Source organism: Gobio gobio (assembly GCF_949357685.1).
Source record: "Gobio gobio genome assembly, chromosome: 4".
Lineage (NCBI taxonomy): Eukaryota > Metazoa > Chordata > Actinopteri > Cypriniformes > Gobionidae > Gobio > Gobio gobio.
In genome coordinates this window covers 44387321-44531499 of record NC_137100.1, presented here as the reverse complement: position 1 = coordinate 44531499, position 144179 = coordinate 44387321, and the positions used below count along the sequence as shown (strand labels likewise).

General features: G+C 38.0%; 6 protein-coding genes and 1 long non-coding RNA gene across 12 annotated transcripts in view; 3 read left to right on the top strand and 4 right to left on the bottom strand.

Annotated features, from left to right (window-relative positions):
• Window positions 1–138, bottom strand: part of abcb9 (ATP-binding cassette, sub-family B (MDR/TAP), member 9) — a 9786-nt gene extending 9648 nt beyond the window's left edge. Inside the window, exon 1 of the mRNA XM_079814476.1 lies at window positions 1–138. This exon is cut by the window's left edge and continues 909 nt beyond it. The gene's annotated coding sequence lies outside the window, so the exon portion shown is untranslated.
• Window positions 139–1712: 1574 nt separating this feature from the next.
• Window positions 1713–9557, bottom strand: LOC307124494 (gypsy retrotransposon integrase-like protein 1). 2 transcript variants are annotated; one of them, XM_079813715.1, is made up of 8 exons: window positions 9248–9557; window positions 8054–8247; window positions 7841–7952; window positions 7606–7747; window positions 7479–7533; window positions 7136–7393; window positions 6931–7047; window positions 1713–2654 (listed from the first exon to the last, which is right to left on the bottom strand). In XM_079813715.1, exons 1-8 carry the CDS (start codon window positions 9414–9416, stop codon window positions 2400–2402), a joined length of 1302 nt encoding a protein of 433 aa, XP_079669841.1. In that variant the 5' UTR covers window positions 9417–9557; the 3' UTR covers window positions 1713–2399. The 2 variants fall into 2 exon arrangements, with proteins under 2 accessions (XP_079669841.1, XP_079669842.1); XM_079813716.1 differs by having other exon boundaries at window positions 7841–7921; window positions 8098–8247; window positions 9248–9528.
• A 227-nt stretch (window positions 9558–9784) lies between these two features.
• ogfod2 (2-oxoglutarate and iron-dependent oxygenase domain containing 2) lies at window positions 9785–16499 on the top strand. Of its 4 annotated transcripts, none has more exons than XM_079815579.1 (8): window positions 9785–9830; window positions 9951–10029; window positions 10116–10172; window positions 10268–10378; window positions 10460–10559; window positions 10665–10789; window positions 10945–11202; window positions 14413–15321. In XM_079815579.1, the coding sequence occupies exons 5-8, from the start codon at window positions 10490–10492 to the stop codon at window positions 14683–14685; spliced, it is 726 nt and encodes a 241-aa protein (XP_079671705.1). In that variant the 5' UTR covers window positions 9785–9830; window positions 9951–10029; window positions 10116–10172; window positions 10268–10378; window positions 10460–10489; the 3' UTR covers window positions 14686–15321. The 4 variants fall into 4 exon arrangements, with proteins under 4 accessions (XP_079671705.1, XP_079671703.1, XP_079671704.1 ...); XM_079815577.1 differs by having other exon boundaries at window positions 9791–9852; XM_079815578.1 differs by lacking the exon at window positions 9785–9830 and adding an exon at window positions 15898–16499 and having other exon boundaries at window positions 9844–10029; window positions 14413–14584.
• On the bottom strand, window positions 15159–67362 carry slc4a5a (solute carrier family 4 member 5a). Of its 2 annotated transcripts, XM_079815574.1 has the most exons (26): window positions 67228–67336; window positions 61948–62003; window positions 59566–59796; window positions 49546–49678; window positions 45791–45951; window positions 45384–45539; window positions 44441–44542; window positions 41587–41642; window positions 31663–31820; window positions 31474–31561; window positions 31175–31329; window positions 30968–31096; window positions 30216–30390; window positions 29911–30044; window positions 29427–29698; window positions 26784–26818; window positions 26214–26405; window positions 23769–23882; window positions 23465–23626; window positions 23214–23392; window positions 22572–22644; window positions 21189–21257; window positions 19057–19230; window positions 18609–18779; window positions 18301–18356; window positions 15159–16025 (listed from the first exon to the last, which is right to left on the bottom strand). In XM_079815574.1, the coding sequence occupies exons 2-26, from the start codon at window positions 62000–62002 to the stop codon at window positions 15845–15847; spliced, it is 3411 nt and encodes a 1136-aa protein (XP_079671700.1). In that variant the 5' UTR covers window position 62003; window positions 67228–67336; the 3' UTR covers window positions 15159–15844. The 2 variants fall into 2 exon arrangements, with proteins under 2 accessions (XP_079671700.1, XP_079671701.1); XM_079815575.1 differs by lacking the exons at window positions 15159–16025; window positions 26784–26818 and having other exon boundaries at window positions 17800–18356; window positions 26214–26392; window positions 67228–67362.
• Window positions 67363–82933: 15571 nt separating this feature from the next.
• On the top strand, window positions 82934–87636 carry LOC307125596. The gene is made up of 4 exons (XR_013816398.1): window positions 82934–83661; window positions 83776–83835; window positions 86457–86579; window positions 86673–87636. It is a non-coding gene; the product is annotated as an uncharacterized lncRNA (long non-coding RNA).
• A 908-nt stretch (window positions 87637–88544) lies between these two features.
• On the bottom strand, window positions 88545–99103 carry LOC307125595 (tetraspanin-15). Its single transcript, XM_079815568.1, has 8 exons — window positions 98742–99103; window positions 96641–96826; window positions 94820–94894; window positions 94641–94736; window positions 92788–92904; window positions 91417–91467; window positions 90868–90984; window positions 88545–88928 (listed from the first exon to the last, which is right to left on the bottom strand). The coding sequence occupies exons 1-8, from the start codon at window positions 98826–98828 to the stop codon at window positions 88626–88628; spliced, it is 1032 nt and encodes a 343-aa protein (XP_079671694.1). The 5' UTR covers window positions 98829–99103; the 3' UTR covers window positions 88545–88625.
• A 7549-nt stretch (window positions 99104–106652) lies between these two features.
• On the top strand, window positions 106653–143972 carry tacr1a (tachykinin receptor 1a). Its single transcript, XM_079813978.1, has 5 exons — window positions 106653–107347; window positions 117539–117733; window positions 138899–139049; window positions 141654–141850; window positions 142169–143972. The coding sequence occupies exons 1-5, from the start codon at window positions 106941–106943 to the stop codon at window positions 142497–142499; spliced, it is 1281 nt and encodes a 426-aa protein (XP_079670104.1). The 5' UTR covers window positions 106653–106940; the 3' UTR covers window positions 142500–143972.
• The last annotated feature ends 207 nt before the right edge of the window (window positions 143973–144179 follow it).

The window sequence follows — 144179 nt, the reverse complement described above, 5'->3', positions numbered from 1 at the left end:
GTAAATCCTAAGATTTTCCGTCTAAAAAGCAGCACATTATGTCCTTTGTAAATCAACATTCCCGGTACGACAATAAAACTCAATAGTCACACAATTGCCAACAACATCCATCGTCTCTCCTTACCAGTGCGGTGCAATGACAGGAAGGGGGAAAATAATACTGTACTGAAGCCCCGCCTCCGTGACAACTGGCCAATCAGAGAGGGCTCCTGTCACATTGACAAAGTACACAAGTATTTACATATTGTGAGGGAAAGCGCGTGAGGACCTTTATTTCAACAACACAGGCACATTTTAAAATGGTTATTATTGTGTGTCTCCTAATGTGCATAAAAGTTATGTTCAGTCATTTTCACTGTAGACGTTTTAAAAGGAAAGGAAAGTGATTAGTGCTCCACGTGAAAAAACTAACTGAAAGTTAGAATTAACTGTAAAACAAATGGAATTAAGATATAAAAGACAGACAATAAACACCCTTGGGGGGAAATATTGTATTGAATGTGCACTTGTAGGGTACTTCAAATCTTGAAGGTATATCATCAATGAAATAAATGGCTTAGTTATAGAGATTACACTTGTATTGCTGTTCTTTAAAACACTTTAGTACAGTGCACTTTGTAATAAATTCATATTAAAAGTTTTACTTAAAGTACATTTTAAATCATTGTTTATATAAGGAACGAAGTACTCTTATTTTGATGTGAGCCTATAATAAAGCACATTTAATGTGCTTATCATAATTAATAATTTGAACTGTAGTGTTATTTAAAGTTAATGTTTTAAATGTACTAAATTACAAATGTATAATTACAAATATAATGCATAAAATACAGTGTCAAAATAAATTTAATTATATTTTAGTTTACCATAAATGCTAGTTAGTATAGTACATCTGGCAGTACACTTTCAAAACTACATTTCAAAGACAATATAAGTAATTACGAAAGCATATATAAAGTACTTAAGTACACTCTTGAGATCAACTAATTGCATTTAACATAAATTTAAACTATAATGCATTTTCATTTCATTTTAATTAACATTTAAGTGTCCAAAAACATTACATTCAGTTTGTATTTAAGTAAATTCTTTTAAAATATATTTTTCCGTAACATACTTCTTTTTCACAAGGTTATTATTTAATTTTAAAATACTGAGGAAGTAAAAAGTATAAATAGCCCTTTATTTTATGGGGGAAGGTGCATTGCCAGAATGCATAAAGAAATGTAATAAAAATGTAACTGCCTTAGTCACCACATGGATTTCTATTAGATCACCACTGTTGTCATCAGTGCAGTAAAAATAGGTTTTAACGGCTCATATAGGTTGGTGTTTTAACAATATAACTGTACGGCATTTACTGTTAGAAACTAAAATATCACCAACATATCTCCAATAATGAATATAATATTGTAAGTGCATTTAAAAAAAAAAAAAGTTCTAGAAACCACAACTGTCAGATTTTAGCATTCAATGAATATGGGAATACACAATTTTAAATGAGAACACTGCATTTCAACACTAAATGGCTTCACTCTAAAGACATGTCGCCACTTTGCAAGCTGTTCCAATGATGACACAAGCAACAAGCTGAAGTCAGCCTTATTGTGAAATCTGCAGCAATCCGTGCGTCCATTCTTGCACCTTCGTATCAACTGTTATTTCAAAGGCAAACAGAAAGTTGCACGAGATGTATCACACCGGCCACAGAGCTGATTGTATAACAGATTAACAAATCCATTTATTACAAATGATAACAGTTAATCGTTGGATAACAATTTAAAACAGAATGGAGCAAAAAACATTTATGAGGTATGAGGTTATAACTATAATGACATTAGGAACTCAAAGTTTCCTTTCCACATACATGGATGAGTTGGTAAAGTTGACGATGAAGCACATGTGAAGAAAATCCTATTCAAAATCAGACCCATCATCTGAGAAAAAAACAAAAAACAAAACTATTTTCTGTGATAATGAGAGCCCTGCATATTATAATCTTCACAGTTAATGTTTATGCAGTTTTCTTACAGATAATACTGAAATCTGTACTTCAGATGACTCATCCAAAGGAAATACAGATAAAAATGCCTTCTAGGACATGAGTCACCTAAGCAAAACAAACATGGGTGTGTAGTTCAGACATAATGACCTCACGTTGTAAAAAATACTATTCTGTAAAATAATAAGCACAATCTAAGACCATCATCAGTGTCAATAAACGCCTTAAGCGGAAATACAATATTTTAATCTTGCTACATTATTTGTGTGCTGAAACAGAAAGTGGGCATGAGTTCATCTACTTGACATGCTCTCTGTGGACCACCTTTCTGGTCTTCAAGCTGTAGTCTATGCAAATACACTTAGCGGATAATGATCAGTCCCATCATAAAAGATTTTCAGTGCACATCAGGGTCTGTTAGAGGATATTCTAAGCCATTCTTCTTGGCTTCAGGTACATTCTGTACTGTGGTTAGGACAGTCTCTACAGGAAAAGATAAATAGAGGCTTTCCTTGAGCTTTTTTGCTGAGGGCGATTCCTCTGTGCTGAACAATGGGTCGGTCACAGTGAGAGTAATGGAGGGCATGTTTCTAGCCTTGCGTTTTGCATTTTTCTTTTCTTGTCTGTAGGCAACATTCATATTTGTAACTACCTGTGTAGACAAAAAGAACATTATAAACTAATTTCACAGCTTGCCTGCACTAAAATCAGCGTTTTTAGACATGCTTTTTGAATAAACGCTAATAGTTACACATGCACCATAGTTAAAGGAGTAGTTCACTTTAAAATGAAAATTATCCCATGATTTACTCACCCTCAAGCCATCCTAGGTGTCATTGAGTTTGAAGCTAAAAAAAGCATACTCCACACGGCTCCGGGGGGTTAATAAAGGCCTTCTGAAGCAAATCGATGGGGTTTTGTTAGAAAAATATCTAGCTTCTGACAGACCGCCTTCCGTATTCAACTTGCGCAGAAAGTGAACCTCTCGCAGTTCAAAACCAGGGCCGTGCAGAGAGTTCTTCAGGGGCAGGGGCTCATATGTAAAAAAGGGGCAATATGTAAAATAAATATATATATATATATATATATATATATATATATATATATATATATATATATATATATATATATATATATATATATATATATATATATATATATATATATATATATATATATATATATATATATATATCCTTATGCTCATCAAGCCTGCATTTATTTAATCAAAAATACAGAAAAAACAGTAGCCTAATATTGTGAAATTTTATTACATTATGTTCTTTTTAACTTTTTATTAATCAAAGAATCTTGAAAAGAGTATCACAGTTTCCATCATTGACATTAAATCCTCATATTAGAATGATTTCTGAATGATCATGTGACACTGAAGAGTGGAGTAATGATGCTGAAAATCCAGCTGTGATCACAGGAATAAATTATATTTTAAATTATTTTAAAATAGAAAACCATTATTTTAATTATATTTCACAATATTGCTGTTTTTTATCAAATAAATGCAGGCTTGATGAACATAAGAGACTTTCATAATGCTGCATAATATTCAAAAATGGTAATATAATAAAGTCCTTTCACGTAACCATTTCACCAGCCTACACTTCACATAATAGGCCTGTAGGTGCCGGTGGCACTTGATTTTTGTTAACTTTGATAGTTTCATGAATAGACATGTGCCGGTAAACGGTAATACAATATACCGCAATAATGAACATGCACAATATTGTTATCGTGGGCACTTCAAAATACCGTGAATAATTATTTATTACGAATTATTCAGATTTTTAGAATTAATTTTAAGAATACTTTACCCATCAACCGTTTAAAATGAAAAACACGTCAAAGATGAACGCGCACTTATGTAAATAGACCGTGCATGAGCCGAGCACATGGCGGAATGAGGAGACGTGCTGAAGTGCACATTCATTCTTCGACAGCAGAGGGCGCTGACGGAACAGCAGAAATGCAGCCGTTTCTCCAGTAATCACATAACCTAATACATAATACTTAAAGACTTAAGGCTATTCATTTTCAAACTTGCATTTTATATTTTAATCTGGACTAAATTACATGCCCTTGAATATGTTCTGACTGTTGTTCAATCACACACTTTACAAGGCTCCAGTATTTAACATTAGTTCCTTCATTAACAAACTGACAATGAAAAATACTTCTAAAGAATGAATTAATCTTAGTTAAATGTACATTTCAGCATACCTATTGTTCTTTATAATTCTTTTGCACTTTAATCTGTTTTAAATATTTGTTTACTTTATACATTTTTGTGTATTGCTTTATTGTATTTAAATGTTTGGTTCTTTTGTTATAAGAAAGTGATTTAACCTGTTATAGTATGACAACACTTTTTTTGCAACTTATTTCAATATCGTGATAATACCGTATACCGTGATAAAAGCTTCAGCAATTAATCGCAACATGAAAATTTGATACCGGCACATGCCTATTCATGAAATAGTAAACGGTGTATCAATATACATAAATACAAGTGAATTTAACACTTACCATTAATACGACTTTTGCTGCTGCTGCATGGTTTTGTGCAGGGATTTGTTTGTTAAAATCCATTTTGTCAGTGATGCAATTTATAAAATGAGACAAACCACAGGAAATCGTTCCACAAATGTTAGATCGTCTGTCCATGTAATTTTCAACCGATTTATGAATAAGAACAGAAAATTACCGATCCACTTCACATCGCCCAATGGAATTTGAACTTGCTTTGCCAGATCACGATTGGTTGGTGTATATACATGACAAACGGGCATTGGTGAATTGTTTAATACTTTAAAATATATAATATATAGATTTGTAATTAAATCAACACATTAGCTCTGATTATGGATGAAAAAAAAAATATTGGTTTACTTTTTTTCCCGTAAGGCCACACACTCTCTGAAAGGACCATATTTGGCTCGAGAGCCGCTTCCGAACAGAGGAAAATCAGCTGTCAATCAAAACGCACGCGACCCATAGCAACGCATTATAGCAACGCCTCAACAGAAATTGTCCGACTTTTGAGCCGTTCGTTACTATTGTATACATTGTCATGTTATAATAATCACATTTATTTAGTTTTATTGACCACGATATTATCATTGATATTTGTCTGAGAAGGGGCACTTTTGATTCATTTTGAAAAAGGGCAGGGAAAGCCCCCCCCCTCTGCACGTGCCTGTTCAAAACTATGTTCAACTGATACGTCACGCCAGTTACGCTTTTTTCATAAGTTGAATACGGACAGGAGTTTCAAAGTTGTCATCTGATTGGTTGAATTCTACAGGATGTCCGCGAGACGAGTGTGTTACGTTTTTTAACGGTCTGCGTGAAAACAAATGCCGTGACCCCAAACTCTCTTGTGGAAGAAGAATGCTGTCGTTTACAACTGTGACAACAAGCGCTCACCAGGATCAACTAAATGCTGGATTTTCAAAATTATGTGAGGTTTGTGGCTTCAGTAAACTTGCACAAGCTTCTTGAATGAATAATCTAAAGATGCAAGCTGGGGCCCGTTCTTCGTACCTCGCTTAATACATCTAAGATGATTTGACAGATCCCAGATCTTTTAATCGTGATAACTGATCTCTGGCTAATTTGGTTCTTCAAACGAATTTGCGGATTGGATTAAAATATCCGGATTAAATGATCTAAGATTACTGAGCGTTCTTTTTTTCCCTGAAGAGGGCAGATGCATCGATACTCGAAACCACGATCAGCAATGCAGCGATTGGCTGGCGTCAAGACAGCAACGTAATGACATCATTTAAATTAAAAAGCCACCTGGCAAAAAACGTGACAAATTACACAAAAACCTCCCCACAAATTTCTGAACCTTTATAAGGAAACAGCCAAACGACCAAACCAACATAAAAGTTATAATAGATAAATTATAAATGTTTTTTTTTTTTTTTTAAACATGATTACCAATTATTTATATTCACGATTTTATACATTATTTGTACACCCTTTACATTTTTATTTCAATGTTGTAATTTAATTTTTAATCTAATTTGAAGCAGATTTGTAACGTGACAGTTTCTTATGGGTCAAGATAAAATTATCCTCTCTTGCGCTGCATCAAGCCACTCCCATAATATCAGTGATCACTTAATGCACGGCTCAGAGTAACTGTACAACATGTGTGTAAACCAATAAAAAATATAAAAAAATATATAAAAAAATTATATAAAGTAATTATTCCATCACAAATAAATCGCTCAATCAAGTGGCTGTGTCTATAGTATTATACACAACATTATACATTATACAACATATACATACATATACAATATAACATTTTTATATTATTATTTAAAATTATTATTATTGCCCCTGGTTCAGTAATGCACTCTTGTAATAAAGTAGCAGTGGCTGGGACAGATTTTAAGTATCACCTCAAGATGCAATCTAATCCTGTTTACATGAAATAAGCCTGCTCATGAGCAGGTTTAAGCTTACGGACCAGTTACTATGACAGCAAGTCCAGGATGAGCTTCGAAGAACCAAACAATCCAAGATCATGCCAAATCGTCAACAATCAAATCCAGCTAACTGAGTTAGCGAGGCACGAAGAACGGGCCCCTGGTCTGTTATTGCAGGGACATAGACTTTGCATTTTACACCCCTAAACATGACGCGGAACAAAACGGACTGTGATTGGTTGCATGTCAGTAAAACGTCCTCTTAGGCAGTCCTCGACCAATGAAAGCTACAATAGAGTCCAGACCTTCTACCGCCAGTCTGAAGGGCTGGCTACGCGAGACTATATACAGCAAGGATCGCTTGAGGGTGAGTAAATCATTGGGTAATTTTCATTTTAAAGTGAACTACTCCTTTAACTGATTTATTAGTAAAAGAAATTTTAACTACACAAACAAATGCTCAGACCTTACCATCTGTTTGATGTTATTCTGTTGCTCCTGCATGGAGGAAAGAAAAGAGTTTGTCTCCTCTTCATTAAGGGTATCCTCCTCCTGGTCCTGATAGCAGCTAAGATGATCAAAATTTGTCTTAAAAAAGAGAACATAAATTCAGTCAGTGTAACTTCTTGCTTATTGTAATACTGTATTACCATATCTTAAAAGTTAATTCTCTTACCTCACTAGATATGCTGGCTTTTCTGTTAAACATTAAAAAGTGTGGCGTAAATTTTGTCGTAGGGTTGACTGATGTCCTGAAGATGGCCAAAACTGGATCAAGAAAATCATCCCATTCTACTTGTTTCTCCACCACCATCTGTTTTATGGCATCTTTCAGCAGATTACTGCTGCGATCATACAGTGCGTTTCTCTGCGGCTGGTCTACTGGCAACACTCTTAATGCTATGTTCCACCGGTCGCACAGGTGCTTTGTAACCTGAAATAATCAATAATAATGCTGTGAAAATAGAGTTAATCCACTGTTTCAAATAAAAGGTTGGTATTTCGACAAAAGCTTCTACCTCCTCACAGAAGTCAGCACTTTGAGAGCAAAATATTGTCTTTACTGGGCCAAATCTGGAGGGGAGAAAAACACATTTTAGCATATCAGCATATTTATTCTTTATTAATGGTGCACTGTAACCTCACCTGCAAATAGATGATGAAATGCATCTTGCAAAAGAGAGACCATCTTTCTTTTGTACGGGGAAGGCCTCTACCCATTTACTGTAGTAATCTGTAATAATAATAATGTGTGTATTCCCTCCATGTACTGTTCCTGGGAATGGACCTATTTTCAAAAAAAGCAAGACATTTGGTTACTCTCCAGAAATATGTCCTGCTAACAAATTAGACTTCATAAAAGTCTCTTACAAACTTTTACCGATTATTTCAATGGCCAAAATGTCCCACGGACCATCCACCTTGATGGGTCGTACCGTTCTGGCCAGGTTTTTATTCCGCTCTGTGTGTTGACAAGTTTCACATACTTTAATCTAAAAAAGATGATTAAGTAGATAAAGGCATGAATGAATAATATGCGGTGACAAACACATCCGTTTTTAAAAGGGTCAGGATAGTGACATCCACGGCATACCCAATCCACAACATCCTTGACAATGCCAAGCCAGTAGTATTTACTCTGAATCCTGTGAACAGTCTTCTTCTGTCCCAGGTGATGTCCAATGTCATTGAAGTGACACTCCAGGAATATCTGTCTCTTCCGCTCTGCCTCAATCACTACTTCTCGCTTTTCTTCTTTCTTCGGTCCCACATAATATAACCGGCCATCTGTAGAATTTATAGAGGTTAGAGAGGTCATAAAACAAATAAACCACTCATCATCCTGTAAGATGAGCTAAACCACACACGAAAAAAATTGGAACTTTGCTTATGATGCCTTTAAAGACTGTTTTATATACTAGAACAGACTGGACTGTCTCAAACATCAGGAGGAAATTTGCATGCAGCAAATACACAATGGCTCGGTTTCACAGACAGGGCTTAGACTAAACTAAGATTAGGCTTTAGTTCAATAAGGGCATTTAAGTAACTTTTATAAACATGTCCTAGAAAAAAAAAACATTACTGGTGTGCATCTTGAGACAAAACAATGCCACTGAGATACTTTTAAGATATTTCAGTTCAAGATTATTTCAGTTAAAACAGCTCAAACATACATTTTAGTCTAGGACTATCGTATGCCTTGTCTGTGAAACCGGGGGAATATGATGGTTATGTATTAGTAAATAGCTTCAGAAACCCCCATTAGTAGCTTCTTTTCAAACCAAGAGCCATTAAAACAAGATATAAAAGCTTGTAGTGTCCAGTTTTCAACAAGAGTTGAGTGATTATGTCTGGTGATAATTATATGGCAACATATATAGAATTTCTAGACGGGGGATTTTTAAATCTAGGAAAATGTTAATTTATATATATCATATGATATAACAGGCCAATACATATACATACATAAAGGGCTGTCAGAGTTAAAAATTGCAACATTGTTTCCAGGAAATACTGAAAAACACTGGCCTTTGTTCAATTAAGATATTTAAGTAGCTTTTATAAACATGCATTGGAAGAAAACATTACTGGTGTGCAGAGCATCTTGAGACAAAACAATGGCATAATTGAAGATATGTCAGTGCAAGCTGCTTTCAGTTAAAACAGCTCAAACATGCATTTTAGTTTGGGAGTAGGTTTAATTTTTGTCAGTGAAACCGGGGGTAAATTATACATAACAGATTACTGACATTCCCAATGTAACATTTGAAAGCTTTGCTCTCACCGTCAATCATAAATTTCTGAGCATATCTTTTGAGATTTTTTTTGCGAATAGGGTTCATGGTTTGAGGATAACAGCCCTCGGCAACAAACGTGTAAATGTCCCCCAGTCTGTTTGAGCTGGACTCCACCACCTCCTCTTCGGCAACTGGCAACGAGTCCACACTCAACATTCTGCTGCGAATACACGGTCACGGGCTTTAAATACATAACAGATGGTACAGCTAAATAATCGTCCAATTTTAAATTCAAAACAACAGGCGCGATTTGCCTTATACTTGCGCGTCCACACAAATACACAATAATAGTCGGGCGGAAGAAAATGAGTGACGTACCAGGAAGTAAACACAACATATATTTTATCACTCGTGGTATTTATCGCTCTTTTCCGATACGAACTCATGCTATAATATTTATACTCATATACTTGGAAAACAAGATGCATCCCAAAAAAAATATTGATTATTTGAATTATTTAGTGATATTAGCGAAGCCGTTTGTTTCTATACGGACATATTTCTGGTTGTTCCAAAACAATCACCAAGTAGGCGGAGCTCTGAACAGATTGACAGCTCAACTTCAAACAGGTCTGGTCGAAATGTTTCAAAGGTCGTAAATATAAATATATAACAGTATGTAGTTAGAATTGGATTGATCTGAATAAGTTACATCATGGAGAGATTTTACACATGCAGTTGCATTTTCAGAGATAATATTTTTCTCGAAGAATACAAACTTCATGTTCGATTCGTCTCAGAAAGCCAGTTCAAGAAGGATTATCAAAATGTAAGTGATCTACGGAAACACTGGCTAACGCCTTAATGTTAAATACTTTGCCATTTCTCTCTTAACGCTGTTGACATTTGCTTAAGATCCTCAGATCCCTGGGCTGTGTGTCTGAATCTCAGTTCAAAGACGTGATTGGAAAGGTGAGTGAGCTCTCGAGAGCAGAAATCCCTCTTGCGGTAACGATGGCGAACAAGGCTGTCAGAGTTCGGTTATTTACTCCGTCGTGTATTTATAGATTCATGCAGAAATCGAGAGACGCCAGAATCATACATTGAAATCAGCAGAGAGAGCAGCTACAATCAAGGAGATTTATACACCTCTTCATCAACATGTTTATAATCTACAGGTACATAAAATCAGAAGTACGGGCAGTCTATGATTCAAACCCGTTCATTGATATACTGCAATATCATGTGCCCTCTGCAAGGAATCATTCCTGGCCTCAGAGCTTTTGCAGATGATAAAATACTGTGCTTCAAGTGATGCAACCGTGGAAGGACTATTAAAACTCATCCAGAGAGAAGCAGGTGAGCTTCTTCTTTACTCAGTCATCCCAATTTAAACCTTTTGACCATCAAATCATGGGAGATAAATCACAAGTCAACTAATTCTGTTTATTGGATATTTTGCAGCACCAAGAGTCTTCAGATTCCCAGTGTTCCAAAAGGAATTCTGCAAGGAATTTATAGAAGAGCTGGAGCATTTTGAACAGTCTGATGCCCCAAAGGGCAGGCCGAACACCATGAACAATTATGGGGCAAGAGTTTTTTTTTATCAATATACACTTAATCCAGTTCTCATGTGATTGATATTGCCATCAAAATGCAGACTAATGTTGTTCTTTGTTTTATGCCAGTCATAATAATAATAATAATAAAATAACAATAATTTAACATCTCTTAACAAATTCAGATTCTTCTTAATGAACTGGGCTTTGATGAGAGCTTCATCACCCCACTGAGGGAGGTCTATCTGCGTCCGCTCACGACTCTGCTCTACAGCGACTGTGGTGGAAGCTGTCTGGACAGTCACAAGGCTTTCGTGGTCAAGTATGCTATGCGTGAAGACTTGGAACTTTGTTATCATTACGACAACGCCGAAGTCACTCTAAATATATCCCTGGGAAAAGACTTCACAGAGGGGAACTTGTTCTTTGGAGACATGAGACAGGTGCTTATAAGACTTATATATATGTACAGAGAGCTGTATATACACCGATCAGGCATAACATTATGACCACTGACAGGTGAAGTGAAAGTGAATAACACTAAGAAAAAAAAAAAAAGTTCTTAAAGTTGAGGTGTTAGAAGCAGGGAAAAATGGGCAAACGTAAGGATTTGAGCGAGTCGGGCCAAATTGTGATGGCTAGACGACTGGGTCAGAGCATCTCCAAAACTGCAGCTCTTGTGGGGTGTTCCCGGTCTGCAGTGGTCAGTATCTATCAAAAGTGGTCCAAGGAAGGAACAGTGGTAAACTGGCGACAGGGTCATGGGTGGCCAAGGCTCATTGATGCACGTGGGGAGTGAAGGCTGGCCCGCGTGGTCCGATCAAACAGACGAGCTACTGTAGCTCAAATTGTTCAAGAAGTTAATGCTGGTTCTGATAGAAAGGTGTCAGAATACACAGTGCATCGCAGTTTGTTGCGTATGGGGCTGCATAGCCGCAGACCAGTTAGGGTGCCCATGCTGGCCCCTGTCCACCGCCGAAAGCGCCAACAGTGGGCACATGAGCATCAGAACTGGACCACGGAGCAATGGAAGAAGGTGGCATGGTCTGATGAATCACGTTTTCTTTTACATTGCGTGGATGGCCGGGTACGTGTGCGTCACTTACCTGGGAAACACATGGCGCCAGGATGCACTATGGGAATAAGGCAAGCCAGCAGAAGCAGTGTGATGCTTTGGGCAATGTTCTGCTGGGAAACCTTGGGTCCTGCCATCCATGTGGAGGTTACTTTGACACGTACCACATACCTAAGCATTGTTGCAGACCATGTACACCCTTTCATGGAAACGGTATTCCCTGGTGGCTGTGGCTTCTTTCAGCAGAATAATGTGCCCTGCCACAAAGCAAAAATGGTTCAGGAATGGTTTAGAGGAGCACAACAAGAAGTTTGAGATGTTGAATTGGCCTCCAAATTCCAATAGTATCCAGCTGCAGCCCCGCAGCACACCAGTTTCAGAACCCCATCCACAGAACCGGAAGTGAGGGGCTGGGCTTAAACAGTCATAGTTGCGCTATCCATATATGTAATTTTCTTTTATAAGTTGTTATCACATGGATTTTGATCGGATCGATGTCTACAATATTTAACAACAATACTTTTAAATAAAGTTACTTTTCTGTTCATATAATATGAACAATGTCATGATGTACAATGATCAATATTTTAAAACATAGCCTATTGATCATGCTTAATATCAATGAATAAAGTAGTTGTATAACATGTTGTAAAGTGTTTCCCATTTGAATATAGATATATTAGTATTATTTCGTTCACATTCATGTTGTTACAAATAATACTGACAGAAAATAGCCTATGAGATTTAATGCTAATGGACACAAACACTGTAGTTTATTGTTACTTCAACAATACTAAAACTTTTTTAAAATTATTTTAAAAATATATTAGGCCTAATACATTTGTAACATGTTATAAAGTGTTTCCCATTTGAATCTATATTCAATTGTATTATTTCGATTGAAAATAATAGACAGAGAATGTGACATTTCTATTTTTCAAATGTCAAATAAAAATAACCATTTAATACAAGGCCTTAAATTGAAACCTGTTTCTCTGAAAAAAAAAAAAAAAAAAAAAAAAAAAAAAAATATATATATATATATATATATATATATATATATATATATATATATATATATATATATATATATATATAAATATCTATATATATGTATATAATATTTCTAAAATAATAGGTTTACTATGAATTTAAACGGCACATAATAAAACATAAAAACATGCAAAAAAGTTATCTTAAAACACAAAAACTTGTGACTCTTAAGCCCATATCATGGCATTTCTGCAGAAATACTTGAAAAGATGAAAGTGTTTTCATCCCTGAAAAAGAAATGAATACGTTTTATTAATTAATAATTATTTAATATTAAGACAAATAATATATTTTGACAAATGCAAAAAAGCTTTAATGATAAAACGTGAAAGACGTGAAAATATGAAAGTCTTTTCATCCCTGAAAACAAAATTAATGTTTTATTAGTGAATAATTATTTAATATTAACACAAATAAATATCTTTTGACAAATGCAAAAAAAGCTTTAATGATAAAACGTGAAGATTCTATTTTCGTTCACACACAACTCAACATATTCTCCTTCATGCTTCTGTTCACATCTCACTGGCTTAAATACATGTTTCTCTTGTTCAAGGATATGAATAGAAAAGTAACTTTATTTAAAAGTATTGTTGTTAAATATTGTAGACATCGATCCGATTAAAATCCATATGATAACAACGTGTATGGGTAGCGCCGCTCACTTCCGGTTCTGTGGATGGGGTTCTGAAACTGGTGTGCTGCGGGGCTGCGGCTGGATATATCTCCCAAATTCCCCAGATCTTAATCCAATCGAACATCTGTGGGATGCGCTGAACAAACAAGTCTGATCCATGGAGGCCTCACCTCGCAACTTATAGGACTTAAAGGATCTGCTGCTAAATTCTTGTGCCAAATACCACAGCACACCTTCAGGGGTCAAGTGGAGTCCATGCCTCAACGGGTCAGGGCTGTTTTGGCAACAAAAGGGGGACCAACACAATATTAGAAAGGTGGTCATAATGCCTGATCAGTGTGTATATATATATATATATTGTTGGGGGTGGGGTGGTGCTAAAATGTTAATTTAAGGTTCATGTCATATGGCTTAATATGTCAATATTAAGGTTTCTACATTAAACTATACTCTAATTATAAGAAGAAAAAAATATAGTCAATTCTGAAATTTTTCTAGATTTAATATTTTATGTTTTTTATAATACATTTATAGATTTTTTTTAAATAGGCATTTTATAAATATTTGCTTATGTCACCGACTATAAATGGCAATTATTTACCACATAATAACTTCATAATATCATCCCTAATATTTTTTTCACACACAAATTAGTATAAATCAGTCTATAAATATAGAATTATCACATTCCCCATTCAACTACCCTAAAAGAGCAAGCAAACAAATTATTCAAGAAGAGATTTTATTTCATGATTATAGAACACATTAGTTTACTTTACAAATACACTGAGAGTTTTGGATGAAACACTGGGCAGCACAAGCATGCAGCCTAGTAATGCACGTTAAAGATGTATTTACAGTGTCCTGAATTGTGTGCGTTTGTCCTAGGTGCCTCTGAGTGAGACGGAGTGTGTGGAAGTGGAGCATCACGTAACTGAGGGTCTGCTTCACAGGGGTCAGCACATGCACGGCGCTCTGCCTATCTCTTCAGGCACACGCTGGAACCTGATCATATGGATGCGAGCTTCACGTGAGAGGAACAAACTCTGCCCTATGTGTGGTAAGAGACCCACGCTAGTGGAGAGTAACGGATTCAGTGATGGCTTCACCATGAACCCTGATGATGACACTAGTAGGAATGTGTCATGTTCTTTAACATGATGTTTTTCAGTGCTGTTTTTGTCTAATTTATGGTTTTACCTTTGCTCAGTACTTTTAGCCTAGAAATCTAGACGCACCCTAACTCCAACATCTTGATGTGGGTCTGGCTTGTCAGGCTACAGTACTTAGGTAATCAGGATAAGTGTGCCTTTTTCAAAATCAGTAACCAAAGGTGCTTTATGTTCTTGGGTAATTTTGACTGCAAATTACCTGATTAAATAGTGAATTGATTGTACATGTAGTGGTTTTAAGCCTGCTATTTTAGTCAATGTCTTATCTTAGGATGAATTATACAAGGGATGTGAGATGTACAATAAAATATGATAAACAAAAAAACATTCTAATGTATATGGCTTATATGTACAAAAACATTAATTTCAATAAATACTTTTAATCTTCATTTTAAAAATTTTACTAGAATTCAAGTTGTCAGGAGAAGGAATTATTGCACCTTAAAACAGTTCTTTTTTTTTGTCAAATCTCATGTCAGCAAACATCCATCATTTGCAACCTGCCCAGTTTCACATATCCGTGCAACAGAATATAAAAATACAGACAAAACATCCCACTAACACAGCTCACACAAACATTCTGAAACGTTCAAGCAAATAAAATAAAAGGCCAAAATCAAAAGGTTTCAATTATTAATTCTTTTTTTTTTTTGGTTGTTTCTTTTCCCCAACTTTCTTTTTTTTGAGTGTTATAAGCAGGGAAAGAAAGGGAAAGCAAGGGAAAGCATGGCTTCGGAGAAAGGAAACGCTACTAGACCCAGAGGTATAATCAGTTATAGGGGAAAACAAAATCATAATTGTTAATCCATGTAATCCTCATATCAAAGATACTGGAATCTTGAAAATAATGTTGATCTAGTTTTCACATTATCTATGGTGTTATACTGATTCCATTTAGTAAAATTGACTGCATTTGCAGCACTTTTTAATTCATTTGGCTTTTTAAAATAACAAACAAAACCCATGTTTGATGCATATATAGCATAAATCAACACTCGGTTTACCGTGCTATAAAGTGCTGTCTGATCCACTCTGTATCATAAGTTAAACATGAACATGTGTATTAGCAACACGGGAGCTTCAAACAAGCTGAGACGGAGTGTCCAATGTTCCACACTGTTCACAGTTCCACAACTGGAGATTCGACATTATAGTGTTGTTTCACTGCTCATGTCCCTGTGATCCCTGTGTCTGCCTCTAGGGTTAATATCGGCGTCGTCGTAGTCCGACTCCATCTCAATCTTCACTTGGGGCACGGGGCAAGACATCCCTCTGGCCAGTGGCATCGCCGGGGACGACGGACAGGAGATCTTCAGGTGCAGAGTGATGCTGTGGAATGGCAACTTCCAGTTACAAGAGTGAGGAGGAGGAGGAGTAAGAGGAGAGGGTTATGACAGGGAGGAGGTACAGCTGAGTATCAGGATGGGAAGCAGGAAGTCTGTATTAAGATTATTGATGCAGGTGACAGAGACAGTGTGACTGCACAAATGTTCCAGGGGAAAGATTTGGGATCAGGGCACACCCAAATCAGAAAAAAGGCTCAGTATGATATCCTAAGTGTTTCATATTATGCGTTAAGGAGATAACTAAAGTGTTTGAATAATTACTAGGGCAATTAACCTTTAGGTTCTACTTTAACATTAGTTAATGCATTAGGAATCATAAAATAATTTTGGGAATCGGTTAATGTTCATTTCTACGTTAGACATTACTAATACATTTTTAAAATTTAAATATACCATATATAAAGTAATACATACATTTTTTTGACAGGAATGTTAAAAAAAAAGGTTGGTATGATTTAAAAAAAATATTTAAAATAAAAGAAGTCTTTTTTTTTCATAAAGGCAGCATTTATTTGATCAAAAATACAGCAACGAAAGTAATATTGATAACGGCTTTCTATTTTTTTTATATATACATTTTAAAATATAATGTATTATATGGAAAAGCTGAATTTTCAGCAGCCCAGATCCTTCAGAAATCATATTAGCTGGTTTGTTTAAATATTAATAAGTTCTGCTGCTTAATGTTTTCAGGATTGGTTTTTATTACTATGAAGAGCATTATATATATATATATATATATATATATATATATATATATATATATATATATATATATATATATATATATATATATATATATATATATATATATATATATATATATATATATATATATATATATATATATATATATATATATATATATATAAAATGTAAAAATCTTTACTGTCAGTTTTGATCAGTTTAATGTCTTTGCTGAGAAAAGTATTAATTTAAAACAAAAACTTACTGACCTCAAACATTTGAACAGTAGTACAAAGCTATTGCATATAGAAAATACAAAATAATTATTATGAAGACTATTATGAACAATAGTATATAAATTAATATTATCCTAAATAAAAAAAATAAAAAAAGTTATAATACCTAATGCAATAACTAATGATAACAAAGTCCCATTAATATTTGCACTATTCTCAAAACTTGCTACGTGTACTAGACTAACTGGAACTAGTTACAGCACTTGCATATTGTTGGCTTGATTGCTTCTATTGCTCTCCTTATTTGTAAGTCGCTTTGGATAAAAGCATCTGCTAAAGCGTCTGTAAATGTAAAATCAACCTTTGTTAAAGTGAACACTTCATCCAAACCATGCCCCCTGAACAGCAATGCAGACATGAAACCCAGCAGATTTTACATTACTACATCAGAGTGATACAGAGGAATGCGTTTGGATAAGTTAATAGGTTGTGGAGATAGTGTGAGAGAAACCAGGCTGGGAAACCTTCATAAAGCAAAAAAACAAACAAAACAAAAAACAACTTAGAAAATCTGGTACAAGCACGGAGTTATTCTGTATAAGCACTCTTATTGGGACCACAATCACACTGGAGAAAGAAACAACCAAAATTCCTTGAAAGAAGTAAAATACATTGTTACATTAATCACTTTATATCAACTAAAAATGTAATGCTTTTGGAAAGCTTGCAAAAAAAAAAAAAGTAGGGTACAATATATTTATTCAAATAACTTTTCTCACTGGCGTCTTTGCCAGTATTTCAGGAAAATAAACGGAAACTGTACGCACATCTATTATGCAAGTTAATTAATTATTATTTATGTGTTTCTTTGGGTGTGAAAATGTAAGCAAACACATATGCATAACATAAATTACAATTTTTTTTTTTAGAACAGAATGCAAAGTAAAATACTGGTGGATGCATGACAACAATTCTATCTGCATTGCTTCAAAGCGCATGGCAAGGCAAAAATCTATAGGTAAATACTCAAATAATGTATGGCAAAATACTGTATACAGGGGCTTGCATGACCATTTTATTGGTCTTAGCAGTTATACATTTAATATTCTGAGCTGCCTCTCAACTATGTCCTCTACTTCTATGTAAATATCAATGCAATATTTAGTATCATTAAATGTCGAGTGGTAGTGAGTGGAAATGCTCATTTTTAAAATCTAATAAAGTCAGTATCAGTGGTAGTAACTGCCTGGTTGGCATCGTGCCGCCCACTCTGAGTTGGAGTCTGGCGCCTGTAGGAGGTCACGGTAGGGAACGTGTAGTTTGAGCACACAGTACCTGCGATCCAAGTCTGAATCACTGGGGGAGCAGTTTGTATAAGGTTGGTACTTGTCCTGTGGGCCAAAGAATAGAGGAAGATAAGTATATGCATGTGCAGAATGTGTCAACTTTACACTCATGAGGCTCTTCTCCACCAGAAGGTGGCACCAGTGAAACACAATGCAATAGTGGATCTCAACTATCATTGAAATATAGACCATTTTTGGGTGAAGACCAAAGATGACTAGTCAAGTCTGCAATCTCTCATTTAAATCATAGCAGCCTGGGTATCTGCCTCTGAGTTTTCAGGCTATTGAAACACTTACTTCTTCACAGTCATCCCCTGCTTTGCCTTTCTTTTTGTCCTTCTTGGTGGTCTTCTTGTCTTCCTCCTTTTTCTTCTTTTCCTTCCCAGGCAAGAGATCGTCCACCCATGCCAGATCATGTTGAGAGAAGACCATGTCCAACAGCTTTCTTACCACCATGAGACCAAGAATCTGAGGGATCGAGAGACGGAAACGGTTTATTTGTATCTTTCCTGTCCTTAAAAACCTTGAGAAGTGAATTACATCATTCACTAAATCACAGACCGTTGGAAATTCAGTTGATGAACAGAGCGGCCTTTTCACAACGTGATTGAACTACAAAGTACAATGATCCCTTACTAAATAGATTACATTCAGAAAGCTTTATTGAAACTAATATTGTTTTATGAGTCATGATCTACATCAGTGCTTACGGGATTATTTGTGTCAATGTAATATGTTACCATACCATGACTGGGAAGATGATAGCGAGGAATGTGGATTTAAGGATCCAGAGAACAGCTAAGCACACAATCTGCACCAGTGTGAACAGGTGGACTCTCCTCAGCGGTACGTGACGCAGGTATGAAAAGTCTGGCTGGTGTTTTGCTGGCATCATGATCAGTTTGATCCTATCCCAGAACTATGAAAGGCAAAATGAGGTAACACTTTAGAAAAATGGTCCATCATTAATAGGTAACTATGCAGGAAGTAATTCAGGACAAATGAGTAGTACTACATTAACACTTCAGCTACTACTACTAACTAATATGGAAACAAGACTAATCAGTATGTAATATCAAATTTAGGACTGAGATAGTTCCTTATTAGGAATAACTACTGAATCAGATATGTCTCATTAAGAACTAATAACTAACTATGACAAATTATAAAGAATTACTAAAGAATTACTAACCACAACATTAATCTTTTTTTACTCTCAACGTGGTCATAAAATGCATCACTAATTATTCAAGTGTCACTCTTTGAGAACTACTAGTGATCCGGACCATAATTTTTAAAGTGAAAAAGATGTTTTTCACTTCAAAATAATGGTCCACATCACTAGTAGTTCCTGCAGAGTGACTAGGTAACACTTGAGTTATTACTGATGCATTTTACTGACTATTTACAGTAAAAAAAGATGATTGATTATGTCTATCATTTGTCATAGATAGTGGATAGTTATAAATGAGGCTAATCTCATTCAGTACCCAAAATGTTTGATTAGATATGCAGTGGGAAAAAAAATCTGTCATTATTTACTCACCCTCGTGTCATTCCAAACCCAAATGACCCTTTTCAAGCTGATGAAAGTGAATGAGGACCAGGCTTGTTTAGCTCTAAAAGTCAAACCTTTTCAATTAATATCCAATTCACTTTACAAAATGATTTGTTCACAAAAGGGATGGATCTGGTTCTCGACTGGCTTGATCTGGTTGCAGATCATTTGAGGGGAAGATTATTAGTGAATAACAACTTTATAGCTTTAGAAGAATTTAAATGTAGCGCACAGTCATATGGATGACTTTCATGATGTGTTTGTGTCCTTTTTGAAGCTTGAAATCAAGAAAGTCAGAAACAAGAAAGTCATTCAGGTTTGAAATGACAGGATGAGTAAATAAACTTCTTTTAAACATGATTTTTTTTCTGCCTTCATTTTTAGTCCATTATTTTACCTCACTTAAGACAATTATGAATTCATATGCCACAGCTTGCCACATAGAAAAGAAGAGAACTTTAATGTTTAAAGACAACATCAGCTTTTAAGCATTTAGCCTCAAAGTAACAAGAACTTAAAGGGTTAGTTCACCCAAAAATTAAAATGCTGTCATTAACTCACCCTCGTGTCGTTCTAAGCTCGTAAGACTAAACTCGTTCATCTTTGGAATACAAATTAAGATGTTTTTTATGAAATCCGAGAGCTTTCTGACTCCACATAGACTGCAACACAATCACCACTTTCAAGGCCAGAAAGGTAGACATTGTTAAAATAGTCCATGTGACTACAGTTGTTCAATCTAAATGTTATGAAGTAATTAATGACAGGATTTAAATTTTTGGGTGAACTAACCCTTTAAATACGTTTGTATTCATTCAGTATGTAGTTACAGTCTCCGCACAAGGTCCATCATTTTGCTATTGTCCCCCTCCTGTTCTCTAGCTGACATTAAACTACATTACTAGAGCACAGTAAAGAAGCACCTGGCCACTGCCAAGCTACTCAAGAGGGTGGATGTTCACTGCAGTCTGACAGCTTCATCTAAATGCAGCTCAAAATTGCCTCAGTAAACCCAGCCAGCATGCAAATATCCATTCCCACAACACCACACTTCTTACCCTGCACTGTCACAGTGTGGAGAAATCACTCATTTCTAATCACTAAACACAGTTGTAGTGTGCATACAAATGAGTGTTACATTCACACTCCGAGTGCAGCTTGTGATGTTTTCCTTGTATAGTTTGGTATGATATTAAAACTTAGCAATGTCAAAAACCATAAAAGTACACTGGCGATCAGAGTTGTTCCGAAAAGTTCAGTAATAGCTGTGAGGTGAAGGAAAAGGAGTTTGAAAATGTTATATCCCTAAAGGTACTTACTTGGATGCCACTGAGGGAAGCGACACCCATGTAGAGGAACACTCCATACAAGACTGGCATTGGAATGAACTATAAACAGAAAAAAAAAAAGTACACTTCAGATGCCAAAGCTACAGCAGTCACACTTAAAGTCAAATTGAAGACAAAACTGACCTTATTTAATCATATAACATTTATAATATAATAAACATCACCTTGTTTAAATATTTTTTATTTATTAAAAAGTAATGTGGGCTATTATATAATGTTAACCAGTAGCCAAATAGCCATTTAATCATTGTTTAAGAGAACTCACATTCTCAGTCTGGCTCCATTATGGTACAGTATGTAAAGGCCACTTTACACAATTCAATCAGTTTACTGATGAGTAAAACCCAGCCTTTTTTTTCAGATTCACCAGATTATGGAAGTAAAATTAATTTCAGAGAAACAGATGTAGCTTGCTTTTGCACAATTTTAACAAAATAGTGAACTTACTGCCTTTGGAAGTGCTTCCTTACATTTTTTAACTGTTGGTTTTATCAAGGTTTTCTAAGAATGTTTGACCTTTAAAAACATTTCAACTGCATTTAAAGTCACATGAATACTAATAATAAAATTACAAAAAAAAAATTTTGAATGCCATGGCCATTACGTATAATTTCATCTGACCAATTGAAGATGACTTTCTGGTTGATATTCTATGTTCGCTTTAACTGTTTTAGAAATTCAGAGTATTTTAAGTAAATACATACAATTTTAATGTCCAAAAGTTCGGGGTCAGTAAGATTAATAATGATATGCAAGAATGCATTAAATTGATCACAAGTGACAGTAGAGACAAAAAAACTATATTTAAAATATATACTGTTCTTTTAAACTTTCGATTTGAAGAATCCTGAGGGCAAATGATCAGATTTCACAAAAAAAAAAATTTTTCAACTGTGATTATAAAAAGAAATGTTTCTTGAGCAGCAAATCAGCATATTAGAATGATTTCTGAAGGATCATGTGACACTAAAGCCTGGAGTAATGATGCTGGAAATTCAGCTTTGCCATCACATGCATAAATTACATTTTGTAATATATTAAAATGGAAAACTGTTTTTTTAATTGTACAATAATATTTTTTAAAAATGACTGTTTTTATTGTATTTTTGATCAAATAATTGCAGCCTTGTTGAGCATAAGAGACTCATTTCAAATACATAAAAAAAATATTTTGAACGGTAGCATACATAACATTAGTTTGCTCTTTACCCATTTGAGATAGTACAGCTGAAGCAGAGTAGATCATACAGACATCCTCATAGAATTTTTTATTTTTTTTTAAATAATAGCTAATCTACCATAAATGATAGGTCAAGTCAGTATTAATTATCTCTGTCATTTCAACAAGCTCACTTGCAGGATGGGGGCCAAGAAGATAGACACTCCTGTCATCACAAACACCAGGATTCCTGTCAGTCTTTGTTCTCTGTAATTGGAAGAGAAGCAGAACAAAAAAGACACTGTGAGTAGAGAACTGTGATATATGTACTGAACACAATTTTATTCTATGTATTTGTGTTTTAACTATACTGTGCACAATAATAAAGTAGCTACTTTCTCTGGCAGCCTCTTAAGCAAACATTTTTAGTAGGCATATAAATTCTTAAACATAACATTTGTCACTGCCCGATTTACACAAGACATGTAAACAGGCTACATAAAAGTATTTCAGTGATTCTGACTGTATCCAAAAGATTTAAGCACTATACGGCTACATTTTGAGGTTTGGCTTCTGTTCCATGTAAATTAATTACTATTTGGATATAAATGTGGTCCACCTGCTCATGTAAATTATATTTCATGACAATCAAGTAATAAGTTGCTTTTGTAATACGTTTTGATAGCCCACCATCAATAACCATTTTATAATTTATGGCTTTTATTAAAGAAAATACTTAATGTCATAAGCTAAAAATCACTTTTGTCTTTTCTGTATAGAGCCAATCAGAAACGCTATCAGTTTGAGACCAGCAATGGTTGCTATGTCTGTCTCACCTCACACCCAGGAACTGCGGCTGTTCCCCTGGAGCACTAGACTCGCTCTCCATCTTCAGCGAGTCAATGTGAGCGATGGAAATGACAGTGGCCGCCACATACCACGGCAGGCCCATAAAAGAGCAGGCTGCCATCAGAAAGCCCACCCACAGTAGATCCAGGTGATATCCGCAACCTTTCTGTAACAAACAGATAGGGAATGTGAGGAAAAGTCAATGGAAATAAAAAACATCTGCTCACTGCATGGATACCTTTAACTTATTTTCCTTGCGGTTGACGATGACAGCACTGATCTGCTGATCCATGAAGATGAGGATAGTTACGAGGAGAGCAGGGACAGAGCTTGCCAGGTAAACCCACCACGGATTCTTTCCGAATGGCATCACAAACCAACCCCGGTCGGGGCGTGTGGGCTACATGATTTGAAAACAAAATAACCAATACATCTTTGAGGAAAAACTAAAGAGGAAGCTTTATTAAAAAGTCACACAAAAAAAAAAATCAAGATCAGTTTCATTCTCCAGAACATGTGAGTTGAACTTCATTTACTCTCACCTTGAACTCTGTGGGCACAATGAGTTTGGGTGTTTTCAAACCTATAAGCATGTCCAGTCCCACAAACGTCATGATGGACATGAAGATGGAGAAGTCACTAATTAACTTCCTCAGCTTGATAGAAACAAAATATATTGAAAGAATGAATAAAACAGCTACAGAAATATAGCACAATATTGTTGAAGAGATACGGTTAATATACTGGTCTGCAAATCTGCCACCGTTCTATGAATTACGCAGTTTTGAATGCTGGAATGAATGTCAACACAAGATCACTAAAGAGTTATTTATTTATTTAAAGGGGTCATGAACTGGCTTTTTAAAAAAAATTATACTGTTGTATGAGGTCAACTTATGACGTTTGTGTGGTTTTTACATTCAAAAACATCATAATGAATAAGTAATAGGCTATTTTCTGCCATGGTTTTGAGCCTCTCTAAAGACACGGTCGGTTTTGATGGGCGTGCCGCACTGAAGACTTGGAAGTAAACGCTCAAGGCTAGGATTGGATAAGATTTGCATATTTAATGAGCTTCTTCTCCCCCTGTCAGTGACAGCGTGTGGCAAACGGCAACCGGAATGAATCTCCCAGCCCACAGCCAGGGCTCGCTAAATGTCTTTATCGAACAAACACTATGATTCATCTCTCATCCACCCGTGATTGATTGGAATTTTATCAACGTTACTTGGCCCGCCGATTGATGAATATAACCGCGAACCGTACACACACACACACACACGCGGTGGGCGGGCCTTTTAAATATCAAGTCAAGAGAGTGAACAACGCACATCAACAACGTAATGAACCAAGAACACCACAAATAAAGTATTCTCCAGCCTGTGACAGCGTGCTTCAGTCAGATAACCAATACTATCCGTAACAATGCAATACTATCGCATATAAAAGACATGTTTTACTCACATTAGTGTGTTGCTTCTTCGTTCATGTAATCTCATCCTCTCTGCAAATCCAGTCTGGTTTACGAACAAATCCGTGTTTAAATGAACATACGTGCAATGTCTTCCCCACGTGAGTTCATCCATGCATTCATAATATTGTAATCCGAAAAGCTTATTCGATTCGATGCTGTTTAGCTCTATGCTGTTCTTAGCTGTCAGTCGGTGGGCGGGGCTACAGAATCAGGCGTTGTTCTTCTTCTGTTGAGGCGGTGCTTCACTAAACTCTTACGTAATAGCCTCCGCATTCTGAGATTGATTGTTTGCTGGGCCTGGTGTCTATACAAGCTTTTCTTTGACTAACAAGGACGTTTCCAGCTCTGAAACTTACAGGATATTCTTATATTATCATGACCTTTTATATATCAAAAGCTCAAGGAAAAGTGGATTTCTCAATTCATCAGCGCTTGCACTCAGAGACTGAGAGAATGATGCATGCTTCCAAACACATACACTGCATCCGAAATCGAATAATTCCATACTATATAGTACACCAAAAGTGTAGTATGTCCGAATTCATAGTATTGAAAAAACAGTAGGCGAAAAATCCCCACTAAAGTGCGCATTTGGACACTTTACTATAATAATGATAACTTTATTTTCTATAGCGCCTTTAAAGGAGCTTCTAAAGGGTAGAAACACAAAGGAAATACAATTACATTACTATCCCATAAGGACACGGGGCGACGCAACTGACGCTGGTAGGTCACGTGACAGTAACAACATTTCATTCACACAATGTAGAACATACTTTTTTGAACTGTCGCAAAGTAAGTTCAAATTCAAATGTTGTACCGACTCAAACAGTATGCGATTTCAGATGTAGCAATAGACTAAATTAATTTGTCACTATACTGTATATAAGACACTATATACACGCAATACAAAATGTATTAAGGACTGCAACAGTCAGCGTTTATACCGCGTGATCAAGCATTGTTTCATGATTCAGATATGAAACTGTGAGACTGATTTTGTTGTTAATGCAATAAATACAAGTTTAGGTTTCCAAACTTTTCTTTTGTCTATTTGAAAGATCCAACCAAATCTGTCAAGCGTCTTTTAACAGAACGCATAAAGGATGTTGTAGTCACATGACTCCTGTACTCAAGGTGTAAATAATAATAAACAACAATACTAATAATATATGGAAAACTATACTCTTTCTTATACTCTTAAAACATGCATGTAAAAAGTGCATAGCATAAATATATGCTTTAAATAAACATAATAAGTTTTGTGTCACATGCATGATTAAACCCACATCACTTTGTTCACCTTTCGTGATTTTGCAGGTATAAAGCGCTTTTGATTGATCTAACACCAAGAAAGATCCTACTGATCTTACTAAATCCCATAAGTAATTAGTAAAATGCAGAATAAAAGTTAGAGACAGACAACTTTTCTTTAACAAGATATAGACAGACTCAAGGTTTTGACATAAAAGAGGAAAGGATGTCTAAGGTCTAGGGTCTTCACTGGTCTTACCTTTGTGGGAAAGTAGCGACTGAATTTGAACTTCTTCAGAGTGACAGTCATAGTGTAGGTCCCGAAGAACAAAATGAAGGACATGAGAGCAAGATCTGGAACATACTTGCAGGTTTTTCCCACCAGTGAGCCCCCATATTTCACACATTCCTTCTTACTCAACTGAGTCCAGTCCAGAGCTGTTACGTTTAACTGAGAAGATGGGAGAAACGCAGAGGGAAAAAAAGGTACAAATCAGGGATAGGAGGGAGGAATTTAGACAAAGCAAAGGATGGAAGGGTTGTGTGGTGGATAAATGGCAAAAAAGAGAAAAAGAGATAATAAAACAGGACAGGACCAAAAACAGAGTAATACTGCAGGAAAGATCAGTAAGAAAGGAACCGTTTTAATTAAACTAATTAGATTCACTTATTATGGCATAATACAAAAACACAAAATATTATTGTGGGCTATAAAATCAGAGATAGTTAGTTCAAATACAGTGGATTCAAAGGCTGTAATCTAATCTGAGGTCATGCCAACACAAATGTTAAAACAGATGTGAGTGAGGTGAAGACAATAGGCACTTACACCAAAGAGAGCAGAGGAATTATCTGGCACTGGGACTACAACATCGAAGATCATTGGTGCCACTGAACAAACAGAGAAAGGGAGAATCAGAGAGGAAAATGAGCAGAACAAATGGAAATCTGAATAACACTTTGTTAGGAGGATTTATCCAGCCAGCTTTGGCAAATGTAAATGACTGCAGGTGTAGCCCCACTAAACTTTTCATTTGGTTTTTGAAACAATCCAGCGCACCTAAACTACTTTCAAAAGACCTCGCTGCTAGTTTTCATTATAATGCAGGCCATAAGTACAAACTCATAAAAAAACATGCCATCTGTCCAGGTGAAACTCATGCTTATTGAAGAGTACTCACATCAATCAGCAGCCATGTTTGGGGTTTGCAGCAAAAACAAACATAACACAAATAAGTTACAATAATCACATGCACTCAGCCAGTTATCTAAACACCCAATGGAACTTTGTTTAATCAATTAATTACTATTTGGCATATGAATGTGACCGTACAGTGACTCCAAAGTGACATTTATTCAGTAACACTTTACAATAAGGTTTGATTCATTACCATAAGCTTATGTTTAAAGTATAATGAAATAACATTGAATCATACCTCTACAGCATATTAATCTAAATTAATGTTCACTCTACAGTACATACACTACCGTTCAAAAGTTTGGGGTGGGTACGTTTTTTTTAAATGTTTTTGAAAGAGGTCTCATGTTCACCAAGGCTGCATTATTTAATCTTGTTAAAAATGCATTAGAACAGAAATATTACTACACTTTAACATACTGTTTTCTATTTTAAAATTTGCAGACTGTTATATATATATATTTTATAAGGTCAAAAAAATATTTACAAAAATGTGTTTGCAATATGATCAATACCATACATTTAGAAAATAGTTCATTTTAAACACGATTGAGCATTCTTAAATGATACCAGCTAGCACATTAACTTTATGTTTTAGTTTTAAGTTTTTATTTTTTAGTCTCTTAGGGCTGCTAAAGTTAATGTGCTAGCTGGTATCATTTAAGAATGCTCAATCGTGTTTAAAATCAACTATTTTTATATATATATATATATATATATATATATATATATAAACATAACTTTTATTAACAAGTTACAGTATTTTTAACAAATTTGAGTTATATCATGAACCCTCTTTTTAGCATGTCAATGGATATGACAATGTTATGGCACTTTTCCACTGCAAGGTACGGCTCACTTTGGCGCTTTTCCACTGCATGGTATGGTTTGTTTAGTACCATCTCGGTTGAGGTTCCAAGCATGCCGTACCGATACTGAAATGTGACGTGTAAACACTGCATTGGTCAGAGAGAATCATCACTACCACTACCGTAGCTACCATTAAATGCTTTTGTGACTGTGATATAGCGATTGAGACCCTAAACACATTGCTAAACGCAAGATTAGCTTACCCTCGTACACCGTTGAGCAAACCAAGTGATGTCATCATCTGTGCTTCGTCCTTACATCCACATGCACCTAATGGGGTTTTGGTTTCCTTGCCACTGTTGCCTCTGGCTTGGCGTGCTCAGTTGGGGACACAAAATTTTTCAACTAAACATCGAAATAAATCTAATTAATAAACTAAATTAACCATATAAACTAAATTACTGATCTAATTATTGATCTAAAGCCCACACTGTCTCTGTATGATAATTGAAATGAACTGATGACATCAGCGTTTTCTCCAGAATGGCTATACAGCTGAATAAAATTATGCTGCATTATTTTCCTGTTTAACACTGTAAAGCTGCTTTGAAACAATCTACATTGTTAAAAGCGCTATATAAATAAAGTTGACTTGACTTGACTTGACATGTCGAGAAGTAGAGACGGTGCAACTATAACGATCATTCTATAATCCCACCCACTTAGAAGCGGTACTAACTGCAAAGCAAACTGAGCCAAAGCGAGCCAAGCCGTGCCGAACCAAGTCGCACCACTCAGTGTAAAAGCGAAGCGAGCCAAGCCGTACCATGCAGTGGAAAAGCGCCATTAATGTATTTGGTCTTGGATCTGCTACGCTGCTGCTAAATTGCTGCTGCTGTTGTTGTAGATTATTGCTGCTGCTGTTGTTGTAGATTATTGCTGCTGCTGCCGAGCAAGTACAGGTCTTTTCTACTGCCAATAAATACACTGATACGCTGATATGAGCATGTAAGACATACTGCTGCTGCACAAATAGCATATCAATAACCCATAGCAGACCTATACAGGTGGAGCTGGGGAGGTTGAGGGTTTTAGACAAACTCTGAGAGTGTGCTGCAAACTGCTATAGTGAATGGTAACCAGCCATTTAAATGTTGAGCAGCAAGTTCATTGGCTGCAGATGCGACATGAACCAATCAGCTTGTGCCAAGGTAACACTGTAAATATCATCAGCTGCGTTAAAGACCAATCCGCCTATGCCATCTAGAGTTTCATGACAGAACTAGGCATTTAACAATGAACAATAGTATATTTTCAGGGGATCTAATTGCACCTTATTGTAAATTGTTACCATTTGTTCTTCATGTGTAAATCCTGACACATTAAATAAAGGTACATTTGTTTTAAATCTAATTTATTTTACAGTTTCAGAACTGATGTGCTCTACTCAAAAAATGGACTTACTCGGATCTGGCGCCACACACTCGCACTTGTAGGCCGTAACGTAGTCCGGTTTAAAGTCGGTGTTGATGGGATAGTATTTAAAGGATCCAACCATCTTCTTGATGGCATCAGAGATGAAGATGAATGAGATGAGGCTAGAGAAGCCTTCCTCCGTGAAGCGCGTCATGTACTTTATGATGTAACTGGCATCGGTTGCGACCAGGAATAAGCACTGAACGCAGGAGTGCATTCCGATCCACAGCCTAAGCTCCATATAATCAATCCCATTATTTCTAAGGAAAAGAAAGTTTAAAGAAAAAATAAAGAGAGATAAATGCTAGAGCAGTGAACACAAGAGAGCAAGAGGTTATTTGCATCAGTGAAGAGAGATGATTTATGAGGGTCTTTTACTGGGTTGATGAAAGTGAGCAATCAAGGCTGTACTTTATTGTCCTCAATAATAGACTGTGAAATTATGATGGATTGGTGTGGATGGCTCTCTCACTTGCTGAATTCATAAAGCAGTTTCTCAAAGATGAGGATGGGGCCTGTTGAGCTGAGAATAATGAGAGGTTGACCGCTAAACAAGCAGAATACCGTTCCTGCTAGAGCGGTGCCCAAAAAACTCTCCATCACACCCTGACAGACAATTAAACAGGGAGAGAGACAAGGAAACAAGGTGAGAAAGAAAAGGGCTATAGATGAAGCTAGGTCACAAGCGTGCTTGTTAAATGCTCCATAAAAGATGATGACATGCAACTTTAAGCAAACTGTCATGTTCAGTGTCAAGTAGAAAACTGCAAGGTGTACCTGGTAATTGTCTGTGGCATCCCCTAGAAGGCCCCCAAAGGTGATTGCATTGGTTATGCAGCCCAGGTAGATGAAGAGTACCGCAGAGATGGACTGAATGTGGATGCCTTCATAAAAGTCGCTCAGGTACCAGGGGATCTTCCTCTTGACGTCAAGGAAAAGGCCACCACAGAACCTGCCCCGTAACATAGATGTTTAATATATTATTCATCAGTGACCTGTCCTCTTTAGCTTGTATTAGACAGACAGACAGACAGACAAAGGCAAGATCTATCTTGAATATTAGCACAGAGTGCTGGCACCCATTTTCTATCTCCAAGTCCTCACATGCCCTCTTGAGAAAGCGCCAAAAAGAGCATTACATTTTCTTTTTGTGACATATTGATCAAGATACGAACTCTCTTGAAACTTGGGGCTCTGCAGTATCTTTCAATTATTTGTAAAAGACAGATAAAACAAGAACACTTTGAGCTCCTGAAACTCAAACGTTCAGTCAGAGTGTTTGAGAGACTCTGCAAGGTAAAGTGCAAGAACAGTTGGTCCTGAAGATCAACAGGCAAATGTACATGTGCCGTACACTCAGATGGCAGGGCTGTGCGCAATTCAGAACAAAATTCTGGCTGTCATTTAATTTTAAAATAAATTCCTGAATTTAAGCAGAATTTGAATTGAGGTGGCAAACATGAGGCAGAATTAAAAAAGGATGGATGGATGATGCCTAATTATGTCAGTCAGTGTATTCACACACCCACCTCCCTGTAAATGCCAATTCTTCGCCAAGTTCGTGTGGAACAGGCATTTCCTCATCCTCGCCAGCAGGCCCTCCACCACCTGCTGTCCCGTTCATCTGACCCAGCTCATTGAGGGAAAACACAGACTTCCTTCACAGAGAAACAAAAGAGGAATGTAAAGATGTGAAGCATATGGTCTGAACAAAGTCACAGAAGAAGAAACTTTACCTTTTGTCTGCTGAAGGGATTTTTTTAGGGGGTTCTATGCGAATTTTGGGGTCCCATTCTCCAGGTGGAAGCACAATCACCTCATCCAGGAACTCATCAATGCCAGCAATAAGATCCTCTCGGTCCCTGGCTTTATATGCTACATCACTGAAGAGCTGCGGATCAAATAGAGGAAATCAATCTTGGATGACTTTGCATGAGTTTATATTTTTATAGTTTATATATTTTAAGTTTATCTGGAAGAATTGAACATTAAAGATATGAATTGCATAACAAACAAACAAATCAATCAAACTTACATCATCCACCATGAGAGTGGCAATGGCTCGTCCAATCTCATTGTAAGATTTGCCTTTACCAGGAGGCCCAAGTAGCACAAACAAGAATCTGTCCATTAGGAGAAATATATTCAAAGCTTAAGTTCATTAAACTTTTGCCATGATCTTTTTACAGGCATATTGTGAGTTTTTAATGTGCAAAACTGTTACCTGGTGGGCACTGGGACTTCTGTCAAACCTCCAAGAGTAGTGGCCTGAGACAGCCGAACGAAGGCAACAAAGGGTTTTTCTAAGAAGTCGACTTCTCCCACCAGAACATTGGATGCCTCTGCATCTCTGGGGATTTTCTTCATGAACTTGTTCTTCAGCTGAAATGAAGAGCAAAGAAAAAATAACATAAAATGATTTGGTGGGTACAATAGGGCCCATATGTTGTCCTTTAACTCTTCTGTTCCATCGTAGAACCCTTATGTTGTCATTAAACCCCTTTGTTCCATGACAGGACCTTTGCTGTCATTTAACCCTTCTGTTCCATCATACATACCCTATGTTGTCAAATCAGGGGCTCTCAACTCCACTTTCCTGCAGAGTTTTACTCCAACCCAAATCAAACACACCTGAACAAGCCCATCAAGGTCTTCAGGATTACTAGAAAGTTAAAGGCAGGTCAGTTTGATCAAGGTTGGAGCTAAACTCCGCAGGAAAGTGGACTTCAAGGGCCAGAGTTAAGAACCCCTGGTTTACAGGACCCTCATGTTGTCATTAACCCTTCTATTCCATCACAGGACCCTCATGTTGTCATTAACCCTTCTATTCCATCACAGGTCCCTCATGTTGTCATTAAAGGGTTAGTTCACCCAAAAATGAAAATTCTGTCATTAATCACTTACCCTCATGTCGTTCGACACCCGTAAGACCTCCGTTCATCTTCGGAACAGAAATGAAGATATTTTAGTTGAAATCTGATGGCTCTGAAAGGCCTCCATTGGCACAATGGCACGTTACACTCTCAAGACCCTTAAAAGGTACTAAAGACGTCGTTACAAAGTCCATCTCACTACAGTGGTTCTAAAATAACTTTATGAATCGGCGACAATAGTTTTTGCGCGCAAAAAACCCTAAATAACGACTTACATAGTGATGACGATTTCAAAACACGGCCTCCTGAAGCTTCGAAGCGTTATGAATCAGTGAGCCGAATGATGATTCGGATCGCGTGTCAAACCGCCAAACTGCTGAAATTTGGCGATTCAAACCGTTGATTCGACTCGCTGATTCATAACGCTTCGAAGCTTCATGATGCTTTGTTTTGAAATCGTCATCACTATGTAAGTCGTTATTTAAGGTTTTTTTGCGCACAAAAACTATTGTCGCCGATTCATAAAGTTATTTTAGAACCACTGTAGTGAGATGGACTTTGTAACGACGTCTTTAGTACCTTTTAAGGGTCTTGAGAGTGTAACGTGCCATTGTGCCAATGGAGGCCTTTCAGAGCCATCAGATTTCAACTAAAATATCTTCATTTCTGTTCCGAAGATGAACGGAGGTCTTACGGGTGTCGAACGACATGAGGGTAAGTAATTAATGGCAGAATTTTCATTTTTGGGTGAACTAACCCTTTAACCCTTCTATTCCATCACAGGACCCTCATGTTGTCATTAACCCTTCTATTCCATCACAGGACCCTCATGTTGTCATTAACCCTTCTATTCCATCACAGGACCCTCATGTTGTCATTAACCCTTCTATTCCATCACAGGACCTTCATGTTGTCATTAACCCTTCTATTCCATCACAGGACCCTCATGTTGTCATTAAACCTTCTAATTTCATCACAGGGCCCTCATGTTGTCATTAACCATCACAGGACCTTTATGGTGTCATTAACCCTTCTATTCCATCACAGGACCCTCATGTTGTCATTAACCCTTCTATTCCATCACAGGACCCTCATGTTGTCATTAACCCTTCTATTCCATCACAGGACCCTCATGTTGTCATTAACCCTTCTATTCCATCACAGGACCCTCATGTTGTCATTAAACCTTCTAATTTCATCACAGGACCCTCATGTTGTCATTAACCCTTCTATTCCATCACAGGACCCTCATGTTGTCATTAACCCTTCTATTCCATCACAGGACCCTCATGTTGTCATTAACCCTTCTATTCCATCACAGGACCCTCATGTTGTCATTAACCCTTCTATTCCATCACAGGACCCTCATGTTGTCATTAAACCTTCTAATTTCATCACAGGGCCCTCATGTTGTCATTAACCATCACAGGACCTTTATGGTGTCATTAACCCTTCTATTCCATCACAGGACCCTCATGTTGTCATTAACCCTTCTATTCCATCACAGGACCCTCATGTTGTCATTAACCCTTCTATTCCATCACAGGACCCTCATGTTGTCATTAACCATCACAGGACCTTTATGGTGTCATTAACCCTTCTATTCCATCACAGGACCCTCATGTTGTCATTAACCATCACAGGACCTTTATGGTGTCATTAACCCTTCTATTCCATCACAGGACCCTCATGTTGTCATTAACCCTTCTATTCCATCACAGGACCCTCATGTTGTCATTAACCCTTCTATTCCATCACAGGACCTTTATGATATCATTGAACCCTTATTTTCCATCACATAAGCTTTATATTGCTATTTAACCCTTCTGTTACATCATAGAACCCTTATGTTGTCATTTAACTCTTCTATTCCATCATAGGACCCTCAAGTTGTCATTTAAACCTTACGTTCTATCACAGGAAGCTTATATAGTATTTTTTCCTCTGATAAAACAGTTTTTTTCTGAAAAATGTGTCTTAACCACAAATTATTGGTCTGGAAATTTGCTAAATTTAAGCAAATACACTACTCAAAAAGCCATTGCTGTCTCAGAAAAACATCAAAGACAGAATTAAGTTTTTGGCATAATATGGGAAGTTGTGTGTGGAGTGGTGAATCGCAATGAAACGTGAGTTGCATGGTGATGCTCTAGAACGGTGTCTTGGAAAATCTGGTGAGAAATATAATGATAAATGTGCCTTGACACAGTGAAGCATGGAGGAAGAGGTGCCATTGTGTGGGGAGCCTTTTTAGCTGCTGGTATTGGTGAGCTACTTCACTGTGAAAAGTCATTGAATGCTTTGGAGTACAGGAGAATATTGGAGAATGCAATTGCTTCCCACAAATGAAAAGTTGTTATCTAAAGAGGAATGATCAGAATATATTTTTCAACAAGACAATGCTCCTTCCCAAATTGCAAAGACAACCAAGAAGTGGCTTGAGAACAAGTCCATCAGGCTCATGTTTTGGCCTGGTCAGAGTCCAGAACTGAACCCTATAGTGAATATTTGGTCTCACATTAAACTCAAGTGAACTGGGAGACATTTTTCAACTACTCGTGAACTGTTTGAAGCCTTTAACATTGCGTGGAAAACATTTGATTTATGTAAAAAAAAAAATTGTGATGATTATTGTTATACAGTAAATTTGGTATATTATATTACTGCTCTTTAATCAGAAACTTATGTGTGCCAATAATCTGGAACTGCACATTTACACAAAAGTTAATTTACTGCTGTTCACTCTCTGTGAAACACACTCACAAACTTGTACTATTCTAAATTCTCTAAAAACAAAAAAGTCTTCAGGCTTTATCACTTCGAAGACAGCACAATTCCTTCTGAAGCCCTTGAGTAAAATGCAGTCTGGATTTAGCCTTTTTGCTTTCCCCCTGTCTTCCTTTGAACAAATCGTAAACCAAGCATCCGTCCCCCGGTGTTACGCTGTTCACATGGAAGGATTATATCTCAACTGCACATTGTGCATGAGGGATGCATATGAATAGAATTTATGAATAAGGCTATTGGGTTATCTGGCAGATGGAGCTCAATGTGTTGAGGCCTATATTACAAAAACTAAAATATCTAACTTCTTTGGATAACAGCTCCTCCAAACAATGTTTTATATTTTTCCCATCTCCAACTTGAAATGAGTTTGGAAGTTGTACAAAATGTATACAGCCAGCCTTTTGAGGCCTTTGAAATAAGGTTTTCCTATTTCTATAACAAGCTTGAAGTCTAGAAATACATTTTCAATAATTATTTCAGTTATGTACACTTCCGTTCAAAAGTCTCTTATGCTCACCAAGGCTGCATTTGATTGATCATTTTAATATATTTTAAAATGTAATTCTTGTGATGGCAAAGCTGAATTTTCAGCATCATTACTCCAGTCTTTAGTGTCACATGATCCTTTAAAAATCATTCTAATATGCGGATTTGGTGCAAACATTTCTTATTTATCACAATATGGTGTAACCAGGAACAGACTAGAGATTACAGGGGCCTGTTTCAGTTTTAAATCTGAACTCTGAGTTGACTTACTCTGAGATGGGAAACTCTGAGTTTTGGGTTTCAGAACAGCTGAATTGAGGTTCAATCAACTCTGAGTAGACTGACTCTGAGTTAAGCTCATGCATTCCAACTATGAAAAGCCACGATCAATGCAGCTCCGAAATTACGATTCACCATGGCAACAGCACCCAACAAAAAGACGTTTGCATTCTTCCGGGTCAATACACAAGTTTAATTCTTAATTATTTTAATTAAGTTTAATTTTCATGGTATCCAAAAGGCAAACAAAGAATGTGGCAGCAGCAGCTAAAAAAAAAAAAAAAAAAAAACATAATTCAATCAGGAAAAGCTTTAAGCATAAAATGTTCATGGGTGTTGGTTTAATGACTTTACAAACATTTGACATATTAAATAAATGTCATTCAGTGTCCGATGTGCAGCAGCTTTTCCCACATAGACCCTTTTCACAGACTGTGATGACATGTTTTAATGGTCATCAATATCGTAAATCCTGCAACGTTTTTTGTATTTTTTTTTTATGCATGTACATTTATAACACTAATACTTTGTATTATATTACTTGTGCATCAAATTACAAAAATCAAGTTACCGCTGCTGTGAGAGTGTTTCTAATAAAGCGTCTATGGGAGTGATAGTTAAAATTAACATCTTTCTCTCTTTTCACTGCAGTTATCAATCTCACTTTAATTTTTCCATCTTTTTGAAAGTTGTGAAATCACTATTGTGGAGTTTTTCTTTTGCTCTTTGAGCAAATGGAGACACAAAAATATATATTTAATGTATTCTCTCATTCACCACTATAAGAGTTAACCCAACTATGACGACTTCAGCTTCGGAAACCCAGAAATGTGAAAAGGGTCTATGCTCTTTTCACATAATGAAATGTTCTCTAATCCCACCTGTTACATTTATTAAATAGGGTAATGACATTAGCATTTGACTTCTACTCAGGCCAGCCAAACTCCAGCACCACTGACAGATGAAGAGATGGAGGAAGAATATTAACATCCAACAGGAAAAAGAATAAAGTATTTGTAGGAAATAAAGATGACTATAAAAAATTTAAATAAATGTTTTTAACAGCTGTGGTGGTGGTTATGGCATATATCTCGTACTACCATCTGGCAGCATCCTTCCATTCCATACAATAATCAGTTTTCAGAAAGTGTGATGATGGGTATATGAGTGTCATAAATGCATCCAACCACTGGAAATCCTAAAGGAAATTCGAATTATTAGGTTACTTCTAGAGGATTATCAAGTGAACGTCAGGATCCTGTACAAAAGGACATGCCAGTTTTGTCACTTTGACAGTGTCCTCATGATGGAAATATGAGCAATGAATGTTCCTGCAAAGAATGCTTTTCTTACTTTGTATTTTTGTCAAGTGGCAGAACATTTTATTTGTTTTAAGTAAACTTTGCTTACTTTAGATTTAGATTAAATTTATAATTTTTTTATATTTATACTTGAAATACAACCAATATACTCAGTAAGAAAAGCATTTGTGGCGTTTGAATGAATGAATAAAGTATTTAAACACTGCTGGTGCTTTAAAAAGGGGGAGGAGAACGAAAGAAACTCTGGGTTTACCAAAGAAAACCTGCTTCTGACCAGGTTAGGTTCACAGAGTAAGTTACCCTGGTAACTGACTCTGAGTATAAGTTACCTCTCTTTCAGAAACGGGCTTGACTTACCCTGCTTTCTCAGGTTTGACATACCTCCCATTCTGAAACAGAAAACCCAGAGTTTCCCTTATTTCAGGGTTAACCTACTCAGAGTTTTCACTTAACCTCCTTTCTGAAACGGGCCCCTGATCCAAACTAAAACTTTAACAATAACTCTCAGGAACAGGCTGACAGTCACGGAAAACACACATTAACACAACAGAGACCGGACTGAGACTGAAAGCAAGAGTGCATGTTAAGCAGCAAACAGAAATGAGATAATTAATCAAACACAGCTGGGACAAATTAACTCATTAAGACAAACAAAGGAGAGGCAGGCAACTAAACAAAGGATTACAGGAACGAATCGAAATACAAACTGAAACTCCAAACACGAACTGAACTTCCGAAACCAAACAGAAACGTGACATTATTATGGTATTATGTTAATAAAGAAAAGAAAAAAATAGGTTGTGCTGTGAATATTTTTTGAAATCTGGACCACAAAACGTCATAAGGAAATTTTTTTTTAATTGAGATTGATACATCATCTGAATAAATAAGCTTTCCATTGATGTATGGTTTATTAGGATAGGACAATATTTGGCCGAGATACAACAATTCAAAAATCTGGAATCTGAGGTTGCAAAAAAAGTCTAAATATTGAGAAAATCACCTTTAAAGTTGTCCAAATGAAGTCTTTAGCAATGCATATTACTACTACTAATAAATTTTTTATATATTTACGGTAGGAAATTTACAAAATATCTTCATGGAACATGATCTTTACTTAATATCCTAATGATTTTTGGCATAAAAGAAAAATCGATAATTTTGACCCATACAAAGTATTGTTGGCTATCGCCACAAATATACACGTGCAATTTATGACTGGTTTTGTGGTCCAGGATACTTTCAACTATCAATGGAAAGTTCAAACGAACAGAATTTATTTTAAATAGTTTGTAACGATTTAGAAGCAGATCTCCTGGAAGTGGTAAATTCCTCACTTCTTTCTGGGACTTTTCCAAAGTCCCTTAAAACTGCCCCTCCTTAAAAAGAGCAACCTGGATAAGAACATATTGAGCATATTGAGCAACTACAGACCAATCTCATATATTTCCTTCATAGGCAAGATCATTGAAAAAGTTTTTTCAATCAGCTGAACAAATTCTTAAGGTCAAACGGAAACTTTGACAATTTTCAATCTGGCACAGAAACAGCACTCATAAAGATAATAAATTATATTTGCCTCAATACTGATACAGGCAAATTATCAGACCTCCGTGCAGCATTTGACACTGTCGATCACAACATTTCTTGACAGGCTGGAAAACTGGGTCTGGCTTTGTGGGATGGTCCTTAAACAGTTCGGGTCATACTTAGAAGGGAGAGGTTACTATGTGAGTATAGGTGACCATAAGTCTGAGTGGACATCCATGACATGCGGATTCCCACAAGGGTCAATTCTTGCTCCACTCCTATTCAACCTGTATACGCTCCCACTGAGCTAAATAATATTTCGGTAGTCATGTAAAAGCAATACCTAAATCAGCTTACTATCATCTCAAAAATATATCAAGAATTAGATGCTTTGTTTCCAGGCAAGACTTAGAGAAACGTGTTCATGCTTTCCTCACCAGCAGGGTGGACTATTGTAATGGACTCCTCACCGGCCTTCCCAAAAAGACCATTAGACAGCTGCAGCTCATACAGAACGCTGCTGCCAGGATCCTGAGCAGAACCAGAAAATATGACCATATCACACCAGTCCTCAGGTCTTTGCACAGGCTTCCACTTACATTTAGGATCAATTTTAAATTATTATTACTTGTATATAAATCACTAAATGGTCCAGGACCTCAATACATTGCAGATATGCTCATAGAATATAAACCTAACAGGTCACTCAGATCATTAGGATCACATCAGCTACAGCTAGTAATACCAAGGGTTCACTCAAAGCAAGGAGAGTCTGCTTTTAGCTATGCCAGACTCAAAACATTTCTGTTTAGCTGTGCATTTACTGAATGAGCACTGTGCTTTGTCCAAAATGCTTGCACTTTATTTTATTTGTTTCAATGTAACCATGTTTTTGTTTTTGGTTACAATTTTATTCATTTCTGAAGGAAAAAAGGGGGGGACAAACCATAGTGGTTGGGCTGGCTCTGTGGTAATGTAGCGTGGATAAGAAGTTTCTGGAAGAGAAACTGAGATCACGTGGGTAAATGCAGCGCAGTAAAGAAGTTTCTGGAAGAGAAATTGAAACTGCGTGGGTAATAAATCGGAGCATGGACTGAAATAGTCCTAGCTCTGCCTGGCTGATTTTAGGTGAACGATCGGACCTGCTGGAGACGTCCGACAGATTATTTAGGCATGCCGAAAGAAATCCACAGAGAATAGAGACAACCAGTATGGGAAGTCCCAGAGAAAATTGGGAAACTAATTAAATATAAGAGAAAAACATAAATTACTCTGAAAATGTCTTACCAGATGAGAATTCTATCTATGTATCATCTTTTTACTCTTTGAATTCCTTTTAATTTTCCTTACTTTTATTTTGTAAAACACTTTGAATTACCATAGTGTATGAAATGTGCAGTATAAATAAACTTGCCTTGCAACATTATAAATGTCTTTACTGTCACTTTTGATCAATTTAGTGCATCCTTGCTGAATAAAAGTATTGATTTCTTAAAAATCTTACTGATCTCAAACGTTTGAGTGGTAGTGTACAGGTTTCAATCAAGCATTTTTTGTGTTGTGTTGAAACATGTATAACAATGTTCATATATAACAATGTTTATTATACTTGACTACAGATTCTGTTTATAAATGTAAAGTTTATTTTCAGTATGCCAAAGACTGTTCAATGTTTTCTGCTTGTCTTGATATATAGTCCAAGGTTTAAAATCATGTTGTTATTGTTTTAGTCCAGCTAATGGGACTTTTTTGTTCAGACAAGACTGAATTACAATTAAAAGTATAAATAACGAACACTTTCCTCTTACAATATATCTTCATGAACAAAAGCAGGACAATGATAAATGAGTGTTGGGACTGGTGGCTATAGCCTTGTACATTGTGTGCCCATGGAATAAAATGGAAACAGTAGCACTATTTTCCAGAGGGAGCAAACCGCAGCTCCCGGGTATCTCTCTGCATGTGAGAGCTTAGCACGAGGACCACACAGTCAGATGGCACGTTTTACCAATGGCAAATCAATACTGACCTAGACAACACCAGGCCACGACAATGCACATCACATCAGCACACACTGTTACATGTATGCTCGATTTCTTTGTGTTTCCCTGACCTAGTTTATCTGTGTTATCTATTAAGTCCTTTTATTCACCTGTCATCCTTCAATTATCTCATTAGTTCCCTTTGTTTGGTCAATGCATTTATACCCTCTGTTTGTTCTCGTTTGAAATAGTGCTGCTTTCTCCTGTCAAGTATTTGTGATTAATGTTTCCTGTAATTATTCCTCGTCATGAGGAGTTTGTGATATTCCACGTTACGTGACACACAGAGCCACAGCAACGTCTTTATAATAACAATCTATCATATATGCTAAGTAGTGCTTTCAACAAAATTAACATTACATCAAATACATCAATACAATATTGTCAATGACACAAATTTATAAAATGTAAAATGTTGCCATCAAAATATAGGAATTTTATAATTTTCCTAATTTTGTTGATGATTCTGAAGGACTACAGAACTTTTTTTTTCTGTGACCTCAAAACATGGTCAAATCATGGTCAAATCTAAAAATATACCTTTTTAATTTATATTAAGAACATAATATTAACAAATATAAATTGTGTTGATTTAAATTATTAATCAAATTTCAATACGCTGATAAAGAAAGCAGAAGATTCTAGTATCTGTCTGAATTTGTCAGTTAAGTCAGTCTGGAAAACTGGACACAGCACCTAAAAATAGCACCAAAGCAAATACAAAAGATCTGTGCGGATTCTATTGTGAACAATACAATGGCTGTTGTGCCTTGTCAAATTGTGGCTTTCTATTACAGATAAAGACACATTGTGATACCATGTGACTCACCTGATCCGTGCTTGGTGAGTCTGCAATGTCATTCATGCTCCTGCTTTGAGCGTGGCCTGCGGACACACAGGCACAATGTAATTCCAAATATTTCATCAAAATTATTAATATTCAAGTCTTACTCCAGCAGGATATAAAGCTGACTCTATTCGACAACTAATCTAGCATCACTCACTAACTAATAAAAAAATCGGAATACTCTGGACAGCTTTAATGAAAAACCTTTCTGTAAAAATGCTAATTAAAAACACAAATTGTTGATCAATCCCATTATCCAGTAAGTGGAATGAACTCTTTAATAGCTTTTAACCAAACCAAACAAAAGATCACTGACACTTTCTAGATTAGTAGAATATGGGTAACACTTTACAATAAGGTTCTATTTGTTAACATTGGTTAACTACATTAGTTAACATGAACTAAAAATGAAAAAGAGTTATCTTAGTTCATGCTTATTTCAACATTAACTAATACATTATTAAAATGGCACTTTACATTTTTGTTGTTTGTTGATTTTATGATTAAACTTTACATTTATCATTCGTCAGTTCCCGCCTCCTTCTTCCCTGTGCCTTAAACATCATTACACTGCCGCCAAAACCCGGGAGGAAGGAGGAACGCGCTGTCAAAGAGCTCTCGCCGCTGTGAGAAACCCACTGCACCATCAAGCTGAGCAAACTCTCCGCCATGGAGCCATCCAAGAGGGATCAGAGCCACCGTTTGCCAGGCTGCTGCCATCCACCATGATGGGGACGAGCAAGGAATGGGGGACTCACTCACCAGATGCTCGCCTCGTCTGTCCCCACCCCCAGGTGCTACTGCCAACGAGATGGGCCTCTCCGGAGGTAACTTTACCTCTGCCCATGAACCAGTTGGCTCCACCTTGTTTACTCACTCCCTCGACTCAACCTGGGACTGTTGTCCCGGTTTCTCCCAAGATTTTTCACTCCATTCTGTCACCTGATGGAGTTTGGGTTCTATGCCACTGTCGGGGGCTTGCCTCTGACTTGCTTAGTTGGGGACACTTAATATTCAATAATATTATTGATCTTACTTTATTGAAGCTGTTGTATGATAAGTGAACTGAGCTGGTCAATGACATCTCTTTTTTTTGCAGAACTGCTTTATAAATTAAATGAACTAATTTACCAATTGATGATCTTTGAAACAATCTGTATTGTATAAAGCGCTATATAAATAAAGGTGCCTTGACTTGACCTCAGCCGCTCATCTCCCTGGTGACCTTCAGTTTTACCCTGTCTCTTCGGCTCCGCTTGCGTCTCCACTCCTGCCAGCTTCACCTCTGTCTGTTTCTGCCTCGTTTCCCTGGGTCCGCTTGGTTCTACCTGGCTCCGCCTGGCCTCTATATCAAGGCTCCACCTTGGTTACTGCTGCTATCAGCTCCACCTTCTACCTGCTCACTCTATTTGGGGTAACTCCGTCTCCTCCTGCCTTCGACTACTCCCTGGTTCCTCCTTCCATTATCTCCTCCCAGGTTGTTGTTTCCTCAACCTGGGCTATCACTGTTGCCAGCTCTGTGTCTGCCACCAAAGCCCTCGTCCACCCTACTCTGTTGGACTATTTTTGATGTCTTACGGCACATAATCACGTCTTCTTGATGGGGGAAGAGTCATGTTCTGTTTTCCTGTGTTTTGTTCAAGTTTCATTTGTTCCAGTTTTCCTGCCTGTTTGTTTGCCGTGTTTTTTGCCTAGGTTACTGATTTAGTTGAACACCTGTTCATCGTTGCTTTGACTGCTTTGGTATTGTATATAATGAGCTTTCTTTCTGTCAGTCTTTGTTCGGTAGTTCGGTAGTGTGAAGTTGGTTGTTCCATTCATGTTTTGATTCAGAGTGTTTTGATCCAGATCCATTGTGTTAAGTTTTGAGTTTGTAAATAAAGGATTGCTGAACTTATATCTAGCTTTATTTTCTTCCAATTTTTATTAAAGGATTAGTTCACTTTTAAATAAACTTTTGCTGATTTACTCACCCCCATGTCATCCAAGATGTCCATGTCTTTCTTTCTGCAGTCGAAAAGAAATTAAGGTTTTGGATGAAAACAGTCCAGGGTTTTTCTCCATATAATGGACTTCAATGGGCTGCAAACGGTTCAAGGTCCAAATGACAGTTTCAGTGCAGCTTCAAAGGGCTTTAAACGATACCAAACGACACCAGACGATGAATAAGGGTCTTATCTAGCGAAACGATCAGTTTCTGCGAGAAACCGAGCAGTATTTATGCTATTATTTTACCTCTTAACAGAGGAACGCGATCGTCTCTGAGCTCCGCCATCACTTCCGGGGTGTGAGGTCAAATTCGATCGTGGTTATAGATATATCGATAGTAGATGCCTCATTCTACTGATCCGTGCAGTCGCTAATGAGGCATCTACGTATACATCTATGACCACGATCTAATTTGACCTCACTCTCCGGAAGTGATGGCGGAGCTCAGAGACGATCGCGTTCCTCTGTTAAGAGGTAAAATAATAGCATAAATACTGCTCAGTTTCTCGCAGAAACTGATCGTTTCGCTAGGTAAGACCCTTATTCATCGTCTGGTGTCGTTTGGTATCGTTTAAAGCCCTTTGAAGCTGCACTGAAACTGTCATTTGGACCTTGAACCGTTTGTAGCCCACTGAAGTCCATTATATGGAGAAAAACCCTGGACTGTTTTCATCCAAAACCTTACTTTCTTTTCGACTGCAGAAAGAAAGACATGGACATCTTGGATGACATGGGGGTGAGTAAATCAGCAAAAGTTTATTTAAAAGTGAACTAATCCTTTAACCAGCTCTGACATTACCAGAATATGCAATAATAAAAAAGGATGAAAAGAGGCACACAGACTCACGTAGTCTGCCATAGTTGGCTTGTTTGCTACGCAGATCTTCGGTAGAGCGATTGAAATTTGCTCCAGTGGCAGGAGTGCGGGCTGGGCTTCGAGTGGGCTGGGCTGTAATGTTTGAATGAGAGACAAACAACATTACAACTTTTTAAATGACCTATTAAGCAGACAAGAGTTTTTCTAATAAGCTGATGTAAATGAACTGTGTAAAAGAGCAATGAAAGAACCCACTGGAAGAATTAAAACGGGATTGTTGTTGTTCACCAAAAAGTCTGTAATGATCTACTCACCCTCACGTCACTTGAAGCCCATGATCTTATTTATGCTCAGGTTGAATTTAACAATAGGCTTGTCAGTCAATTTAACGTCAGTCTAAACAATGAAAGTGGATGGTGACCAATGGCTATCAAGTTCCAAAAAGGAAAAAAACGAAACTAAGTACGAAAGTAAATTTTTGAAGCTTTGTCTTTTTGTGCTTCTTCCCCTTTTTACCTTTTTCAGAGCTTTACATCTACTTTGCTCTCATTTTATGGAAGAGAGCGGCCTAAATGTTCTGCTGATAAAATCATTTAGTTTTTTGCCCAATATAAGTGTGAGTAGACGATAATTTTTGGATTAACTGTCATTTTAAGACAATTAAAGGTTAAAATATACTATGAAAAGTATATGAACTACTATGAAAGTCAATGGCTACTGTCAACTGTCTGGTTACCAACATTCTTCAAAATATATTTTGTGTTCAACAGAAGAAAGAAACTCATACAGGTTTGGAAACAACTTGAGGGTGAGTAAATGATGACAACATTTTCATTTTTGAGTGAACTATCCTTTAAAGCAATTAGGCTACATTATACTTGAAGATGCACAAAAACATTTTTCAACCTATTGTGCGGAATATGTGTAGGGATGGAAGGAGAAACAGAAAAACATTTAAGAATTGAACACTCACTGCCGCCTCCAGATCCAGACTTGCCCAGATCTGCAAGGGAGCGATGGATTGGTTTCTTTGTCTGGTGTCTGTGCTTTCTCAACAAAACAAAGCTGATTTTATCTCTCAGCTCAGGACTGATCAACCCTTCCTCTATCTGACGTTCGATAATATCATCTGCATAAGACAAAAGTTAAAGTGGTTTGCTTTAAAAGTACACTATCCCCAAAACAAAATGCATCACAATTGTAGAAAAACATTATATTGCATCAAAACAATTGGGGAGGGGGGGTGGGGGGGTTACTTTTATGAATTACACTTCAGTATGCAAGACGATATCTATTGTACAAAGGATTAGATGGTTCAGAGTACATCAGTAGCCTCCCATTAGATGAAAAGCACCCAGAATAATGCGCCTCATTGCTCACCAACTATCTGTGGAAGTGAATATCCCTCCAGATCCAGCAGCACGGTGCCTGTCTGTAGGCATGTCCGCAGTTCAAACAGGCTGTGGAGGGAGAGCGTGGAAACGTGGGGTTTGCTCCATCTCTCCCCGCCCTCCTCGACCTTTTCCTCAAACTTCACCCACCTGCAGATATGCACAGTCACACACACACACACACACACACACACACACACACACAAAGTTGAAGTCAAGCAGAGAAAGATAGGAAATGTAAGTTTCTGATGTCGTTTAGATGAGGATGAAAATGGGTGAAGGTGAGATGTGTCATTTCTGTCTCACTACAGTAGAGGTGCCAAAACCTTTTAGTATGAAGGGCCATAAATCAAACTTGATTTGAGTTAGATTTTTGGCCATAGGCCAAAAATAAATGTTGCATTATATCCAATAAATGTTGCAACCATATCATATTAAAATGTATAGTTTTAAAAATCAAATTGACCTATATTCTCAACATTTCAAAGCAAAATGTAATTTTTTAACAGAAAGATGTGAATGGTAATGGCAGCCATTGGTAATGAAAAAATAATAATTATGGACCACTGATCTATATTTATATAGATCAGTGGTCCATAATCATTATTTTGACTGGCTTGCTCATCGCACTCTGAACTGCCATCAGGTAGTGAAGCCACCAGAAGTGTTTGAGCGCCCATTGATGTACAGCCAAAACATTGACCTAAAATCGCACGATTTGCAGCATATCAGTCTCACGGGATTAGTTTTACGATATATGTATGTAAATTATTAGTTACTTCAGATGTTATCCATAATGTTTATGGTCTTTTCGGAGAGGACGAGTCATATATTGAAGTCGTTGATGTGGGTGTGTCTACTGCACACTACCGACACAGGTAACGTAACTGAACTAACACAAAATATATTTCTTTATGTATGTAATTATGGAGGAAATATTAAACATTACCATATATGTGTTTAGCTGCAGAAATTGATACGCATAGCTTATACAATAAATATTAATACAAGCCTCTATATTGCACTATATTGTATTATAATTCAAGTTTGCCATGCATCATCTTGGAAATAAAGCAGTCAGCGCTATTTGTCTGAATAAGTTATTATGCGTGTGTTTTATTTTCTGATTGAGCAACATCTATTTCAGACTCTTGACAGCGCATATTTATGCGTTTACAGTTTCCAAATGAGTAAAGTGTTATGTATGCTTTGTTGTTTAATTAATTATTAATTTAATCATTGTTTAAATCATTAACTGCTTCGAAATGCATTCTGTTAACGAAATCATTGTTGAAACATTTGCAGTTAGCCTACTGTATGTATAGAAACAATACTACAACACAACATAAAAACATAAACACAACAGTACAAGGCAATTAAAGGTAACAAGGCATAAATCTTTATTCCAATTTCAGAATGCGCTCTTACAAATTACATTTGTAATAGGTGCTTAAGTGCTGTTACCCAGCAGAGAACCATCATGTTCCAACGGCTGAGGGAGTGGCGGCAAATGACATTTTCTCTCTTCTCACTGTTGTTCTCTATATTTTTCCCCTCTTTTGGAAAGTCATGGAAATGCGATCGCAGACTATTTTGTTTTGCTATTAGAGCAAATGCAAATATAGCTGTGGTCATAATTATTGGCACCCCTGGTAAATATGATCAAAGATGGCTGTAAAAATAAATCTGCAATGTTTATCCTTTTGATCTATTATTTATGAATGCAAAAAAATCTAACCTTTCATTGAAGTAAAAAAAAATGTAAGTAGGGGGTAAACCACATATGAAATAAATGCTTTACTCCAAAGCACGTTGGCCATAATTATTGACACCCCCAAAAGATATTATGAGTAAAATATCTTTCAAGTATATTCCTATTAATATTAAAAAAATTTAGCACACCAAGGTGACTATGAACATGAAATTGTCCAGCTATGACTTCTTGTTTCACAGGAGTATAAATATGAGAAAATAGACAGGCCAAATTCCCTTAATCATTCATCTGAATTAATAAAACCAAAGAATATAGTTCTGATGTGCAGCAAAAGATTGTTGAGCTTCACCAAATAGAAAGTGGCTGTAAGAAAATCTAAAGCATTGAAAATCCCCATTTCCACCATCAGGGCAATAATTAAGAAGCTCCAATCAACAAAAGATGTTACAAATCTGCCTGGAAGATGTGTCTGTCTATATCGTCAATGCACGGTGAGGAGGAGAGTTTGAGTGGACAAAGACTCTACAAGGATCACAATTGGAGAATTGCAGAGATTAGTCGAGTCTCGGGGTCAAAAAAACGTCTTAAAAAAAAATCAAACAACCCCTACATCACCACATGTTGTTCGGGAGGGTTTCAAGAAAAATCCGCCTTGCTCATCCAAAAACAAAATCCAGCGTATTCAGTTGTCAGACACGACTGGAACTTCAAAAGAGAGACCTGGTTCTGTGGTCAGATGAAACTACAAAAATAACTTTTTGGCAGAAAAACTACCAGATGGGTTTGGAGCAAAAAGGGATAAAAAGTACCACATGCCCACGGTTAAATATACCACTGGATCTTTAATGTTGTGGGCCTATTTTTTTGCTGGAGGTCCTGGACATCTTGTCCAGATACATGGTTTCATGGATTCTAACAAATACTAACAGATCTAAACCTAATGGCCTCTGCTAGAAATCGTATTATGGGCCGTGGTTGGATCTTCCATCAGGACAACGATCCAAAACAAACATCAAAATCAACACACAAATGTGTCACTGAGCACAAAATGAAGCAACAAATAATTATGGCCAACGTGTTTTGGAGAAAAGCATTTATTTCATAATGTGATTTACCCCCTACTTTCAATTCTTTTACTTCAATGAAAGGTTAGATTTTTACACATTTTTAAATAAAAGATCAAAAGGATAAACATTGCAGATTTATTTATTACAGCCATCTATGATCATATTTATAAGGGGTGCCAATAATTCTGACCACAACTGTACAAAAATTATATTTGCTATTGTCTCCCATTCACCCTAGAAGTGTACCCAACAATGATGACTTCCGCTTCTGAGAACCCCGGAATGTGGGTCCATTTCTAAACAGGTGTCCCAAACTCACCTTCTGCAGTGTCGTGTCATTCTTTAAAAATGGCTTTTATGGATTTTTATGAGTCATGTATTGCTGGTTAACATGTCCCCTCAGTTAGACCCAGCTGGTAGATTTCATACACCATTTTGGGGACAAAAATTACCATATATAATGGTTACAAATTACAAATATTGTGCATTATGACAAAATAAACATACATACATAGACATATTTCATAAACAGCTCAGTATACACACTAGAAGTAATAAGTCACATAACAGCAGGGTTATTTTAGAATTGTATTTTAATTTTAATTTTAGTTTCATTTTTAGTAATTTATTGCATGTTGCAATTATTTTGCAGTTTTAGCTTTAATTCAGCTTCAGTTTTTACTTCCACTTAGTAATTGTATTACTGAAAACTTAATTTCAGTTAGTTATCAAGGCAACATTTCTAATTGTTAAAAAGTTTTTCATCTAATTTTTAAATTTTATTTTATTAAAACGTTTAACGTTTTTAATTGTTTCACTTTTAGCTAACTATAATAACTGTACATGGTATCTTTATGGATACAGAACTGTTTTGAAACCCCAGAGCCACAGAATTTAAATGATTTAGAATTTCCAATTGCAAGACTGATGCCATTTGTGATGCCTTTGTGTGTGTTTTTATACCTTGCTGATTCTTTCCACTCCAGCTCATCTCCCTCGTGTTGCAGCGTGTCCATCTCAGTGAAAAGAGTGGGTGTGGGCATGGTCTCCTCCTCATCCCCTAAAATGTACCGCAGTCGCTCTGCTGCAGGGGACACTGTGAAATGAATAGGAATAGAAGTGATTGAAAACTTGCTTGGAACTCACTCGGAGATCAAAATGAGATAGCCGAAATAAAAAGTGCAGTGGCATGCAGCACCACACACAGTGAATGTATTTGCCCAAAAGTTGAGAAGAAACAACAAGGACCCCCACCCCCCACTGTGTATGTTTGACATGGTGCTGTGATGATTGCCTTTGCCTGGAGGAACACCTGCACAGTGTAAGTCATTGTTCATTAATTTTCTGGGTGAGGACTAAATCTGTGAGCTGTGACTGAAGCTGAGAATCCACACTGTGCTTGTTTTTCTGGCCTTGTTTGAGGTGATGTCATGTTGATACATCCAGGTCTTTTTGTGTTTTCATTTCTTTGCTCAACATTTCTCAGCTCTAACACCTGTTAGGTACATCTTTTCCTCTTACTATGGTTTGATCATCACTGCCTGTTTCATCCACATGGAGGCTTCCTGAGGACTAAAGACATGACTCAAGAAGACACATGGAGAACAGAAGCCCAGATGTCAAGATGTGAATGAGGTGCCAGCATAATAAAGACCCGAGAAAGAGCCTCTTTTAATGCCAGTGTGCACGCATGAAAGTCAAACTTCACAAGTGAGAGAATAAGAGTCCTTAAAACGATCAACTTTCAGTCCATTATATGTGAAGCTTGTTAGACTAAACACATAAAACACAGCTGACAGTAAAAAGGGAGTTTTAATAAAAAGGCAAGAGGCAAAAATGCTAATTGCACTGCCATCATGGACACTTCAATTATCATAATTCAGCAATATGAAAAAGTGATTACTAAGAAACTGTTGACTGAATTGAATTTTAATACCAAATTATTAAAAAGCTCAGTCTAAGCATCAATGCATAAATCTCATTGTGAACAATTTGTCCATGCATAGGCTATGTTTTATGTCCATGCATAGGCTATGTTCTATTATTTTGTTTTCAAAATGTCATAACTGGATAACTATAACTATAACTTCCGTTATAAACTACAGACTTCTCTCTAGCTGGTGACATGTGCAGGTCCAATCGTTTGGTCCACATTAACCCGAGTGCAACGCCCGCCCACACCTTAAAGTCTCATTTTAGATAATCCGTTACACTGAGATGTACGTCACAATCCTCACAATACAGAAGAAAAGGTCAGTACTTCGGTTTCATCACAACTTTAAATATTTACTGTTACAGATGATGGAATGTCTACTGAAGCTGCACTGAGGTGATGTTACTCATAGCTGTAAGTGAGGCCAGGAAAGATCAATAGCATTGGCTGTATCCGAACTCGCCCCCTATACCCAATATAGGGCGCTATTTGAGGGGACTGCCATTTGTAGCGGTATCCGAAACCATGGTGGACGTTATTGAGTGCACTCAATCCCATAATGCAACGCAATAATGAGTGTACAACTGATGTACACTCAACAGTATATGCACTCAACGGCTAGAGAATACCCATAATGCACTGTGAGGGTCATGCTGAATGAAGTTGGCGCCCACAACTGAATCGTCCATCCATTTTCCAAACCGCTGGTCCAATGTGGGTAGAGCGTAATATCACACAGGTATAAATTCCTTTTTAATTGATTATTAAATGGTTTAATTGAGGTTTATACAGTTCCCTTTCGTTCAGTCACTACGACGTAACGTTAGTGACTAACGAATGGGGGTTTCGCTTAGAAGCCTATCATCTTCGAGCTTAGAGAAAACGCCCAATGGCGTGCCAATGCCATGGGGCATGCGGAATTTGCATACGTAACTCCGCCTCACCGCGTGAGTATATAAGGAAGTACGTGGCAATATCGCATTCTGTTTCTGCTTTCGGAGCCAAGAGGACCTCTTCACTCCTACAGCCTTCTGAGACTTGTCAGCTTCTTCGAGACGAGCAGCTTTCCAGTCGGTGTTGGTGTGACGGCGCGTTCCAGTGATCGCATACTTCCTGCCTGTTGATCTGCGCAGTGGTCTGTCTGACAGCTGGTGTGTGTTTCCCTGGGCGCTTCGGCATCGACTGCAAAGTTTTCCTCTCACAAAAGAGCTTGCACGTGACACGTCCTTTTCAGGATGTTTCGTCCGTGCACTTCTGGGTGCGGTAGATCTCTTCTGTCTTTCGACGGGCACGAGCGCTGCGTGACGTGTTTGGGCTTTCAGCACGCTCAGGCAGCGCTCGTGGATGACTCATGTTCTCTCTGCGGGAACCTGGCCATCTCGGTGCTACGATCAAGACTCCGTGAATTCCGTGCTGATGCCGGAATGAGAGTCCCCTCTGCCACCCCCCAATCTGATGTCTCCCCTGGAGGCGGCACTTTGGCAGGTGGCCAGGGTGATCTGAGGGTGACGGTGTGGAACAAAGCTCTGACGCTAGTTCCTCGGCCCACACCCCCCTCTCATGCACCTGACCCGGCCCGTGCTCAAGCGTCTACATCGGGGCCGGCTCCTGCTGTCCCGACTGTGGCGTTTGGCGCGGCGGAGGACGAAGAGATGTCTATCGCCGCATCACAAGGTGGGCTGGAGTCATCTGAGGATGATGATTCGGCTGTGCTACCACCCTCGGGTGCGCCAGCATTGCCCGAGTCGGACCCAGAATTGACAGCCATGCTGTCTCGGGCCGCCGCAGCGCTTGGGTTGGAGTGGAACCCTCCGCCTCAGCCTGAGCGTTCGCGGTTGGACGATTGGTTTTTGGGGGCGGCGCGCTCGGACACCCGTCGACCGCTCCTCCAATTCCTTTCTTCCCCGAGGTGCATGAAGAGATTGCGCGTTCCTGGAAGTCCCCGTTGTCTTCCCACGAACGTTTGGCGAACTCTTCTGCCTTCACCTCCCTCGATGGAGCCGCGGCTCATGGGTACACTGGGGTCCCCCCAGTCGAACGTTCTGTTGCGATGCAACTGTGTCCTCAGAGCGCTTCGTCCTGGCGTGGTGACCCAAAGCACCCCTCCAAAGCCTGTAGGTTTTCGTCATCCCTGGTGGTAAAGTCCTATAGAGCTGCGGGGCAGGCCGCTGCTTCTTTGCATACCATGGCAACTCTTCAGGCTTATCAAGCCAAGTTGCTGTGTGATATGCACGAGGGGGGGGCTGACCCAGGACTCAGCAATGAGTTGCGTGCCGGTCACCGACCTCGCTCTCCGGGCGACGAAGGTGACCGCACGCTCCCTGGGTCAGGTGATGTCCACAAATGTGGTCCAGGAGCGACACCTATGGCTCACCCTGGCCGATATGCGTGACGCTGAGCGAACCCGTTTCCTAAACGCCCCCATATCCCAGGATGGGCTATTCGGCGGAGCGGTCGAGAGCTTCGCCCAACAGTTCTCGGCCGTTCAGAAGCAGACTGAGGCTATAAAACACATACTGCCCCGGCGGTCAGCTGCTGCCTCCACCCCACCGCCCGCGCAGTTGCCTCAGCCTGCTCGCCGCCGAGGGCGCCCTCCTGCGGCTCCCTCTACCTCTGCGCCACCCAAGCAGCAGCCTCCACCCGGGCCGCGCAGAGGCAGCCGCAGGAAGGCGTCCCAGTCCGCTCCAGCCCCGCAGCCCGCGAAAAAACGCCAGGCTAAGCGGCACTCCTGATGCGGACGGCTCAGGGATGGGCAGTTCTTTCCAGGAGACGGCAGCAGGGCCGGGGGAGAATCTTTTGTTCAGCTGCTGGCCCCCGGGTCAGCAGCACCCTAATGTGGTTAAAGAAAGAACTAACAACCCCATCCCTGAGCCCCCAGAGATCGGTGACGGCAGTGCGCGCCACCCTCGGGTCTCGCCACTCTCGTCCCTCTCTGTCGCCAGCCCCCTGGCAGAGCAGACCCCAGTGGAACGTGCGTCCTTCCCTGGTCTCCTCTGTCAGGGCGCAGCCGTTAACCGTGCCCCGACCCCGGGACGCCCAACAGCCTCCCCTGTCCGGGCCGGTAACGCTGCCTCGCTGCCCCACCCTGGGTACGTCTGCCGTCCGTATGACCCCGTTGGTGCAGTCTCTGGAAGCATGGCTTCAGCTTCCGGGGCTGTCCCGCTGGGTTGCGCGGACCGTCAGGCTCGGCTACGCGATTCAGTTCGCGCAGGCTCCTCCCCATTACAGGGGAGTCCGCTATACCGTGACCGGGGCCCATGCCCCCGTCATGCGTGCGGAGATTGCCACTCTACTGGCGAAGGGTGCGATCGAGCCTGTCCCTCCGGCCGAAATGAGGTCGGGGTTCTACAGCCCCTACACAATGAAGTAGGGGCTGTAGAACCCCGACCTCATTTCGGCCGGAGGGAAATGAGAAGTTTCCCTTACCCTTGTCCCTTGTCCTTACCCAAGAAAACTGGCGGGTTACGACCAATCCTGGACCTTCGCATCTTGAACCGATCCCTTCACCGGCTTCCGTTCAAGATGTTGACTGCGAAACGCCTTTTCGAATGCGTTCGTCCTTACGATTGGTTTGCAGCGATCGACCTGAAGGACGCCTACTTTCATGTCTCCATCCTTCCTCGACACAGACCGTTCCTACGGTTTGCTTTCGAGGGGCGGGCATATCAGTACGCGGTTCTCCCTTTCGGGCTATCTCTGTCCCCTCGCGTCTTCACGAAGATTGCCGAGGCAGCCCTTGCGCCCCTTCGGCAGCACGGGGTCCGCATCCTGAACTACCTCGACGACTGGCTCATACTGGGCCACTCTCGAGAGCAGGTGTGCGAACACAGAGATCTGGTTCTCCACCACTTAGCCCGTCTGGGCCTTCGGGTCAACTGGGAAAAGAGCAAACTTTGCCCCGTGCAGAGGATCTCTTTTCTCGGTATGGAGATCGGCTCGGTCGCCATGTGCGCGCAGCTTACAAGCGAGCGCGCGCAGTCTCTGCTGACTTGCCTCCGTCAAATCGAGAGCAAGAGTGCGGTTCCACTGAAACTATTTCAGAGGCTCCTGGGGCATATGGCATCTGCAGCCGCGGTAACGCCGCTCGGATTGCTTCATATGAGACCGCTTCAGCACTGGCTTCGCGATCGAGTCCCGAGATGGGCATGGCAGTCTGGCACGCTCCGGGTCCAAGTGACTCGGGCCTGCTTACAGACGTTCACCCCGTGGTCGAACCTCAGTTTTCTACGGGCCGGTGTGCCCTTAGAACGAGTTTCCAGGCATGTTGTCGTATCGACGGATGCCTCTGCCACGGGCTGGGGTGCCATGTGCAATGGACAAGCAGCCGCGGGCTCCTGGACAGGACCCCAGCGCCTCCTGCATGTCAATTGCCTCGAGTTGCTGGCAGTACGGTTCGCCCTGCACCGCTTCCGAGCGCTGCTGAAGGGTCAACATGTGCTTGTCCGGTCAGACAACACGGCCGTAGTAGCGTACATCAACCACCAGGGCGGTCTACGCTCCCGCCGTATGTCTCAACTCGCCCGCCATCTCATCCTATGGAGTCAGAAGCGCCTGAGGTCCCTTCGTGCTGTCCATATTCCGGGAGTCCTGAACCACGCAGCCGACGAGCTCTCGCGGTTTCAGCCTCTCCCGGGAGAATGGAGACTCCATCCCCAGACGGTTCAGCTGATTTGGGAACAGTTCGGCGACGCACAGGTAGATCTGTTTGCCTCCCACGACTCTTCCCACTGCAGCCTGTACTATTCCCTGACCGAGGGCACGCTCGGCACGGATGCACTGGCGCACAGCTGGCCGCGGGGCCTACGCAAATGTGCGTTCCCCCCAGTGAGCCTACTCGCACAGCTCCTGTGCAAGATCAGGGAGGACAAGGAGCAGGTCCTTTTGGTCGCCCCGTACTGGCACGGCCGGACCTGGTTCCCCGAACTCATACTCCTTGCGACAGCCCCTCCCTGGCCTATTCCTCTGAGACCGGACCTCCTTACTCAGAGACGGGGCACCCTATGGCACCCGCGTCCCGACCTCTGGAGCCTCCACGTGTGGCTCCTAGACGGGACGCGGCAGGTTTGAGTGGCCTGCCACCTACGGTGGTCGCCACCATCACTTCCGCTAGGGCAGAGTCCACTCGGCATGCCTATGCGTTGAAGTGGAACCTCTTCGTCACCTGGTGCTCTTCCCGCCAAGAAGACCCCTGGAAATGCCCGATCGGGTCCGTGCTTGAGTTTCTCCAAGAGGAGCTGGAGCGAAGGCTGTCTCCCTCCACCCTCAAAGTATATGTGGCCGCTATATCTGCCCACCACGATCTCATGGAGAACAAGAAGGTAAGTCAGCACGACCTGGTCATCAGGTTCCTGAGGGGAGCGAGGAGACTGAATCCTCCTCGCTCTCCTCTCGTACCCTCTTGGGACCTCGCAGTAGTGTTAAGTGCTCTGCAGAGACCTCCCTTTGAGCCTTTGCGGTCGGTTGATATTAAGTTCCTGTCTATGAAGACGGCTCTGCTGACCGCATTGGCCTCAGTTAAGAGGGTCGGGGACCTGCAGGCATTTTCGGTTGACGAAGCATGCCTGGAGTTCGGGCCGGCTAACTCTCACGTGATCCTGAGACCCCGGCCTGGATATGTGCCCAAGGTTCCCACCACTCCGTTTAAGGACCAGGTGGTGAAGCTGCAAGCGCTGCCTTTGGAGGAGGCAGACCCAGCCTTGGCATTGCTCTGTCCAGTACGCGCCCTCCGCGCCTACGTAGACATGACGCAGTGTTTCAGGACCTCAGACCAGCTCTTTGTCTGTTATGGTGGAGAGCGGAAGGGAAGTGCTCTCTCAAAGCAAAGGCTGTCTCACTGGATAGTGGACACCATTGCTTCGGCTTACCAGCAGCAAGGTCGACCATGTCCCCTTGGTGTGAGGGCACACTCCACTAGGAGTGTGGCCTCCTCTTGGGCTTTAGCGCATGGCGCCTCGCTAGCAGACATCTGCAGAGCTGCAGGCTGGGCGACACCTAACACATTCGCCAGATTCTACAATCTCCGAGTGGAGCCAGTGTCCGACTATCTACTCGCCCCCCCGAGGGGCCGGTAATGGACCAGGCTCAGGTGTCTTCGCTTGCTCGCCATTCCACTCCTCGGACTGGATACGTGCGATTCTTTCCTCAGGTGAGCTCCCCGAGAGCCCTGAGCTCCTCCAGCACTGTCGACGCCGTCATCAGTTCAGTCTGCCCTTTCGAGCCCAGACCCTCATGTCCGGCCAGGTGCCCCATGTGCATGGTTCCCTTCCGGCGACCCCCACATGTGTATTTCACCATAAGCCTCCGCAGTGAGCGGGTTTCTTCCCTTGGCGTGTCCCCGCCACCCCTAGGGTTAAAAATCCACCTTCGGCTGGTACCCTAGAGATCTTCCATATGCAGCCCTTAGCGGGTCATATGTGTCTCTTAAGTCCTCCCCACGGGTAGGCATCTTGGCATTCCCTCACTGGGGTATGCTTCCCAGTGTACCTTGGTATTCCTGTGTTAAGTGGGAGTCCTTCGTCCGTATTAGTCTTACGACAGGGTACTCACACTTACGCAGGGCGCTGGAAGACAGCTGAGTGGCGGGATTATATTGGGACCCCCATTTGTTAGTCACTAACGTTACGTCGTAGTGACTGAACGAAAGGGAACGTCTCGGTTACGGATGTAACCCTCGTTCCCTGAGGAGGGAACGGAGACGTAACGTCCCGTTGCCACTTCAGCTGTGCTACCTGGAATGCAGGAGTTCAGTCTTGGCTCCTCAAGCAGGTAACATAATGCGATATTGCCACGTACTTCCTTATATACTCACGCGGTGAGGCGGAGTTACGTATGCAAATTCCGCATGCCCCATGGCATTGGCACGCCATTGGGCGTTTTCTCTAAGCTCGAAGATGATAGGCTTCTAAGCGAAACCCCCATTCGTTAGTCACTAACGTTACGTCTCCGTTCCCTCCTCAGGGAACGAGGGTTACAACCGTAACCGAGACGTTTCCATGACAGAGTTCAAAATAAATATTTTTTATTACCACTACCATTTTAATTTCAAATGATTATTAAACAGCAAGCACAAACTATGCAAAAGCGGCAGCCCTTCTGGCACACTCAGAATTCGCTCACTCGTTTTCATCCACTCCTTCAAGTGGACTATATTAGTGGAATAATGTGAATGAGGGTGGAGGGGGCGATTTTGAACACAGCTATTGAGTTCCATGTCAGCAGCAAAGGAGTTTATGAGCTTTTTAGCCCATGTCAGAGGCATTAGTGCTGAAAAAATGGGAGATTTTCAGCAATAAAGCTGCTTAGTCATGATGTATTTGTAGGCCAAACAGGCAAGCTAATTCGCCATAGTTTCCCAAGATCTACTGTATGAGCAGCGTTACTTGAAAAAAAAAAATCATGTTTTGTACCATTACATAAATTATCTTAATTTAGTGATTTCTTTTACAACATAAATTGCTCACAAGTAGTGTTAGCAACTTATGTTGTAAAAGAAATAGACAAGCAAGAAAAATTATATCCTTGTGGTTGTAGTCCTTTTTTAATTGTTTATGTTGCCTTGGCAACTAACTGAAATAACATAGGTTGAAGTACTAAAATTACTAAAACTTTAACTGAATAAAAATAAATTAAATCTAAATATACCTAAAACACACTACACACAAAAAAACTAATAAAAATTACAAAAGCACATTACAAAATTTCTAAAACTAAATTAAAATGAAAACTGAAAATATAAATATAAAAAAGCTAATTTAAAATAATAAATAATGTAATAGTACATAAATTAAAGTAAATAAAACTGGATAGCATGTAAAAACACAGCCACTCCAAAATTCATGTTTGAAGAATGACTGTATGTAAAAGTCATAAAAGTCTCACAGACCTTATTTTCCTCAAAAATAAAAAAACACAGATCTAGAAACTCCCCTAGGGAACCCGCTGTTAATTGCAATTCTGTTCTGGGTTTTAGGACAACTGATCAGCTTATTTCGCATGTGATCTTATTTTGACTTCAATTGTAGCCCATTTCGTACAAGATAAGTATATTATTAGTGCGTTAATGTAGCATAAAAGTAAGAAATGAAAGTGCGTTGCCTTGTGTTTTCTCTGAATGTTTACGTATTTCATTGTTCTGTGCTGACTGCAAACTTTGATGCCCCATAAGTTGTTTATTCTCAAGCGTTTAGAGATGCATCACCATAATTGTTTTTCATGGTCTTCTATTCTGCAGTGATGACTCTATCCTGCCTTCGGCACAGCAGGATATTTAGTGAGGGTGCGGGGTATATCCGATAAACCCAACACAACTATATTTCACACACACAAACACACACGCGCAGAAACGTACAGCAGAATTGCTCCCTATAGTCCTCTTGAATTTGCATTCTCACTTCCATATACATTTCCTTGAGTCTACGGCTTCAGGCCATTTGAATTTTAACTATTTCCCATCTTTTACACTTGTGATTCTACATTCTACTACCTGTTTTTGTGGGGTCACCAGTCTTTTGGGTCACCATATTGGCAATAAAAAAGTAGAACGTTTTTTTTTTCTTATCCTGCTCAGTAACAAGACACAAGTATCATCGGCCCCACTTTCTATTAGGTGGCCTTAACTACTATGTACTTACATCAAAAAATAAGTACAATGTACTTATTGTGTTCATATTGTATTGCAAAACACTTTTGCTGACATTGAGGTGGGATATGGGTAGGGTTAGGGACAGATGTGGTGGTATGGGTAAGTTTAAGGGTAGGGTTAGGTGTAAGGGAAGTGTCAACAGTGTAATTACAAATGTAACTACAGAAATTAATTACAGATGTAATTACGTGCAGGTTTATTTAAAAATCTAAGTACAATGTAAAGACATGTATGTACACAATAAGTGCATTGTATCAAATGATTAATTAAAATGTAAGTACATAGTAGTTAAGGCCACCTAATATAAAGTGGGTCCGTATGATCATATGATGTAATATACTGGACACACTTTACAAATCACTAATGTGAAGGACTTCAAGCTCAGTTTCAGAACTGATTGAGGACTCACTGGTTCTGTTGATGTCTGGTGGCAGGTTGTGTTCCGGTTGATCCAGACCTCCCGCCTCGAGATCGTACCGGTCTCTGTCATCACAATCATAGTGTTCGTGTCTGTGATGGTCGTGCCTTGGAAGTCTTCGTTCTACATCTGCATCACGACTCGACATGGACGACCGTCTCCGCCTGCGTTTGCGACGGTAACCGCGGGGGACTGGCACACCAATGTAGATAGATTGATGGTCTGAGAGAGGCAGATCACACTATGAGAAGAAGCTTAACAACATATTGTTCGAGGTCTTGAATTGCATTGATTTTGGAAAGTAATTTCATGCTCCATAGAAAATGTTCATTCAATGCTCATTCAAGCCAACATGTTCAAGACCAAAACTGGCATGATCTGGTGTAACTGTTGGAGTAGCCCTCAATAGTGACATTGTAAGATCAATAAATAGCCTATTTATTTGAAATAATTCTTCATGCTTCCAGTTATGTCAAAGTACAGACACTTGATACAAGAGAATATCTATCCATAAGAAAAACATACAGTTTAAATCCACTTTCATCCTGCTATTCATCAAAATTATTAGAGCAAAGCAATTGTTGGACAGATCCATTAAAATATGAATAAATGTTTTTATTATTATTATTATAATGAAAAAGCTTTCAAACGTTTTGAGTGTTTGCATAGCATTTCAAAGAGCTGTAGAGCTGTTTTCAACATTAATAAGAAATGTTTCTTGAGTACCAAAGAGACATTTCTTTAAACAAGACTTCTTTCAAAAAAAAAGAAGTAAAAACATGTTTTACCATCCCCAAACTTTTGGATGTAAGATGACCCCATAAGATTCACTGTCAAAAGCACAAAGCAACATTTCATACATTAATTTCTCCCTCAGGGAACACTGTTGCTTTTGTAATTTCATGTCATAACTATAATTATTCCTCATCTTCTTAACGTATGTTTCATGAAATGTGAAGTGGAGGAGGAAAAAAACTGTCTGGTTAATTGCGAAAGCGAGCGGAAATATGACAAACATTTTTAGCTGTTGGCACAGTAATAATAACTAATATGACCATAATGTGCTTTGTACAATGTTTCATTATTCTATCTATTTGAGATGGCAAAATGGCAGGATATTTGTGACACTTTATTTCCTGAGTGGGGTCTGTCAAATCTTAAAAAGATAATGGAAAGAAAAGGACAGAGAGTTCAAATGAGCCTGTTTCTGGCCCAGCATAACCTTGAAGCACACATTCTACATCCTATCTTATATAAACTAAGCAATAAAATGCTGTTTAATGTTTAATAAGCCCATTTTGTTTGTAACTTTATCAAAGGTGGCAAAAGTAAACATTAGAAGATCTCTGACAATTACTACACTCTTAAAATAATATTTTTTTTATTAGCATTGATGATTCCATGAATACATTTTAAAATCCATGGAACATTTCCATTCCACAAAAGGTTCTTAATAGTGGAAAAAGGTTCTTTGGATTATAAAAATGTTCTTTACTTGAAGAAAAGAAGAAATGTACGCTGAAATGTTCTTTGGGGAACCCAAAAAGGTTCTTCTGCATCACTGTGAAAATGATGAGGGTATTTTTAAATATTATCATTATGTTTTAATTATTCCTTTGTTTGATATTTCCTTTAACCAAACTGTGAGTTAAGATAAAATGTCCCAAACTAACCTCACTGCGCAACATGTAACTACTGTCATGCTAATCGCCTGGTTAACCATCAGTTCTTGAATTTGTTTGTGTGTAGGCTATGTGCGTGTGTGTGTACAGGTATATGTGGTTTATGAGGTCACAGGACAAATGTCTATAATGACATGGGTATTACAACGTAAACATGGTTAATGTGGACACTTCCTGTGTCCTCGTAAACCAAATGGCTTAAAAAAACAAACTACAAACTGTGTTTTTTTGAAATTCTAAAGTTTTGTGTGATGGGCAGGTTTAGGGGTAGGATTAGTGTAGGGGAATAGAATATGTGTTTTGAACAGCATAAAAACTATTATGCCAATGGAGAGTCACAGTAAACCATATTCGTGTGTGTGTAGTAGTTTCATGATTTATACTTCTGCGTCGGACCTGCGCCGTAGCCTCTACGCTGTCGGCTACGCGTCGATTTTCATTTATACTTCTGCGTCCTTGTCCGCAGTGACACGCATGCTACACATGCAGAGGGAGCATGTGTACCGCTGAGGGAGGAGTTCTGGCAGACCAATCACAGCGTTTGTGGTCCGCGTAGAATTTACGCGTTGTTACATTTTTGGAGAGATGCGCGTCAGGGTACGTCGTAGGCTACGCGTGCAACACACAGCCTACGACGTAGCTACGGCGTACACTCGAAGCAGAAGTATGAATTGGGCTTAAGGCTACTCACCCTCATCCTCCTCATAGCGGTAACGACTGTTTTCCATGCCTCGATCATGGTCCATCCTGAGAGAATGCAGATAAGAAGATTTAATATTGATAAATATGGCAAAGACAGAATGCAAAAAGGTGTTTGCTGTTTTTGACACTGTGTGTGATGTCAAAGTTGCAAAGCAAATGTGTAACATCCTGAAAATATTTCATATCATCACGCTCTCTCATTATGAGTTCTGATCATGCACAACAGAAGGTCAGAGGCATGACTGGAGGCAGTGGCACACACAGGGTATTGAGCTGCCTGATGAATCTCTGCCAATCACAGATCAATAGTGAAATAATTAACAGAACAAATGACCGATGGAAAGATACATAATTACACGACCAGAGGAAAACTCATGCTGTCTAACTAAAGACCAGTCTCTTCCATTCACTATAAAGCCACACACATTTTCTCACTGGTTATGATTTTGATATACACTTACATTAATGACCACAAATTAAACTTCAACATTTTAGGAGCTGAATTGCAGTGATTTAATTACAACTGTGATATTGAATTACTACTGCCTGCAGGCTTTTAAAGATATTTTGGATACAATCCAACACACAGAGAAAAAGGGTGTCAAAATTGTACCTTTAGGGGTACAACAGCTTGTCGCTGGGGCAGTACCCTTAAAAGGACACATTTGTACCTTGTTTACCACAAAAAGGTTCATAGTAGGACCTTAAGGTACATATTTGTACTCTAAGGTACTAATATGCACCTTTTAGGAGTAAAACAGGTACAAGTATGTCCTTTTAAGGGTACTGCCCCAGCAACAAGCTGTTGTACCCCTAAAGGTACAATTTTGACACCCGTTTCCCTGTGTGAATAAATGTGCAATAGGCTTTTTGTGAACACTACACATTGTGTAAATTGTTTTTGCTTCTAATCAATCTAGCTCTTGTGCAATTTGAAATGAAAATACACTACCATTCGCAAGTTTTTGAAAGAAATGTATATTTTTTCTTGTCAGCAAGGATGCGTTAAATTGATCAAAAGTGACAATAAAGACAGTTATAAAATATGTATATTTCAAATAAATGCCATTCTTTGAAAGAATCCTGATTTTTTTTCCTCACAGTTTCGACAAAAATAGTAAGCATCACAGCTTATTTTAAAATGTAAAAATATTTTACAGCATTACTGCATTTTTGATCAAATAAATGCAGCCTTGGTGAGCATGAGACTTTTCCCCCAAAAAATAATAAAATCTTACCGCCCCCTTATTTTGCACAGTAGTGTGTACTTAAATCAATCAAAAATGTATATAAAAACAACATGCTAATTTATTCTGATCATTAAAGCGGGATATTGACTAAGGGCCTCCAAAGTAATGAATACAGCCAATATATGATGCACCATAATGATCTTTTCCCCCCAAAAGGTTCCTACTTCTCTCTTATTCATAGGATTGCACTATCTTATTCATTGCTCAGATAAGCATGAACTTGCTCAGGAAGGGAATCATAAAATTTTAGATCATAATAAGAAGGCATGGTGTTGCATTTGATTAGCTCTGTTGGGTTCCAAACTGGATAATTAGTTGTCACATTGGTGTCCTTCACACTCAATGGCCAGCAGAGCAAGAGAGAGAACAATGGTGAAAGGGAGATAAAGAGAAATGCTGTCGGCCATCCTCACTCACAGGCTCAATCAATGGGTCCTCATTTGTACTCAACCCACTTACAGCACTGGCCCAGTGTCCTCTCACTCTTCCTGCATGTGTCACTCTAATTTCTTTTTGCTAACCTCCCTATTCTTTTTCACTTTGCGCACTCTCACTCAGACTAACATTTATAATTATTATGTTATGACAGCAGTTGTGTAAAAAATTTTTTTAGGATTCTTTGATGAATAGAAAGTTCAAAAGAACAGTATTTATCTGACATAACATTGTACTTTTGTAACATTGTACTACCGTTCAAAAGTTTTGTTAAAGAAACTTAAAGAAATGAATACAATATTCAGCAAGGATGCATTAAATTGACCAAGTGACAGTAGACATTTATAATGTTGCAAAAGCTTTATATTTCAGATTAATGCTGTTCTTTTGAACTTTCTATTCATTAAATAATCCTGAAAAAAAAACATTTCAACATTGATAATAATAATAAATGTTTCTTGAGCAGTGACTCTAAAGAGTGGAGTAATGATGCTGAAAATTCAGCTTTAAATCACAGAAATAAATAGCATTTTAAAATATATTCAAATAGAAAAAAGTTATTTTAAATTGTAAAAATATTTAACAATAATACTGTTTTTGCTGTATTTTAGATCAAATAAATGCAGCCTTGGTGATAAAAACAGTACAGTTTCCAAACTTTTGACTGGTAGTGTACAGTGACAGGCATTGACAAGAAACAAGAACATATTTATTTGATCAATTCAGCAGATTATCTCATGTATTAAAATGAATAAAGATAATGTAATCACTCATCATTGCATGAGCTTTTTTGAACTAGCATTCAAAAGTTTGGCCTCTGTAAGATTTTTTGGAAAATAATCTCTTATGCTCATTAAGGCTGAATTGAATTGATCAAAAATACAGAAAAACATGTAAACATTGTGAAATTGTATTATTACAATTTAAAACAACTGTTTACTATTTGAATTTATTTACAAATGTAATTTATTCCTGTGTCTCACGATTCACCAGTGAGAGTGGCCCTGATTATCACCTGAGGGCACTCCATCCCGGACTGTCATCACATCAAAGACTACATTACCCATAATACTTTGCCCGGACTCATCATCACTCATTGTTTACACCTGTGTCTCCTTTACCCCATTACCTCAGCCTATATATACCATGTTCACTCTGGCATTCTCTGCAAAGTCTTGTTTAGTGTTACAACTGCATTTGAGCGTTTTCCCTGGTTGACAACCAAAAATCTTTAAAGTAATTTTTCTCAGTTCCACACTATAGCGAGTTAAGGTCTTTTGCCTTTGTAGGGCAGAATAGGACAAAAATTTTACAACAAATATATAGATACAAACAGTGCTTTAAGTTTAAGTATTGTTCCCCGTTTTTGTTGTTTGATTAACATGAACGACACGGACACGAGCGGGTATATGCTATTAGATTGCTTTCTGCAAATTCCACACTGACACACGTCTCCCAATCTTGTTCACTCAAGACTTAACCACCAATATGGACATAGGCATCATTATGTGTGTATTTAAGCGTTCAAGGGCAATAAGCCTAAATATAACACATTCAGTAACTGACATCAGTCTGTGTGTCAGTACCGAATTGAGTTTGTGGTTTACATCGCTTTTATTAACTCTTTTTTTTTAGTGCAATCATACTTTTTATTTGGTCATTCATCCACCTTGCGTCATCACTTTGCCCGGTCCTTGGCGCTTATGCGAGACGGCAGATGAAAAATGTAATGATTCACCTTGGCTCCCACAATCACGGAACTGGAAGAACTGGAGAACTATTAGCTGAAGAATAAAATCAGTTTTATGTGTCTGTGGTAGGTAGGCTACAATCAGAAAGAGATTGGCTGTAATATACGATGCATGATGTTGGTCTCATTTGCAGTCGTAATACAGCTAATTATATTTGGACTAGCGAAAGAAAGAACGAGCCTACAACACCCCGGAATAAAAAACAAACACACGCACACAATGAGCATTTCAATGAGCATTAGAGGTAGTGTTACATGGACATAGAAAAATTAAGACTAGGGATGGGCATTTTTCAAAAATATTGTATTAGAATATTTGGTCTCAAAAAAACCAAATTCGAATATTTGTTTATTTAAATGACGTTATTTTGCGAAAATGAGAAAGAAGTTTTTTTTATTCATCAAGTTTTCATCACCATTTCTGAACAAGCTTGTTATATCTTGAGGTTTTCTTTCAGTTAAAATATTGAACAATATGTGTAAACAAAAAAAATATGCCTTAAGAACAAAAGCATTATAAACTCAAGCAGCGCGAGCGGAAAAAACGCTAATAAAGCAGAGAGCGCCAGTTATCATGCAGAACATACACTCGAGTCGGTATGGTTATCATGTTTATATTGTTTATGTAATTCCAAACATCGAGAGGCAGACGACAACATTATGTGATCAAATACAATCAACTTAACACGCTCAACAGCAATAACTGCAATTTTTAGTGGGATTTATCATGGAATCACTGCATTTACGGCCAGCAAAGCAACGTAAAATTCTAATAGTAGGCCTATTTCTATTTTTCGAATATTAATTACAGTTTGAATATTTCTGCACACCCCTAATTAAGACCTGTTTACATACAATACATAAGCGAATTTAAGACTAACATTTTTATTTTGAAATGTTAGACTTTTTTAGACTTTTTAAGACCCCGCAGAAATTCAATAAATTCAATTAAATTAATAAATTCAATGCTAACTTGTTAATTGATAACACAATGCTTTCGTCACATTAACAAAGCATAGCAATTATATAACACTTAATTTTAGCATTTACTCTCCCTTTCGAGTGTCATGGCAAAGCATGCTGGAAAATATCAATCCCAGCCCAGTTTCAGTTAAATTAAAAGAAACACGTTCATAAAACTCAAAACAAAATGAAAGTTCTATATACTCATAAAAGTCAATTTGATAGAACTAATTAGTTTAATTTAAGTTTACCCTACTCAAACTAATTAATTATTTTGATTAGGGCTGTCAAAAGATTAATCGCGATTAATCGCATCCAAAATAAAAGTTTGTGTTTACATAATATATGTGTGTGTACTCTGTTAATTATTATTTATATATAAATACACACACAAGCATGTATATATTTAAGAAAAAAATATTATTTTTATATATAAAACATTTATATTTATATATATTATAGATTATATAAATGTATATACTATATACATGCAAATATTTCTTAAATATATACATGAATGTGTGTGTATTTATATATAAATAATAATTAACAAAGTACACACATATATATTATGTAAATACAAACTTTTATTTTGGATGCGATTAATCTTTTGACAGCCCTAATTTTGATGCATCATTGCTGAATAAAAGTATTACTTGCTTAAAGAAAAATCTTACTGACCCCAATTTTTTTATATCTTTTGACAAGGTAGATAAAAACATATGTAGCTATGTCACAGAACCCTGACATCATATGTCATGCTGCTCAACAGATTACCCAAATTTCCTTCAGCTACAGCTTGTAACTTTTAATGGGGTATAATGTTTGTTTTTATACTTAAAAATACATTTTTGGTAAAAAAAATTCTTACCTGATCTCAGTAGCAGTGCACGGATGGAGAGGTAAAAAGTTAATCAAAAGGACTCATCAATACAGGAAATCACAGAGGACCACAGCTCTATGGGACACGGGACAAAAAACTGAGCATGTTATGGAACTAATCTGCAACCCTCTTTCAATTAATCACCTATCACATACACACAGACACACCCACTCATGCTAACACATCCACAATGTGCGTCAATAGTATAGACTGGTAACAAGGTCAATAAGTAGATAACTGGGACTCAGGCAAATGGACCATTGAGAGCTGTGCTAAGGGACATTACTGACTCACTGTGCAGTGTGCACTCACATGTTCACATCTGTTCATTTAATGAGACTATTCACTCTGTAAGGGAGGAGGTTTCCCTTCACTAAATCCTGTCCAAAACATTTTGAACTGGTCGTGTTGGAATGCTAAAGAAATACAATGACGTTTATGACGTTATTTGCTGGAATTGGTCATAGCCCCCTATTATATTTTGAGGATACATTTAAAACATGTATATTTTAAGAATATATTTAGCATCACATTCTTAGTGAAATGACATTGGCTACAAAAAAATCTAAATATTTTTCTCTTCTGTTCTCCAGCTGGGATACTCGATTTTGAGGCCTCAGGCTTTTTTTTTTTTACGAACACAAATGACAGGATAATGTCAGGATATGTGCTTTGACATTTATTGACCACTAAGAAAAATCCAATTCACAGCAGATGCTGAACTGAGTGCACAAACTCAACGCTCTGTGACCATCAAAGCACACACACACACACACACACACACACACACACACACACACACACACACACACACACACACACACACACACACACACACACACACACACACACACGCACACACAAAATCAATAACAAACAGAGACTCAAGATAACCTGTGTCCAGCAGCTCATTGGTTGATGACCTCATCCTTCAGGATACTTCATCCTTTGCGATTCCTGTTGACCTGGACTGATCGTGGTAATAAAGTCTTGGAGACCTTTTCCAGTCATTTCACAGTCTTTTGGCTGTAAAAAGCTTGATCGATTAACCGCTACTTGAAATCTTTGACACATTAAATTAAGCATAATTTGTAAACCATTAGTAGAATGATCGATATCACTTTACAGTAAGTTTCCATTTGTTAATATTAATTAACACTAACACTGAAAAATACTTCTAATTAAAGGTCCCATGGCATGAAATTTTCAACATTAATATGAGTTCCCCTAGCCTGAATATTGTCCCCAAGTGGCTAGAAATTTTGATTGGTGTAAACCGAGTTCTGGGTGTCTTTCTCTGCCTTTGAGAAAATGACAGCCCAGATGAGCTGATCTTGAATTTTCTATTTCTATTGAATTTTCCTACAGAACAGTGTTTTCGATCTTGTGAGTCAGTGTTTTTGTACGTCCTCGTCGCGTCTATCTGTTCTAAAATGTGCATACAGTCGTGAGTTTCGGCTCAACATTGGCAGAGCCACATCTTTAGAGATAAACCTCACGCATGCCGAAGCCCGGGCTGCACTGACCGGTCTGCCTTCAACATCACCGACCCCCAGTACTGCATCTGGCCCACAGCGGAGGCGCCATACGCGGCGCGAGGTTAAGCAGAAGGGGGGTAAGCGTGAGCGTATCCAGGCTAGGCTAGCCAGCTATCCCCACAATAAACTGGATTACATCAGGGGCGCGGGAAGTGGGGGTGCTGAGGGTGCTGCAGCACCCCCTGGTTTCAAAGGATTGCAATGCACATTTTTGTACATTTACATTTATTCATTTTTAGGATTTAATCATTTATTTGTAATAAACATTTTAAGTGGCCCATTAAAATGTATTATTTATATGTTGAATTATGTTTTTAAAACATAGCCTAAATGAGGTCATATTGTGACCGTTGCGGTGTGTGCGTATAGAAAGAGCGGTAATATTTCCTCCAGTGGAGAGCGCCTTTCTGGAGATTCCGTTGATTTCTGAAGCTCATTCCGCTCAGCACCGCGCGCTCAACCCAGAACTCCCTTTGTGACATTCTTGATCAAATATAGGCCTATCTGAAATAGGGCTGCCCCAGACTAAGGTTTTTTTTTTCTTTTCTTTTTTTCTAGTAGTTGTTCATTTAAGCCGTTGTTCACGCAGCGCGCCGCCTCCATGTCATTGTCTGTTATAGGCTATTTGCTTATTATTTATTAAATCCAGGCAATTTGGTTGATCAAATATTTATTAAAATAAAGATACAATGTATACAAAACGAAATTCAATGTAAGGCTTTCAACAAAACAAAACTTATTGCAGTATTATTTAACTTATTGAAGACCCCCGTCTTCTGATAAAGGCTATTATGCATCTTATGTGTCCTGTTCACTTTTCAACGTAGCCTACATTTAATAAAAAAATAACATTATAATATTTAAACTGAAACTAAATACGTGTTTTAATGGCTACAAGCAGTGTTGGGTGTAACTAAGTAATTAGTTACTGTAATTTTCCCTTGAAAAAGTAAAGAAAAGGGATTACTCTTATTTTTTCTGTAATTTAATTACAGTTAGGCTACTTCTGAAGTAATTGAACTAAATACTAAATACAATTATATATATATAATACAATAATGGAACTAACATCAACATTTAAAGTCTAACTTTAAAATGCATGTTTTTATGTATCCTTCTAACATTTGTAATACTTTGGTCAGAATAATTGATGTAGTTTTATATTATTTATTTTAATGAATTAAAAGAACCGTTTCAAGTCTATCCTTGAATCGCTTAACTAGTCGAAGTTGATATAGATTTGGGAAGTAGCCTAATTAGTAATAAGTAATTAAATACATTTTGGAGAGAGTAATTTGTAGCTACAGTAGGCTAATCAAATTACACTATTGAAGATGTAATTAGTAACTAGTAATTCATAACTTTTTTAGAGTAACTTACCCAACACTGGCAATTTGTAACCCCCCCCCCCCCCCCCCCCCCCCCCCCCCCATCAAAAATCACAGCACCCCCAACCTAAAACATCTTCCCGCGCCCCTGGATTACATTCGATTACTGCGCTGTTGTGTCTTTGTTTGCGCGGTGTATTAACTAGCGATTTAATTTTACTTATTATATGCCATACTAGCGTTATAAGCTAATCTGTTTTTAGAGATAAAACTCTTTACATTCGATTTTCATGAAAACGCATCCCAGAGAACGATCTACTCGGTAACCATATGTTAATTACCCCTAGGTTCATCTTTCACCGGAGTTGTCCTTTAAGCTGTTATTCTCCGTCTCGGACCACTTGTTTGGTGCACGCACGAGGGTTCGGATGGAAGGCTTTCACACTAGGTACGTTTTCTGCGGTTCGAGTCCGAGCTGGTCTGGTTTCACACTGAACTTGATTCTATGAACCCTGGTGCACTTGCGTACATCATCACAAACATATGATAGAAAACAAAACGTGGTCAGTATATTGTGTGTTTTTTTTTATTATTATTAATTTGGTGCTATTATGCTCAACTGAGTAAACGACACTTGGATTTATATGTGCGTCGCATGAATGCTGCTTGCAAAACAAACAGACAGACAGCTGGATTGCCATTCATTTGCCACCCTGATTGCACTATGCGCAAATACACTGCAGGCTCACTCTCGCATGTATCCCAGGTAAATAATCAACACTATCATCCCTTTTTTAAAGAAAATTATTCAATAGACAAACACCTTCAGGAGAACATTAGAGTTTAACATTCGTATTTAAAGTCAGATATCTAAAGGAAGTAATAAGAATCACTTACATACATATGAAGAGAACAAATAAAAGACAAGTGTTAAAAATTAAGTTTTAAGAAGGCCTACCATATATTTTATCGTGGAAACAAGAAGCCTACTAACACGAGATAGGTAATCAGAGGGAAAATAAAGATCAATATATGACAGAAAGCTGTTTAAACGAATATCAGAGCCATTACAAAGGAATCGTTCATATTGTTTCAGGAATCTATCACATTTTTTATGACACTATCATTCCTAAGGCTACATAGGCTATGTTTTATTGATACATTGTAATCGCCTAAAACACATGCGCAGGTTACTTTACTTCCTGAACAAGCGCGAGTATAGGTCTCTGCAGGATAGTAATAGGAGTTACCAGATCAGTGGGCGACGCCATAAACAGAGGGGCGTTCACAGTAGGGGTGGGGTCGGGTGAAGGGGATCAGTGTCATTGCATTGTTTATAAACACCGATCAGTTTGAAAACATCCACAAATTTAGAAATGCCCACTTTTGTTCCGCAGAGACCCCATACTCAACAAGTGTGCACCCGAGTCATTGTTGCTTCGCTTTCACATTCACGCAAATCGTTCGAGTTCGAGTGCAACCGAACTCAGACCACCTCCTCCACGTAGTCTCGGGTTCGGTGCCTCTGTGCGCTCCCAAGTTTGCATGACAGGTTTCACATGACCAGTTTCTCATGCGAACCGTGCCCCATTCCGAACTAAGCTGCCAGTGTAAAAAACGTCCTACATTTATCTACTTCAAGAACAGCACTGTTACCTTGCTAGTGAGAAATGTCATGATGCTTTTAAGTTGCTAAACTATTTAAGTCTACTGATAAAATCGTCAGAACAGAGCAGAGTGTGTGTCTGTACTCTAGTGTGTGCGTTTGAGTGGGAGAGAGAGCGGAGAAAATTATTTCCCTGAATAGTTTCCCTGAAAATAACTGCACTCCGACAACCAATCAGATTCAAGCATTCAACATTTTACATAACCTGTAGTATAAAAGCAATTAAAGGACACCTATTATGCAAAATTCACTTTGAACATAAATGTGTGTTGGCAGTGTGTGTACACAACCACCCTATAATAGTAAAAATCCACCCACTCCTTTTTTTTAAAATCCCCAATAAATCATAAGCAGTGTCTCAGAACAAGCCGTTTCCAGATTTCTGGGAATGTGACGTCACATTTCACAGGCCCCGCCCACGAGTGTTGATGGACACTGTCGTATTAGCATAGACCCGCCCTCAGAGAGTTGTAAAAAGTCTGCCATGTTTAGAGCATTTAACAGCAGCATTCAAGTAAGAAATGTGTTCTTAATAAAGCTACTACAGTTATTCAATCAAGAGCAGTGAGTGATTTTCTGTTAGATCTTGTTGTTTGATTTCATATTAACAGCAGATTTAGCAGTAGGTGTTGTATATTACACTCCTTTCACTTTAGTAACGTTACACAGATCTAACACACCACACGGGATTTCTGTACTTGCTGCATAAGTGCAAATAACCAACTGTTTTCATGTGAACTTTGTGTGTTTCTGACATAACCGTGTGTGCATTTGAGTCTAGTTTAATAGCCTACTCACGGACATGCCGACATCCAGCTCTCTGTGCGCATGCGTCGAGTGTGTGCGTGGTCAAGTTGAGATTGATAAGGCTTTAAAACGCATGCAGATGATAATATTTCATGATGATGAAGAACTGCAATGTCACATGAGTGTGTCTGTGATAGAGATGATCATCAAAACAAACAGATGTATCATGTTTCAATTTTCAATCGTTCACTAGTGTTCACGAGCTGTGTGAATGTGAAGGCTCCGCCCTGTAGGGCCGGGAGCAGCAGCTCATTTGCATTTAAAGGAGACACACAGAAAACAGCTCATTTTTCTCAAACCCAAAAATTGGCATTTTCAAAATGGTATATTAAATGATCTGTCTGGAATTTTGATCTGAAACTTCACAGACAAGCTCTGGGGACACCTGAGACTTATATTACATCTTGTAAAAAGGGGCATAATGGGTGCCCTTTAATGTTTTGTGTAAATGCACTCTTGATATCGCTAATATACAAAAGCCTATGAGACATTGCATAAATTTAATACAAAAAAATGCATACATTTTTCAATGTATATTATATATACAAATAATTTTGGAAGCCACTGTAAATTAAATGTCATTCGTGACCAGTGTTGGGGAAAGTTACTTTGAAAAGTAATGCATTACAATATTGCGTTACTCCCTTAAAAAGTAACTAATTGAGTTACTTAATTACTTTTTAAGAAAAGTAATGCGTTACGTTACTTTTGCGTTACTTTTGCGTTACTTTTGCGTTACTTTTTCTCACCTGGGCTGGGCTTGCTTTTTAGTTTTGTTTTTTAATTGCAAAAAAAGTCCTTTTTTGTGCCAATGTAAAGACCTCTTCATACCAAAATTGAAATAATAGGCCTCAGGCTGAGGTATAAATGTGCTGCCATTCTGGATAATGGAAGAATAGGACGCAGGAGAAAAACGTTTTACCAATAAAAACAAAAAATCTAGTAATTTTTGCTCATGGCTTAACTGAATCATCAAAGGTCAGCAGCACGACATTGGTCAATAAAGTAAATGCATAAAAATATTTGTTCTATTTAACATTTATATATTTGAGGTTTGAGTACTCTGATTTTGCATTTGACTGATTTTATTCATTTTGAGGAGTACAGAATCTTTATTGTGCGAGTTAGTCTAGAACTACAATAACCATCATGTTTACACACAACGCCTTTCCACTTATTTTTCACAACATGGGGGTAGGAGAGCTGTCAGTCAAATAAATGTGAAAAAGTAACTTGCGTTACTTTTTTGAAAAAGTAACTCAGATATTTTGTTGTAAATTTGAAAAGTAATGCGTTACTTTACTAGTTACTTGAAAAAGTAATATTATTACGTAACTCAAGTTACTTGTAATGCGTTACCCCCAACACTGTTCGTGACACTGTCACTCTTTCATCATCCACACGAGGTCCTTATTGACAGTCCATCAGGGACACATTCCAAAACTGCCAGCAGAAACTCACTCACCATTCAATGGACAGCTCTCAATCAACTATTCAGACAGAATATTTCCAGCAGAAATGGCTTGTTGATGAATACCTCATGACAGAATCTTACATTGCATTTGTGTCAGTAATCAGGGGCACTCAATGATATTCATTGACGAGATTGGATTCATTCTGCCATCCAGAGCATGGCAGTCCCAGTCTGATTCGTTCGGTGATAACACCATATGGGTTTTTTGTCAGGAGCTGATGAGAGGCGACTCTGTGCGTATTACCTTAGGGACAATGGGAAGGCGAGGCACAGCTATTACACTTCAAGTAAACCAGTGAACCAAAGTATGAAATGCAAGATGAAAACTCTAAATAGTAACAATTTAGATGTTTTTTGCACTAATTTAGGATCAAATGTGCTTTGATTGATTAAAATATTTTGACCTTAAAAGATGTTGGTTTTCTATAAAACCTTGCAGTTGCACAGGTGATGGAAAATTGGCTAGTCTACTGAGAATTGGAGGGCACATGTGCTAGAAAGCCAGCACTGTAATTTTGAACCCATTTTCTGTCATTTACAGTTCAGATTGTACCATTATTATCTAATTAGGTTCATTTAATATTTACCCTCCACACTGTTTTTTAGCTTGGGAGCATATTAAAAGTTCTTCAATGGTTACAGCCGTTGTCAAGATAGACAATTGAAAAAAAATTGTTTTGCTTAAAAAAAGAGTATATTTAGCTATAATATTTATATAAAAAAAATGTTTCACAGTGTGACTAAATGGACTGTGCACATGATGATAACAAGAGATGTTGGCACATGGGGTCGTCACAAACAATCACACTTGACTTCCTCTCTCTCATTCCTACTAAAATAAAAATCAAGTGCTATATAGCCTACTGTAAAATAAAATGTATTTATATGTTACTAAATAAGACTATTGTGTTGTTAGCTTTGTAGGCTAATTAATATCCTAGATATAAGACAGAACACATGTTGGGTAAATTTTACCCAGCAAATTAAGTTGTTTATTTAACCCAGCATAGTTGATAAATTTTTTACTATAATACTAGCTTCTTTCTTTTTTTACTTCATACATTAATTAATGTCTGTGGATTGATTTAAATCCCCTAAACGTTTTTTAAATAGGCCTACTCGAGTCGACACATGCACTGGCTTGCATGATCATTCCAAGCAAACATTTGGACGTTTAATGACCATTGAAAAGACAAAACACGTCCTGTCATGGTTGAAAAATAGTTCAGTTGAACAGACGTCTTTGACGTTTTCCGTAATGCATTTTTAGGAAATGTTCTGTTACATATTTTTACCGATTTATGCTGTCCTACCATGACTATTTTTTGGCCAGGGACACGACGTTGCCGTCGGGCCAATGTTTGCTAGGTTCCTTTATTTTTCGATCATATTTTACAGTATAGCATATATTATATCGTTTTTAATAAATATTGCCAACATTTACGCTCATGTAACAAATATTAGAAGTAAAAATTAAACATTTACAAGTAATTCAAGTGTAATCGACCAGTCTCTGTTGTCCCGTTTCCACCGTAACGCCGCAGGATCTCATGCCGGAGCATGTTCAGCGGGGGAACTTCTAACTTTAGATAAACTCAACCCATGGGTTGTTATATCTGACCCAGGATCTGGGTAACACAAAAAACTACCCAAACACTGGGTTGTTAATTATGTCTGACCCAGGAGCTGGATAACACAAAAACTACCCAAATACTAAAAAACTAAAAAAAATATCCCCCAAAAAATTACCCAAAAGGCTCAACCCAGGATTTGGGTAGAACAAATAACCCAAGATTTTTTAGAGTGCATTTATCAAAACAAAAACATCAAAACACCAACAAATGCTGATTGAACATGTTCAGTCAGGTGAAAACAAACCCAGACCAGCGCCAACCGACGCTGACAGGGGTAACACACTGATCCAACAAAACTCAACAAACTTTTTTTTTTTTTTTTTTGGCATTGGTCTGTGTGGTGTGAATTGGCCTTAAGGCTGTAAGATTACAAGGCTAGACAAATAAACTGTGCTTCAAAATAGTCAATCTGTTTTCTTTTATATTATACTCACTGATGACAGTTAAAGATGCTTAAAACAATAATGCTTATTTAGATATTCAGATAAGCTGATCTTTTAGTGTTATGAAGAACATTTTCTCACTATACTGAAAGAAATACCCACCTGTACTGGCATCTGCCCGTGGCCAAGTTAAGCTATAGCAGCTGTGAAATAGGCAATGTCATTAAAGACTGGGTTACACGAGCAAAAGCACCTGCAGTCAACAGGGGCATTTGTATAACAACCAGTTCTTACAACTAGTGTCATTTCACTGACAAACAATACAAGCAACTGAATGTCCTGCAGCTTTTTAAGTTTTATGTGTTCTTTGCTTATTTCAAAGACACCGGCCTCAGATCAACACTGATATGTTTTCATCCAGACTATAACCAAAACCTCCAAATCTCTATTGTAGTTCTGACACTTATCTCCTTGCCTGCACAATCCCCTCAGAGATAGATGTGCTGGGTTCATTACTTAGATAAAAAGATGCAGAATTTAAGCTGGAGCCGGAATTAAGCCGTATTCCCCAACGATTAGACACAAAACAAACAACTCTGGCCTTTTAATATTGTATTACTGTTTCAGAGTAGCAGCATAATAATTACTATTGGAAAAACTTGATCCTCTGATCACTCCTCCTAACTATCCACCAATAAGCCTAATTACATCAATTTGATGTCTTGGGAAGGGGATAAACTAATATTTTTCCTCTGTATATACAGTACAGTCTTGCAAACATGTTCATACCTAATCCTTGCCTTGTGGAACTTCTTTTCATCAATCATCTTTGAGATGTTACTACACTTCAATCGGAGTAAACCTGTGAAAAATTCAATTGAATGGGAATGATTTGGAAAGGCACACACCTCTCAATAATAGGTCTAACATCTGAAAATGCATATCAGAGCAAAAACCAAGCCATGACATCAAAAGAACTGCCTGTAGAGCTCAGAAGGAGACAGGATTGTGACAAGACAGATCTGGGGAAGACTACAAAAATGTATATTGCATTGAAGGTTCACAAGCATGTAGCCTCCATAATCCTTAATGGAAGAAGAACAACCAGGACTCTTCCTAGAGCTGGCCTCCTTGCCAAACTGAACAATATGGAGAAGGGCCTTGGTGATGACCAAGAAGCTGATGGTCTATTTGAGCTCCATGATCATATACGGAGATGGGAGAAACTAACAGAAAGACAAACATCACCGCAACACACCACTTATCTGGGCTTTATGGCAGAGTGGCCAGACTCAAGTCTGTCCTCAGTGAAAACCCATGAAACACTTGGAATTTGCAAAAAAGCACCTAAAGGGCACTCTCAAAAAACAAGACTGGACTGACGAACCTGCACATACCATCCCAACAGTAAAGTGTGGTGGTAGCAGCATCATGCTGTGGAGGTTTTTCAGCGGCAAGGACTGGGGGACTAGTAAGTGTAGAAGGAAAGCTCAACGCAGCCAAATATATAGATAGCCTTAATGAAAACCTAGTCCAGAGCATTCAGAACCTCGGACAGGGCAGAAGGTTCACCTTCAAACAGGACAATGACCCTAAGCACACGTACCCTAAGAAAATGCAATGGTTATGGACCACTCTGTGAATGTCCTTGAGTGGCCCAGACAGAGCTCGAACTTGAACCTACTCGAACATCTCTGGAGAAACCTGAAAATGGCTGTCCACCGACAGTCCCCATCCAACCTGACAGAGCTTGAGAGGATCTGAGGAGAAGAATGACAGACAAATCACCAAATGCATGTGTGCAACACTTGTCACATCATACCTAAAAAGAAGTATTGAGTTAAGGGTATACAAATACTTATGAAATGTACTTATTTCAGGTTTTCCTTGTTAATAAATGTGCACATTTTTCACAAATCTGTTTTTGCTTTGTCATTATGGTGTAGTGTAGATTGATGTGAAAAAAAGTAAAATAGTAAACATAAGGCAGCAAAATAACAAAATGTGGAGAAAAAAGGGAAGGGGTATGAATACTTTTACAAGGCACTGTATCTTTTTAAGAGTAATTAAGTAAATAACTAGGTTCTCTAAGCTTCTTAAAAACATGAATGTTTAGATTTTACTCCCTTCCCACCCCAACCCCCATCAGCTTTTCCAGATCCCATACGGGAAAGAACATCTACTTGAGCATTGACTATTCATCTGTAGTGCATCACTTGATCTCCTTGCCTTATCTTTTAATGCACTCATTCACATCACAGAACCGAGAACCCGTCCTCGAGCATCCCTCAAGTCGACAATTGTTAATTACTGTTATTAATGCTGTTATTATTATCATAATTACGCCAGTGTGGATGCATTTTGTTCTCTGCTCTCAGCGCACAAAGTGTTATTTTCAGTGCAGCAGTTCATTTCCTCCCATTGAGACACCAGCTATAATTATTCCACATGCCGCCTTTTGATGGCCATCACCATGAAGGGGAAAGTGGCGTGAGCATTGAGGAAATAATGGGAGAGAGGTTGATAGATCGCTCTGCACAGGAATTCATATAATTGATGTTATGATGATGCACGGAAAGCTTGCTATCAGTGTCCTTAAATACAATTTGAGTTCTTTGAAAAATACATTAGTCTTACAGAACCATCTACACAAATCACAGAACCACTGGGTCATCATTATGCAACATTCTCTCTTCAGAAAAATGTGAAATTTTGATTATGAACTAGAAAACGGCTTAGATGTTCAGGTGACCAGTTTCCAAGAATCCACAATCCAGATCCTCAGTTTTCACATCTCCACTTATCGCACCACTGCAATGCTCAAGAGACTTTGGTGTTTTATTCAACAATGTAGAAATAACCTGCTAGACATATTTAATAGGTATATTCAAGCCAATTTTATTGAAAGTCACATTAATGTTACTACAAAAACAGAGCTACATTAGCTGGAGTGCAGCAGTCCGTCTTTAACAACATCATCAAAAGGTATATTAGCAAAGGGGAAATCGTGGTGGGACTACTTACAACTAAAAGGTGGGTTTTGTGCATTAATGGCAGAGAGTCATAATTATGACATCCTACAAGCTAAACCTTTATCAATATTTCCATGCACCTAAAAAAGATAAAACATGAACTACACATTTAAAACATCAGTTTATGACAACTAAACATTAATTATTAGCCTTACTTCAAGACAAATTAAACTTCAAGTAGTGTTAAACAGGACTCCCTTTTTAACAAAAAAGAAAACAAATCCTACCTACAAATTACCTGCAAATCAATGTGGCTATTCCAGAATAGCCTGAGGTAAGAAAGCTTCAGTTGTACTTAAGGCAACACTTTAATAAATAATAATTGAATTGGTACTTATTACCGCTATGGAAAAATGTCAGCACTACACAAACCACATGCTCTTTTAAAAGAAAAAGAAGATCCATTAAGTTCCTTCTTTTCTCTGAGAGTTGGGTTCATCACAGCAGTGTAATATAAAAACAATAATAAACATAAATATTAGATATTTTAGAAACAATGTATAGACTAGAGATGAATGCCCAGCTTCATCTGCCAATCACAACAGTGATAATCTTTGACAAATTCCAAAACTACCACACTGCATGAAAACACTGAAATCCGGCACTATCCGGGCATGGTATACTCCTGTGTAATTTGATGTTTACCGGATGTATGTGGGAAAAAGCGGATCAGAGTAACACGGAACAGTATATTTCCAGAAAAACCCGGAAACCTCACGTATGCGGACGTATACAGGAATCCGTGAAATTTCACGGACATATACAGCTGAAACACTGCTGGGTGTGCTAGGACTGAAGACTGTTAGGTGTGAAGAAGACCTTTCATATGTTAATGACTGACACTTGTGCTGGCTGTTCTCAGAGGGAGGGGGGCAGGGGAGCACTTCAGGATTGAGAATTATCTCTGGTCTACTGTAGGCTACAGCAAACAAGCTTTTTACACAGAAAAAAAGAATTCTTAAGGCCCTGAAACACTAAACTGAACTAGCAATGACTAAAGCCGACTGTGGGGTTGGTTCACGTCTGGGTCTGGGCCAAACCATCAGAATGGTGTGTCAGGGCCTTAAAACCACTGCATGAAAAGAGTCTCTTAATCAAATATTTTTTATAAAAACAGTACAAAATAAAAACCCTGTCTGAACATATACGTTCACAAAAAAATCTGAATATGTAATGAAATAAACAAAGAAATGTAATGGAATTAACAAAGGATAATTAACCAAACATTTTAGACTATCCCCAAACAATTTTTGCAAAGTTTTACAAATTGTAGGCAATAATAACATTAAATAAAAAGGAGATGAAATGTGGAAAATGAAAAAGTTTGTTTTAAAAACACCAAAAACTGATATGCTCAAAATAAAAATATGGAATAAAAAAGAGCAGGGATTCACTTGCTCAAGAAACACAGAAACACAAGCAGATCTTTCAGCTCTGCAACTGTTAACAAAAAGTGTCACTCCAAGATTCTTAACTTTAAAGGGTTAGTTCACCCAAAAATGAAAATTCTGTCATTAATTACTCACCCTCACGTCGTTCGAGACCCGTAAGACCTCCGTTCATATTCGGAACACAAATGAAGATATTTTTGTTGAAAGCTGATGGCTGAGAAAGGCTTCATATAGGCCTCCATTGGCATTCAGTACACTTATACTCCCAAGACGGATAAAAGGCACTCAGAACATCGTTACAAAGTCCATCTCACCACAGTGACTCTACAATAATCTTACAATGCGACGACAATAGTTTTTGTGCGCAAAAAAAATCAAAATAACACCTTTTTCCAACTTGTTACTGCCTTCCGTGTGTGCCTCCACGACGCATGCGCGAGAATATGACGCAGATCCGGCGTTCGGACAGATGACCCAGAAGTGATTTGTTTACAATCAGAGGAAGACGCGCGTATCTCAGCTGTTGGATTCTACATTGATCGTGCTTTAGGTCTCGGCGTAGTGCTCAAAATGGGGTTAGAGTGTGCATTTCATAGATTCTCGAACCCCGGCGCTACGTCATATTCTCGCGCATGCGTCGTGGAGGCACACACGGAAGGCAATAACAAGCTGGATAAAGGTGTTATTTTGATTTTGTTTTGCGCACAAAAACTATTGTCGTCGCATTGTAAGATTATTGTAGAGTCACTGTGGTGAGATGGACTTTGTAACGATGTTCTGAGTGCCTTTTATCCGTCTTGGGAGTATAAGTGTACTGAATGCCAATGGAGGCCTGTCTGAAGCCTTTCAGAGCCATCAGCTTTCAACAAAAATATCTTCATTTGTGTTCCGAATATGAACGGAGGTCTTACGGGTCTCGAACGACATAAGGGTGAGTAATTAATGACAGAATTTTCATTTTTGGGTGAACTAACCCTTTAACACGCTGCAAAAGAGGGGCGTTTTAAGGTTTGAAATCCACCACTCACAATAGATGTAGGTGCAACCAATAAGGTTACCAATAAAAATAAGGCAACCAATAAAAATAATCCTAATTTTACAGAAAAAAACTTCAGTTTTTTACAGTATTTTCTTGTAATTTTGAATTATGTTTAAAACGATGTAAAATTACAAACAATATCTAAATAAACAACTTGACTGTTATTTTAAGGATTATATCATTAATGACAAATTGCAGTAATTCTCATTTTTTTATACAGGAACATCACTGTATTATTTTTCTGTTTTCATAAATAACAAATTCATGCAAAATTACAAACAATATCTGTAAATTAACAACTGTAATACAATATTTAGCTCATTATATTAAAGGTTTATGTTTGTGTCCATACTAACAATTTAACATTATTCTTTGTCATTTTAAAGTAAATCTTATTAGTTTTATATTTACACTGTAAAAATAAAAACCTAAAAAAAACAGCAGCTACAGCTGCAAAACAAAAACCGTAAAATAAGTCAAATATCTTAAGTCAAATAAAGTTTAAAAACTTCACAGAAATTTACATTAAACGTTTTAGAGAAAACACTATTAGTTTACAGATTTTTCCTTATTTAAATTAAGATATTTTACTTTAATTTTCTGTTTTACAGTGAAGGTGTATTTTTACATTCAAACTGGTTTTACATTCAATTCTGGATACAAATATAACAAAATATATAGCAAACTAAATATCAAACAATAATTGTTTTTAAAGAGTACAAATCTGCACTGCTCTCCAGGTTGAAACTTCCAGGCATCTGCCCACACCACAAAACACCATTTGACCAATTAATTAAATATAACAGCAAATAAAAATAAATATACACATTTTCTAACTGTTGTTTAAAACAAGTTTTTTTCTATATTTGCAAGGCTATTTGCTGTCTTTCCGTGTTCTTTTGAGCGTGATTGGTCAATCTGAACGTCATCCAGAAATCTGGCCAATGACAGTGCGCGCCTTCAGTTTGAATTATACACCCGTTGTCTTTGGAGTTGCTCGCGGCTCGCGGGGACGCGACGCGATCGCGGGTTCTAATCTTCAACAGGACGGCTTCTTCTGTCCATTAATTGCATTGCATGGATCATTTAAACCTGTTAAAATCTTATTTTGGACGAATTTTGATTGTGGGATGTCGACTGAGAGAACAGACTAAGTTTCCAATGGCGGACAGCAGACGGCAGAAGGTAACGTAACGTTAAATCCCTTTATATTTTTTCTACTGCTTATCAAGATATAACGTTAGTGCATTAAAGTAATATGCTAATCGTGATTAACTTACATATTCTGTTTCTGTGTTTTGTTGTAATATTGTTAAAATAGGGCTGGGTGTTATGGCGATCTGATGATACTGGCTATTGTTAGCGATTTTGCTGTAAACGTTAACATTACCTTTTTATATCGCGGAATGGGAATATAGCGTATATAACGCAGCACTGACTTTACTAAAACTTTTTGACATTTTGACAAGGAAACATGCATGAATGTAGAATAATGAACGGGACATGCATGTGTTAAAATAAGCCTCTCTCAGACAGCAGGCGATCCGGAAATCAATTATCTTTCTGTAAAATGCGCACAATTATCTCAGAAACCCTGTCATGTGAGGTATTCACTTGATTTAAACAGTCAGTTATGTCTAAAGTAAAGTCAAACAGTTTAAGTTAACTTGGGGAAACCCGGATGAGTGTCATTCTGTGCATCAGTTCTTAAAGGGGCTGCAGCTTTGTCATAATTTTAATAAAACAAAAGAATAGAGAGGACCTTCTACTTCTTTAAGAATCATGTGATATTAATTAATTGAATATCATACAGTGAAGACTTTTAAAGCAGTATTATTCTGTAGCATTTTAATAAAATATCCATCAAAATAAATATATTGTGATATCGTTATTGTAAAATAAAATTTCTCATGTATGTATAATTATATGGTCATAATGCCCATCCCTACTGTCAGCTAGTTTTAAGATCAAGCTTGTCATAAAATGTAACAGTTTTGGAATGAGTAATCTGAGAACACTGTCATGTACACTTGTTCAACAGAGAGGACAGGAATCCACCATCCTTGGACTCTGAAGAATTATAGGCAAACCAGGATTTTGGATCTACTGTGAAGTTTTTGTATGGGCCTGGTGAGTATGTTTTGCAAGTCCATGTCCGTAAGTTGATAATTAATATTAATGTTTTATCAAACAAATTAATATTCATTTGTGTGTGTGCATGTTTCTTCCCCCCTCATGATACAGAAGTTTTGGATCCATGATCCTGAAGAACTTTTACAGATGTTGACCCTGAATGTGTAAAAGGTAATCTTAAAAATGTTGTCATTATTTTAATGTTCTCTGTTTTTTTCTGTAATGTAGACACATGCATTTTCTGTGAAGTTGCTTTGAAACAATATCAGGGTTTTTCCTACATTGAACTAGGGCTGCAACGACGCGTCGACGTCGTCGATGACGTCGACTACGAAAATACGTCGACGTACGTGAAATGCGTCGACGCGTCGGCGGCACATTATTTACGTTCTAGAATGGAACAGAAGATCTAGAATAATGGCAGCTTCTGCTCCCGGGCATAGTGAAAATGATCATTTATCATATAAAGCCAGACCGCGACATTCAAAAGTGTGGGAGTACTTTAAACAGAAGCCGAATAAAACTGTGCTTTGTTCGCTCTGTAACGCCGGTTTCACACTGCGCGCGGTGGCAGAGCAGGAGCTGTGCGCGTGGAGAGCGGGAGCTTTCACACTGCAGTCAGTGTTGCCAAGTCGCTTTTTTCCGCGGAATTGGGCTACTTCTACACTGTTGCCGCGGGCTGTGTCTCATGTCCGCGGGTTGAAGCAAAAAAACACACATATTTAACCCCCCGAACGCGATGTTTACCAGAGAACCTCCCCGAAACGCGATTGGGCTAGTTTTGAGTAACGAATGGGTGGGTTTTGTTGTGTAAACCTGGCAACCCTTCCAGTGTTCTCTCCATGGTTCTCTCGCGCAGCTGAACCGTGGCGCGTGTATTGCAACAGACGGTCACATTTTCCGGGGTTCTTCTCCGACCCCAGTACGTCTCGTGCTTTTATTTATTATGGGCTGCATATATCTCCTGTTAATGCGACCTGGTTCCGCTCTGTCCCAAACACATATGCATAATAACTTGTTGTATATAGGTAGTTTACATGATTAAAGTAACATTAAAGTTAAGATATGCCTCTAGCTTTAATAATTTAAATGTGTCTTTGAAGTTTGGGCAAAAACTTCTGGCAGCTTTAGTCGTTGTTTATGCACATGTATATCTTCAAAATAGACGACTAGTTATACATTAACACTATGCTGAAAGCTCCTGTATGTGAACCTTTTGCAGATAAATACAAGTGCATTTTCGTTTACTAAGTAAATCATACTCAACTACTATAGTAAACAACTTTTCCTAATTAGGCCTACTCTGTATACATTTTATGATGAATAGTATCATTATATATTATGTTTAAAAAGCTTCTTTTGTTCATATATATTCATTATAAAATGAAATACTATGTACACTACCCTTCCTGAAATACAATTAATATTGTCATCATTCATTGATTTCATGTTAAAATAATATACAAATTCACTACCCTCTTTGAAATACAATAATCAGTAAAAAAGAATAATAAGATTAATCTGGAAAAATAATCGTTAGATTAGTCGACTAATCGAAAAAAATAATCGTTAGATTAGTCGACAGAAAAAATAATCGTTAGTTGCAGCTCTACATTGAACATTTTTTGCCGGCCGCCAAAACAAATTTTTGTCCCGCCAAAGCCTTATTTGATGAGTTATTGTGATTTATGAGTGATGTAGAACAGATGAGTGCTGCACTTGAGTTAACTGAGTGACAGAGAGAACAACCAGTGAGCTCCTACCCCGCTCGCACGCTCTCTGTCTTCAAAATAAGCATTCTTAGCTTTCTACTGTTTCACATTTTACGTTAATCAAAATCAAAAGGTCGGAAGACCGAATCCATGTTGCACGTGGCGCTATCAGACGATGTCTTCCTTTAATTACCGCTGGGTGTGAAATGCGCTCAAAAAACATTGACTGATTCTCTGACCAGCTGACATAAAGCATAATTTAAATAAACAGGAAACAAATCCTATCCGGTTATGAAGTGTTTTCTGTGTCTTGACAAATCTTTCGCGATTTTCTAAAGACGGGATTCACACACAACGCGTCTGCTAATGTCCGATTCGCCACCTAATGACTCCTTTGAACCGAATCATTTTAACGACTGGTTAGAACTGATCTGTCCAACACTGAACTCACGAATTAGTTTAATAATTTACTCAGAACAACACCTGAAATGAGAACACAAGTGTGCTTACCCACTTTAGCAAGAGTGGATAGTAAGAATTATTTTTAATTATCAACAGTCTTTCAGCTTATTTATGTGGACAATGTGTAGTAAAATAAATAGCCTAAAATCATTTAGTTTAGACTGGAGTGAGGTGAACCCAGAACAAATTTGTTGTTAGCTAGCTGATTGTAAATGGCAGAAAATTGGTCTATTTGTTCATTTTTTTAATACTATTTTTTTAATATTGATATGATTACCAAAACAATTATCAGTAAATAGTGTAAAAATGAGGGGAAAAAAACAAACATCAAGGTATCAAAATAAGATAAGCAAAAGTTACAAACTTTCTTTGAATTTATTTCAAATTTATTGTCAGTATTGCGCTTGCAGATCAAGTGGGTAGGGTATTTTTTTTTTTACCGTGCGTATGTGTGTGTATGGATGACCATGTCTGTCAGCCACCACCGAAGACCATTTTTGACCCAGGAAAAACCCTGAATATGTATTGTGAAAAGCGCTATACAAATACATTTTAATTGAATTGTTTTACTTACTTTTATTGGCATTAACTATATATTATTAATGTATTATTTGGCAGGTCGCAAGATGTATTTTATTTTGTGAGACTTTGCTGAGGAAGTATTCTTTGGCTCAGTCTGAAAAGGCCCAGAAAAGAAACACTATGAAGAACATCACACAGAACCGTCAGAGAAAGAAACGGGTAAGTTAAGAAACCGGTTAAGCTTTTTCCCTCCAGAATGTTACTATACTCCTCTCTGAGTTTTAGTGGTTAATTTACTGTCATGTTTTGCAGTTGCTGGAGACCAGGTCCAGGGTTGCACAAACCAACACAGAACCTGTGGAAGACCGCAACTATAGACCTGATGAAGATGAAGATGCTGCTGTTGTTGATGGAAGGCCAGTGTGGATGGTTAGGCTAGCTACTACAAACCAGACTAGACTGACCCACACTACGTGTCACATCACCAGCCCATCATGCCAGTTTGAAAAAATGTTCAAAACTCAAACAACATTGTGTTAGAGTTGGTCACAATTCTTTTATAATTATAAATTTAATATTCAATTGTTCCATTTTAGATTGTCTTTATTCCTATGTTTATATACTTATACTTTTATTGGTTCCCATATATAGAACATTTACATATATTTTATATACACTTTTTAATTTATAGATTTCTTTGTCTCGTTTTATATTGTATACTTTGTATGTTTGTAACTTTTTAGATGTCCATGTTGCTTTTGATCTCCACGTTTTGTATTGTTGTTCCTTTTACGTCGCCTTCCTTTAGAAACATTTTGTTCACTTATCTTTTCCCCCATTCATTTTAATGCATGTTTATAATGCTCTTTGTTCTTTTTATTTGGTTATATTGTTTACTTGGAATATTTATGTGTATTTTATATGCACTTTTTTTGTCTTATAAATGTATTGTTCTCATTTTATATTGTTTAATTTGTATATTTATTCTTTTCCTTTTTATGTTCACTGTGTATTTTATTCCTTTACATCTCTGTCTTTTAAATGCATTTTATTCATTTTTTTTCCCTTTTTGTTTCTTTACCAATTCATTTTAATGTATATTTATGTTCTTTGGACTGTTTATATTTTTACATTTGTTCCTTTACATTTTCATCCCTTTTAAATACATTTAGTTCACTTGTTTTTGTTTCACCATTGTTTTAATGTTTGTTTATAATGCTGTTAAGAATGTTTTTTTTTTTTTTATACCTTTTTAATAAATATTTCAGACTTTCTCAAATTGTTTTGTGTGTATTTTTCTTTTGGGAGGGAGAGGGGATTATTTTTTATATATTATATATTAATGAGCAAAATCTGCATAGCTGGCCTATAACCAATAAAGTCCCTATGCTACAAAACCTAGCCCACCCTTAGCCTTAGAAGTAACCAATAAAGTCACTTGACTGGGTTTTCAATCCGTCCTGTCCTCCAATAGCAGTCTGGGTTTTGGGAGTGGTTTAAAAAAAACAACCAATCCAGTTTGAGATGAAGGACCAATAGGGGGTGGAAGGCAAAGCTGTTTAGAGGTGTGAAAATGTCTCCTGGGAAAAACTTGATGGGATTATTTGCCATGGCAACAAATGGCTGTAGCATGGGAGTATACGGGCACAACATACATCCGATTTGGTACCATTTCGGATGAATACGGACATATACGGATCCATGGAATTTGACCTATCCGGCCAGTATACTCCTGGATTCTTCCGAATTTCAGCAGTGTATACAGGAGTATCCTGGTCCGGATACACCTTTTTTCATGCAGTGCCAGTTTCCTTGAACTCATTGAAATATGGGCTTATATGGCCAAAAAAACATTATTTTAAAAACATTTTAAAAATTGATTGCCAACAATTAATTAATAGAATCATTTCTATGTACCTTATAAAATGACAATATGACCAATAAAACAAGTCAAACTCCCTTAATCCCATAAGACACAGAATTAATCAAAATGGTGAAAAATAACTGACTATGTAAACAGCATTTGAAGTGATATGTTCTTAAAAGTTTGATAATACAAGCCTGTGGAGATCTCCTACCTTGATTCCCTCTACCAAATGCTTTATACAAACCTCTCCTTTTTCATGCCTAAAAACATTTTTTCCAACATGTAGTGCAACTAACTCACTTTATCTTAACACAGTGCAAGGGCAAACCTTTTTTATATACAAATCACAATAATAAAAAAACAATATGCTTAAGATGCGACTGTTTTCTTTGTGGTTCTTAAGCTCGATTGTCCACTTCATCCATTCCCACACCTGACCCAGGTCCTCGGCTCTCTAGTTGGGAATGCGTAAAGGCTATTTTGGGCTGTTCTTGTTCCAGGTCGAAAGGGATGGGCTCTGCTACAGGTACAGGCAGGTATCCTTCGTCACGAGGTAAACACATACACCATCCAGCACCCGAGAGGTCCAGTTCGCTGTACTCAAAACGACGTTTTAGGAACTTAAAGTCCACCATGTCTCCAGACTCACTCATCTCCACCAAAAGATTCCAGAAGATACAGCTCAAGAGAATACCAAGAAGCTGAAAGAAACATTAAAGTTGTAATCAAGAGGTGTTTTTTTTAGATGGATTTCTAAAAAATGGTTTACACCTTATCTGCAGGTGAAACATACAGCTGGTTACACACCAGTATGTTTCTGCATGTTGATGAATGCAAGTCAGTATTTTTTTTATTTACTCATTAGTTAGTAATCAGTTTGTAAATATTTTTTAAGAAATTAAGCAAGGACACATTAAGTTGATCAAAAGTGAAAGACGTTTATAATGTTACAAAAGATTTCAAAGAATTCTAAATACTATTCTTTTTAACTGTCTATTCATTAAAGAATCCTGAAAAGAAATGTTTCTTGAGCAGCAAATCAGCATATTAGAATGACTTCTGAAGGATCATGTGACACTATAGACTGGAGTAAAGGCTGCTTAAAATGCCTCTTTAAGGGTTTAATATATAATTTTAAAATATATTAAACCCTTAACTGTCACCCGTCCCGGTCTTTTTTTTTTAAAATATCATATTTTAGTAATTATCATACATTACGAACTCAAAATTCATCATTTGAAAACCATTTTGAAATTGGACATTGCGTTGCCATGAAAACGGTACTTTGAATTATTTTACTTGGTTCCCTACTGGGCGGTGTCAGGTTTCATATTACAACATTTATTTTAAATACTTTATAATCAAAACCCTTTTTAATCTTGAAAAAACGCATATCGTCGAGAAAGGTCTGAGCCTCAAGGTTCCATACTTTTGTGACTATTTTGTGATAAAAAATTATATTTGGACAGAAATGTATTATGTATTACAGCGCCTAAACAAAATCTCATAGTGACTGATATCAACTTTAAATTTGAAACACAACCTGGTTGGCTTTGATTGTATAATAAAAATATTTTGTAAAATATGTATTTTATATAAAATACGAAAATGTTTACTACAGTATACATTTGATTTACAGTAAATTTAAACTTCCATAACTTTTCATACTTTCATTTTCTTCAGAAATTATCTGCTGAGTGTCTGCTTTAAAACAAGACCAAAAATAGGTCTATGTTCCAAAATATTTTTGAATTACAACCATTTAAGTTTGCATTTTCACGTCTATTCTTATAAAGGGGGGTGACAGTTAAGACAGTTAAAATAGAAAACCATTTTAATTTATAATAATATTCACAATATTACAATTTTACTGTATTTTTGATCAAAAAAGTGTGTGCAGTTTGTGAGCATGAGACTTATTTCAAAAACATAAAAAATTCTTACTGACACTGAGTTCAATGGTAGTGGAAAAACTTTTTAATCGAAGTGTATAAGTGTTATACACTTCGATTATAAGTGGTCGTAAAATGAATTTTGTTCATTTTAGTTATTTTTTATTTAAAAATGATCCAATATACAGCATTGCTGTGCACATAGAGAAGCAGATCACTAATGCAACCATACCGCAATTTACCAGATTCCATCATATTTGTGTAAATGGGCTGTTCCTCTGCTCTAATTAGAGGATTAATGCATTAATTGGAGGAATGTGGCAGCACAGCCATGTGGCTGCATTTAATATGATCTCTTCCCTCAACTCAGCAAGGGGCAAGATGAGACAGAAAGAGAGAAAGAGAGACAGCAGGCTGGTTATATTATAAAATAAAGTTTTCAAGTTTGCCCTTTAGCAAAACTTGGCACCAGCTTCTCCAAGAGTTATGCACCCCTCTTTGGGTATTTGCATCTGGTCAGTGCAGATGCCCATTTTCTATAATTTATTGTTTGGCAGAGGAGTCTTTAATGAGGGAAGAGTCAAACAGAATAGGTAGTAGGCAATCAAAATGGAAATGTGGAATGGCAGGGGAGATTAAAAAAAAAAAGTGCAGAGGGAAAGGTACATGATGAAGAGATACATAAATTTACGGATTATGATATAAGTAATAAACAGGAAGCACAAGAAGGGAACGATGATTCAAAAACCTGTGGCAGTCCAACCGCACAGCAAATTCCAATAGTAGCACCAATGTTGTCCCCCATCCACAGGTTCACAGCATGTATGCAGCCACGCACATGAATTATGCCATCTACAGCTTCACGCTGTAATACGGAGATAAAAAAAGAAAGCAAAATGTTTCAGGTGACAGGTAATGCTCTGATTCTATGACAGAAACAAAGTTAAAATATCACAACTAAAGTCCATCGTAATGGCATAATGGAGGTGGTGCTCGTAATGGCTCTGATGTGATTTGCTTGGTTTTTATCTATGGAAAAAACAAAGGATTGAGCCACCATTATAGATGGATGCACTCGAAATGGCTATCGGAGGTTTTGTTTTCCTGTCACAGCTCCTCCTTTAAAGATAATTTCATGTGTCAAAGTCCATCAAATGATTCTCTCCGAATGCATCACTAGATATGAGTGTGTATTTCGTAAAGTGATGCAAGGCATTTAACATCAGTCAGTGATGGCTGGTTGCAGGCCATTACAAGAATGTGGACTTAAAATGAGACCCCAGAGAGCTCTACTTACCTGCTTATTTAGAGTTTTGTAGCCACAAAGTGTGTTCACAACTTCTCCGACCTGATAAAAACACACACACACACACACACACACACACACATTAGTAACTTGCATATTCTTGCGTGTTCTGATGACCTTTGACCCTTAAAATGAATGTCATATTACAGAATCCTATATGGAATTCCAGCACACACTTATAACCATGTTGATGTAACCTTTAAAGCAGAGGGTCATTGCAGTGATGGAATCTGTAATAGGACTGATGAACAGGGAGCTCATCTAATCCGATTACAAATAGGCTGTAAACATCCCAGCTCCCAAAAGCACAGTCCAATTCCTCTCATACATTCCAAACCATGTGACATTTCACCTCTGTTTTCTCAAAACAGGTCGGCAACAGCTACCAGATGCCATATTATAAGATGATGCCGTTTGAAATAGATGGAGAACACCAGTGGGGCTTCGGTAGTAAGGGAACAGGGTGAAGAAAGTGTCATTTCCTCAGATTTACACCGAATTTTAAGGCCCATTATGCCATAAATATTTTCTGATAACAGCACATTACATCATTTTTTTAACACATTTTTTTCCATCAAAACCTGGGCGAACAATGCTACAGAAATCAGCAGAATCCTGAGCATCTGCAACTAGGTATAGTTCATTTACTGAATGGCCTTTATTTACTACATTTCTTGTGCCATTTTGTGCCATTAGGATTGCACTTAATAAGGGGAACAGCTAAAGTCAAATATCTGAAACACAGATTAATGATCTGATATTAAATGGAAGATAAAACTCTGTCTCACATTAGGCTAAATATATCTACATTACCTAGGATGAGAATGGAAAATAATTGGACGGGGTATAAAGAATATGCTAAGGAAGCCTTTCTCATGGGGGTGGCATTTCATTCTTAGCCTGAAAAGGCCTGTGCGCTCTCACTGCATAGTGAGCTGTCATACCAAAAGGAGAACAGTGTATTAGTGCCCAATCAGCATTCATTAACTCCGAGAGAGAGAGAGAGAGAGAGAGAGAGAGAGAGAGAGAGAGAGAGGCACTCATAAACAGTAGAAGAGACTCTATGCAGCACAGGGCAGGCAAATTAAATCCTCTCCATTATGATGCACTCTCCACTGACTCATGGAGAACAGCATTTACTAGAAAGCTCTCTAACCCAGCAGAAAAAAAGCCCAGAAATCAGCTCCCTACTCTCACAGACCTGTGGGTCAGACTGCTTCGGTTGCAAAAAAAAGAAAAGTACATTCTCTTCGGCGAGAAAAGATTACTAGCAAAATCATGAAAAACACCTTTGCTGTGCGCAGGGGCGACATATGCATGATTAATGTATCGTGACTGAAAGAAGTGCACGGAATGACTAACACTTTGACGGATGCAGCAGGTGTATGGAACACCGCAGGCCAAAGGACTCGTGCCATTGCAGAAGTGGTACTGGTTTACGTCCCAATCCTTGTACTCATCTCCCCCACAACAAGAAAACTGAAAAGACAAACCAAAGAGTTATTATTATTCCATTCCAGCTTCTATGGCTATGTTCATGGCGAGAGCCAGGTTTAGTTATTCAAAAAATAAAAATAAATAAGATGTTTAAGATTACATTTTTGCTAAAAACCTTAAAGGGTTAGTTCACCCAAAAATGAAAATTCTGTCATTAATTACTCACCCTCATGTCGTTGGACACCCGTAAGACCTCCGTTCATATTCGGAACACAAATGAAGATATTTTAGTTGAAAGCTGATGGCTGAGAAAGGCTTCACACAGGCCTCCATTGGCATTCAGTACATTGACACTTCCAAGATCCATGAAAGGCACTTAAAACGTCGTTACAAAGTCTATCTCACCACAGTGGCTCTACAATAATCATACAATGCGACGACAATAGTTTTTGTGCGCAAAAAAAAATCAAAATAACACCTTTATCCAACTTGTTCTTGTCTTCCGTGTGCGCCTCCACGACGCATGCGCGAGAATATGACGTAGCGCCGGTGTTCGGGAATCGATGAAATACACACTTAAGCCCCATTTTGAGCACTACGCCGAGACCTAAAGCACGATCGATCAATGTAGAATCCAACAGCTTAGACACGCGCGTCTTCCTCTGCTCGTAAACAAATCGCTTCTGGGTCATCTGTCCGAACGCCGGATCTGCGTCATATTCTCGCGCATGCGTCGTGGAGGCGCACACGGAAGACAAGAACAAGTTGGATAAAGGTGTTATTTTGATTTTTTTTTGCGCACAAAAACTATTGTCGTCGCATTGTATGATTATTGTAGAGCCACTGTGGTGAGATAGACTTTGTAACGACGTTTTAAGTGCCTTTCATGGATCTTGGAAGTGTCAATGTACTGAATGCCAATGGAGGCCTGACTGAAGCCTTTCTCAGCCATCAGCTTTCAACTAAAATATCTTCATTTGTGTTCCGAATATGAACGGAGGTCTTACGGGTGTCCAACGACATGAGGGTGAGTAATTAATGACAGAATTTTCATTTTTGGGTGAACTAACCCTTTAAGACTAAATTTGGATTTACTTGGTTAAAAACCTTTTCAAAAGTATCAACAGAATAAACATGTTTCTCAAAGGGGTAAAAGTATTAAAGTCCAGCAAAATATGTTTAAAGGGCACATATTATGCAAATTTCACTTTTACATGGTGTTTGAACATAAATGTGTGTCAATCAAGAGCAGTGAGTGATTTTCTGTTTCTTTTGTTGTTTGATTCATATTAACAGCAGATATAGCAGTAGGTACTGCATATTAAACTGCTTTCACAGATCTAATATACACACAACATTTCTGTACTTGCTGCATACGTGCACAGACATAACCAACTGTTTTCATGTGAACTTTGTGTGTTTCCGACATAACCTTGTGTGCATTTGACAGTTTAATCGCAATTCACTTTTGATCAATGTAATGTGTCTTTACTGAATAAGTATAAAAAAATGAATGCCATATAAAAAATGTGTACAAAGCTGGATTACAGAACCAGAAATTTTTGACCGTTTATGATGCAGGTGCCGTGTTGCGACATCTGCTATGAGAAAACTGTTATGTTTATGAGATTACATGCATGAAAGGGACTTTAATTGATACATACTATGTGTTTCTGCTAGAAAGATGGACATTATTTATGGCGGACTTGATGTAGACCATATTAGGGTGGGTGTATAATTCACTTAGGTTCTAGTAATAAAACAGTTCAGTGAACAACCTTCTCTTGCACGTAGTCCAATATGTTTTTGAAGTCCAGGTCATCATAGTAGTGCTTGATTCCCTCACGTATACTCTTCTGAAATAATTTGATTGTCTAAAGACGGAGAAAATTTGGACTCATTAACAACAAACCGTACAACAACATTCTCTCAGCTCTCAATGTTCATCATGTCTTACCGTCTTTTCAAAGATCAGGGCAATGATGAGGGCAACAGCCTGGAGAGCCAGCAAAACACACAGCACGCACAGGAACTGCATGGAAAGGTTCATTTAAAGGGTTGGGTTATCAAAAAAAAGTCATTTACTCACCCTCATATCATTCTAAGACTTTCGTTCATCTTTGGAACACAAATTAATATATTTTTTAATGAAATTTGAAAGATTTCTGTGCCTCCATTGAAAGTTTATTCACCCAAAACTCTGATGCTTCAAAACATAAAGAGATTGTAAAATAAAGCCATACGAATTGAGCGGTTTAATCAAAGTCTTCTGAAGAGACACAATCGCTTTATGAACAGATTTAATTTAGGATTTTATTCACATTTATATAAACTCTGTGCACAACATAGTGCATGCAAATTTGGCATAAGGAAGCTCAGGTATTCATTCTCATTTATACTACGGGGTTGTCGAATGCTTGAATCCGATTGGTTGGCGAACGTTCTAAGGTGTGCAATTATTTTCAGGGAAATGCACGGCTAAAGTAGTTCCAGGCAGGTCTTGACCGCATTACAGTTCCATATAACTACGGCAAATGATTTCAGTTATTTCAAAGGTGCTTACAGCCTACAGCAGCAAAAGAACCAAAACCCACAACGACACTGACCAAGCAAATAAATATAGTAAACGATAGGATAAAAACAGCAAACTATGTCCATGTTTTTTACGACAAAATTATGTTTTATTGAGTACGGAAAGCACACACTCTCATTCTCCCGCTCTATCTGCTCTTCCACTCAGATGAACACACACAGTGCGGACAAAGACTCACACAGAAACGTGTTATCAGCACGACTCTGACGATTTTATCAGTAAAATAGAATAAAACTTAAAAGCTACATGACATTTCTCACTAGTGAGGTAATAAAAGCGCTGTTCTTACAGGTTTGTATTAGTAGACGCTGCTGCCGATCACCATTGAAAGAGACGCACAAACTGAGGTAATTCACATACGCGCTCTCTCTCTTTCTCTCTCTCTCTCTCTCTAATAACTCACTGCATTAATAACTGTCAGCTATCAGTGACTCAAACCTCCATTACTAGCTCTAAAATGACGTTTTGGAATTAGCAATTGAGGCTTGGGTTTAGATACATAAGAAAATAGTCCTGCACACAAGATTTATTTACGGACAAAACCTGACAAATGTCTTGAAATAAACCATTTGAACAATGTTTTGAGGTATAGTAACTTTAGTATACGCAGAATAATTGACTCTGGACCGTTGAATTAATAGAATTTAAAAAAAATTTGTATTAATGTTTCTAATAATTCGGCCCATCGTCAATTATTCCTTATGTATTACACCAGCACTTTCAAGCTTCTGCAAGAACCAATGAGGTTTGTTCTTGCGCATTAATCAAGTACGGTTGAGCTTCTGTTTATGTTTGTTGATGAATGTTTATATGTGAATTAGAGCATAAATTAAATCTGTTCATCATAGAAAGCGATCATATCTATTCACAAGTGTTGGATTAATCCGCTCAATTCATATGGATTCATTTTTGATCTCTTTATGACCGTTTTGAAGCATCAGAGATTCGGGTGAACAGACTTTCAACAGAGGGACAGGAATCTCTTAGATTTCATTAAATATATCTTCATTTGCATTCCGAAGATGAACAAAAGTCTTATGGTTTGGCAAGACATGAGGGTGAGTAATTGATGACAGAATTTTCATTTTTGGGTGAACTATTCTTTTAAGTTACAAGCTAAAATATCATAAAATAGTAGAAGCTTGGCCCACATACAGTACATATGATAAGACAAGCAACACTCACCATGTGCAGGAGAGTCTTGTTGTCCCTGAGGGATCCCACCATCCCCATCACAGACACAGTAAACATGACGAGTCCCAGCAGTATGAGAACCACAGCAGGAGCCAAAAACACCCCCTCCAGGGTGCGATTTTTCTGTCTCTCCACTTCTGCATACACTCCAATACATAGCACGCACAGACCAAGCAACTGAGGGGACAGGGACAGTTATAGGTTTGGTAAAACATCTGTACAAGTCACATCAGCTTTCATAATTTCATAACATTACGTTTACATGACTCGACTAGACATGCATCAAAGATATGACGTTGAAATCAATGTTTCGATGCACAACCAAGTCATGCAGATCAGTCATCTAATTCAACAATGTACTGTATAATTTGCGCTCCTTACATTAATTCCTAAGATGACAGATGTAATTCTCAGAGTGCTTAGCTAAAATGCACAAACAATGTCAATGGAATGACGCAAATCATAAAGAAGATTGATGAAGCAGCCTTAATACCAATTTGTATCATAACAAAAAACTACATTAGTACAAAGCATGCTAACTGAAACCACTTCATTTTCAATTTTCTTTCCTGACTGTTCTTTCTAGATGGTTAATTGAATAAGCCTGGTTGGCTGATTAACTTTGTTATCTGTCAATTTCAGACTCCTGACATCTTCAATTATTTTCTGTTAATTGATAGATGGTGGTGTTTTGGTGATGTGCAAGTGTAAAGGCTACAAGCCAAGCCAAGAGAAGGGGAGAAAGAAAAATGGAAAGAGAATTGAAGAGTATCCTGAGAGGCTTTTCTGCTTGTATCATCATGTTCCAAAACACCATCATAGTAAATATACACCCATAAGGCACTGACTTATTGCATTTCTTGTGAGAAGACAGAACACTCTGGCTAGTGAGTCAAGAAGAATACAGTGTTCCTTGTTGAATTCAATAAATACATCATAATGGTTGGTGGTTATTATAGCAACAGATTACCAATTATTGTGTAGAAACACATAATTTACAGACCTGAAACCTAAAATATCAAAATCAGATCAAACATCAAAACAAAGAAATATATAGATTTTAGGATTTCTTTTTTAATTCTTTCCAATACTGATAAGCCAATAATTATTTACCTGTTATGGCCAATTACTGCCAAAATACTTTGGTTAAAAAAAACCAAAAAAAAAACCTCAAAATATGGATTAATAATTACCTCTTTTAAAAAATGTCCTCAAAATCAGGATATAAAATAGCCTATATAAGGGATAATAAGGGATAAATAGCCTCTAAAAACCTTCATTAGAGAAGAGATCCCAGACATTTAACCCTTTAACAGCGCTCTCTCTTGTAGGTTGTTGTCTCTTTAAGGCCGCATATTGTAATGTGCCATGTACATGTAATGATGTGCAATTACAAAAGTACAGCAACCTTTATTAATAGTTGTATTTATTAATTTTGTTTAATGAGTAAAAACTCTGTTATAAATGCATGTTTGTCATAATCTATCACTATCCCTTTACGTTAATACTAGATGATTATTTAAATCTTAAAATGGGCAGAATAAATTAAATTTTCGCCGGTCAATAAATATCTGACAATTTATTTTAAAAAAATGGACCAAAAAACAATACTTTGCATCCCTAATAATAGACATTTCTATATAGGCTGTCCTATCCAGATCAATGCAATATTATATAGACTGGATAGGACGGGAAAGCAAAGAATATGGATTATGTACAAGTCTATATAATTTATGTATTATTATAGCCACCAATCATTTACAGGAACCATAAAAATAAAAAAAAATCACCATACATTTACAGTAACAATAACAGCGCCTTGTGCCTTTAAATCTGCCAGCGGCGCATGTCTACTTCCTTTACGTTACTGAGCCAGAAAGCTCAGCTGAGAATAATACATTTTAAAGAAGTGAGGCTAATATGTATCCCCAAATTCCCGGTAAACACGGCCAAAGTTAGTACTACTTAAACTGTATGTTTAACACAAACAGATGAGCGTACTCATTCAGGGCAAGTGTGTGTTTATGTGAGGTGAGGGAGAAACAAAGCAATGCTAGTAGTAGAAAATCTTTAGGTTTAAACGCACACTTACCGAGAATAGCATTGAATAGACATTTAGAGAGAATTTAACGAAATAATAGAAGTGATTGGTTTTTCTCAATTCTTCGTAAGACGGCATGGTGATAGCATTTATTGAGTTCAGTTAGCTTTCCGTGCATTCAGATGATAGCCGATGCCGCTAAGGCTCAATGAACCTTTGTTCTTAGAGAGAGAGCGGGCTGTTTTAAGACCCGTCTGAACACATAATAAGCACTTCCGTCAAGCATGTAACTTGGCTGTCGACTCCTCTGAATTGTTTTGAAAAACACATCAGCAAATGGAAGGTGTAACTCTTATACCAATAATAACTTCCGCCACGCCAAACAACATGCTGAACAAACCTTTTAAAGGGCCAGCACAGATTAAATTGGGACAGACAAATACCATGGGTAAACATGGTTGATTTGTGGCTACCGTGGTTTGTCAGATCACATACTTTCTATAAGATTTTGATACAAACGAGACTCCCATCAAACACTTGATGTCTTGTCTTTCTTAGGTTGACAGATAATGTGTGACCCATGGTCACAAAACCAGTCATAAGGGTAATATTTTTTCAATTAAGATTTATATAATCTGAAAGCTGAATAAATAAGCTTTCAGTTGATGTATGGTGTTTTGGGATAGTACAATATATGGCCGATATACAACTATTAGAAAATCTGGAATCTGAGGGTGAAAAAAAAATCTAAATATTGAGAAAATTGCCTTTAAAGTTGTCCAAATGAAGTCCTTACACAATGCATATTACTAATAATAATACATTGTTACGGTAGGAAATTTACAAAATACCTTCATGGAACATGATCTTTACTTAATATCCTTATGATTTTTGGCATAAAATAATTTTGACCTATGCAATGTATTGTTGACTATTGCCACAAATATAGCCTACCTATGCAACTTACGACTTTTTATAAAAGAAGATCGGCCAACTTGTAGAACTAAAGCCTCTTAAATATGCCCGGGAAAGAAAGTATCTCTCTAAAATGTGTCACAATAACTTTAATCCTCATAATTAGGGTACTTGTTGTTCACTTCTGACAATACATCAGAGAAAATCCTATTTTTTTTTTCTATAGGCATACACACACAGCACAGACATTGATTATCTTTCAGGTAGCTTGTGGTTGTAATTACATTTTTCAAAAGTCTTTTTCTTCACAGCATAGTCCTTAAACTCTCCAGCTTTTTGCTGCAGGGCAAATAATCAATATAAAAATGGTTTAGAGTGACATGTATATTGACCGATGCCTGAATGAATTCTATAACTTCACTCTTATTAAATGTGTACTATTCAGTCTTCATGGACTTATAGTAAACACCTTTGTGAAAGGTGAACAGCCAGGTGCAATATGGCACAGATTTACAAAATAAATATTTTAATGAATAAATTAATGACAAATATTATTTGCATTTCTTCTGCTTCTGCCATTCCACATTCTACATTATATTCAGTTCACTGTTGCAACATGGACAATAAAAAACAAATCATGTATTTGTTTTTATACGAAGTCTTGAATTAGACCTAAATTGCACATGCATGCCCAGATTTATCAAGGGGGCACTGGGCTTGAGTCAGGATTTAATTTTTTTTTATTAATGAAATTGTTGTAGCCCCTCTCTTTTACTCTTTTTTCCCCTCAAGGTATACATTAAATTCAACCCTTGAGGATGACAGTTGGTGTGTAAAATTTAATTTCTGATTTATTTCTTGTCGACAACCAGTGGTCAGCCAAATATTGATTTGTTGAGCAGAGCTCTTTGCCAGAGGATATTACAGTATGTTGCTATGATCAAAAAGAATGTAGAGTGCAGACAAGACTGAAAAAAAAAGACGAGAGCATTAAAAGGATTGCCAAATTATATTTTCTGCATTGCATTGGATCTTTTGAGTGAACCAACTTCCTTCAGACAATCTTGACTGGTTTAATAACAGAAAATATCTTATACAACCAACAAAACAAAAACAATGCAAAAAAGGAAAAAGGAAATAAAAAATGTACCAAGTGTGGATGAAATTGCCTGCAACCCAGAGTCTGTCGTGATACATGGTTAATTAACATTGATGAGTTGCAACGGCACATCACAATTAAGCTAAGTCCCATAGAGGTTCTTGAAGGAATCTGCAATTCAGGTAATGCATGTGATGGACTTTCCAACCCTTCTAAACCCATTGAATTGATTATCATGAAAGAGGGCTACAACAACGCGATTTGCATGCATGTATAGTACTTTCATTGAGTTATGGATTTTTTATTTATAGGCTACAAGAAGAAAACAAACTCTAACAGTGAAAAGAAGATGGCACCATAAATCTTTTCTTTGGTCTTTTCTAAAATCACAGAAACCAATCATGTCTAAAGCAAAAATAAACAAGGCAATTAACAAAACCTGTCAGCAAAAACGAAAGAAAGACAATATGTCACTCAGATAATCACAAATCTCAATCAACCTTATTAATCAAAGGCTCAGCCATCCCCAGAATGTAAGTTTCAGCTCAAAATACCCCACAGATCATATATTATTGTCACGTGTGAGCAGGGATGAAGCTGAGTCAGAATCCAAATGCAGCATGAATGATTTAATAACAAACAACATCAACATAAATCCGAGAACAAGGGTATCCAAAAACAGGCAGGAGCGCAACAACAGGAACACACATACAGGAGCAACGACCGACACCCAACAACTGAAGCACAGAGGTTTAAAGGGTCATGAAAGCCCAAAACACTTTTTTTGAGATGTAAACAGATATGTATAGGCTGCACATCATTGAAAACACTAAAGGGTACTCATTAATGTTATTCATATGTGAAAAATAGTTATTTTTGCATTTTTCCAGAACGATTTCTGTCTTCCGGTTCGAAAAGCTGAGTCAGAGCAACGTCACAAAAGCTGACGTCATTGTGTACTTTCGGCTGGTAGAACATGCTGACGTCGACCGTTTCGAGCGATTCTCAACATATAGCTCATTCAATCCAATCACTGCGCTGTAGTATGCATAAAATATAATTTAGTTATTATGCATGAGACAGTCACTTCTGTCGTCTTCCATCATTATTGTTGAGACACGGTGAAGTTTAGGAAGCAGCGTGCGTAAAAGTCAAGGAGGAAAGTGAGGTGTTGTTTTCAGCTTGTCGTGAAGGTGCTCCCTGGATTACTCTCGTGTGGGTAAAGACCGATAATCTGCGGTGGAACAGCCGAGGCGGATGGTCGTGCTGATACGAAGGAAGGGCGCTGAGCGAGCTGTAACTGGGATGCCGTCTGTGGAAGCCATTGCTACAAAGGTTCGGTAAAGTAAAATGAACTTGAGAAATCGCACGGCGAACCTGCAAGCGTTGACATTCATTTCTTAATTTATGTCAGGAGTGCAAAATAACCGATCTGTAATGAACAATATTTTGAATTAAATGTCAACAAGAATCAAAAGCCACGTCTTCTCCTTTTTATTTGTGGTCACAGACATGCACTAAACCACATGTGTTCGGGCTCTTAGTGAAACAGTGTGCAGGCACACCTGGGGAGACTAATCAATATGAAAAACTAAACAAAAACTACAAAACATGGCACAGGACAGGAAATAAAAAAAGTCCTCACAAGACAGGGAAACACAGGCTGGGATCATGACAGCGCCCCCCGCTTAAGGAGCGGATTCCAGACGCTCCACATGAAAAAAGAGTCCAGGAGGGACGGAGGGCCAGACCCGTGGAGTGGAAGAGGGCCTGGAGACTGAGGCAGAACAGGAAGCTAGGGAGGCATAGGCAATTCAAGGGATCATGGCGGCGCAGGCAGCTCAGGGGACCATGGCGGCGCAGACCGTTTAGGAGGCCAGAGCGGCACAGACCATTCAGGAGGCCAGGCTGGCGCAGAGAGTTTAGGGATGGCCTCCGTGGATGGGTAGCCCCATGAAAATGGGGCCCAGGATTGTCCGCGGGTCCTATAATGGCCCCACGTTAATTGCCCAGATGGATTTCATTTTGGATTGCAATTGCCACTAGGTGGGACTCAAGTGGGCAACACGCACAAGACCCATCTTGGTCCCAGCTTTGATGGGCATGCAGACTGCTTCTACAAACATTTGTGAAAGAATGCTCTCAGGAACTCAGTAAATTCAAGCATGGTGTCGTGATAGGTTGCCACCTGACCAAAAAAAACAAAAAAACATTTAGTCCTGGTCCGCTTAGCATTTAGATTGGCATCACCGAACCTAAAGGCATATAGAGATATGTTCACAACCTGATTGGTCAGTTTTTTATGACGCACTGCCTATTTAAATACGGAACTTACCGAACATCCAAACCAATGCTGTGTGCTGGGATAAATGTGCTCTTTGTATGTGCGTAGCCTGCATATGATGGTATTTTGACCAGCTGAGAACTCATGAAGAGCTTACAAAATGTGTAAAGGAGTCAAAACACCGTCAGGAATTCCTCCGTCACACACACAAACGAAGATCTGCTGCGAGGAAACAAGGTTCTAAGGGTCTGTACCAAACTGTGATGGCAAAAAAAATTAAAAATATGCGTGAGCATTCTGTCCTTTTTAGGGTCTAATCTTCCTGTCTTTGGGTCGTTTACATGTCTTTGGTCCATGTTGCATTCATATATCATTTGAACTGCACCAGAGTTCGCTTGTAAGCGGACCATGACCCATCTTTTCAGTGGTCTCGGTCCGCTTGTTTGGTGCGCACCAGGGTTCGGTTGGCAGCGTTCACTCTTCAAACGAACCCCACTAATAGAACAATCACACCAGGGTTCGTTTTAATCAAACCAAGCATGTGAACACACCCTAAAACATCTGTTTGGCTTTGATTACCATCATGCTCACATGACATTGCAGTTATTCATCAACATGAAAGTTCATTATCTGCATGCATTTTAAAGCCATGTCTTTTTTTTCTCCTTTTTTTATGTAACTAATTATTTTAATGGTATGTATCGTTGTTATGATGCAGGGTTATAGGATTAGAATGGTTGTTAATGTTGTATGTTATATGTGTTGTGCGTTGATGTTGTAGCAGTTCTCTAAAACAAATTTCTCCTAAGGGAGACATCATGTCTTGATATCAGTCTAAACTTCTGATTAACGGTTTTCTGAGCGCACACACCCGAATCACACTCACAGAAAGCTGGATGTCAGACGGAGCGTCCCATGAGTATTAAACTCTTTCACTTGTTATTGTGTTTAAACTGTCAAATACACATAAGGTTATGTCAAAAACACAGAATTCAAATAAACAGTTGGTTAAGTCCGTGAACATAAACAGCAAGTAAAGAAATTACATGTGCATATTAGATCTGTGTATTAAAGAGAAAGCAGCCTAATATACAATACCTACTGCTGTATATGCTGTTAATATGAATCAAACAACAACAAAAAACAAACAAACAGAAAATCAGTCACTGCTCTTTAATAAAAAATATATTTCTTGAATGCTGCTGTTAAATGGCGAGGAGATAAACATGGACTGCACAGCTCACTCAGGGCGGGGTCTAATAGAGACAGAGCGCATTTAGGCCACGCCCACACAGGGCAACCCTATGGCACCCTAAACCCTCACAGTCTTCCTCTAAGTCTGCACTTCCACGACGTAATGCTGCTTTGACTGACACCAGTGCTGGCTCGGCCGAAGTGTACATCAAGGGCGCAAATCGACTCGCGAGCACCCTTCTGAGACCTAAAATGACAAACGGGACACCCTACGGTCTCGTGGACTTAAAGGATTAGTTGACCCCAAAATGAAAATTTCCTGATAATTTACTCACCCACATCTCATCCAAGATGTTCATGTCTTTATTTCTTCAGTCGAAAAGAAATTAAGTTTTCGGAAGAAAACTTTCCAGGATTTTTAATCATATAATGGTTTTCAATTGCAACCAAAATGCTGAAGGTCCAAATCAACGCAGTTTCAAAGTGCTTCGATGGGCTTCAGAGGCTCTGCGTGATCCCAAATGCCCTTTACCAAAAACACTACATTTTCAATGTCAAAAACGTCCGATATCGTTGTTTGACCTTTTTTTGGCTAAAGGGGGCTTGTATTAGTCTTCGCACAAGCGCTTGTAAACACGGGGGCGTGATTACGTCATCCTTAACTCCTCGCAGAGCTGCGCAAGATGAACAATTTTGAACAACCTATATTAATTTTTAATGTATTTTTTTAAAATGACAGATCGTTTCGCTAGATAAGACCCTATTCCTCATCTGGGATCAAGCAGAGCCTCTGAAGCCTATCGAAGTGCTTTGAAACTACATTGAGCGGTCATTGTAAGTCCACAAGACCGAAGGTGCACATGAAGTGTGCCATTTGGGACAGGGCCTTTGTATTGCATGAAGCTGCCTTCTTGTCATTTCTTTCTTCTAACAAAAGACAGGGTCAACAGCTTATTTTTTTGGGTCGACAGCTTATAAAAACTTAGTTCTGAGTTTTAGCTTGTTTGCTGTACACCCTGTCACACAGCAGCTTTTAGGCATTGTTCTGTTATTTGTTATTTGTTATATAAGTCAGAAATGACAAGGAGGCAGCTTCACACAATACAAAGTCAATAGAGAGGGTTGGATTGCCCCACTCCCGGTGGACGTGGTTTTCAGATTAAGACGCGCTACTCTGTCTCTATAGGGTTAGTCGTGGGCGGGACCTAAGCATGTGATGTCACAAATGCTAGAATCTGCAAACGGCTTGTTCTGAGACACTGCTTATGATTTATGGGATTTAAAAAAGAGGAGTGGGGGGATTTTTACCATTATAGAGTGGTTGTGTATACACACTGGCGACACACATTTATGTTCAAACACCATGTAAAAGTGAATTTTGCATAATAGGTCCCCTTTCAAATTCCAAAATAAATAAATAAATAAAAGAAATTGAATGATTCACTAAAATGCTGAAAAATTGCTCTTTAAAGGACACATCCCTTTATTATGGACACATTCTTGAATAATGCACAAATTCTGTATGCTGCATGATGGCAGTGAATGGCCCTTTACAGAGCGCCATCCATACAGAAATGATTTATTGTGTCTGATGTGGAAGAGAAGGGCCAACACAAAGTCCAGACATGAATCCCAGCGAACACGTTGGGATGAAGTGGAACAGCATGTCAGGCTGACACACATCACACTGATGTTCCCATGTCTTGTTGAACATTTAAAACACGCCAAAAAAAAGCACTAATCCCTCCCTTTGCAGCCATAACAGCTTACACTCTTCTTGGAAGGCTTTCCACTAAATGTTGGAACATGGATAGGGATTTGTGGCCATTCAGAGCATCAGCAAGGTATGGCACGCCACTGAGGATGGGCTAACGTTAGCTTGCAGCCAGGGTTTCAGCTGATTCTGTAGCTGTTCAGATTAAACTGAAAAGTTGTGTATACTCTACATTATTGTACATTGTCTTAACAGACTGGCTGATTGATCTTAAATTGAACGCGCATTCAGATGGAACCGCCAGGGGGAGACCATGAACTTGAATTAGCCTACTTGTCAAAATTGAAATGACTTGGTATAGGTAAATCAATTGGTGTCAAAAGGAACTGTCCCCAACGCATCATAACAAGTAATTATACCGTTATCAATGACAAAAGTTTGAACATATTAGTAGACTATTTGGCTTTATTTATTATTAGTAGCCTATATTTGGCTTTTAAGAACCAAGCATCTATCAAATTGCATACAATGTGAGCTCTGAACTCACACAGCATCTGCGCGCGACCAGAAATCATCTGCGTGGCACACCTGGCACGCTCTGAATTACATATGCAGAATAGATTACTCAAATGTCGTATTAAAAAGAGAGACCCGTATTTGAAAGGACTCGTCCCTTCGTTTCCTCTCAGAGCCGCGTGTTCGCAGCATCTGTGTGCGCGCGACTTCTCTTTTGGCACGCGCTGCGCACTTGGCAGCGACACTCAGAGGAGTGAGGTGTGTGTAACCAAGAGCTAAAATTGGTTTCGTGATGAGGAAAAGTGAAGGAACAAGCCGTTGCGGTCTGTTCTCCTGATCTTGTTTGAGGAACACAGGGCTCATCGTTCCTTATCAGAGAAGACAATTGAAGAACACCTTTTGCGCCAAGAAACTCAATAATTTGACTTTTTTTTTTCTCGAAAGGGAACATGGTAGCTAGATTGAACATTAATACGAAAAAAGAAAAGAAACAATATTTAAATCGAGCTTAACATTTTCCCAGTAGGAATGGATCCACTCATCACTTCCACTGACTTCCAAAGTAACTGGACAAACAACTCCATCGCACAAAATGAAACCGAGATATACTGGAACCAGTTTGTGCAACCGGTTTGGAGAATAGTGCTCTGGGCAGTGGCTTACAGCACAATTGTCATTGTCTCCGTGGTGGGCAATGTCACGGTGATATGGATCATTTTGGCGCACAAACGAATGAGAACCGTGACGAACTATTTCCTTGTGAACTTGGCGTTCGCTGAAGCGTCAATGTCCGCATTCAACACCGTTATAAACTTTGTTTACTCCGTGCACAACGAGTGGTATTTCGGACTCTATTACTGCCGTTTCCACAACTTCTTTCCTATAGCCGCCGTCTTCGCTTCTATATATTCCATGACCGCGATTGCGCTCGACAGGTAAGTTCCTTCATTACCATTCACACAATGAGCGCGGATCTCAGCCGTGCGCGAGAGGGAACATTGGGTTTCTCGTTGACTGGCTGTGCTTGTGCCTGTTCTGTCGTTGTACACAATTATAAAAATGTACAAAATATAGGAAAGACGTCAAATATGAATCTGTTCAAAATGTAAATGACTAATCTGTTTCTCGTAAAGCAGCCCATTACAAAAATTACCATAATTTATTTTCCTCCCTATTCTAAAACATAACAGTGGTAATTTCTTATCAGCCACCACAGGAGGGTCTAATTTTATATTCAGTTCAATATTTTTTACGTCACAAATCTAAAAACATTACAGAGGTATTCAGCACAATGTCACAGATCACTATTTTCTAGAGAAAGTAGCCTAAATCAGATCAATAACCTCAAAACTAGTTTGAGTGACTGAATCTTCAAATGTTTATATTCACATAAATAAAAAAAAAAAAAAGCATTGATCACATTCGTTGAGATGAGATTATGTGCCATTTTATGTAAAGAGAGAGAGGAAAATAAGATGTCCCAGGGGCATCTTACCCCAATCTTAAAAAGAAAAGGTCATATAACCTTAAACGCTTCTGTCAAGCATTTCATATAGAACCTTTTAGGGGTTCTCATCAAGTCATCATGGGATCATTTTAGTGATTTAGTTTTAATTCATTCATTTTGTTTTAATTCATTTTTTATTTTAATCACATTTTAACAGCTCGCAAACATACGTTATCAGTAAAAATGAAATAACCTGTTAAAAATGAAAAATAATTTGCAAATGATTTAAGACATTTCTCCATATAAAAACCATTTGACATAAATTACTCTTTAAATTGAGTCAAGAACCGGATAGGGTTCCTATATTAAACCCCATTGGATCTTTAAGAGTGTGCCCTACTATTGCCCGAAACTATGGTTACAATGGATATAGTTATTGTTGCTAACGTTAAGCAATGTTTAGTTCTGCCTTCACAATGCAAACACAAGTGTGAAATTGTAGCTCTTTTCAGGTCCATATTAGGAATGATCACAGCATAGATGGCAATGGTCATTTGTCTGTGATGTAATATGATGATAGATGATGGTTACTTGTCATCCCACTCATAGTCATCGTTTAGAAACCTTAATTTCTTTAGTGTGTGTGTGGTTGAGAGGTGATGAGGTAATTGTAAGAGTGCCATGTCTGCCTCGTTTCTTCATTCATCAGTTACCAGCAGCATAAGGAATTATTCACAAGATGGGCCAGGTTTCAGTTAAAGTCTGACCTTTCCTCACGCCGTTCTAATTGGAAGATTTCATGTTTCCAACCTTTCGACACAGCACGGTTAATATAATAAAAACATGCCTGCTTACATTTATCTACATGCAGAAACATGAACTTCTTTCAAATTCTATTACCTGAGAGACCTGTAGGGGATGGAGGGCAGGCTTCTTGGGAAGACTGCACTGTGTGTGTGTTCAGGTCCTTCTAGAGGAAATACTTGTCAGAGCACTAAAGGTTATTTATCTTAGAAAGATTCTTTTGAGAAAAAAAGCCAAGATTACATTCTCTCTCGACATACGCATGCACAGCAAATTAATCATGGGTTTACAAACAAATAACTGAAAGCCTTCGTTTTTCTTGTAAAGAAGACATTTACAGAGCCTAGAGCTTTTCATCAAGCACTCCAAATAGTTCTAAGAGTAGAGCATGTTTTATCTTAGCCCAGTTTTAAGTGATTTCTGTCATGAAGTGATTTGATTATTATCAACTAATGGGCAATATGAGGTTGGAAAATTGAATTATGCCTAAAGATGTAATGTAGAAGTAAAATTTAATTAGCATTCTCAGAATGCTTGGTTCCTGACAAACCTCAAATTATTTCACATTAGATGAAAGAGTTAAGTCAGTATGTAATGAAAATTCGCCCTATTCCCTTTTTTTCTAAATGCATTTTATTGATCATATTGTGATCATCCAACGATTCATTCATGCATTTAATTGTTTTGTTTTTTTGACCAACATTTTTTATTGAAAATTCATAACTCAATCTACAGTAAAATGACAGAATTCTCTCTGGTGATGTTCTTTAATCCTTTAGCTTAAACCCCACCCCTTTCCTACAAGTATGCTGCCTTCATGTGCTATCGGAAATGTCCTACTTCCCACTTCTGAAATCATGATTATGAGCTCATCGCATTCAAATTTTGACATGAGGGGGCGTTCATGTTAAATTTTTTGTCTCATGTCAAGAGAAAAGAGCAGTCTACTTTCATTACATTGTGACTTAAAAAATGTCCAACTGAAAGACACAATAACAAAGCAGTTTAAATATGTTTTATTATTTATACACTCAACAGCCACTTTGTTATGTACACCTTCACTCTAAAAAAAAGGTTCTATATGGCACTAAAATTGGTTCTTGGCTCGTAACCATAGGGGAACCTTTTTAAGTGCTGTATAGCACCAATTTTGGTGCTTCAGTGGTTCTTTAGTGGTTCTTTTGCTAAGGTGCTAAATAGCACCACTGACTAAGGTGCTATATAGCACCGCTACCATATACAGAACATGTTTAGATATGGTGCTATATAGCACCAAAAGTGATTCCTCTAGGATTACAACGAAGAACCACTTTTTGTGCCATATAGAACCTTTTTTTTCTAGAGTGTTGCTAGTACCGGGTTGGACAATCTTTTGGCTTCAGAACTGCCTTAATGCTTCAGGTTCAATAAGGCGCTGGAAACATTCCTCAGAGACATTTGTCAGCTGCTAGCCTAGAAATCTAGACGCACCCTAACGGCAGCAAATATAATTTTCAGCCAGGGCGTCTTGCAACTCTCCGTTGGCTTGCGAGATGGAAAAACCAAACTCTGGTCAGGCCAATCACATTGTGTATAGAGTCGGTGGGTGGGCTTAACCTAATGATGGCAGAGTTGTGGTGGTTCCGCGTGCTACTTGAAAACAAAGAAGCTGGCGAACAGCGGTCTTTCGAATCGGCTTTGGCCACGACTCTGGAAGACTTTTTTGTTCCTAAAAGAACAAAGAACGGCACTGAAGTCATTCTTAAAGCAGTACTAGGTAGGTTTTGCTCTCGGGGTCCCCCTACAGTTGGGAAACAGTATTGTCCTCTACTACTGTCGTAAACTCTGTCATCCTCCTATGGTCATCCTACATCAGGGGATGCATCGCACGTGCATTTGTTGACATTACAACCTTGATAGCCCTGAACACTGCAGGAGGAGTTCACATGTCTATGAAGTTCACATGCAGGTGTTTTGTTTGCGTCGCGTGTGAAATGTCTTCATCCCAGGTACAGTGGCATATGTTTCAGCATGTAATATGAATATCATTTCATGGGTTTTATTTTTTTCAAAAGATAAATGATCGCGATGCTCACGTTTACAAGCCAGCGTCATACTATAGTAGCCTAGTCTATTGGTTACCGTTTTACAGAATCTATTTGATACTTCAATTCAATGTTTGAGTGGTAGGTAATAACCATATCATCAATATTATAATATCAAGCTACCATAGATGAATCTACAAATTTGAAAAATCGATTTGCATTATAGCTTGAGGCAAGACAAATAAACAAATATCACAGACATGTTAGGTATCCTAAAATATGATTTTGTACGTCTTATGTATTTACTTGCAAGAATGTAGCCCCTCCTCCTTCAGCTCACGCCAACGAGCAAACGCTGGCCCAATGTTGATCCTCGTCCTGCCTTTAATCCGATCACTTTCTCGTTTCCTCTTTTTGCTTTCCTCCGACAAAACCTTTGCTTTCTTATTTTTCTGTGCTGCTTCGGCCATGACTATAACATCCGGCAAACAAACGATAGTTGGGCTTGCAGGTCCGAGGAAGTGGGGGTGGTGGTGGAAGTGACGTATATGCCGTAAAGCAGTCAAATTTTGTAGTTCTTTTTGTTCTCGGGTTACTACCCGAAACCCAAAGTTTAAAAGTACGATTAAAAACGATACAGACCCCGTCAGGTTATGGCAGACGTGTCATTCAACCGATTGTAAGTCGATGTATCATCACAAGAGTCTTGAAAATATATTATGAAGGTTGAAAAGTTACCTAGTGCTGCTTTAAAAAAGGAAGATGTGTTCAGAGTTTTGCCGATCGGATATGGCAAAAGTTTAATCTATCAACTAGCTCCGCTTTACCTTCTTCGTTGCTTTGGTTGGTTGTAGCGCTATATCCTATTGCGTGCAGAGGGAATTTGAAAGACAACCGTTTATTCTGCCCCTCGGATTGAGCCCAGCCAATGGTGTGTTCCCAGACCCAACATCTTGATGTGGGTCTGGCTTGTCAGGCTAGTCGGCTGCACATCCATGATGTTTACGCCCAATTCTGACCCTACCATCTGAATGTTGCAGCAGAAATCAAGACTCATCAGACCAGGCAACGTTTTTCCAATCTTCAATTGTTAAATTTTGGTGAGCCTGTGCAAATTTTAGCTACAGCCCATCTGTTTCAAAGTTTCATGTGTTGTGCGTTCAGAGATGCTCTTCTGTAGACATTGGTTGTAAGGAGTGGTTATTTGAGTTACTGTTGCCTTTCTATCAACTCAAACCAGTCTGGCCATTCTCCTCTGACCTCTGGCATTTTCCCCACAGAACTGCCACTCAATGGATATTTTCTCTTTTTTTTTGGATCATTCTCTGTAAACCCTATATGATTGTGTGTGAAAATCCCAGTAGATCAGCAGTTTCTGAAATTCTCAGACCCCTAACCCCTGACCCGCCCGGCACCAACCAACATGTAACATTCAAAGTAACTTAAATCACCTTTCTTCCCCATTTTGATGCTCAATTTGAACTTCAGCGGCTCGTCTTGACCATGGGTGCATCTCAATCAGCTCTCTAATCAGGGCACTGATCAGGGAGTATGCCATTTTAAAGACTGTCTCAATTGTAAAATCCAATACCAGTGCACTGAAATGTTCGCTCCCTAAAAAGTCTGACAATGCACCGTAACAACTAGGGAGCATTAAAAGCATCATAAGTTCTGAAGCGCTAAACATAAATCATGTGAGCCTCACTACACACAATGACACGCGATATATGTTTAAAAAAAAATACAAACCATTATTTAATTACATTTCAGCATAAACATACATCACTAGACAGGTAATAAACATAACATTTATAGTTAATTTACGGCTGAAGTTCAACAAGCAAAGTATTTATCATAATGTACTTTAAATAACATTAAAGAATAATGTCAGAAATATATCGTTCTGATGTTGTTTATAAATACCAGTAGTGATGTTGTATAATGAGGATGTGGTCATGTCACCTGTAAAAAAGAGTCATCAGTGTCACATTGTGTAGTGAGCCAGGGTCCTTGAATTTGTGTACACAATATACAGATTCACAACCTAGGGACGCTAGAGCTGATTGAGACACACCCCATGTCTACAAGCCTAAATGCATTGAGTTGCTGCCATGTGATTGGCAGATTAGATAGTTGCGTTAACAAGTTGAACAGGTGTAAATTGGCCAGTAAGTGTACACTCTAAAAAAAAAAGGTTCTATATGGCACCAAAAATGGTTCTTGGCTCGTAATCATAGAGGAACCTTTTTTAGTGCTATATAGCACTAAAAAAGGTTCCCCTATGATTACGAGCAAAGAACCATTTTTGGTGCCATATAGAACCTTTTTTTTTTAGAGTGTATATATGTGACCCTGGACCACAAAACCAGTCATAAGTTGCACGGGTATATTTGTGGCAATAGCCAACAAGTCAATAATTATCAGTCAAAATTATAGATTTGACTTTTCTGCAAAAAATCATTAGGATATTAAGTAAAGATCATGTTCCATGAAGATATTTTGTAAATTTCCTACCATAAATATATATAATAATGTATTATTAGTAGTAATCAGCATTGCTATGGACTTAATTTGGACAACTTTAAAGGCTTTTAAAAGACTTTAAAAGATTTTCTCAATAGATTTTTTGCACCCTCAGATTCCAGATTTTCAAATAGTTGTATCTAGGCCAAATATTGTCCTATCCTAACAAACAATACATCAATGGAAAGCTTATTTATTCAGCTTTCAGATGTAGATAAGATCTTTCAGATCTATAACTAATGACTTATGACCCTAATGACTGGTTTTGTGGTCCAGGGTCACATATATAAATACATTTTATTTATATTTCTAACATTTATTTACACGGATATTACTTGTTTTCGCTTACAGTGCATATTAAAATCATCCAGTAAAACCCATATGAATAATTATTGCACAATCCTAGGCACGTTGGCTGATGTGTTATGCTTGCCCAGATTTCAGCTCTGTTGCTCTGGGTGAGTCATTGTTAGCACATGCAGACGGGTGTACATTCACAAACAGCAGCAGGACTGTCACCTCTGTGAAGACAGGTCACTTGGGCTAAACTGCAGTGTGTTATGTGCTTTAGTAGCAACGAACGATAGCCTTTTTGTCCAAATATAACATCTCACATTCTCTCTTGTCTCACTTATCAGTTGTTTTTACTTTTCATTTCTTGCATTTAAACACACGTAGACCTAAAAGTGCTGACAAGCGCACACACCTCAAAGTCAAGCTGTGACGGCATGCTTAATAGCATTTGTGTGCTGGTGAAACGGCACATGGCTCAGAGGCTCAAACTGTCATGTGTGGCAGGAATAGGAATCCTAATAAAATTACATTAAATTTGAAAGAAAAGCACTGCAAGCATCAAATTATGTAACCACACTGTCCGTCTCCGCCTCTAGCACGTTGTCGTTATTGATTTGGCCCTGCCGCTGTTCAGATGATGATCTGTTGCCCTGAGCTCCACTTATGTCAAACAGATGTGCTTGAATGTATGTCATGATCTGTCTGACCTCTTCACCTGCTGGACAGTGTGCCATGAGTTCATTGTCAGTTCCTCATTTACCCATTTATCTTTTCTGGCACTGTGTGTAATAAAGTTGCCATTCAGGACATTACATTTAAAAAAAATATTATTGTCTATCCCATTTAAGCTTAAAGGGATAATTCACCCAAAAACGAAATTCTATCATTAATCACCCTCATGTCATTCCAAACCAGTAAGACCTTATTGAGATATTTTTGATGAAATCCGACAGCTCTCTGACCCCTCCGTAGACAACAATTTAATTAACATTTTCAAGGTCCAGAAAGGTAGGAAAAACATTGTTAAAGTAGTCCATGTGACTCCAGTGGTTCAACCTTAATTTAATGAAGCGATGAGAATACTTTTTGTGTGCAAAAACAAACAAAAATAATGTCTTATGGGTTTGGAATGACATGAGGGTGAGTAATTAATGACAGTATTTTCATTTTTGGGTGAACTAACACTTTAAGGATGTGCGCTGGTGTTGGTTCAGCTGTAAGGTTTTCCCATTATCAGTGGAGTGGAAGTTCTCTCATTTTACTAAATTATGAATTTTAAGTTGATGTTTTATTTTCATGCTTTGAGGAACTATATTTAGAATTTTAAAGCAATAGTTCACCCGGAAATGAACATTTTATAATAATTTACTCCTCCATATTTTTCTAAACCTGTATGAACAAAACATTTATTTTGAAGAATATTCTATGCACTCATTTCTGTAATGAAAGTGAATGGGGACTGAATCTGTCTTACTCCAAAATGACAAAAAAATGCACCTTAAAAGATGACCTGGTAATGTTCCCCCTTCCAAAAGCTCTAAAAATGCATGTCAAAAGTAATATAGACTGCAAAAATGGCACATTAGAACTATTAATTGTCAGATACCATGGGCTTGTGCATGTGACAAAACCAAATTGTTGTCAAATTTAATTTGAGCAGAATCATTCCAGTGAATAACAACAGATTTAGTCTGTTCTTCACGCAGAGCTGTCATATTGCTTCAGAAGTTGAACGCTTTTTTTTCACAACGCTTATATGGTGCTTTTTTTGTCATTTTGAAGCTTGAACTAATCTTTTTCCTTTCACTTTTATTATAGAGCAGTCAATATCCTGCATGTTCCTCTATATAATGAAAGTGAAAGATTCATATTTATACAGTAATCAATTATTTTTGTTCCACTGAATATGGTTTTAGAACAATGTGAATACAAGAATTTTCATAATTTCAGTGTGACATTGGTTTTCTTAACAACAACAACCACAAAAAAGAAATATTCTGTGTGCATAAATATTCAATCCATGCAGGGACTCTTTGCACAGCAGAAAAACAATTGTCTTAACAAGGACACAGCTGCCTAACAATTGGCCTGAAACTATAATTTATTAAAATAAATGGATTATTATTCAGGTTGTGAATCTAAAAGACAGCTGAGAATATTAACTTGAGCATTCCAGAAATTTGAAGACTGGGGAGGAAATACATTTTTATTGTCAGGAAAGTTTGTTCTGTTGCCAAATGCTGAGATCATTTCAAGAATCAGCGATGCAAACTGCTCACTTTTCTGCGAAATTTGCTGTTTTATGTCACTAATGTAATCTCATGATAGGAACCCCAAAAATATAAAGCTCCTGACATAACCCTTTTAGGGTCTATATAGAACCTTTTCTTTTGAGAGTGTATGACCACACATTTTGTTAATGTTGGAATTCAGAGTCTTTATATTTTTTAAGGCATATGTGTGGCTTAAACCATAAGAAAAATGCACACCAGACACAGATTCTAAGGAAAACAAAGCAATGTCTGACAAAACCTGACCTTCAATACCATCTCACAGTCTGAAAGTGGTACATGGAGTATGGCATGGTTTCTCACAGCTGTTAAATAATTACTGCTACCAGTGTATTCATTGTCCATATAACTTATAACTGGAACAGATTTATTATTGCAGAGCTCATATCACAATGTTATTGCCTGTTGCACTATAGCACAAACCCAAAACTAATGTGTGTGTTGGGGAGATTTACTGTCTGGGCTTCATGTGTTGGTTTTATAATGATACAGCTCCATATTGGAGCAAATGATTTAAGAGGATTTATCTAGATACCACTGAGACCTTTGCTGGACGGAGACGTGTGTGTGTCTCTGTGTGTGTGTGTGTAATGATGAAGTCACTGATGTGTTGACAGCTTAAATTGTTGAGAGTGCAAAGCAGCACAATATCTCTTGCTTTCAAGCACAGCTCGAACGGCAAAGTATGAATGAAGATCACGGTGGGAAAATATGTGAGGTTGTAAATGTGAAATGTGTGCTGAGAGCCAAATCCACAAGCAGACAGGTTGTCTTAATTTACACCACCAAGGTTCTACTCCTAGAAGAAACGGTTCTATAGACCTAGCCGCCTATATAACCTTAAACAATTCTGTCAGGCGCTTTATAGAGCATTTTAGGAGTTCCCATCATGGGATCCTTATATGAATTTAGTTTTATTAAAACAATTTGAAATGACCCATTAAGCATGAAAGTATTACGCAATCATTTAAGGCATTTCTCCTTATAGAGAACCTTTTTTTTTTTTTTTTAGCAAAAAGGTTTCTTTAAAATGTAATCATATATATATATATATATATATATATATATATATATATATATATATATATATATATATATATATATATATATATATATATATATATATATATATATATATATATATTGGGATCATATATATCTATATCTATATCTATATCTATATCTATATCTATATCTATATATATATATATATATATATATATATATATAGATATAGATATATATGATCCCAATTTAACCAAAATTCTATATTGATCCCAATTGAACCTTTTTTTTAAGAATGCTAAGAAAGTGATTACAATCTTTTCTCTCTGAAAAGAATGAATTGTTGGAGATAAGGCTTTTTATAGTAAGAAGTTTATAGTAATTTTTTTTTTATATTTTTTTTATAAATGCCATTTAATGAGACATTTAAAAATGTACATTAAATTAACAAATGCATTTGAATGAACTTTCATTAATTTGATTACATAAAATACATTTTCCTTAACCGTAACAGAAACATTTGGAACATGCAATATTTACTGAACCAGAAAAATGTGGGTATTCATTTGTTTTAACCATAAAACCATAATTTATATTTTGGGTTAATTTAGAATATTCACAATTTTGTGTTATGTATTAAATACAAGTTAATTTTAAGTTCAACTGGAAATAAGCTTAAAGTAAAAAAAAAAAAAGATGTGGTGCTTTCAGCACATCTGTCTTGTTCTTCTTCCACAGATATATGGCCATCATTCATCCCCTGAAGCAGAGGATGTCTGCAACACAGACGAAGGTGGTCATCGGGGTCATCTGGGTTCTGGCTCTTCTGCTGGCCTTCCCCCAGTATTACTACTCTGACACGGACCAGCTGCCGGGCAGGGTGGTCTGCTACATCGACTGGCCTGAGTACACTCTCATGGACTTCAAAAAGATGTAAGCATCTCACTTTTAACTAATCAACATGCTTATCGCCCATGCTGCCTTTTGCTGATATTGGAAAATATTTAGGTTTAATATTTGCTTCAGAGATTTATGGCTGTAGGTGCAGAGAATTTATTTTCCAGATCGAATTTCACCAACGTTTCTGGATATTGCTGAAAATATTACCTTTATGACTCTCTAATTTGGAGTAATCAAAAATCAGTGCTGCTTTTCCCTTAAGTGTTTACTTATATAACAACAGAGAGGAGCTTTATTACAAAGAAAACATTAAACACAGGAAAGTCATGGTCCTAAGAGAAAGAAAAGGAAAACTTGCAAGACTATTAAAGCAAACATAATTGGAAATCTTGCCCAAGGGCAAAGACAATGACTTTACAAGAGCAGACGCTAATGATTATTACTCCTCCAAACTGTGGGGTATACGCTCAAAACGTTGGCTTGCATGCAGATTGACATTAATCTGAAGTGTTGAGGTCTAATATAAAGTGCTGTGAAAATGGTGCACAAAGCTGTCGTCCAGTAGGGTTCAGTCCAGCGAGTCCATTAGAAGCCGAAATCATTCTGCAAAGAGTTTTCATGGCCGTCACTTTGTTTTAAAATGCGGTGAGGACAGTTGTGGTGGTGGGGGAAGGGGGGGATGCACAGATGTGCCTGTTATGATGTCACAAATCCGCTTAACTCACAAAATACGATTATACACAAATAACTCTGCTAAACAGAGAACTGTTTTGATAAATAGTGCATGTGATGTACTGATCCAGATATCAGGTAGGCCTATCTATTGTGGAGTATTTGCTCATTTCCAAGTTAAAACTGAAAAGTAAATCGAAACATTAAGATTAGAAATGTGCAAAAGTCATTTAAACAGCTCTTGATAGATTATTGCAATCGAAACGTGATATATTAGTGTGAGTGTGTGTCTGAGAACTGTGTGCTGGAGAGAACATTGACGCTGCCACTTAGTTATAAACAACTACAATGAGCACTTAGCAAAACAATAACAAATTCCAGCATTGGATTATTACTCATTATAACACACTTGAACACACTAAAACTTAATAAAAACCTCTGCTCAACAATTCGAGATTCTTCTTCTTTATTAGATATCCGTGCTGTTATCTTTTCAGAGAAAGACACCATACAAAAGTGGCGTTACTGCCACTTATCACCTGCTTTAAAAGCCTAATTTCTCTTTCTCTCTCTCTCTTCTGTCTCTTTTAGTTTCTTTGTTGGATCTTTGTTACATTTCAATCACCCGTTTCTGCCTCTACCTCATATTCTGTTTTGTCCGACATTTATAACTTTCCGGTGTACTTGTTATATTCCTCCTACTCTGCCTTTACTGATGTGAGTGAGAACAAGGCAACATAGATGTTCCCTTAAGCACCCCACCATCTCTCTCTGTCTCTCTTACTCACTAAAACTCATTTCACATTTTACCCAAAATCCCCTCTTCCATTACCGTGCCTTTCACACCAGTTGAGATGTGATATAAGACCTTTTTGCTGGTGTTTCTACCAAGGGTATGGAAGCTAGCTAACACATACATTTTTCTACCGTACAACGTATTTCTCTATAATTCACACTTAACTGCAAGAAACTGCAAGATTAATGAATCACCCCCGATTTCACAGACAAGGCTTAAGCCCAGACTAAAATGCATGCTTGAGCGGTTTTCACTGAAAGCAACTTGTGTAGGCCTACTGACATACACTATATTGCCAAAAGTATTGGGACACCCCTTCAAATAATTGAATTCAGGTGTTCCAATCATTTCCATGGCTACAGGTGTATAAAATCAAGCACCTGGCATGTTTTACAAACATTTGTGAAAGATTGGGTCGCTCTCAGGAGCTCAGTGAATTGAAGCGTGGTACCGTGATAGGTTGCCAGCTGTGCAATAAGTCTATTCGTGAAATTTCCTCACTACTAAATATTCCACGGTCAACTGTTAGTGGTATTATAACAAAGTGGAAGCCATTGGGAACAACAGCAACTCAGCCACAAAGTGGTAGACCACGTAAAATCACAGAGGGAGCCCGCCAATGTTGAGGTGCACAGTGCGCAGAAGTCGCCAACTTTCTGCAGAGTCATTTACTACACACCTCCAAACTTTGTGTGGTCTTCAGATTAGCCCAAGAACAGTGCATAAAGAGCTTTATGGAGTGGGTTTCCATGGCCAAGCAGTTGCATCCAAGCCTTACATCACCAGGTGCAATGCAAAGCATCGGATGCAGTGGTGTAAAGCACGCCGCCACTGGACTCTAGAGCAGTGGAGACGTGTTCTCTGGAGTGACGAATCACGCTTCTCTTATGATAATCCAATGGACGAGTCTGGGTTTGGCGGTTGCCAGGAGAACGGTACTTGCCTGACTGCATTATGCCAAGTGTAAAGTTTGGTGGAGGGGGGATTATGGTATGGGGGTTGTTTTTCAGGGCTTGGGCTTGGCCCCTTAGTTCCAGTGAAAGGAATTCTTAATGCTTCAGCATACCAAGACAATTTCATGCTCCCAACTTTGTGGGAACAGTTTGGGGATGGCCCCTTCCTATTCCAACATGACTGCGCACCAGTGCCCAAAGCAAGGTCCATAAAGACATGGATGAGCGAGTTTGGTGTGGAGGAACTTAACTAGCCAGCCTGCACAGAGTCCTGACCTCAACCTGATAAAACACCTTTGGGATGAATTAGGCATCAATCAGACAGAACACATTTTTCAGGTTTGAAAACGTGAGGCGCACAGCACCTTTTTTGGTTGACGTTTTTTAATTTAGAAAATAGCAGTGCGCTGCGTTTTTTAAAAATGTTTCTAGGCAACCCCCGAAGTCTAATCAAGATAACTGTCGCCACAACGGAAGGCCGCACCTCTCCATTAATTCGATTGGACAATGGGGAAAAAATGAGATGACGTCGGACGGTTTTCTGCTCAGAGTGCTCCGGTCCCACTTTATATTTGGTGGCCTTAACTACTATGTACTTACATCAAAAAATAAGTACAATGTACTTATTGTGTTCATATTATATTGCAAAACACTTTTGCTGATATTGAGGTGGGATACGGGTAAAGTTAGGGACATGTGTGGTGGTATGGGAAAGGGTATAGTGTAAGGGAAGTGTCAACAGTGTAATTAAAAATGTAACTACAGTAATTAATTAAATGCAGGTAATTAAAAAATGTAAGTACAATGTAAAAACATGTATGTACATAAGTGCATTGTATCAAATGATTAATCAAAATGTTAGTACATATTAGTTAAGGCCACTTAATATAAAGTGGGTCCACGCTCCTTCAAAAACGCGTGGCGCAGCAGGTGGTTAAAACGCGAGGCGCCTGGGGCGCACAAACAGCGTTAGAGCGGCGATTGCGAATCGATCCAGGCCTTCTCACTAACATCAGTGCCTGACCTCACAAATGCACTTTTAGATAAATGGTCAAAAATTCCCATAAACACACTCCTAAACCTTGTGAAGCTTGTTGAAGCTGTTATAACTGCAAAGGGTGGGCTAACTCCATATTAAACCCTACGGTTTAAGAATATGCATGTAAAGGCAGACGTCCTAAAACGTTTCGCAATATAGAAATCTTAAAATATGTCACTGCCATTGTTTTGTCTCAAGATTCACACCAGTGATGTTTTTTTTCTGAGGTACGTTTATAAAAGCTACTTAAATGTCCTAATTGAACTAAGGCCTAATTCTAGTGATCGGCAATATATATCTGAAAGAAAAATAGTATGTTTAATACAGATAATTTTAATAACCTATATAATTCTATGTAATAATTCTAAAATAATTATTTCGGACAAAATGATTCATAAGCGCAAATTCATAAACAGAAAAAGTGCATAAAGATGTAATTCGTTTTGATTGGAATACATCACATCCAGTTGCACTGTTGCATACAGTCTAGCCACACAATTTCAAATATTTTAATGCACCCTTTAAGCTCACATTGGAACTGAAATATACAAACATCTCCCATATTATTCTCCATTGAAAATGAATAACTTCCTGTCTGTTGTCTGTCAGAAATGGTGAAAAAGCGGCTTACATGCTCATCCACCCTGAAATGGCAGCCGCCCTCATTATCCTTTTCATTCCATTCCTTTCCCGCAACTCTCCCCAAAAAGTCATGTGTTGTGAATAAGGGGCGAGTGTCTCGACAAAATCCAAACACAAGTGGTCACAGGAGACGCATATGAAATGCATGTTAATACCAGGTGGAAATCCTAATGCATCTCGACTGACCACTTGTGATCGGGTCACCGAAAACCCAGCTTAAAACCAGATGTAAATTTGGACTTGTTTACAGGAGTACATGATGTTGTAGATTTATTTTTCTTGCCTCATTGGCATTTTAATAATTTGTTACATTTATATAGCGCTTTTCTAGGCACTCAAAGCGCTTTACATATATAGAAGGGGGAATCTCCTCAACCACCACCAATGTGCAGCATCCACCTGGATGATGCGACGGCAGCCATATTGCGCCAGAACGCCCACCACACACCAGCTGATTGGTGGAGAGGAGACAGAGTGATGAAGCCAATTTGTATATATGGGGATGATTAGGAGGCCATGATGGAGAGGGGCCAATGGGCAAATTTGGCCAGGATGCCGGGGTTACACCCCTACTCTTTATCGAAGGACATCCTGGGATTTTTAATGACCACAGAGAGTCAGGACCTCGGTTTAACGTCTCATCCGAAAGACGGTGCTTGTTACAGTATAGTGTCCCAATCACTATACTGGGGTGTTAGGACCCACACAGACCACAGGGTGAGCACCCCCTGCTGGCCTCACTAACACCTCTACCAGCAGCTACCTGGTTTTCCCAGTTGGTCTCCCATCCAGGTACTAACCAGGCTCAGCCCTGCTTAGCTTCAGTGGGAAACCAGTCTTGGGCTGCAGGGTGATATGGCTGCTGGTAAGGTATTTTGTGAGGAAAAACATCACAAAATATTGTTCGATTTATGCATTAAACAAGAAAAAAATACCTTTTCTGGGAGGAAATAAGACTCAGTTGGGAAAGCCTGCCTCCTCAGTCTGACATCAGAGGTTGTCTTAACTAAACATTTTTCAAGAATTTATAGAAATGTAAGAACTTTTAATATATCCTTTGAAATACCCTTGGGCAGTTAAACTAAAAAAATATTCATAGTAAGGTCTAATTAGTGCACCCTCTTTAGAAAATGTTTCAGAGTAAGGCATTCTAAAAGAGATGGGGGTTTTAAGAATCTTCAGGTATTTTTAACTGAAAACTTCTAGCAGCATCATCATTCTCACAACCATGCATGAAGTAAAAACAGATGAGTTTGGATGCACTCAGCAGGAGAACAAACTGTCTTCAGCACTGTAAGCAGTGTGCCATTCAGCTTAAAGATTTGACTCATACTAATGCAGTCATCTTGTTTGTCTTAAATGAAATACTGTAGCTCATTTCTAAATTTTCTTCAGACCTCTACACAAATTTCACACACATAAATAAAAGCATACTATACATAGCTTGCATTTGCAATGATTGATTGCAAATATAAAATTCACTCAACGAAAATAAATCCCCTCATATTCTTTTGTAAATCCACATTTTAAGCATCATCCATTCAGCAGCTGATAGCATGCTTAACAATCACACCGTCCACGTCTGAATGGATGTAGCACTTGTTATTTTTATAATAAAGCCATAATGACTAGTACAGATGGGTTAAGTGCACCGAACCGAAACGAGACCTGTCTCGCTTTAACACAATAGATATGTCTGATTAGAAATTACATCAGGTCTGTTTTATAGCCTGGGTTTGAAGTGTTGCACAGCACATTGTCTCGCTCTTATTCATGGCTTTGCTGTGCTGTGCTGTGTGTTATAATAGACTGCAGACACATGCCAGAGTATAAATAGTCCACTGTGTTACAAAAGCTCACTTGCGACATACCTGACATGAGCTCACATGCTTATGTCCAAGTGCTGACAAATTATCTGTATGTTACTCAAATAACATTCACACACGTTTACATATACTTTTGCTCTCACATACACATGCAGACCACCCAGAGGAAATATTTTTTTGCTCAGAGAAAGACTTAATGGTTATGTTTCATTTAAAGACACCATGAAATGCAGGGACAACCTGTCATGAGATCATGTTGCATGAGGTCACAGCAGTAGCAAACCAAAACGATCCAACAAACCAATGATCCAAATAATTTCCATGGACATGATTAAGTCCTGTCCTACATTTTTTCTTGTTCGAGTTTCACTTGGATATACTAATAAAAGACTATCGCAACTTTCATGCCGACTTTAAAGGGATAGTCTACCCAAGAAATTCTGTCATCTTTTACTCACCCTCATGTTTGTCCAAACCTGTATGACTTTTCGTCTGAAGAGTAAAAAAAAAATCTTTTGAAGACAGCTGGGCTCCATACAACATTGGATCCCGTTGCAGGACTGCACGATTCATTGCAAATAAAAATGGAATTGTGAGAATCAAAATCGCAAAGGCTACTATGGGTCACTTGTGGCATGCATTTGGAAAGGCAACATGCACCAAACATCTTCTCAAACTTGTAAACGAGAAGCGCTTATAAACTGTTGTCAAGAAAAGAGAAGCTTTAAGCCTGGGCTGTCCCAGACGAAAGATTGGCATTGTGAAACAATCGTGGTGATTTCTGTGATTGTGGCTCCTAATTGGCGGTCTTATGTCGTATATTGAGAGAGTTTCAAAGACGGCCGTTGACTATGTTCAGTCATCAATGATTCAAATATTTTTGTGCAGAAAAAAATATACAGGTACTTACTGTTACGATCACCAATGAGAGTGCCCGTGATCACCACCAGAGGGCACTCCACCCTGGATTATTGTCACTTCATCTAATGGGCCCTATCTTGCACCCAGCGCAATTGACTTTGTACACCGACGCATGTGTCATTCCTATTTTGCACCCGCGCAAAGCGCGCTTTTCCCTCCACAGAAGCACGTCGCTAAACTAGTGAATGAACTTGCGCTCCCTGGGCGGTTCAGCGCAAAAAAGGAGGCGTGTTCCGGCGCAAACAATCCCTGGTGCTATTTTGCTGTTCCATTAAACAATTGCGCCACTGACCAGAAAAAACCTAGTCTAAAGTCAGTGGCGCGTTGCGCGTTGTTCATTATGCTATTTTAAGGGCGCATGCTTGACCATAATGTATAGCGTGCACAACGCGCATTCACTTTGCTCATGTAATCTACACAGATGCAACAGTTATTTTTGCAAATCATAAATTGTTACACTAAAAAATATTAACACATGAGATGACGGAAATCATTGTGGTGTGCCACGAAGATGTGAAAAAATAGGCATAAATCTAGCTTACAAATTATTCAGGCTAATTGTAGTCTAATAATTAAGGAGACCTGTTTGCCCAATAGTGGCAACTTCTGGCAAGACATATATGTATATAAGGACATCTAACAAATTGGTTTGTCCGTCAAGAAACAGGAAAAAAAATCGGTGAGGGTGGACGCAGCGATGTCCTCTGCTGGCGTCAGGTCCTGAGTAGAGGCAGATCCACCTCCCGTTACACGGCGTGCCCGATTGATGCTGGCAAGCTTGGACTTTCCCCGTCTTCTGATGTCATTGTAGCGCTTGCGGCACTGGTGCGACGTCCTGGGGATGCCAGCTGATGAAACAATTGTGGCTATTTCCTCCCACGCCTGTTTAACCGACGCTATTTTGGGTGGGTTTCTCCCATCCCCATACAACACAACTTCTCTGTCTTTCACTGCTCTTACAAGAACATCAGTCTCCTCGGCTGTGAACCGCTCCTGGCGTGCGCCTGGTAAATATGCCATAATAATAGCAATCCATAATGGAACTTGCGCACCTGCTTTTACAGGGAATGTTGGATGACGCTCTGATTGGTTTATTCACGTTACGCCCAAACCACACCTATGAATAATGAAGCTAATTCAGACCAACCCATTTTAGATTTGCGCCGGGCGCAAGAGCCATTTATCCCGCCGGGAAAATAGCAACAGCGCCGAGACCCGCCCACAAAGTTACTTGCGCTTCACGCTTTGACACTTGCGTTTCAGATCGTTAAAATAGGGCCCAAAGACTACATTTCCCACATCACTCACTACCCGGACTTCCTTCCTGATAACATCCACCTTCACCCCATTACCTTTTTAGCTCACACTTTATAAGACTGGTCATGTCTGTCATTCATTGCGAAGTCTTGTTTTATTCACACTGCATTTCTGAGCGTTTTCCCTGGTTTCTTGTCTCTTGATTTTGGATTTATTGCCTGTTCCGTGGATTACCCGTTTGCCTGTCTCTCCTGTCTTGTTTGCCTGATTGGACTGATTACCTGTTATGACCTCTTGCCTGTTTGTTGACTACGACTTGACTGCATTTGGATCCTCAACCTTTTGTCTCAGAGCAGTACGTTACACTTACTCTGTTACACATCTCGGGTCGTTAGCGACCCTATACAATTTTTACAAAAAATGAATGGGAAAACTATTAAATTATAATTTGATATTTTATAAACTATAAATTATAATTTTATATTTTTTCTTGTTGTATTCTTAATAATGAATTGATTGAGAAATACTAAGATGGTTGACGTTTACTTTAAAAATTGAAAGAGGTGGAGGGTAGTGAATGACATCCCGGGGGTTACTAAAGGCCCAATATGAATTTAAGCGCTAATAGTCATGTCAATCAGAATATTTTGGCCAAATGTGCAGCCCTACAAAATAAGCAGCAGACCTGGAGCATTGCATTGTAAACTGCATTTGAAATCTCTATTTTTATGAGAAACATTGCACAGAATAACTATACTTTTAAAGTCTCAATTTGATCTTGCTTCTGTCTAAGAGAAACAACCATGATTTCAAAGAGATCGAACCACATACTTTAACAGGAGACTTTGAGGTGGACCAGCATTGTACTGCCTATCATCAAATCATCATCTATAGATAACCAGCCAGACTTAATATTGCAAATTTTTACACATGCACACAGACTTACGAATATACCTAGTCCAGCTAAGGTAGCTAGATACCATGTTAACTTGCCCCCAAAATTGGATTCAGCATGACTACAAAAAAACGCAGAGATGTATGATGTTATTTCAGCACCCCACCACTGTTCTGACCCTTTCATCGTGTTCTCTGGTTCTGTTTGATATCGGTTCACAGATAACACATTCTCCACCCCTCAAGATTGACAGCTCACTAACAGCATGTGGCCAGTCTGTTACAGTTAGCCTGAAACTTAGATGTCTTTTTGGGCGACCCACAGGCTTTGCCACAGGCTTCATCTCTCTCTCCCCCCGTCTCTCCTTCTCAACTCTTGCGAGAAAAGGGGGAAATTGAGCTCTCCTCTGCCTGGATTCTGACAGGGTGCGCTCCGTGCAGCACTGATTTCAGCAAATTGCCATGAAACTCACATTTTATAGGAGAACACACAGTGCAGTTAGCCATAGGGTATTTTAATGATCCACAAATATGAACATATTACTGAGGTTTCTGAAGACAGAACAACATATAGCTGAAATAAATTCACATTTGGTGGCCATTCTAGAAATGTATAAAGGAGAGATCCGCAGAATTAATTAATTACATATGTCAATATGATTCTATGCTTTTGAAATGAGAAAAGAGATCAAAAATACCATTCCAAGGCTATTTGATTAAAAATACAGTAAAAACAGTAATGTTAAATATTATTAAATTGAAAAAAAAAACAGTTTTCTATTTTTACAAAATATAAAATGTAATTTATTCCTGTGATGATAAAGCTGAATTTTCAGCATCATTACTTCAGCCTTCAGTGTCACATGATCCTTCAGAAATCATTCTAATATGCTGATTTGCTGCTCAAATCATTGTCAATATTAGTTGTGCTACTAAATATTTTTGTGGAAATCAGGATACATTTTTTCAGGATTCTTCGATGAATAGAAAGTTAAAACAGCATTTATTTTAAATATATTTTTTAACACGTTTTTACTGTATTAAAAAATATACACTTCTTAAAAAAAAATCACACTGACCACTAACTTTTTATTGGTAATGTATTTGAAAATGTGTAGATTTAGCATTTGTTTTCTCCCTATAACATTAATAAAATGCCTGAAACAATTGTCCAGAACACAAATGACACCAAAATAAATGTTTTGAAATATCAATTTATTAATTTATATTTCATTACTCTCAAAATACTCTTATTAACCAATTTTATTATACTTATTGATTGTTTAACATTATTTTTATTAACTTTTTTTAAATAAACATAATACAAAAATAAATTAAAGCATTTAAAGAACTATTAAAATAGGTCAATTGAACAATTTCTATATAAAGAAAATAAAGTGATTTCAAAGAATCTACAAAAAATTCACCACCCCATTTACGTCATTGGACACATAATTTTTTGTTACTAAGTAATTTGGGCAATTGCATAATTGGTCAAGCATTTGTTGGTAGCGATATGATGTAAAGCAATGCTAAATAAGGTATAATCACCCTGTCTGACACATGTAAACCATATCAGATCTTCCAGTCTCTCTCGTTTCCTGTTTTTCCGGTATTTGACGATTTCGACATGTCCAAATCCTGAAAGAACATTTTCAAAGATTGTTTTTGCAAATGTTCCCCTCAAGCTGAGAGATCCAGTGCCGTTTTAGTGGAGACACTAGAAGACATGCAGAGGTGAGAATGAGAAAATACAGCCTTTATTTGTTTTATAATTAGGTTTCCATCTAGACTCATTGCATACTTTTACAGAATCCTGGGCCTGATTTAAATTAAATAATTGCCCATTTCTCCCTTCACTGCAAATGTCCTCCACTATTAGCTGAGGCTGAGACTGTATTTGTACATTTGTACCTAGCATTCTACTCTGGGCATTACTACGTTAGTTCTGTTCAAAAAGCAAATTTTCCTTTAGTATGGTTCATAACCACAGACATATCGTTATGTTCTTTATGATCCATTTCCCTATACATTTGGTACTGGAGTTTGTATTTTAAATATTATGAATACAATGGTCACTCATAAAAACAGACACAGCAAATCTGAAAGGTGGAAACCAATTCGAAACTGTGATACTGAGACTTTGTTTTTAACTGGCAGCCTTTTTTTCCAACACAGTTCTGTCAGACTCTTTGTCATTGCGTAAGTAAAAATTATTGGCTTTGACGCTGAAAGGAATCATTCTTGCTGGCATATTGCTATATCTCTTCATTACATGTTGACTGTGAATAGTCTGGTTGTTCAGACATATGGCATTCTAATTTACTCAATAAGTTAAGACTGCAATTCACCACTAAACTATTATAATATTTCATACAGTAACTTCTCAATATTGTTGATTACATTTCCACAGCCACAGATGAAAAATCACTTTCTCTTTGGAATTTTACCCTGCTATAGTCTGAATTTAGCGGGATGAATGAAGGTGCGTACGTGGCATCAGAATGAGTGTTTGAGTCAGGTGGGGCAAGATGGGCCGGCTTTGGTGTCACTATTTGACCCAACCTGCGCTAACCTTACAAAAATAAGTATACTTCAAGTTCATTTTATTAATCATAAGTAAAAGTTCAAGTTTATTTTTAATACATATACAGTATCAGTATAATTTATATACTAATATCAATGTAAAATTAAATTGGCCCACTTTTAGTGTATAAAAAGTATACTTAAGTATACTTTAAGTGTAAAAGTAAACTTTGAGTACACAACTAGTACGCTACTAAGTTTCTCATTTGAACTGCAACTATATACAAGTGAACCTTAGTTTACTTCTCTGGTAGTTTACTAGTCAAATACTTATTGCACATTTTTTAGTTTATGAAAGTACATTTGTACTCAGTAAAAGTTTAGTAGTTTTATACTGCAAACTTGTTAGTTTTCTTTAAGTGAATATAAAATCATACTTAAATTTTACCATTTATATATTATTTTTGCACTTTAGGTATAGGCAAGGCAAGGCAAGGCAAGTTTATTTATATAGCACATTTCATACACAATGGTAATGGACAATTCAAAGTGCTTTACATAGAATAATCACAACATATGCATAAGAAATATTAATATAATTTCGGTTCGTGAGACATACTATCAGCCCAGCTTCCTAGTGACCTCCTGCCCTTCAATAGGGAGGAGTTTTTACAACACCTTCTGCCTCTGATGGCTTCCAGTGTCTCTCCAACCCCTTAATGGAGTGGAGTTATCACCCACCGTCTGCCTCTGAAGGCTTTCGGCAATACACCAGCCTGCATCCAAGGACCAGGGGCCCGTTTCAATAAGGAGGTTCAACCAACTCTGAGTTTAAACCTGAACTCTGAGTTGACCTACTCTGAGATGGGAAACTGTTGAGTTTTGGGTTTCAGAACAGCTGAATTGAGGTAGTTCAATCAACTCTGAGTAGACTGACTCTGAGTTAAGCACATGCACTCCAACTATGAAAAGCCACGATCAATGGAGCTCCGAAATTACGATTCACCATGGCAACAGCACCCAACAAAAAGACGTTTGCATACTTCCGGGTCAATATGTAAGTTTAATTCTTAATTATTTTAATTAAGTTTAATTTTCGTGGTATCCAAAAGGCAAAAAAAGAATGTGGCAGCAGCTAAAAATGAAAAATAAAAACATAATTCAATCAGGTAAAGCTTTAAGCATAAAATGTTCATGGGTGTAGGTTTAATGACTTTACAAACATTTGACATATTAAATAAATACCATTCAGTGTCCAATGTGCAGCAGCTTTTCCCACATAGACCCTTTTCACAGACTGTGATGACATGTTTTAATGGTCATCAATTTCCTAAATCCTGCAACGTTTTTTGTATATATATATTTTTAATGTATGTACATTTATAACACTAATACTTTGTATTATATTACTTTTGCATCAAATTACAAAAAACAAGTTACCGCTGCTGTGAGGGTGTTTCTAATAAAGCGTCTATGGGAGTGATGGTGAAAAATAATATCTTTCTCTCTTTTCACTTCTGTTATACAATCTCACTCTATTTTTTCCCTCTTTTTGAAAGTTGTGAAATCACTATTGTGGAGTTTTTCTTTTGCTATTTTTGCAAATGGGGACAAAAAATATATATTTAATGTATTCTCTCATTCACCAATATAAAAGTTAACCCAACTATGACGACTTCAGCTTCGGAAACCCGGAAATGTGAAAAGGGTCTATGCTCTTTTCACATAATGAAATGTTCTCTAATCCCACCTGTTACATTTATTAACTAGGGTAATGACATTAACATTTGACTTCTACTCAGGCCAGCCAAACACCAGCACCACTGACAGATGAAGAGGAGATGGAGGAAGAATATTAACATCCAACAGGAAAAAGAATTAAGTATTTGTAGGAAATAAAGATGACCATAAAAATTGTAAATAAATGTATTTAACAGTTGTGGAGGTGGTTATGGCATATATCTTGGACTACCATCTGGCATTCTTCCATTCCATACAGTAATCCGTTTTCAGAAAGTGTGATGATGGGAATATGAGTGTCATCAATGCATCCAACCACTGGAAATCCTAAAGGAAATTCTAATTATTAGGTCACTTCTAGGTTCATCAAGTGAACCTCAGGATCCTGTATACAAGGACATGCCATTTTTGTCACTTTGACAGTGTCCTCATGATGAAAATATGAGCAATGAATGAATGTTCCTGCACTGCAAAAAAGGCTTTTCTTACTATTTATTTTTGTCAAGTGGCAGATCATTTAATGTGTTTTAAGTAAACTTTGCTTAGATTTAGATTAAATTTATAATTTTTTGATATTTGTACTTGAAATATGACCAACATACTCAGTAAGAAAAGAATTTGTGCAGTTTGAATGAATGAATTAAGTATTTAAACACTGCTGGCGCTTTAAAAAGGGGAGGAGACTGAAAGAAACTCTGGGTTTACCAAAGAAAACCTGCTCCTGACCAGGGGTGCGTTTCCCGTACAACGACGTAACTCACTGCTTAACTACCATAGTACGATGCATCGTTGAAGAAATCAACTAGCTAGTCACGACTGTTTCCCGAAACCGTATTGTCGCAAATCTGTCGTTCAACCACGTTGGTTAATGATGTCACGCAGGTTGTGGAATAATAAATGCTTTTAATTAATTATTTTGAGATCGAATTCATGCTAGATTTTTTGCTACACATTATGGATATGGCACCTGAGGAATAATTCAAATTTTTCTCAGTTATTTTGCTTTATTTCCAGATTCAAATAGGCTCTTTTTTACGTACTAGAGCACGTCCGCACAGGCGCACTCTTCAAAAACGGTGCTTTAAATCTCTTTAAAACAAACTAAAAGACATTAATGACATTTGTATGTATTCTAAATAAAAGATATAGGTTGTACTGAATGTCAGCTTGCTTATTTTGCTCGAGATAAGGATTTATTAAGCCCACATGTCATGCAAACAAGAAACTATGCTTCTAACCACAGGTCGAGAGCTGTCGTTGCAACCACACAAGTTTGCGATGCTGTTTGCGAACGTTCGTTCGAACGACGGGTTCGGGAAACACTGACTGGTTGAACTATGTTGATAACGACGGAACTTGCGACCATAGTTGGCTAACGATGCTTTTGGGAAACGCACTCCAGGTTAGGTTCACAGAGTAAGTTACCCTGGTAACTGACTCTGAGTATAAGTTACCTCTCTTTTAGAAACGGGCTTGACTTACCCTGCTTTCTCGGGTTTGACATACCTCCCATTCAGAAACAGAAAACCCAGAGTTTCCCTTATTTCAGGGTTAACATACTCAGAGTTTTCACTTAACCTCCTTTCTGAAACGGGCCCCTGGTGTTTCGAGTGTGTACGTAAACTCACCATCTCACTTCCCAATTTTCTCAACTGTTCCGACCAGACAGCCATAACCAAAAGTATAAAATCTTAACCAAAAAATAAAAACAAGCATAAATAAAGCAGTTGTAAAGAAAATTAAAAAGAATAAAATGATGATATATATTTAAATCAACCAACAGATGCTAACAGATTCTATAAGAAATAGAAATATCATGTATCAGAAATAAAAAATAACTTTCGGTTATTTTTTCGGTTACTTTTGGTTCGTGAGACACACTAGTAGCAGCCCGGCTTCTTAATGACCTCCTGCCCTTTAATATGGAGGAGTTTTTCCGACACCGTCTGCCTCTGATGGCTTCCAGTGTCCCTCCGACCCTTCAATGGAGTGGAGTTATCACCAACCCTATGCCTCTGATGGCTTTCGGCAATATACCAGCCTGCATCCTTCGGAGGGAACAAGGACTTGGTGTTCCACGCTCACGTCTGAGTATGTACGTAAACTCACCGTCTCACTTCCCAATTCTCTCAACTCTCCCAACAAGACACAGCACTAGCAGTGGCACAGTGCTCATTCAGTAAATGTCCAGCTAAACAGATGTGTTTTTAGTCTAGATTTGAATGTGACTACTGTTGGATCACATCTGATCTTGAAGATGGTTCCAGCTGCGGCTGGCATAATAGCTAAAAGCAAACTCCTATTTCTAGGTATTTCTAACTGACTTGATCCTGATGATCTGAGTGACCTGATGAGGTTTATATTGAGTGAGCATATCAGCAATGTATTGAGGTCCTAGGCCATTGAGTGATTTGTAAACAAGTAACAGTACTTTAAAATCAATTCTAAACCGTAAGCCAGTGTAAAGACCTAAGGAATGGAGTGATATGGTCATATTTTCTGGTTCTGCTCATAATTCTAGCAGCAGCGTTCTGTATGAGCTGCAGTTGTCTAATGGTCTTTTTGGGAAGGCCGGTGAGGAGTCAATTACAATAGTCCACCCTACTGGTGATGAAAGCATGAACGATTTTCTCTTATATCTTGTCTGGAGAAAAAGCATACATTTTTTTGTGATATTTTTGAGATGATAGTAAGCTGATTTATTTATTGCTTTTACATGACTACTGAGACTCAGGTCTGACTGAAAAAATCACACCAAGATTCCTGACTTGATTTTTTGTTTTCAGACCTCTAGCCTCAAGGTATGTGTTCACCTTGAGAATTTCATCTTTCTTTCCAAATGCAATGAGTTCAGTTTTGTCTTTGTTTAACTGAAGAAAGTTTTGGCACATCCAACTGTTAACTTCATCAATGCATTTGCACAGGGAGTCAATGGAGCTGTAGTCATTAGACGATAGGGCTACGTAGATCTGGGTGTCGTCTGCATAGCTGTGGTAAGCTATTTGGCTATTTTTCATTATTTGGCTCAGTGGCATCATATACAGGTTGAATAGGAGTGGTGCAATAATTGACGCTTGTGGGACTCCGCATACTACTATACTACATAGTATACTACTATGTTTCCATTTAGGACTTAATTTTTCATACTTGAAACATACCTTTAACTGTACTTTAACTCTTTCCATTTAAAAAAAAAAATATTCTAGCTTTTAAAGGGGGGGGGGGGGGGGCTAGTTTCAGCCAATATCATGTTAATCTTGAGTAGGCCTAGTATTGCATCCTTCATATCTCAAAAAAGTCTTTAGTTTTATTAGATTTATAGGAAACAGATCAGATAAGCTGTACTGACTCTTTACAAAAAAAGCAGAGCTCCGGAAGGTGGCGCTAAAGAATCACATTTGTACACGTACACACACACAAGACGCCATTGCATCATAATCTCTATTTGTTCCAGTTAAATCACAAAATAAAATGAACACAAATGTGTCCCTGCTCTTGATATAGAATCACAGATGAACACCTTTGGTTTTCATGAGAAAAAAAACTATACGATGGTGGATTCGAACCCAGAACCGAACCTCAGACACACTCGCCGGACAAAAGCCATACCACTGGACATATACCACAAGCATTTCATGCGAATCTATGTAAAGAATCTCGGGACTGACAATTTTGTTTTAAAGTTTAGGATTATAGTTAGGAGATGTAATGTTAAGGATGAAACTATAACGTTAAGCATGACTTCTCATGACTTCCCCCACTCACCCACTTTTAAAACAAAGTTACGCCACTGCATCGCATTATGGATAACTTTTGATTCACTATACGTTGGTGTTGTTTACATTGTTTGCACTTATGCGCCGATTGCCAACGAAACAGACATTTGATGCAGTTTCACTTACTGCCTGCAGCGATCTGCAAATCCAACGGGCCTTGCTTATAAAACATTTGTCACCAAAAATGCCAGGAACACACTTGAAAAACAACACTGCATGAGTTCTTTGGGAAGTTGATCAAGGTTACAACCAAAAACACACTTCTTTGGTGACATTGTTAAAAAAAAATCCTTCTCGACTTGCTACCCGGACGATGGGCTTGCTCTCACTTCTGCTCTGGTTGCTGTGTGCGTGCGCTTTTCCGGGAGAATTGTCCATACAAGGATTTTGCGCCGTTTATGACTTCATACAGGGCCACACTCGAAAAAAACGTTCTGAAACTTGTGAGAAACCGGAAGGAGTATTTTGGCACATAAATACTCCCTCTTTTTTTTTACTTTGGCCAGTTTAGCATGCGAATCCAACTCTTTAACAGTGTAAATAAGTCAAAATGCATGAAATAGCACCCCCCCCCCCCCCCCCCCTCTCTCTTAATCAACAGTTGAATGTGGGTAAGTTTCATAAAAGTTTCAACAACAAAAAACCAAGAGTTTAAATAAAAAGCTTTTTTTGTCAAAGACTATGTGTGGATCGGATTCAGAACGATGGAGTAGATCGAGTCCATCAATCCCCCTAAAGCTTCAGTCATTTCCTCTTCATGGCTTAAACATTTCATTCAGTAACATCAGGCAGTTTTGATTTATATGCTGTTGAATGTTTGATGACCGTTTTATTTTTCATGTGCATAAGCAATGCTTCTATCAATTGTTTCTGCTTCTTCACCTGTGTTTTGATCCAGAGATTTGGTACTTTTTCAGAATATGCGTAATAGCGCCTCCTACTGTCTAACAGTGAAAACATGGATAGCCAGAAAATTCTTTCAGTGGTGGGAAAAGAGTAAAGTAGAATTTAAATAAATTCCTACACTACCAGTGGACTAGCCTACAAAATAAAATAATTTACTCAGAATTAGTCATATATTTTTTCTTTATAAATCAATATTTTCAAACAATGTAACCTTATAAGACTGTCTGTAAAACTATGTGAAAAAAGTATTTAATAGAATAATAAATTATTCAATCAAAAGGGTAAACACAACTTCAAGCCAATAGCCTACTTTGAATACTTAATTATGATTTTAAGTAGATCTCGGTCAAAAGATTGAGTACAAGTATAGGCCAAATATACTAAGACGTTTCTGTCAGTATAAGCTAAGTAGAATATCCAAGCCTATATACAGTATATAATATATATATCCAAGCCTTTCGTTGTTTAGAGAAAAAAAAATCTCTATATAGCTACATGTGTGTTCCACAGAATAATGATTGTCATGCAGGTTTGAAATGAGATGAGAATGTGTAAATACAGACAGAATTTCATTTTTGAGTGACCTATCCCCTTAAATTATGAGATTTCAGAACCGAAAGGCAACAATAAAAAAAAAAAAATTGTTCACTCTTTACAGTCTATTCAACAATTATGCTTAGAGATTCAACACTGCTTTCTTATTCCCTAATGTGGACTCTCACTTTATCCTCATTAAAAAAGTTTTACATACGGTATTTCTCAGTTCAGGGGCAAAAAGGCACTATTAGTCTAGCTGAAACTGGAAAGAGAAATGTTACCCTATCCTAATGAACTGATTAGCAGATGCTTCTCTCTCTCTCTGTCTATCACTGTCTCAGTCTCTCTCGTTCACTCTATTTTCTCATCTACGCTTTTACTCCTGTTTTCCTGATTGCACTAAACTGCTAGTGAAATGATGAACGAGACATTAGCTGTGGTCAATATAAGGTGCCTGGACAGCCTTGTTTTACTCATCAGAGATCCTTTGTGTCGTACGTATAACTTCAGGCATGGAAAAGCTGTTAGTAGAGGAAGGGAGCGGATGAATGGAGCCAAGTACAATTCTCCTGATGACAGCATTCCACTAAGGAATATATGAAACAATGGAAGTATAATTAATCATGGCCTAATTTTTTCAGCTCCCTCATGGAGAGAATCACTGGAAGCAACAATATTACAGCGACATCTGTGTTGTCTTGAGATTGGCAGGTGGCATTCATGATATGAGTATTTCTCAGGCTGGCCCTTAGGTGTTTAGTGTTTACTGTCTGCTCGTAGAGAACATCAGGAACATTTTAGAAAGAAATTATAGCAGTTCAACAACATATTTCAAGCTGTGTTTGAAATTGTACATTTTTAGGTCGTTTGTCAGTTCCAGCATTTTTTCTTTTTTTTTTGTGCTATTGAGTAATTGGTTGTTTAGTTGTCCTAAAAAGGGATAGTTCAACAGAATTAGATAAACCTGATTTAATCTAGATTTAAGATTAATCCTTGTAGGTGCAACCCATGAGGTCCAGTGTTATTGGACTCCATTCTACTTGCATTCTGCAGAAGATAAAAAGCCAAACAGGTTTGGAATGATATGAGGGAGAGAAAATGACATTTTTCATATTTGGATGACCTATTCCTTTACTAACCTACCTACTAACTAACAGACAAAATCGGGTTTATTAATGAATATTAAAACCTATGTGCAAATGTAAAACTGGCGTCATATCTCTGCAAGAACTGCACAAGGTCATACTTAAAAATGCATATGCACAGAACATCAATTTATGAATAATACAATGGTTTGGCTCTTAAATATCACATAACATGCAATTAATATTAATGAGACAAATTAGTGACACCACAACCAGCCCCAACACTCATTCTGACGCAACAAACTTTCATTCATTCAAATTCCTTCAAACTAGAAAAGTGATTTTTCATCTGTGCACGTGGAAACATTTTAAGCAGTTCCTTTAAGAAAGGAAACACTGTATTGCTATTTGGCCATGGTTTTGCAAGTCATCATTATGATTTAAACGTGTGGTGCATTTTATTACAGTAGACTGTAAACTGAAGGAAAACAGGATGCAATTTGATTACTGTGTTTCCCTTAATATACGCATTAAGCAATCTATTTCACTTTGTAATTGCTGTTGAGGATTAATGTGGATTAATCTTTGACATTACATGTCTGACATTCTGCATTTGATTCATGATCTTGTTTTTTTTTTTTTTGCCAGACCCAGAGCATTAGGGGTAAGGAATGACCTGTGCCTAGATTTTTCAGACAGGCAAAATGACTCAAGTTTGACAAGAGATCTGGCAAAGCAAAAATTTTTTGAGAGTGGCAAAACATTTTTGAATTATTTGACATTTTATTAATTACTATCTGCTGTGGGAGGAATTCACCGAGAATGAATTGCACCTGCTGACAGAATCATTTATTTGCATATGCTGTTTGCATTTAGTACCTAGTTTACCAAAAGTATGATTACATTTACATTTATGCATTTGTCAGATGATTTTACTAATTTAAATAAATAATTTTACAGAGCCTCGCACGTGAAATTTGAAAGAAAAAAGATAGACATTAATTTGTGACCATGTTTTATTAATGTGTTCCCTCATTTTTCTTTAGTTTTAATTTAGTTAAATCATGGAATACATTCCTAATTCATCGCCGTGATATTAGCTTTTTCCCCCCACATTTTTCGCTTTTGGTTATGCATTTTTAATAATAATAAAAAAATATATATATATAAAAAATGGGAGGTCAAAATCAACCCAGCAAATAAAATGAATATAATGGATAAAATAATTAATGTAAAGTGGATAAAATTGTTAAAAAATTAAATATATGCACAGGGGGCAGCACAAAACCATGGTTGGTTAAATTGGATTTCATGCTGAAATTGGAGCAAAATTAATTATTACATCTAGAAATGTTTGAGTTATATTAATATATAAATTCTATCTATCTATCTATCTATCTATCTATCTATCTATCTATCTATCTATCTATCTATCTATCTATCTATCTATCTGTCTGTCTGTCTGTCTGTCTGTCTGTCTGTCTGTCTGTCTGTCTGTCTGTCTGTCTGTCTGTCTGTCTGTCTGTCTGTCTGTCTGTCTGTCTGTCTGTCTATCTATCTATCTATCTATCTATCTATCTATCTATCTATCTATCTATCTATCTATCTATCTATCTATTTCTTTGAAGGTACTTTGTGTGTGTAGCAGCGCTGATTTACTTCCTCCCTCTCCTGGTGATGGGCTGTGCTTACCTGGTGGTGGGTTTGACTCTGTGGGCCAGTGAGATCCCAGGAGATTCGTCTGACCGTTACCAAGAGCAGCTGAATGCCAAACGCAAGGTCTTTATCACATCATCCTCTTCCTCCTCCTTTTTTCATCATCCTTTAAGCCTATGACACTTGCATACACACACAATCCAGGTCAGACACTGAACTCTGAGTTAATAGATCAGACAGAGTTCAGACACAAGAAGAGAAGGGTCAGACAGGGCCGCATGAAATAATCACTATGAAACTCACCTGCAGTGAGACGGTCCGTCTGCTTCTTTCATCTGTATTCTGGGTGTGTATGTATGTTTGCCCCATTCTCCACACTTGAAGATATACCGTTTCACCATGAACATTTTCCTCTTCTTCCTTACACAAAATATCTTACAGTTTTTCTCCATTGGTTTGGCTCATTTCTTGAAACAGAAATTACATTCTCAAAATTGTAAGATCATTTGGCAAAACAGTCTTACAGTTCAGCACAACACTAGAGCTCACTTGCAAAAGCTAATATCTCTCCCAAAACTGTTCACTCATGCTTCAGAACTAAATTCTGTTCCCATATAAATGGTCAGTGCCACCAAAATGGCAAAGATCCTTCTCAATTGATTTGGCTCATTTCTTGAAACAGACCGGACGTTCTCAACACTCTTGGTGCTTTTGCCAAAATAACGTGGATGGTTCGACACAACACCATGGTTCACCTGCAAAAGCTCATACCTCTCCCAAAACAGTTCACTCATGTGTCAAAACTAAATTTCCATCTCATTTAAACAGTCAGTGCCCCCAAAATGCTTCGTCCCTTTGGCATTGTGTAAGCACTGCAAGTCAAAATGTTTAGATGTTTTGTCACCATGACAGAGGACCATTGAAATATCCTTCATGTCCACCTTTCAGTCTTAGCCCAGTCCTTCATTTTTGTCTAGCTAACAGAATACAATTGTGTATAAAACTGAAAAAAAAGAAATAGGATTTTAGGGTAAGAGTAGCCTCCAAGGTTTGACATCACACATTGCACTCATACTGCCAAGGAAATTGTAACCATTATTATTCACACACATAAAGTAACTTCCATACATCAGTAAAAAGAAAATGTATACAGCATAATATACTGTAATATAACACACAAACAAAAAAATACAATGAAAATTACCTCCCTCACCTTCCTGGCCGTCCACATGCTGCTGTTCTCAATCTTACTGTAAACACTTTCTAAACTTCACTTTCAAAATTTCTACTTTTCTAATGATATAATCTGGGTTCGATTTTTTTTTCAGAGATATTGTTTGAGTAAAGTATATGAATATATTGACCAAACAGTACACACAAGACCAGTACTGCATATTGATGAAAATATTTATTTCTCTCCACATTTGTAAAATCAATCGATTCATTCATGCATTTTCAAAGGTTTGTTTTTTTTATATCTGCTGAGGTTGGGCTGAAGTCTCTGTCCAGCCTCTCTCAATGACAACCCATGGGTTCTCAGTAGAATCACATCTGATAAATTTGGTCCCTGTCTTCTTTGGCCACATCCTACTCCAGGTCTACCTCTTCCTACCCTCCTTATCCTCTCTTCCCCTCTCTACCCCTTCCCCTCTCTACCCCTCTCATCCCCCTTCTCCTCTCTACCCCTCTCTACCCCCTTCCCCTCTCTTCCTCTCTCTACCCCTCTCATCCCCCCTTCCCCTCTCTACCCCTCTCTTCCCCTCTCTTCCCCCCTTCCCCTCTCTTCCACTCTCTTCCCCTCTCTTGTTCATTTACTTGGCCAGGTGCCTCCATGTTCAGAAATTGTACTGGTCCTGCATGGTCAATCTCTTTACATATATGTTTGGCAGCATTCACAGTCATGGACAGCATCTGTCAGGTAACTAAACATACTGTGTGATTGGTCATCTGAGATGTGTGAAAGTCCTCCTTCATTAGTCAAGTTCTAGTTTTACCTGACTGTCAATTGCTGTAATAAATGTATCAAATGTTCCAAGGGATTCATATATGGTATTCATGGTATTATGTTCTTGACTAATTTTGACAATTGAACAGACTATTGTGCATATGATGACTTATACAATGAAATGACGCTGATACGCTTTGGAGCGAACAACCATTAGACTGAGAATCAAACAATCAGTTTAGATCAACAAGATCTAATCACTTGCAAACTGTGCTAAATGTAGGCTACCTGTACTTAATCAATTGCAAAGATGTAATGAGACATTGATACATGTACTTCTTAGACATTTGCAATTTGATGAAATGAATGAGAAATGCTATTCTGTTGTGAACAATTGCCCAGTAGTTTGGAGATTTGTCCATGTTGTTTTGAGAATGTAATTTCTGTTTCAAGAAATGAGCCAAACCAATGGAGAAAAACTGTAATCTATTTTCTTAGCACACAAGTATGATGTTGATGACACAATGTGACTACCGTTGAGCATCAGAATGTCCCTGTTTTAGGTTTGAGCCTACAACATCAAAGATAAACACTCAGGAAAATTACTGAGTGTACTTTTAAAGCGATAGTGTGTGATTTTAGTACCACTAGTAGCACCAAATGGAAAAATTCTTTGGTTTCCCAAATACTTTCCTCAGATCAAAAAGCTCTCTATTTATTACGTTTTATTTTCAATTTTATATGACCAATATTAAAATGTTCTCTTCTTGCCTGCCCCTCAGGTGGTGAAGATGATGATTGTGGTGGTATGTACGTTCGCTGTTTGCTGGCTCCCCTATCATGTCTATTTCCTGATTCACCAGTTCTACCCGCACCTGTTCGAGCATCCCTTCATTCAGCAGGTCTATCTGACCATCATGTGGCTGGCAATGAGCTCCACTATGTACAATCCCATTATCTACTGCTGCCTCAATGACAGGTAATTTCACCTGGAGTGAAAACACAGTAATTGACGCACACACACACAGTCACATCTCTTTCCAGAGTCGCTGTAATATTTGCTATAATATCATTATTGTTCGAAATGATCCATCTTTGTACCATATAATACAGTCCAATGCTGTGATGTATTATTCTGTAATATAATCCCGGTTTTACCGCCTCACTCAGATGCTGAAAATCCATCACAAAAGCATTTGAAAGACAAAGTAATAATATCCTCTAGTCCATTTTCACCTTTAAACTCATCATCATCACATTTATCTATATTATTCTACATTTCTGCACGCTTCCTCAGGTTCCGTGCCGGATTTAAGCAAGCATTCCGCTGCTGTCCATGTGTCCCTGAGGGATCCTACGAGGGCCTAGAGCTCAAGTCCACCCGGTACCTTCAAACCCAGACCAGTTTGTACAGGGCAAGTCGAATGGAGACCACCGTGTCCTGCGTGATGCAGCCATGTGAAGATGGCCACAAGGTTACCTTTGGGAGCATCAGAGGGGCTGCTGGGAAGCCGGCAGCTCACAGCCCTTCCAGGGAGTTCGCCTCCAATGGCTCGTCCTCTCGCAGTATTTCCAAGACCGTGTCGGAGACCTCCAGCTTTTACTCCAGTAATAACATACAGGAATAAGCGCAGAGAAACACAAGAACCAAGCAGGACGAATGTCGCCATCTTTTTGTGGAGATGTAATCGTTTGATGAATCCTCTTAAATTCTCCCCCCAGTGTAAATCTTGAGGAATACTTTGAGTGTGTGCAGGTGTGTTTTAGCGGGTTGAGGACACACACAGCAAGTGTTTTACATTTCAAATGATCCATCATCTTTCTTTCTTGACACATTCTATTCATGATGTTAAACTATGATTAGAGGAACATTTACATTGATTTTTTGGCAAATGCTTTTTTACCAAAGTTATGTAATTGACATTTAATTGTGCTGACCTAAATGAGAGCCTGATTTATTGATCCTGCAATCGCTGAAGACATTTTAAAAGTTTACATTAATGGAAATGTGATGCAGTGGAACAATGAGTCATTATATATTGAATATGGCCACTTATATTGGTTTCTGTTATAATAGGAACAGGAATAGGTAAAGAAGCATACCCCTCTTAATCACCCAAGATGGCCCACATTGCTCAAATGATATTTGAGCACATGTTGTTTCTTCAGTGGCTTATCTTCAGGTGGGGAGACTATTTGAGACCTCACATCATATTTTCTCTGCAAGCACATTCTGCCTTCAAAAGCTCTAAACTGGCTGAGACTGAAGAAAAAAAAACAGAGGGCAGAGATTATATTACTGAAAATGCCACGGTGGTTTCATGGTCAGTTAAAGCAATGATCCAGCCTGTGAAATGAACATGAACCATGTCAATATCCACACCTCCACAGGCAAATTAAATGACTTTTCAGCATGTGCCTGGAAACACAAATGCATGGTGGAGAAAGCTCTAAAATGCCACAGATTTTGTGCTGCTCTGAAGAATAGATCAGGGGAAAAAATTTTGCACAAGGAATTTTTTCTTTTGACCGTCTCGTTTTATTTTTTTCTCTCTCCCTGTCTGCTTACCTTCATTTCTTTTTTATGTTCTTTTTGTAATTGACTCTTCACTAAGCTCCGCCCCTTGGTAACTGTTGCCACCTTGGTAACTGTTGCCACCTTGGATACTGTTGCCACCTTGGTTACTGTTGCAGATGAGATGAGCAGCCTGATTATCAGTAAAATGTGCTCATAAAGTGATAAAAATTATTAGATTTTATTTTTTACGTAGGCTGAAATGAATTTTGACTTCGCAAAGCATATTTTATAGCCAGGCTATGCTTTTTTAAAATTACGCAGTGACTGCAAGTGAGAATCGAGGCAAAAGGTTCTCAGTAAGCTGAAAGCAAAAATACAATTTTTATGATGAATAAATGAAAACATTAGTATATTAAAGAACTGTAATCTTAAAGACGCATTCTTTAATTTTTAGAACAATGGACTACATTTCCCAAAAGCATCTTAAGTAGATCGTAAAAAACACTCTCTATGATCTATTTTTGCTTATGATGCTTTTAAGAAACACAGCCCTGAATAATTCAAACACTCACCCATAATACTCAAAAAAACCTCAGTGGTCAATGATGTAAACAACATCAACATGCCACAGTTCGAGTGCAACCAAACTCAGTTTCACATTAGCAATTTTTTCATGCGAACTATGCCCTGATTCAAACTAAACTGCCAGTGTTAAAGCACCATAAGATGAACCTTATCCCTACCCGCTACTTCTGTGGAGTCAATTCCACTCCGAACTTTGTCGACTCTC

Bases quoted from the DNA above. Each gene is read 5' to 3' on its own strand.
- LOC307125595 (XM_079815568.1), bottom strand. From the start codon at position 98,828: ATGCCGTCTTACGAAGAATTGAGAAAAACCAATCACTTCTATTATTTC. The intron at 92,905-94,640 runs GTTGTTCACTGA...TTGTCTTTTCAG, and splicing joins TGGACTACGTGCAAGAGAAG to TTTTCTTGTTGTGGGGGAGA. The intron at 90,985-91,416 runs GTAAGTAGAGCT...TCCGTATTACAG, and splicing joins ACAAAACTCTAAATAAGCAG to CGTGAAGCTGTAGATGGCAT.
- LOC307124494 (XM_079813715.1), bottom strand. From the start codon at position 9,416: ATGTTGAGTGTGGACTCGTTGCCAGTTGCCGAAGAGGAGGTGGTGGAG. The intron at 8,248-9,247 runs GTGAGAGCAAAG...TAAATTCTACAG, and splicing joins TCAGAAATTTATGATTGACG to ATGGCCGGTTATATTATGTG. The intron at 2,655-6,930 runs GTAAGGTCTGAG...TTGTCTACACAG, and splicing joins AGAATAACATCAAACAGATG to GTAGTTACAAATATGAATGT.
- ogfod2 (XM_079815576.1), top strand. From the start codon at position 9,916: ATGGAGAGATTTTACACATGCAGTTGCATTTTCAGAGATAATATTTTT. The intron at 10,030-10,115 runs GTAAGTGATCTA...CATTTGCTTAAG, and splicing joins TCAAGAAGGATTATCAAAAT to ATCCTCAGATCCCTGGGCTG. The intron at 10,379-10,459 runs GTACATAAAATC...GCCCTCTGCAAG, and splicing joins AACATGTTTATAATCTACAG to GAATCATTCCTGGCCTCAGA.
- slc4a5a (XM_079815574.1), bottom strand. From the start codon at position 62,002: ATGGACCATGATCGAGGCATGGAAAACAGTCGTTACCGCTATGAGGAG. The intron at 45,540-45,790 runs GTGAGCAATGAG...TGTCTTATGCAG, and splicing joins TTCACTTCCACAGATAGTTG to ATGATATTATCGAACGTCAG. The intron at 26,819-29,426 runs GTAAGTCCATTT...TCGATGTTGTAG, and splicing joins GTGTGTGGCGCCAGATCCGA to TCCCAGTGCCAGATAATTCC.
- tacr1a (XM_079813978.1), top strand. From the start codon at position 106,941: ATGGATCCACTCATCACTTCCACTGACTTCCAAAGTAACTGGACAAAC. The intron at 107,348-117,538 runs GTAAGTTCCTTC...CTTCTTCCACAG, and splicing joins ACCGCGATTGCGCTCGACAG to ATATATGGCCATCATTCATC. The intron at 141,851-142,168 runs GTAATTTCACCT...ACGCTTCCTCAG, and splicing joins TACTGCTGCCTCAATGACAG to GTTCCGTGCCGGATTTAAGC.